The 131411-nt window shown below is 42.4% G+C and overlaps 2 protein-coding genes across 2 annotated transcripts; both read left to right on the top strand.

The window, feature by feature from the left end:
• Positions 1–33725: 33725 nt before the first annotated feature.
• GRK2 (G protein-coupled receptor kinase 2) lies at positions 33726–77026 on the top strand. Its single transcript, XM_060772143.2, has 21 exons — positions 33726–33963; positions 45583–45659; positions 49677–49750; positions 50864–50965; positions 51978–52052; positions 52418–52479; positions 54253–54304; positions 56155–56246; positions 58061–58160; positions 59090–59168; positions 59353–59483; positions 60443–60537; positions 61701–61808; positions 62025–62091; positions 67682–67782; positions 69984–70050; positions 70168–70263; positions 71784–71946; positions 72199–72335; positions 72583–72696; positions 74987–77026. The coding sequence occupies exons 1-21, from the start codon at positions 33851–33853 to the stop codon at positions 75155–75157; spliced, it is 2076 nt and encodes a 691-aa protein (XP_060628126.1). The 5' UTR covers positions 33726–33850; the 3' UTR covers positions 75158–77026.
• A 14694-nt stretch (positions 77027–91720) lies between these two features.
• ANKRD13D (ankyrin repeat domain 13D) lies at positions 91721–122634 on the top strand. Its single transcript, XM_060772156.2, has 15 exons — positions 91721–92090; positions 101611–101746; positions 102769–102893; positions 103736–103781; positions 104650–104793; positions 104907–105096; positions 107110–107176; positions 107335–107416; positions 108260–108321; positions 108888–109018; positions 109952–110109; positions 112467–112628; positions 114560–114723; positions 114961–115040; positions 121552–122634. Exons 1-15 carry the CDS (start codon positions 92001–92003, stop codon positions 121826–121828), a joined length of 1914 nt encoding a protein of 637 aa, XP_060628139.1. The 5' UTR covers positions 91721–92000; the 3' UTR covers positions 121829–122634.
• The last annotated feature ends 8777 nt before the right edge of the window (positions 122635–131411 follow it).

Genomic DNA, 131411 nt, shown 5'->3' with positions numbered 1-131411 from the left:
GAGAGAAGGGCCTCCCAGGAGATCTAAGAGTCCATGCCAGTTCATAGGGGGAGATATGATCGTAGAGATAGGTGCAAAGAAGGCTTCTGCTGAGAGCAAGGAACCTTCCACACATCCATGTATCCCAGAATATCAAGGCAAAAAATCCCACGTTATCTGAGTGTGAATTCAGGTAACCCAGCTCAAAGCAGATATTGTGGAATTTTCTGCCTTGATATTTTGGGATATAGGGCTGTGTGGAAGGGCCCAAGTCCTAACTTAAGAAAAGTCAGATGAAACTTGCTGGGGAAAAAAAAACAAATCCAGAATATGAAGGAAGCCATTGCTAACATATGTTTATGTGCCTTCAAGTCACTTGTCAATTTACAGCAAACTCATGAATTTCATAGGGTTTTCTTAGGTAACGAGTACTCAGAGATGGTTTTTCACTGCCTTTCTCAGAAACATACCCTACAGGGGACATTTAATTTGACTCTCATATGAAAGAGCACGCTTTGGGATGAATGCAGGAAATGCAGCATGAAATAGACGAACTTATAAGGAAACACAAGGATCATGTGAGCTCAAGTCTTCAGATCTATAATAGTTAGATTTTTCTTAATGCCTGAACATCAAAGCCAACTTGATTCTTGATACTGAATAAAAAATACAGTGAGCCATAATCATGTAAATCAGCAGGCAAATTTCTCTTATGAAATAAGAAATACACTTGACATGTAATTACACTGAAAGCTAATGATGCCGATAGTATGTTCCTTTAGCAGCCCCCACTTGCAGTCAAATAGAGATTTAAGATTATAGATGCTAGTGTGAACATCAGGAACAATTCTCATGAGATGACTTACTTCGTCCTGAGAGATCCCAGCTTTTATCCTAGTCCTCTCAGTTAAAAGCATCTCAGCAAGCAGGATTGGCAAAGAGCTCTGCCTGTGGTTTGGGAGAGCCAACAACCAGCTCTGGGGTAAATGGACTAAAAGTCTGACTCCATATAAGGCAGTCTCTCATATCCTTCAACATCTTTGTAGCTACAAAGCACTGCCACTCAGTGGCTGCACAACTATCTGTTAGAGTGTATACATTTTCTAAGAGAATAGCATGTTTTGCATTTCTCTCGTCAAAATCTTGGTGTCACTTCTTCATGCAGCTAAGCCTTAGATCCCCTTTCAACAGTAGTTAAGCTGGCCTGCCTTCTGCTATATCTGTATCCATATATGTTGCCACAATCGGACTACAAAGCCTTAAATCTGGGCAACATTCTGGTTACAAATTATTTCCTCTCAGTTGGAGGAGATGGCCATCTGCTGATCTGCATTGATAATCTCCATATGTGATGGGCTTTAAACATCTCCCAGTGGGGCAATTTGCTAAATTCAAACCTTCTGTTTCTCATTCATGGGTTGCTTGAACCAAGTCTTGGATTCTTGATACCAAGTGTGCTTGTACGTATAGGCTGAGCAAAATAATTTCCGAAGAGAAATCCATTGGCACATTCAAAAATTAGGGACTTTTACTTTTCATGCTGCTATATTAGATGTTGCATGCTTGGTCTAAAATAAATTGTGGGGCTGGGAAATGCTCCTTAAAAAGATAAAAGCTTTAGTTGCACTTAAACTAAAATAGAGCCAAGGTGGTGCAGAGATTTAAGTGTTGGACTAGGACTACGGGAGGCCATAATTAAAATTCCTTCTCGGTCGTAGAATAATTATCTAGGTGGTATTAGGCAAGTCACATCCTCTCCACTTCAGAGAAAGTCAATGGCAAATCTTGTTTGAACAAATTTTGCCAGAAAGCCGCATGATAGGTTCATTTTGGAAGCATCATAACTCTGAAATTGCTTAAATAGATACCACAAAAACCTCCTGCATGTGAACTCAGTAGCACTTGCAATCTTGAGCTGTGTGGCTTGTTTTGCACTCCAACATGGATATGTTCGGGCAGTTCTTCTGTGGCTTACAATGCCAATATATTTGAGATTGATTTCTAGTTAGGCATATACAGTGGGTATGGCCCAAGGGACTGTGACTGGCCACATATTTCCTCTAGTTTCACATGAAACAGCATGCTGCCATAGCTCAAAAAGCCAATGTGATTTTAGCCTGTATCAATAGGAGGGTTTTTTATTCTGGTTTTTTTTGTTTGTTTTTTTGTCGTGTCAGAAGAGACTTGAGAATCTACAAATCACTTCTGGTGTGAGAGAATTGGCTGTCTGCAAGGACATTGCCCAGGGGACGCCTGGATTATTTGATGTTTTTATCATCCTTGTGGGAGGCTTCTCTCATGTCCCTGCATGAGGAACTGGAGCTGGCATAGGGAGCTCATCAGCCTCTCCCCAGATTCGAACCTGTGACCTGTCGGTCTTCAGTTTTGCCAGCACAGGGGTTTAACCCACTGCGCCACCGGGGGCTCCAGATCAATAGGAGTATAAGGTCTATACCTTATCAATAGGTATAGACTATATCTCAGTCTATACCTTATCAATAAGAGTATAAGGTATAGACTGAGAGGAGCAATAGCACACTTTTTGCTCAGACCTCACCTGGAATAGTGTATGGTTCTGCGCAGCATAGTTAAAGAATGATATTAACAAACTGGAATATGTTTGAAAGAGGAAGACCAAAATGATCTGGAAGCCATGCCCTTTGAGGAGCAGTTTAGGAAGGTGGGTATGTTTAGCTTGGAGAAGAGAAATAAGAGGGTACATGATAACCATGAGTAGATATTTGAAAGGATGTCATATTGAAGATGAAGCAGGCTTGTTTTCTGCTGTTCCAGAAACTAGGACATGGAACAATGGATTCAAATTGTAGGAAAAGATATTCCAGCTAAACATTACAAAGAACTTCTTAATGATAAGAGCTGTTCGACAGTAGAATATGCTCCCTTAGACTGTGGTAGAGTGTCTCCTTCTCTGGGGGCTCAAGGAGAGATGGGTAAGAAATACAAATTATTATTGTTGTTTTTTAATGTAAATACCATGTGTTTATTTGTTTTGGGGGTTTTGGTGTGTTTGTGTGTGTGTGTGTGTGTGTGTGTGTGTGTGTAGCATTAATTGGAAGGAGGAATACATTGTTGTTTTTTTACATATTTTATTATGCTATAAACACAAATCAGCAAACCATATTCCAAGTGTTACAAGCATAAATCCTGAGTAATTCAACAAATATTAATGGCATTATACTAGCTTACACTGATGTAAATTATATTTTTCCCCTCCCCCATCTCCCTCCTCAATCACAGTATATTTCAACTATTCTTGCAGATCCATCCACTGGTAAAGTCTTTGTATTTTTTCTTTGATGTGATTGTTGGCTCCTCCATTTTTCATCCAATTGAAGTAGACCATCTATTTGTAATGTCAGTTCGTTAGTCTGTTCTTTTGTTGTTGTTGTCGTCGTGTCGTTGTCGTTGTCGTCATCATCATCATCATCATCAGATGTTGGATGGCCATTTGTCTGGTGTCCTTTGACTGTGTGTTCCTACATAATAGGGAGCTAGACTGGATGAGCCCTGGAGTGTTTTCCAAATCTATGCTTCAATTCCTCTGTGAATTCATATACAGTATAGAGTTCATCACATACATATAGTTGTTGGTTGGTCAATATTTTACTACTCCAGTTAGGAAGATAATGTTCTGTCCACCAATGAGCTCTCAAAAATTACAGACTGACCGTAATCATTCACACTCTGTCAATTTCCATCCTATCTTAGCCTTTGAACTCCCCTCTTGACATTGACACTTGCCTTGAATCATCCCTAGAGGAGTGTCTATTGTTTCCTTCCATACTGTGACATGTTTTGCCCTGGTTCTGTCCTCCAGCTTCACTTAACAGCATTATCATTGTTTTGGTATCTAAAAGCTATTTGTCTTTTTGACATTACCTTTGGAATTTTAGAGGAACTGGTGATCTAATTTTAGGACTGAATACCCTGCAATAGTTCTGATTTCAGCTGCTTTCAGAATGTCACAGACCCCTTCTACACTGCCATATAAAATTCAGATTACCTGCTTTGAACTTGATTATATGGCAGTGTAAACTTGTATAATCCAGTTCAAAGCAGATAATGTGGATTATCTGCTTTGATAATCTGGATTATATGGCAGACAGCATTGAAGCAGTGGTCCTCCGCCATAAACTCCGCTGGACCGGCCACTTTGTCCAGATGCCCGACCACCATCTCCCAAAGCAGTTGCTCTACTCTGAATTCAAGAATGGAAAATTGAATGTTGGTAGGCAGGAAAAGAAATTTAAAGATGGGCTCAAAGCCAACCTTAAAACTCTGGCATAGACACTGAGAACTGGGAAGCCCTGGCCCTTGAGCACTCCAGTTGGAGGTCAGCTGTGACAAGCAATGCTGTAGAATTTGAAGAGGCACGAATGGAGGGCGAAAGAGAGAAACGTGCCAAGAGGAAGGCGTGCCAAGCCAACCCCAACCAGGATTGCCTTCCACCGGGAAGCCAATGCCCTCAATGTGGGAGAAGATCAAGATCAAGAACAGGGCTCCCCAGTCACCTACAGACCCACCGCCAGGACACCGATCTTGGAAGACAATCCTACTTGGACAACGAGGGATCGCCTAAGTAAGTATAGAAGTATAGCAGTGTAGAAGGGGGTCCAGTTTATCTCTCTTCCTCCCACTTTCCTCCCCTTAAGGTGCAAAAGTAGTTTCACTCAGTAGAGATTGAGGAAGGGAGAAAAGTAGAATACTTCCCTTCCCAGTAGACTCAGGCAAACACAAATGGATGCAGCCTCTCCTAGCTTGCCCGTTCTTCCTTATTAGTAACTTTTGCCAGCTTCACCACATTCTGATGTCATTTGGTCATATGTCTCCCAGTTTTCATCTATGAAATGTTGAAAAATATGGAACTATTCTTTCTAAAATTGCGTTCGCTACACAAATCAATCAAAACACCAGCTTGAACACTGTGAAAATTTCATTATCCTTTACAGGAAACCATAAATGGTATTTACTTAGTGATGGCCAAAATGGGATTTATGTAAATAACAAAAGTGCTGTTTTTCATGTTCTCGGGATACTGAAGTTCAGATGCTATGCTCTATGAAATACATTAGGAGGGATTACTAGGGAATTGGCTGGTGCTGTGAAATTGCTCGTTGTTTGGCAGGATGGCTTTAAATAGGCAGTGCTGGTTTATCTGAATTGATGATAGAACCATCCCTCCTGTTTCTCGAGGCTATTTTAGTTCTATTTTAATTAAACTGAAGTATTGCTTGGTCGGCACAGGTGTGCAATTTCTCCAGTTCAGCATCCAGTCTGGCCTCTGGGAAATTCAATCTGTTGCTGTTAGTTGGAGCCATGCTTATGCTTGAGTTTAGCATTGCTTGCCTTATGCAGCCTTCTAAAGTAGTTAGGTTATTCTCTTGTAGTTAAGAGGGGCGGAGGTGGAAATGTATTTGGTGGCATCTTAAAGAAAGATGAATGTGTAGCATGAGCTGTTGTAGGTGAGTCTACTGACTTGAATGCAAGTTGAATTGCCTCTTTAGATAAGACTTCATTATCCTGTCAAAATAGTGCATTCTCCTTGTCTCTCTCTGATCTGAGCAGCACTGGGTTTGGTAAGAGTAATAGAGAAGATGAGCTTCAAATTGCCATTCCCTGTGAGTGAGATACATTGTTGCAAGTGCTAAGGAAGCAGACATTTTCTAAAGTTATTTGCTTTATTCTACAATAAATTAAATTATAAAATACTATAGAAAGTATAGGATTTCCAATGTATTGTCGAAGGCTTTCATGGCTGGAATCACTGGGTTGTTGTAGGTTTTTCGGGCTGTATGGCCATGTTCTAGAAGCATTATTTCCTGATGTTTCACCTGCATCTGTGGCAGGCATCCTCAGAGGTTGTGGGGTTTGTTGGAAACTAGTAAAATTGGGTTTATATGTCTGTGGAAGGTCCAGGGTGGGAGAAAGAACTTGTGTATGTTGGAGCTAGGTGTGAATTTTCAATTGGCCACCTTGATTAGCATTTGATGGCCTGACAGTTTTTAGGTTTGGATTGTTACTGACTGGGAAATTCCTTTGTTGAGAGGTGAGTAGGTGGTCCTGATTGTTTCTTGTCTGGAGTTCCCCAGACAAGTTTTGTTTTTTGTGTTTGAGTTTTGTTTTTTATTTACTGTTGTAATTTTAGAGTTTTTTTTAGTACTGGTAGCCAGATTTTGTTCATTTTCATGGTTTCTTCCTTTCTGTTGAAATTGTCAGTGGCTTCTCAGTGTAGCCTGACATGGTAGTTGTTGGAGTGGTCCAGCATTTCTGTGTTCTCAAATAATATTCTGTGTCCAGGTTGGTTCACCAGGTGCTCTGCTATGGCCGCCTTCTCTGGTTGAAGGAGTCTGCTTGTAGTTATTTGATTTGTGTTTGTGCGCTGCGTTTGATGGTCCCTATGTAGACTTGTCTACAGTTGCATGGTATACGGAACATGAAAGCTGTTAGGATTTCTGGGAGTTGAAGGCCAAAACATCTGGGGACCCACAGGTTGAGAACCACTGGCTTATAGGGTTGCGAGGCACTTAGAAATGCTGAGGAGAAGTGGAGGAGCAATTGGCAGCAACTAAAGATGAGCATAACTTGACTAGCCTTCTCCAAAACGATCAGAATTTTCCTTGAAAGACTGCATCTAGTTCTGGGCACCACAGTTCAAGAAGGATATTGGCAAGACTTCCTGTACTGTAATAACCGTTGGGCAGTAGAATGGACTGCCTTGAAGTCTAGTGGCTTCTCATTATGAGGACTTTAAACATAGGTTGGATGGGCATCTTTTGGAGATGCTTCAGTTGTGTAGTCTACCACAGAGTAGGGGTTGCACTAGATGTCCCTTCCAAGATTTTATTATTATTTCTGTGCAGGTACATTGAATAGCAACTCCAATAATTTTCCAGTGATGTAGCTCAAGACATTTTGGCCACACCAGGTTAGAAAAAAAGCACAACACAAAACACATAAATTGGTGGTATTTGTTTCTGTATAGATTCCTTGTATTAGCTTGTAACTCTGTAGGGTCTCTGGAAATGGGAATGTTTTGTGGACATGCTTGAGAATGAGTTGGTACAAAATTTGGTTACATGAGGAATTATATACTTTTACAGACAGAAATGTTGGGGTTTAAATGTTTTTGCTGTATAAACATGTGAGCAAAATTGAAGTCTTGTCAAAGAAGTTTCATGTCTGATTTATGAGAATGGGGAAAGAGTGTGAAAATCAAAGGCCATGTATTTTACTGAGACATGAAATAGTCTTTATGCGATGTGTAAATATCTTTGAAATATTTATATCCTAATCGTATATCATGGGATCTTAGGGTGGAGTACAAATAAAGTCTATTTTAAAACTGTAGATAAATAAAAAATTAATTTATCATTATTTAGAAGAGACAAAAAGATTAAACCATTTCAAACAGCGAAAATAGTTTACAATCAGGCATATTGTACAGAGTTGAACAAAATCAATTAGGCTCCAGGATTTTAATGAAAACCAATGTTTTATACTTGGTGCTGGAATGAGGCCAGGATTGGCAACAACGGGGCATCTAATGGGAAGGTGTTCCACTACGAGAGTACCACTACCAAGGAAGGAAGGAAGGAAGGAAGGAAGGAAGGAAGGAAGGAAGGAAGGAAGGAAGGAAGGAAGGAAGAAAGGAAGGAAGGAAGGATCCTGTCTTGCAACCTTCCACACTGGCTTACAGTATTTCCACTGGTTGGACATAGGGAAGGGCTCCTTTAGTTATTATGATACCAAAAACAATGCTAAGGTATGCATGGGCTGCACTTAGCCCACTACTGAAGTATTTTTAAAAGTGCTGGGGGAAGGTTTTAAGGCCTGGCTGTTCTTGTTCAGGAAGGACAAGGCTCGCAAAGAGGGCAGCACCCACTGTCCATGATTGTTTCTATTATGAAGTCGAAATAGGATGAGCCACAAGAACTTCCTAAAGATTCTTTGGCTCCTTTTGTTCCCTCTTTCCTCGCACCATAACCAATTTCAGGTTGAGCATCCCTTATTTGAAATTCCAAAATACTCTAAAATCCAAAACTGCCCACATGGGTGGCTGACACAGGGACATCTTGGTTTTCTGATGGTTCAAAGTACATAAACTTTGCTTCATGCACAAAATTATTAAAATATGAAATATTAAAATATTGTGTAAAACATTATCTTCAGGTTATGTGTATAAGATGTATATAGGGCTAACTTTGTTTAATGCACACAGTGATTAAAATATTGCATAAAAGGGGTCGTGGTGATCTTTTGGCAGTCCATCACTCTGATCAGATGCACCATTCCGCAATCTACAAGGTTCGAATGTGTCTACTTGAGGCAGCCTGGGGATCCTGCTGGTGTACTGTCCACCCCACGACCCGGCAGTTTCCCTGTCTGAGCTAGCAGACATGGTCTCAAATCTGGCCTTGGTCTCCCAACAGTTTTGGGAGATTTTAACATTCACACCGAGACCACATTGTCAGGTACAGCTCAGGATTTCATGGTTGCCATGACAACCATGGGGTTGCCTCAAATAATATCTGGCCCCACACATCGTTGGACCTTGTTTTTCTTGTGGATGGTGGGACAGTCAGAGTGGAAGAGCAAAATATTCTTCCATTGTCATGGTCTGACCATCATCTGATCCGCTTAAGATTAACTGTATCCTCTAACCTCTGCAAGGGTGGTGGACCCATCAAGAGCAGCAGCTATCTTGGAGGACTGCTACAGAAACTCCGTATACAGGAATGGGTTGAATTAAATTTGAATATAAGCAGGAAGGATTCTTCTGTGCTCTCAGCGAATAGCAAAGATGAAGAATAGCACTTGAATTTTTAAAAAATGTGCATTACTTTTGGTGTGACCTTCGTATATTGTATAAGCAACTGCAAATATTCCAAAACCCGGGGGGAAAAATCTGACCTCCAAAACATATCTGGCATCATGCTTTTCAGATATGGGATACTCCACCAGTACATTTTTTTTTCTTGACTTCTGCTGGCCATGGCATCCTACTAGTTCTGTGATGGGGATTTTGAGGGGGTATTTGCATTTTCCTTAGCTGCTGGGATGTCTTTATTGGGCAGATTTGAGATTATGGGACCTTTACCCAAAGGCTCTTATGTATTATTTCTAGGATTGCATTTTCACTGTCCAGTGACTGCAGTTTGACACCACTTTGGTGCAATTGTTCAGTACTACAGAATTCTAGAAGTTGTAGTTTGGTGAGGCACCAGCACTATTTCACAGAAAAGGCTAAAGACCTTGCAAATCTGCAACTCCAATAATTCCATAATATTGAGCCATGGCAATTCAAGTGGTGGCAAACTGCATTAGTTCTACAGTGCAGATGCACCCTAGATGAATTAATTGCATGCAATGGGACTTTGAACAAATCCATGTTAGCTCACGGTGAAGAATACATTTTGAAACTTTTTAAAATAATAAAATTCTTTCTCTTTGTTTGTCTTTGTTTTCCAACCATGTAACCTTTTGCAAGATGCATTCCTCCCCATAACTAGAGATCCCACCATGTTGGATGGGGATAGTGGAAGTTTACTCAAAAACATTTGGATGGCTGCTGCAGAGAAAGTTATTCCGACTATTTTAAACTATGTGATCCAAAGCCAATTTTTGGGTACTGAACTCATATGAGCTAAGTATAGGTTTCATCTAATATTTTTGCCATACGTGGCACAATTCTCCTCATGAATTATTGTGGAATTTGGCTGATAAATTCAGATTTTGACTCCCATGGTCAGCAAAAGGCAGCAGAGTCTTTACTCTGGACTTGGTATTGATGTCTGATTTAACCAAAATAAATATTCATAAATCTTTAGTAAGGTTGTGTTCAATGCAAATGCCACATAAATTAAACTGAAACCAAGCAACAACCCCAAACCTGATTTTTCATACTGAGACTTGGAGCCCTTCCACACAGCTGAATAAAATCCCACATTTTCGACTTTGAGCTGGACTATATGGCAGTGTGGCCTTAGATATCCCAGTTCAAAGCAGATATTGTGGGCTTTTCTGCCTTGATATTCTAGGTTATATGGCTGTGTGGAAGGGCCCTAAGTTTTAAATTCCTAACTTAACTTCGCTCAATAACGATTCTAATTGATTATCATTCCAGACTTTCTCTTGGTGGTCTCAGAAAATAGTTTTGCTGATACAACCCCATAAAAAGGAGTAGAATTGGTCAAGAAACCACCTAACCTTTTTTTTGAAGCAGGACAAATTTTAGTAATAATCCAATCATCTGTTACTCATCCGCCTCAGCTCTACCAGTTGTGTTCTGCCATGCCGAATTCAATTATCTGCATATTATTTGTCTTGAGAGTTAGCACTCAACCCAGGAGAATTTGCAGCTTCCACAGTTCTGCTATCAATTTGCTGTCAAGGGACTGTTTTTATCCCTCAGATGCTTAATCTGAACAATAACAGAAAAGCACAACGTAAGGCATCTTCCTTTGCCTTCCTTCAACTTATGGCATCTTTTGCCATTTGTTTGCAAAATGTTTCACAGATTTAAAGAGCTTGTCTGTTGCTCTAATAATTAACTTTGTGCATTACAGCTCTAAGCCCCTGTGGACGTTGCACTTTACAAAATGGTAATTACTTCATAATCTAGGCTGGAATTGAGTGTTGCTGTGGAGAAGTCGTTATTTGATGACAGCACAGGACCTTTTCTGTGACCGCCCAGTGCCTGTGCTCTTCCGACTAATGTCTCGTATTCCTTTCCGTTCATGAAAATGTAAAGAGATTGCATTCGATCCCAATTAGGCATTTATAAATATTAGCACTAAATATTGGATCAGATGGAGAATACAAAATGAGTTTTAATACACTGTTGCTGTGTGCCTTCAAGCCATTTCCGATTTATAATGATCCTGAAGCAAACCTATCACAGATGTTTTCTTGACAGCTTTTTTTGAGGCTGAGAGAGTGTCACTTGCTTAAGGTCACCCAGTGGGCTTCCATAGATGAGTAGGAATTGATCTCTTGTATTGTAGAGGTGTAGTTGAATGGTTAAACCATTATACCACACTAGATCTCAATTCTTCAGGCAGGCAGGCAGGCATGTAGCCGGGGGGGGGGGGGGGCTTGGGGGCTTCAGCCCCCCCCCCCCCCCGAAATTCTCATGGTGGTCCGCAAGAAGGCCTTACTGGTATATTATTTAAACTGTTATGTTTATTCATATCATGATCTGATCACCATGCTCAATATATCCCATATGCATGGGGGTATTGGGGTAACGATACAAAAGGTTTGCTAGGGTAGACCCTCTTTCACTCATACTCAGCCACACACCCCCACCCCCCACCCCCGAATCAAACTCAGCTCCCCCTGAAACAAAATCCTGGCTACGGGCCTGGGCAAGCATTACTAAAGTTGGATTTGTTTTGGTGGGTTGTTGTTATCTACGTTCATGTTTATTATCCCTTCTCCAAAATGGTTGAAGCCAGATCTGTTTGGGATTTAGGAGACATTTGTTTTCATATTTTGGAATACCTGTAATTGCATGTATGCACATAATGAAATATTCTGGAGACTGGGATCCAAGCCTACATCCAAAAGAAATTATGTTTCTTGTACACCTTATGCTCATAATGCGATTTTCCTGCTTCTTGGCAGGGGGTTGGACTGGATGGCTAATGAGGTCTCTTCCAACTTTATGATTCTTTGATTCTATAATGATCCTATAATGTGCATGAAACTACGTTTTTATACAAAAGAAACTGTCAGAAAGCAAAATATCACTATCTCAGCTACTGATGTGGACAACTTTTGAACTTTGGAGTCTTTCAGATTTAGAATTCAGATTAAGGGATGCTTTACCTGTATGACTATGTCTGTAACAAAATGTAACACAACAGACATGAAGATATTCAAGTAAATCAAGTTTTTATTTATCATGTCAGAAGCGAATTGAGAATACAACTAATGCATAAAAAACCACAAATAAAGTTAAAAGCCTGTCATTATGCTAAATTTCCTTTGACCAGAAGCTAGCCACTTTGAGTGTCTCTAGTGTCATTGTGCATGTAGCAGGGCACAGACTGCATTGTAGTAAGTGGTCTGTGGTTTGTTCTTCCCCACACTCGCACGTCATGGACTCCACTTTGTAGCCCCATTTCTTAAGATTGGTTCTGCATTTTGTGGTATCAGAGCACAATCTGTTCAGTGCCTTCCAAGTCACTCAGTCCTCTGTGTGCCCTGGAGGGAATTTCTCATCTGTTATCAGCCACTGTTTTAGATTCCAAGTTTTAGTATACCACTTTTGGACTCTTGCTTGCTGAGGTGTTCCTGCAAGTATCTCTAGATCTTAGAAAACTATTTCTTGATTTAAGATGTTGATGTGCTGGCGCATATTCAATCAGAGAATGGGCCGGAGATGTCACTGCCTTGGTCCTTTCATTACAGACTGCTACTTCCCGGTGGATGTCAGATGTTGCAATACCTGCTAAACAGTATAATTTCTCCAGTGGTGTAGGACATAGACATCCTGTGATAATGTGGCATGTCTCATTAAGAGCCACATCCTCTGTTTTAGCATGGTGAGATGTGTTCCACACTTGCCATGCATACTCAGCAGAAGAGTGGCATAGAGCAAGCGCAGATGTCTTCAGTGTATCTGGTTGTGATCTCCAGGTTGTGCCAGTCAGCTTTTGTATAATATTGTTTCCAGCACCACTTTTTGATTGATAGTCAAGCACCACTTTTTGATTGATAGTCTTCTTGAAGGTCAGAGCACGGTCCAGGGTGACTCCCAGGTATTTGGGTGTGCTGCAATGCTCCAGTGGGATTCCCTCCCAGGTAATCCTCAAAGCTTGAGATGCTTGTCTGTTCTTAAGGTGAAAAGCACACATCTGCATTTTAGTTGGATTAGGAATCAGCTGGTTTTCCTTGTAATAGGCCATAAGAGCACCTAAAGTTTTGGAGAGCTGTTCAACTATTTCAAAGCTCCCTGGTTGGGCAGTGATGGAACAATCATCAGCATAGATGAAACTCTTTGTCCCTTCTGGCAGTGGCTGATCATTTGTGTAAATGTTAAACGCTGATGGAGCAAACACACTCCCCTGGGCAGGCCATTCTTCTGTTTTCGCCATCTGCTTCTCTGGCTCTGGAACTCAACAAAAAAGCTCCTGTTTTGTAGCAGATTTCCTATGAAGTGGCTAAGGGGGTAATCCTCAATACTTGAGGTTGGGAGTTGTACCATTGCTAACTGGTAAATCAGAGCTTTTGTACATAGAGGGAATCCACTATGTACCAAAGTACTATGTGAAATGTCAAAAAGTGTTGTTTTTTACAACCACTTTACAAATTAGCAAGATATGTTCACATGACTTGTTTTTTTAATAAATAACTGCTACATTTTAAAACAGAAAGCTTAATAATGACTCTTCAGCAAATATACATACATTTCTTCATGTTATGACAAACACATTTTGAAGATGAAAGAGCTTCTTTAGTTGCCAAGTCACAGAGATCACAGATCTCCTGCTACGTATGAAAAATAGCATGATGTCTCTCTGCCCAATTTGCCAAATATAGTGAGGAAATTACATATAAAGTATATAAAGCAATATCTCCTACAAACCAAAGTGGAAATAATTCTAAAAATGAATTATATGAATAATGTACATGTAATAAAGTAATGGGGGTGGGGAATCAAGTCGTCCTTTAGAGACACTATTATACCCATTGCAATGGCTACAATTATAAACAATAAACAGCTTGTGCATATTCACAATTCAGGGGGAACAGTTAAGGAAAGTTAAGGAATTTCTTTCTATTAGCTTCTTAATATTTTGTATTTCACATCTATGCATGTACTCAGAGTCAAATATGCTAGATGGGTTTCTAATCCTGAACCCCAGATGTGGGATCATAACTCCCAGAAGCCCTGTTTCATATGACCACTGAATAGGGATTCCAGGAGTTGAGGTACACCTGGGGATCAATGTTTAGGGACCAAATGGATGCATAGTCTGATCTGTGTACAGCAGTTTACTTAGGTGCTTGATATCCAGCTTGTCCATTGATCTTGGCCCCCTTCTACACTGCCATATAATCCAGATTATCAAATCAGATAATCCACATTATCTGCTTTGGACTGGATTATATGTGGTCCCTTCCACACAGCTGTATAAAAACCACATTGAACTGGATTATATGACTGTGTGGGCTCAGATATCCCAGTTCAAACCAGATGTGGTGGATTATCTGCCTTGATATTCTGAGTTATATGGTTGTGTGGAAGTGTCCCGAGGACTATTCCAGACAAGCCCTATATCCCAGGATTTGATCCCAGGTTTTGTTTATCTCAGATTATCTAGCAGTGCGGACTCATATAATCCAGTTTAAAGCAGAAAACCCGAGATAAGATCTTGGGATATAGGGCCTGTCTGAAAGAGTCCTGAGTCTATACTGCCATATAACCCAGTTCAAAGCAGATAATCTGAAGCAGAGTACCAGGTGCTGTAGGCTGTATTTCAGAAGAAGGAATTAGCAAAGCCATCTCTGAGAACTCCTTACTTTTAAAAACCCCTATGAAATTCATGGGATCACTATAAGCGGACAGTCAACTTAAAGGCACATACACAGAGTCTTGTGTTTTTGCAGGACAACAGCCAGGCCCAATAACATGTGCCCTTGAATATGCTCCACAATCCTTTACAACACAGACAGTTCACATGGCAGGCAAACTGGATTATTCTGCAGACAGTGTGACACACAATATCCAGTTTTTCATAGCCTAATAAGTTAACTTTCTTTTATGAACTGCAACAACTGTTTAAATTGATTATTTCCTAACCATAAATGCTATATGTCTTCCAGTCTCCACTTTTCCTGCACTGAAACAGATGTATTAATATGAAGAGAGGCATCTGCTCTAAGCAAGTTGCTGCCAGTCACATTTTAAATAAGAGTGGTAATTGCTTATTTCAGAGTATGATGCCACCTGGGTTCCAATAAATAGATAGATGCTGCTTGAATACACTGAATGGACACCAGATCTCATCAGATTCTGGAAACTAAGCATAGCAGGTCTGGTTAGTATTTCGATGGGGAACCACCAAGAATACCTGCTGCTGTAGGCTACATTTCAGGGCACTTCCACACAACCATATATCCAGAATATCAAAACAGATAATCCACAATATCTGCTTTGAACTGGATTATCTGAGTCCACACTGCCATATAATTCAGTTCAATGTGGATTTTATACAACTGTGTGGAAGGGACCTCAGAGATTTAAAAACCATCTCCGGCTATTCCTTTATTAAGAAATTCATGGGGTTGCTTCAAGTGAAGAAGTTGTTTGAAGGTATGCACGCACGCGCACGCACACACACACACACACACACACATATCCTGGAAAATGAGAGTGGGAGTTAGATTCTAGCCACTTTGTGGTCTCTTCATGTGCATGCATATATTACAATCAAGTCGAAGCCTCAGACACACAAGTTAAAATGATTTACGTGTGCAATGAAACAGTGAGCAAGGTTATTTTTAGGTTTCAGTGATGCCGTGACAGTCATTTTCTATATTGTGTAGACTGTTGATGAGAAACAGTGCTTCAAGGGATGGTGCAAGGGGCAGGGAGAGATGTAATAATTCCAAAGACTGGAATGCAGATTCCTTACAGAACACACTCTGGAAAACTGACTATGGATAATTCCAGCATTACTTTTCTCAGTGTGAGACAATTGTGTTTTCATGCTTCTCTGATCAAAAAGAGCAGATGGTTTCAAAACAATTATTCCTGTACTCTTGTTGTTGTTTTTGTTGTTTGCTGCTGCTGCTCCTGTGGTTTAGTAGGAATAGAAAAAAGCAGAAAGATGGTGGGGTGGGGTAGAACGTCTGTTTTTATCACACAGCAGAGTCTGATGTGATGGCACCTTTGAAACTGATCTATTACTGCAGAAGCTTTTATAAGCCAGCAAATAGATTTTCATTTGCTGAGAGTATGCTCTCATTTACCAGAACTCCTGCTGAAACCCACACTGGGCTCTCCAACCCTGCATGTGGTTTTCTTTGTTAGTATTATTTGGAAGAAGATCCACTTTCTTTCACTGGCATTTATTCCTATATGTGTCGTGGATGGCAGCTTTAACGCTTTAACTAAGGATCGTCTTTGTTTTCACAAGTGCTGTCAAGCACAATCCTGTTGCAATGAGTTTTTTTTTCTTTAAGGAAAGAGGTCAAACGTCTTTACTGGGTTGGTGAGTTTTCCTGGCTCACAACCTCTGAGGATGCCTACCATAGATGCAGGCGAAACATCAGGAGAGAATGCTTCTGGAACATGGCCAGACAGCTCAGAAAACTCACAACAACCCAATGATTCTGACCATCAAAACCTTTGACAATACCTGTTTAGTAGTGTTTAATGTCGTCCTCCCCAAATAGCAGTTTACAAGGAATTTTGTATGCCTTCAAAAGAAAACAAACTGTTGTCTTTGCAACCTCTTTCCTATTAATCCCTTCCGCTGTATTAATGGGCTACATCATGCAACATTTTTCCTGGGACAACAAGACTTCCTTTCTTGTCTATCGCATGCTCCAAACCTACTCTAGAATCTCCCCCTGGATAAAATATGGGGAAGGAAGTGGCTGTAAGGGGAGGAGGAATCCATTTCACAGTCTGCTAGCAGATGGACAGCATTGGATAAAACCAAACAAAAAGAGATTATATTCACAAGTGCTTCATTCCTGTAGTTCGCATTTGAAAAACGCTTTACCCTTTCTTTAAGTACAGATCCCCATTCTCTCTTTAATCACAAACAATGAACCATCTGTCTTTGCTCTATGAAGCATTTGCCACTATGCAAGGAGAGACTTCCGTACACATACGCACTATGTTTGAACTCAATACTTATTTTTATTTGACCATATAAGCAGTGCATAAGGAGGTTTCCTTCGGAAAATGGAAACCTTGCCCATTTGGACAAATCGCAGCAACAACTCTGCAAAATCACATTAGTTAACAACGCTAATATTAATTACAATGACTATTATTGTAGACTTTGATGTTAACATGGTGCCCTGACATTGAACTTTAAACATGTTAGATATAGAAAACTGGCCAAAGAAGGGCTGGATTGCTTGTCAGCAGAAGATGCATTCAAATAATAACCACAGAACAGGGAAATTGTGGAGGAACTAAAGGGATTCTCTGCATTGGTCTTTAGTGTCGAAAATGCAGGACAGGCATCCATGACTGAATTTGTTTTCTAAGAACGTCGTTTGAGCATCTTGAGTCTAATACTGACAAGCGATGAAGTCCTAGGGCTCACTGACAAACCTAAAAAATGAGTCATTGCAACCAGATGGTATTCCTTCAAGAGTTCTATCTGAAATCAAATGTAAAATTGATGATTGCCTAACAAAAGTAGACAGCTTGTCCTTAAAATGAGTATAATCAGTATACCTACCAAAGGAGCAGAAAGCAGCCTGTACAGGTTTAATATCACTCACTGTGTTTGATATTTAGTATTTGGGGGGTGGGGGTAGAATTGGGGAATATGTACATATATAGTATATAATGTGATATCTTGAAGGCGGGACACAAGTCTATACATGAAATTAATTTATATTTCATATATATCTTAAACACGTAACTTGAAGGTAATTTTATACACAATATCTTAAATAATCTTGTGCCTGAACCATCAGAAAGCAAAGGTGCCACACCTCAGCCTCCCATGTGGACAAGTTTGGATTTTGGAGTACTTCAGATTTCAGAATTCTGGATAAGGAATGTCCAACCTCCATAATACTGATCTGTAAAAGAGACCCAAGAAATTGTAGGACAGTTAGCTAATACTGTTCCAGGCAAATTAGGGGGAGGTACTCAGCATAAAGGCAAATATGGCTTGCTGACAATCAATCAGCATAATTTCTACTAGGGAACTATTACCTTAATAACCTTTTAGAGTCTTTTGAATTTGTGTGTGTGTGTGTGTGTGTGTGTGTGTCAGGAGCAACTTGAGAAACAGCAAGTCACTTCTGATGTGAGAGAATTGGCTGTCTGCAAGGACATTGCCCAGGGGACAGCCTGATGTTTTACCATCCTGGAGGAGGCTTCTCTCATGTCCATGCATGAGAAGCTGGAGCTGACAGACGGGAACTCACCCTACTCCCCAGATTCAAACTGCCGACCTTTCGGTCATCAGTCCTGCTGGCACAAGGGTTTAATCAATTGCACCAATGTCCTTTGAGAATGTCAGCAATTATATTGAAAGGAACAATCTGCTACTTCTTGTATACTTTGGTTTCCCCCAGAAATGCAGATAAATTGCTTTACCAAAGCCTCATTAGCAAACTTCGCAGGCATTAGATAAGAAGATGAATCTTTCTACGGTTTGGTTAGTGTTTAAGCATGCAAAGCAGTAAGTGTGCATGAGCTGATCTCCAGATGAGGGAAAATAAGGGTCTCCAAATGTCCATATTTGTGTTATTTAACATGTTCAGATGTAATCTGGTGTTTGGGTTGAACAGTGTGCTGGTCAAAATGGCAGAAATGCTGCAGCTAAATGCAGAAACCCCTAAAAGAGTCTCAGCAGAAAAGATAAATGGGCAACATAAATGGGCTAATTAAATTCAATGTAAAGTATGTACTCATTAAAACATTTTGGATCAAAAAAATGGTCACATCTACATTAATATGGTCTGAAATGAAGAGGACTAACAAGGAAGAAGCCTGGGGGTCATGGTAGATAGCTCTTTGAAAACTTCATATCAGTGTCTGCAAGCTATGAAATCCTTGCTGGAAGGGAGTAGGAAACAATAAATACAACTTCAATATTAATTCTCCTCTACTAGCCTATAGTGTGGATGTGTTTGGAATATGGCGTGATGTCCTGACTTGACTATGTAAGAAAGGATTCTGTTCAATAGGAACCTTGTCCAATAATCTCCAAGGTTTTATTTACAATAGAACAAGTATACAGGATGGGGACTTTATTGCCATACTGTCCATCTCATTACGCAACTCTCTCCCCGCTTGAATTGCTAGAGGTGGTCTTAGAAGTGGTATCAATCTCCAAACTATTTTTCACAACCCTGTTACGGGAGGGTCCCCAAATTCCAATTTTCCAGGAGATCAGTGAAGAAGGAAGAGACAGAGACAGCTTTTGCAAGTTCACAGAATTTAATGCTTACCCAGGGTAAGGGTGCTCCAGCGTCCAAAATGGCTGATGTGGCACAAAGCAATACCCCAAAGCAACCAGTATATATAGACAGAATTTCCTAGTTTGCACATGCGCATATGGGTCTTGACATTTAACAATCTAATCATTATCAGTTTGTCCTCGAGAAACCGCGGCCAAGAACATTTGTTGGCAAAATACTATAATTTCCACTGTTCCCCTTTTCATCAGCTGACCAGCCACATTCCCAAATGAATTACGTAAAGGTGAATCTTTAGAATGAATCATAACTTCATATATATCTCTTTACACATATACGACTCCATATATCTTCATATATGTATCTCTAACTTATTCAAAGCAAGCATTTCCCTTATTAATCCTTCTGTAATCACAATACATTATTTTCCTATATTCTTATTAGAATACCATAGGGCTGAATTACCTGCTATTTACATCAGATGGAGGATAGATGGCGCTGTTGTACCATATCTTCAAATGTCCTAGTTTTGGATCAATAATTATCGATTTACCTGTAGTGCCAGTTCTCTGTGACCTTCCCTTTTTAGCACATAGCCTTGGCTTCCTCAAATATTGACTTAAGATATAGCTCCTTCTTTATTCTAGTCCTATTTCCATCTGTTAGTTTCTCTTCCACCAGAATTCTTTGCTTCCCAGCCTCAAGAACGGACAGGTAAGCTTTTAAGGTAAGACTTCTTCATTAATTCCATTTTCCTAATTATTATTTTTTCCCTAATGACTGCCACATACCCCACAAAATCTTGTGACGAAGAAAACTTTCACTTTTCGGAGTCACACCTAAGTGTGATTATATCATCTTGTCTTCCCTGGATAACTGCTGCATCTCTTCTATCTCCATAGTCATAATTTGTTTCAATTGTTTTCCATGTCGGACATTTGCAGCAGTGACAATTCCTTCAATCATATTTCTTAAGCAAGTAATCACACAAGGTAGTAGGAACATGATTAGAATACCAATTATCAAAATAACAAATCCTATGACGATAAGGTCTTTTAACCATTGTAAATTCGGCAACCAAGAGGTTAACCAACCAAAAACGTTCTCTCCCTTTGGGGCGTATCCAGTTCTGATGGTAGATACTACTTCCTGTATCTTATTTATATCAGATTCGACCTCTCCTGACTTGTTGATATAGTGGCAACATGTAGTATTTAGAAAAGAACATAGTCCTCCTTCTACAGACAATAGGTAGTCCAAAGCAAGTTTGTGTTGCATCAGGACCCCTGCCAAGGAATCAACTTCTGCCTGCAGAGCTCTTATTCCAGCCACAGTTTGGTTTGCCAGCTTCTCCACTTGAGCTGAGAGTCTCCGAATCTGTCTTATATTTAGAGCTACGCCCACAGCAGGGAACAAGATGGCTCCCAGCCTTTCTCCTTCATTTAAATAAGTTTGGTCTGGGTCATATCCAAATGTTTCATCATAAGCTCTTTTTAAACGTTGTTCTCCACGCTCCCTTCTCCAAATCATTTGGGATTGTTGCTCTGTGTATATTGTCACATCTGCTAGCATTAGGGTACCTATGGTGCACGTACCCTCCCAAAAAGGCGGCAAAATCTTTCCTGCCCACTGGCCACAGATCCAATACAACCCCGGAGATAACCCTCCTTTGGCTACCAAAGATTTAGGCACTTCCTGATGGGCTTCCACCTCCTTTACCACTTTTGCAGGATTTGATTCTCCTCGACTCTGCTGTGGTCTTTCATTGGGTGGTTCCCCCTGGCCCCGAGGCAACTCCTTGATAGGAGCCTTTGGTGGGTCACGACTCCGGCTGGCCACTTTTGCCTGGGCCTGTTTAATGTGAGTACCTAATTCCGGTGAAATAACTCCATCAGACCTTTTTATCCTTTTTGAGTGTTCTAAACGGGCTAAGAGGCTAATGTCTTCAGAAGCCTCTGTTTTGAATACATGGAGAAGGAGATTACAATTGGGATAATGACCAAGTTCTATTTGGTGTGTGTGGAGAGGGTTTCCCTGATCTTGTGTCCACCTCTCATCTTTTCCCCAAGTAATGCATGCTGGGGCCTCCGGTGAAGTCCCTTCATGTGTCACTATAGCTTGTCCTGGATCAAGTAAAGTTTCAGTCATCTCATAATTTTGAGGCCGTAAAGTGCTCCATCCTTTTTGACTTAATAATGTTCCTACCATTAGTGGCCATCCCTCACGCTGGGAAGTAGGCTCATGACTACAAATCCAACATTCAGTAACTTCTGTCTCATTCGCTATATCCCGAATCATCTGGTGGAATATATTCTGCTCCCATCCTCCCTGCACTATCTTCGGGACAAGCATACTCAACATAATCAGGTAACATGTATACCACATGCCGAAATGTATAGGCTTTCCCCCCAAAAACATGCTTATAATTGTAACCCAACCAAACCAACCCCAATGCAATAAGGAGTCCCACAATCACACCCTCTTCACCCCAAAAGTCCATTCAATCTTCTTTCTTCTTTCTTCTTTCTTGCTTTCAGCTTCCAAAAGCTAGATCTCTCTCCTATTCAGGGCAATTTTATTTTCTTTTGGTTTAAGTCTTTTGAAATATGTCTTTTTATTTTATTTCTGTATGGTTTAATTAGTTCTTTATTCAGTCATCCAACTCTTAAGTTTATTTGCTGTAAGTCAGGGCCCTCTGCTGTATAGTCTTCTTTTTGAAGCAGGCTTAGTTCATCCACGATTTGGCACTTCTTTGTAACAGTGGGAATTCATCAAGTAGCAGACCCTTTTCACTCCTGTTTCAGATGTCACACTCCTCAGGATCTTTCAATCTCTTCAAATCCTCTGGTAAGACAGGGGGATACTGTAACAGGCCAAATTAATTAACATTTCCAAAATCTGTACTTCTTTCCTTAATGCTTAATTTTCCTTCACTTCCACATCATATTGCAATAGCTTATCTTCATTCCCCTACCAATTCAATTACTAACATTTTTAAACCTTAAAAAAAACATCTCAATATATTGACAAAGTAACCCCATAACATTCAATGTATCACAGCTCTCCCCACAAAATCTTCTATATTTAAATGTATCTCAAATTGTTACTACTTTTTTCTCTCTCTCTGAGACAGTTCAAAACTAATATCAATTTTTTTTTCTTTCAAAAAGTTTCCAATTTTTCCTTTCCCAGTGAGGGCATTCAAGTGGCCACTCTTGAATACTCTCAACACATAATAATTTCCCTTTTTAACCCCTCCAAGTATTTACACACAATCAACCTCACACAACAATCTAATTCATCCCAAAACTAATTTCATACATGCATTCACTTATTCTTTATTGCAATTCCCTCCTCAAAAGGGAATCTAATCATTCACTTCTCATACTTCCCAATCTCACACATTTCAACGATTTTCTTCCTTCATTATCTTTATTCACTCTTTACTTCTGTATGACTTTCTTCTACATTCTCATTCTCTCTCTTTTCATTTCTTTTCCACATGGTAATCACACACTCTGGTTTTTCTCCCGTGATTAACCATATTCTCTATTCTGACTTACCCCTGCTTTCCTATATCTACATTCTCAACATACCTTAACTTTCTTCTTCTTGGTTTCTCTTACCCACATACTTGGCTTTTCCCCATCATCATATTGTTCCAAGTTTTTCCTGAATTATCCTCTTTCCTTTTGTTTGAAACCTGTAAAGATTATTTTTCTCACAACGCAAACAGCTACACGCATTCTTTTTGCTAGCCATACACACATTCAAGTTTTCAGGAAATGTAAACAGACATTTTCCCTTTTTCCAAAAGACAGGCACCATATTTCACATGTTTTTCTTTTTCTCTTTTCCTCTTTTTTTTTCTTCTCAGTTTTTCTTTTTCTTTTCTTTCTTTTTCTTTTTTGGCTTTTTCCCGGAAGCCTATAACCATTCGTCTCTTTTCATTATGAACATACTGACATTTGACAAAGAAACAAGGCAAAAACAGAAACAAACATAGGGTTGCAACATAGCGAGAAGGGATGATGCATATAGACACAGACAGATTCCATAACACACAACACATATGGTCAACATTCTTCATTAATTCCATTTTCCTAATTATTATTTTTTTCCCTAATGACTGCCACACCCGAAATGGAAAAGCCCTGCTTCCAACATCAAAGAAAAAGAAGGGGGGGAGGAAGTCTTCTCCAGCTAACATGTTGGCTCTTAAAAGTTCTAAATGAATTTAAACAAAGATAAGTGAGTAGTACAAAACTTGCCTTAATTTGAGAAGGTTCCCAATATCTGCACTTTATAAAAGTTGATTTATAATGGAAAGACGTTTCATTCTGGAGTTCTTCACAGAGAAGCTAAGGTGACAGCTGGAGCCTCCATCTTATCTGTGACTGCTACTCTCTGTAGGGCTAACAGATCACAAAGACAGATATTGGCTTGTGTAAATAATCCTCTGACATCTTTTAGCCTTAAAAGATATTTTCTGCTGATTTTGGAGACCCCAAACCAGCTTTCTCTCTGCAAATGGCTTCTCCCTCACAATTGAGAGCTGGTGAGGGAGAACTCTCACTCCGGGCCACATCCCCAAAAGTCCTCCTCCAAACTTATTGAGTTGGTAGAAGTTAGCTTCCTTGCCAAGGCAACTTCAGCAGCGCTAGCTCGGGATTTCCATGTCAATCATGGGCCTTTCTCAGTTAACATTCTGTCCTTATACATACACTCTTATACAGTGCACTTATACAGTGCTTATACAGTGCACTCTTAATCTGGTTTTTGCTAGTCAGGATAATGATGATCCCAGGGTGCGAGCTGAAAGAACTCCTATTGTTAGGGGATTCTTTCAAATCTAAAACCTGATAGGGCAGGAACCCAGAAATTAAAAATAGCATGATGTTGTCTATTCCAACAAGTTGCTTATCCAAGTTAGACATTCCAAAATTCAGGAAATCCTTCACCCTGGCCATATTTGATGTTATGGCATCAGCACCACTGCAGAATAGGTTTGCAGGTATCCTCTACCATGAACAAGTATGCCCATGAGGTTTGGAGGAAGTGGAAACTGCCAAGCTTGTCCTGTTACAATGTCACTGCTATAGGGACATTCAGTCTGCTTTTATTACTCCTATTGTACAGAAGATTCCTGGCAGAAATGATAACTATTACTTAAAACATCTAATATAGGATAGGAATCATGGATCACTTTTAGAGTGGCTAAGTTTTGTGCGGCAGCTATAAAATTAAGGAGGCAGATTGTGGATGATTTTAGTGGAGAATGTTTTAACCTATTCATTTTAACAACTATATTCACAGATTTTAATTAAGTGTTATATATGAAGCTGATTAGGATAGTTACATACCCTGGACTTTCTGCTTTTAATGTTTTGAACTTCTTATTTTAATGGGTTTTTTTTTAAAAAAAATGCCTGATTTTAATGTTTATAACTCCTGGTCTGTGACAATATAATAAAATTCATTTGTTTGTTCATTCATTTATTCAGTGATTAATTTTCTAAATTCTTTGTGAAGAAAATTGCTTAGATCAATTCCGATTTGGGACTTTATTGCACAAAGGTGGCAACCAGCACATGACAGAGGTGAAAACCATCCACACGACATCACGCGATACCCATCATAAGTCCAACACCTCTCTGTGATGAAGCTCTCAGGGGCTATTGACAATTGTGCCACAATCTTGGGACTTAACTCAAGTGTTGAAGTCTGAATACTTCTATAGCAGCATCCCTTCCTTTCTCCTCACAACAACAACCATGATGTTTTGTTACACAGCATTTTGCAATTGTGAAGTGACTTTTAAAAATGAAGGGAAAAAAAACAAAGGGGATGGAGGCATACTGTATTTACACTAGGTCCACTGAAATCAAATTTAGTAAAACACCACTGATTTCAGTATGTTTAAGAATTTGGTTTTGATCCGTTATATTCTAGAGACGGGCTGGAGAGCCTTTGGCCTTCCCGATATCGATGAACCACTGTTCCTATCATTCTTCATCAATGTCCAATTTAGCTAGGGTCTCATTGGACTTGTAATTCAACCACAACGGGGGCGGGTTGTGTTTCCCAGTCCTGTTTTGGGACAGAGATCTTACCACACGGTATGACCTCCACATCCAACAAGTATGCTCTCTGTAGGCATTTTCTAGATTCTCTAGTGTGATGCGACACTATTTTTCGGCCTGAAGTCCTTCTTTTCAATAGCATTCAAAATTATCTGTGGTTTTGTGTATTTACAAGACGTCTGGTAATTTTATTGAGTAAAAAAATTAATACTTAGACACTTATGTGAAATTATGTCATACCAGTTAAATTTCCCAGTTCTACTCTTGGTATTAAATCTGGAAATGATTATTTCCCCCCTTTTCTAGCCCTACAACCTAATAATAATGTTCTCCAGTGGGAAAAAACAAGAGGGCAATCCTGAGATACCATATGGGCACTAATACTAAGCTTTTACTTATATCTGGACATTAGTTTCAGGTGCAAGTTTCTTGTTCATCCTCATTAACTGGCAATCTCTGAGCCACTTTCTGCAAGTGTTACCATCCTTCTGAAGCAGAAAATTGATATTTTAGTTCCATCCTGTGGCAAATTATCACACAAGAACAAGAATAAAATGATAATACTGGCACCATATACAGGGTTGTTACATTTTAGGGCTTTTTTAGGGCTTTTTATTTAGGCACATAACTTGAATTGTACATACACAAGAAGAATTCTGCTGGATCAAGTGAAAAGTTTACATTGCCCTACATCCAACGTCTCACATTGAGAAGGCAGAGATACACATTAAAATATCATATACCATTCTAAAGGACTTGAAGCAGACGAATGATTTCTAGCCATACGTTTTTAGTTTAACATGAACAGAAAATGAACTGCTGTGATTACTTGTATTGAATTGATGTGCCTTTCCAAACTGCATGTTTACTTTCCTAATAAATATTATCCAGACATTGTGGAACAAAACATTTTGGAGGATATATGGTTCTTGGCAGCAACTTGAACATCTCCATGACAAAATCTGTAGATGTTAACTAGGAAAACTGTTATTCAAGAAAAACATTTTCAAATTAAGGAAATGTGGGAGGGCTAAAGTGAAAAGTCGATGCAAAATTAAATTACTGCTAATTATTACTCTCACACACATTTAAATAGAAATGTTTATAACTTTTACAGGGGCACGTGTCAGCAGAATGTAGATGTGCCTCTTTGCCTATGATCATAGTCACTCAGGTGTGGAAAGCTGAAAACAAAAAGGTAGTTAGAGAGGCATGCTTGTTTAAGGAAATAGTTTTGCAAGCCATGTGACTTGAACTAATAAAAAGCACGTCAGTTTAGACATAGTATTAGTCATAATGAAGAAAGCAATTGGTATAGAAGAACTGGATTAACCACTTTCTGAAAGGACTATTTAATCATTGCATTTAATGGACCAACATAGTATGCAAGTGGGGGGAAGCAAAGGTGGCCAAGTTCACTTGTATATTAGAATGATTCTGCTTTCAATACACTTGATAACTGGGCTTGTTGACCATATGAATTTACTTCATTGAAAATATCCGTATAAGAGCTGACAGAAGAAGGTGTGAAACTCTCTTTCATCTTGGAAATGCTTGATCTGTGGCAGTCCATTTTCAAAGGAAAGTCATAGAATCACGGAGTTGGAAGAGCCCACATAGGCCATCCAGCTCAACCCCCTGCCATGCAGGTAAAGCACAAAGCACCCCTCATAGATGGCCATCCTGCCTCTGCGTAAAAGTCCATAACCTCCACCATTCTGATTTGGCAAGGATGGTCCCAGCTGATCCTCTGTCACCCCATTATTTTAGCTGCTTTTAAAATGTCCCGAATTCTTTCTCCTCCTGCTGCTTTCCAGCTTTGTCCTCAGATTATTTCACTTGCTGCAACTTGAATTCAAAATAGAAAAGTAGTTCACAATTAACTCAGGAGACTGGAGGGAGCAGAAACTTGTCCTTCCTAGTAGGCTCAGGGATAAGCAAACTGTTGCGGGCTTCTCTAGTTTGTCTTGTTACCCATAATAATTTTTGCCATCTTGGCCACACACTGATGTTGCTTGTCCGCATGTCCCACTTTTCAACTATGAAATGCTGGAGGGTGTGGAAGTTATCACTTGCTTTTGTATTCATGACTTAGACCACAACCAGGTCTGGCATGTGAAAGACTGAATATTTAATTAAAGTCCACATACACTCCTAATTGGTAGGTTGGTTAAGAAGGATATTAAAAAAAATAGCGGGGGGAGTTGCACTAAAGGTAAAAGGTAAAGGTTTTCCCCTAACATTAAGTCCAGTCGTGTCTGACTCTGGAGTGTGGTGCTCATCTCTATTTCCAAGCTAAAGAGCAGGCATTGTCCATAGACACCTCCAAAGTCATGTGGCCAACATGACTACATGGAGCGCTGTTACCTTCCTGTCGGAGTGGTACCTATTCATCTACTCACTGGTTACTTTTAAATAATAATTTAAAAAGGAAAGAGGACATATCATACTTTTGAGATAGAACAAGTTGTCAAAGGATGAGCACAAAGCCCAGCCCAAGATAAACTAAATCTTAGTTTCAAAGTATCAGGGTTGATTCAAGCTCCTGAAAGGGGCAAAAGAAATTTATTTGGGAAAACGCAAGCATTTTTCTGAGGATAAATACAATTTGTCCAAGGTCACTCTGATGGGTTTCATGGCCAAGGAGGGATTCAAACCCTGGTCTGCAGAGTTGCTGCTCAAAGTCACTACACCATTTGTTCATATGTCCATATGTGTATACGCACATAAGAACTGGGTAAATATGGACTGAGTTTTCACCTAACTTCACAAAGTAGATTTTCAAAGTTAAATTCCAATCTAAAAAGCCAGAACAGAAAAGCTTAAGAACAACATCTCAAAGGCTTACTGAGGAATTAGAATCACTCACTTATGGAGTGTGAACGGTTGGATCCCCTGCATTTGGGATAAACTATGCCTTTTTGGCTTACACCGAATCATATTGTTTGCATATATAGATTAGACATCCCCTTATCCTGAATTCCAAAATGTTTCAAAATTCAGAACTGTTCACATGGGTGGCTGAGATAGTGACACCTTTGCTTTCCATGCACAAAATTATTAAAAACACCATGTAGAAAATTACGTTTAGGCTATATGTATAAAGCATATATAAAATGTGAATTTAATATTTAGACCTGGGTCTAATCTCTAAGATATGTCATTAGGTACATATTTCAAAATCCCAAAAGAAAATCCCCAACAATTCTGGTTCCAGACATTTCAGATAATGAATACTCAACCTGAAACTGAGCAATTTAAGGCAGTCATGGATAGTGAGATAGTGAAACCCAATGAGCAGATACAGAGACCCATTAGGCGGATAATGAGTACCTGTAGAGGGAGGCCTGTGAATCCATACCTGGAGAGACATAAAAAGCTATAACCCAATGTTCCCAAATCAAGAAATCTCACCAGTTGAAGAAGAAGCCACTGAGGTAATTTTATTCAGTCTGGGTAGAAGGGATGCCAGCTAGTGGTAAGTCACTCAAAGAAGCGGACATGTCTTGTACAAGTAAAGCAAACATTTTTATATGTTACAGTCTTTTGTTTCTCCCGCTCATGCCCCAGCTGGAGCTGACTTCGTACTGATTGGCAGAGTTGGTTTCTGACTTCACACCAGCTGGGAGGATTCCCTCTGTGAGGCAGAACAGCAGCACTCGCCAGCCAATCAGAGAGTGTTCCCTGCTTGCAATGCAGATTCCTGCTCTCCAATGGCTGACAGGGGGCAGGATGATCAGCTGGACAAAAGAGTGCATAGCTGTGTGAAGGAATTGCCGTGTCCCAGCTTCGAGATGAACAAAGAGGGGCATATTTGGTCCCATGTGTTCTAATTTTTAGGTACATGGGTCATGAGTCCTCAGCGAATGAGTTTAATGTATCCAGCGCTAGCGTCCATTGAGTTCCAAACCAGAATATTGTTCATGATTATAGGATTATGAAAGCCGTTCTTGGAAAAGGGGAAATCTATTGTGGATGACCGGAGCAGGATCTCATACTGGAAGAGTGCTGGATGATTAGCGTCTTCTTTGTGTCCAGGTGACTGCACAAGGGACGGGTGGCCTGGCTTATGGATCCTGTTGTCCTCTGCACAGCTGGAGTTATGAGAATCAATATAGATGGATTGATTCCAGTAATGATGAGTGCTTGGATCCTATTGTGGTGCTGATGATCAGGAAGCGTTCATGGGGACTCCCAGGTCAAGAGGTGCTGGTGAAAGGTTACCTGGGTCTTGATTGGTGGCTCCATGACTCCAGGGATTTATCTATCTTCTATGTATATAATAAAAAGTCAGTGTTTGTATGTGTGCAGCAGGCGGTGTATGTGGCAGCTTTCTAATTGGCTGCCACTTCCACAGGCCACTGCATTCTCCACGAATAACTGACCCGGACCAAACTTGGCACACAGAACCCCCATGACCCACTTTACTTCCTGGTGCAGCTTAGGGAAAGATGGACCATGGATGATGGGATTTGCAGTACTTTCAACTGATTCAGCTCCCACAGTCCACTGTGATGCCCACCAAAGATGGAACCGAACCAAACTTGGCACGCAGAACCCCCATGACCCACTTTACATCATGGTGTGGTTTGGAGGAGTATGGGCCATTGATGATGGGATTTGCAGTACCTTCACTCACTTCCAGAGATCACCGCAACCCTCATGAATGATGGATCTGGACTAAACTTTGCACACAGAACCAATGTGGACTACTTTATGTTCTGGTGCAATATGGTGGGGGGACCAGCTGCGGATGATGGGATTTGCAGTATCTTCATCCAATACACTTCCCACACACCCACACAAATGGCAGAACTGGACCAAACTTGGCACACAGGACCCCCATGACCCACTTTACATCCTGGTGCAGTTTGGAGGAAGCAGGACCATGGATGATGGGACTTTCAGTACCTTCACTCACTTCCTCAGATCACTGAAACACACACCATTGATGGATCAAGACCAAACTTGGCACACAGAGCCCCCATGACCCTGGTGTTGTTTGGAATAGGATGGACCATTGACAATGGGACTTGCATATGGAGGTTGTAGTTCATTGCAGCCACTGAACCCAGCCGACATTGGATCTAGACTAAACTTGGAGCACAGACAAACAATGTCTTTCTCAAATAACCTGGGCACCGCTGGATCCCCAAGCTAGTAAAACATAAAATAAGACACTACATATTTACACACAGGGGATCAGTGGATACCAGGGGGGTCCTAATCTCGGGAGCTGGGGTACCCACAGAGGCAAGTGCTGGCTCGGGGTTAGTTGGGGTGAAGGGAGGTTATGTTCTGGGGAAAAGAAGGCAAGGGGCCATGCTCTGAGGACTATGGGGCCAAGCGGTTAACGGGGCCAGCTGTCAGAAGCAAAAGGAGAGAGAAAAGGACACTGGAGGCAAGGATACAAAGAATCAAAATATAAGGATAATGCACCACAGTGCATATTTATTGAAAGGTGTTATTTTGTAATAAAATGGGGGGAATAATGTTGCAAGAAGTATAGCTGGTGGCTACAGCGGGGCTCCTCCGAACATCCACATAATTCATCTCCGCAAGGCTCCCGTTTGCCACAGCTCTCTCTACCACAGCTTCAGCAATCTAATTTATTAATAATTTGACCGGGGGGGGGGGGGGGGGTCAGTGCTCGACAGCTCATTCATTATGTTTGCTTTTTCCAGCTACTTGATAAACTTATTTTCAGTATCACTTCAACAAAGTGTATTCTATCTTCACAAACCTCAGTCGCAAATACAACTATTAAAAAAAAATCCAAAACACTTCTGGTCCCAAGTATTTTGGACTGGATCTACACTTGCCATTTAACACAGTTTTAATTGCATTATGATCAGGATATAGTCAGACCCATACATTGCAGTTGAATGCTCTTTGACTGTAGGTGAACTATAAATCCCAGCAACTACAACTCCCACAACACAGGGTGAGCTCCTGCTGTTAGGCCGAGCTTCTGCCAACCTAGCAGTTTGAAAATAGGTACCTCTTCTGAGGGAAGGGAATGGTGCTCCATGCAGTCATGCTGACCACATGACAGACAATGCCGGCTCTTTGGCTTAGAAATGGAGATGAGCACCACCCCCAGATTCAGACACAACTAAACTTGATGTCAGGGAAAACCTAACCCTTTACCCGTAACTCCCAAATGACAAAATCAATCCTCCCAAGCCCACCAGTATTCAGATTTGGCCGTATCGGGTATTTGTGCCCAATTTGGTCCAGTGAATAAAAACACGTCTTGCATATCAGATATTTACCATACATTACGATTCATAACAGTAGCAAAATTACAGTTCTGAAGTAGCAACAAAAATAATTTTACATTTGGGGGTTACCACAACATGAGGAACTGTATTAAGGGGTCGTGGCATTAGGAAGGTTGAGAACCACTGCCGTATATAAATACAGTAAGTAAATAAATAATGCAACTGCAACTGCAACTTCACTGAACTGTACCATTCCTATGGATCTACACAGACCACGGAATGCAGATTCAAATGGCATTATATTTTATGTGTTTCGAGTTCTACAGCAGTGTAGATTCTGGCCCTTCTCTTTTTATCACTCAGCCCCAAAGGATGGAATGCATTGGGTGGTTGTAGGTTTTCTGGGCTGTATGGCCATGTTCTAGAAGCATTCTCTACAGATTTTTCACCTGCATCTATGGCAGGCATCCTCAGAGGTTGTGAGGTCTGTCGGAAACTAGGCATGTGAAGTTTATATATCTCTGGAATTTCTAGGGCGGGAGAAAGAACTCTTGTCTGCTTGAAGCAAGTGTGAATGTTGCAGTTGGCCACCTTGATTCTCATTTAATGGCCTTGCAGCTTCAAAGCCTGGCTGTTCCCTGCCTGGGGGAATCCTTAGTTTATTTATTTATTTATTTACTTTATTATATACTGCTTTTCTCAGCCCTGAGGAGGTGTTAGCTGGCCCTGATTGTTTCTTATATATATTCCACAGATATATAAACCTCACTTGCCTAGTTTCCATCAGATCCCTCAAACTCTGAGGATTCCTGGCATAGATGTGGGTGAAATGGATTTTATATGTATTTATGATGTGTTTTAATTTTTTATTGAGATATGCGTTTACATATGGCATGTAATAGTTGCTGGTTTGTATGCCACCCTGAGTCACCTTCGGGCTGAAATGGGCGGGATAGAAATGTCATAAATAAACAAATAAATAAAATAAATGTCAGGAGAGAATGCTTCTAGAACATGGCCATATAGCCCAGAAAACTCACAGCAACCAAGTGATTCCAACCATGAAAGCCTTCAACAACATTTTGCACAAGCGGGTCTCATTCACCTCCTTTGTTTGGAGGTATTAGCTGGCCCTGATTGTTTCCCGTCTGGAATTCTCCTGTCAGAAAAGAATGCTTCTGGAACATGGCCACACAGCCCGAAAAACCTACAACAACCCAGTGATTCTGGCCATGAAAGCCTTCGACAACATTTTGCATTCATCTTCTTGTCCTGTTTCTGACCCTCACACAAGCCTAGACAGTACTCCGCCCACAAGTGGGGTCTCACTCACCTCCTTTGTTTGTAGGTGTTAGCTGGCCCTGATTGTTTCCTGTCTGGAATTCACTCCCCTCCTTCGTTTGGAGGTGTTAGCTGGCCCTGACTGTGTCCTGTCTTGAATTCTCCTGTCAGGAGAGAATGCTTCTGGAACATGGCCACACAGCCTGAAAAACCTACAACAACCCAGTGATCCCGACCTTGAAAGCCTTCGACGAGGCATGGGCTGTATTCCCAGCACCCTTTCCATGCAGGGCACCCTCTCCCTCGCGCCTGTCCCGCTGTAGCGATATCAGGCAGGGTCCTTGCGCAGAGAGGCCCGTTAGGCCTCGGGGCGCTCCTCGATTTGCTCCCTTCCTCTCAGACACACAAAACAGTCTCCTCCGCCCGCGGCGCATTGGCTTCAGGCGCCGAACATGAAGCCGAGGCGGCGATCCCCGCCGCGGCCTGCAGGGGGCGCGCCGAAGCGGGCTGTGTCCAGAGCCCTTCCCCGCCTGCCTGCCTGCCTCTCTCTCTGAAGTGGGGGAAAGGAGCCGCGGCAGCAGCAGCAGCAGGGACAGAGAGGGCGGCGTTCTCGGGTCGCAGCCCTCCGAGGAAGGGGAAGCGCGCGGGCCTGCCTTCCTGCCTTCCTTCCGTCCTCTCGATGCCTTGCGTGAGGCGCTGACAGACCCGCCGTGTTGACAGCAGCAGGAGGAAGAGGAGGAAGCCGTCCCTCCTTTTCGCCCGCATCCCGGGAGGAAGCGAAGGGGAAAAGGGGGCTGAGGGCACCCCCTTCCTCCTCCTTCTTCTTCCTCCTCCTCCTCTTCCTCCTGGCGATGTGGGTCCGCTTGTGAGAAGGTTGGGGGGGCCCTCTCCGCCGCCTCAGCCTCAGGCAAGGAGAGAGAGAGAGGGAGAGGGAGAGAGGGAGAGAGGAGCCGCCGCAGAGGCCGCGAGCATCGCTTGTGCGGGGAGAGGGAGGGAGGGAGGGAAGGGGAGCGCGCGCGAGGGAAGGGAAGGGAAGGGAGCGCGCGAGCGAGCGAGCGAGGAGGAAGAAGGAGAAGAAGGAGGCGAAGGGGGAAAGGGACGCCGAAGGAAGGAGAAGGAACCTTTCCTGGCAAGATGGCCGACTTGGAGGCTGTGCTCGCCGACGTGAGCTACTTGATGGCCATGGAGAAGAGCAAATCCACTCCCGCCGCCCGAGCCAGCAAGAAGATCGTCCTCCCTGAGCCCAGGTGAGACAGAGGCAGAGAGAGAGGAAGGGCCAAGCAGGCGAGCAGGTGTGGGGCCCACGCGGGAAGGCAGGCGCCCCCTCCCAGCTCCCCTCCTGTTTTGGAAGGGCCTTGGGGGGTCTCCAGAGCAGCATCGGGCGGAGAAAGGGCTCCCCGAAGCGGCGCCTTGTTGCCTTACCAACGCGGGTGCCTGATGAGCATGATGACGGCTTGTCAGGGCGCTTTTCCCCTGGCTGGGTCTACCCTGTCCTGTCGTGCAGCCTGGGACTGATTGCCCTGCATTATATGTAGACTTTTCATGGGTCTACTACGCTTTTCCCCTGGCTGGGTCTACCCTGTCCTGTCGTGCAGCCTGGGACTGCCTTGTATGATCAGTTTGGAAGGGCATCACACGATTATATGGTCAGTACAGACCCATTCAAGGTTATAAGTAAACATTTCATGGGTCTACTACGCTGTTTTCCTGGCTGGGTCTACCCTGCCCTGTCGTCCAGCTTAGGGATGCCTTGTATGATCAGTTTGGAAGGGCATTATATGATCTCCCTGCATTATATGGTCAGTACAGACCCATTCAAGGCCTGTGATTGCCCTGCATTATAAGTAAACCTTTCATGGGTCTACTACGCTTTTTCCCTGGCTGGGTCTACCCTGCCCTGTCGTGCAGCTTGGGTCTGCCTTGTATGTTCAGTTTGGAAGGGCATCACACGATTATATGGTCAGTACAGACCCATTCAAGGTCTGTGATTGCCCTGCATTATATATAGACTTTTGATGGGTCTACTACACGTTTTCCCTGGCAGGGTCTACCCTGCCCTGTCGTGCAGCTTGGGGCCGCCTTGTATGATCAGTTTGGAAGGGCATTATACCATCGCCCTGCATTATATGGTCAGTACAGACCCATTCAAGGTTATAAGTAAACATTTCATGGGTCTACTACGCTTTTTCCCTGGCTGGGTCTACCCTGCCATGTCCTACAGCTTGGGGCTGCCTTGTGTGATCAGTTTGGAAGGGCATTATACCATCGTCCTGCATTATATGGTTAGTACAGATCCATTCAAGGTTATAAGTGAACCTTTCATGGGTCTACTACGCTTTTTCCCTGGCTGGGTCTACCCTGCCCTGTTGTGCAGCCTGGGACTGCCTTGTATGATCAGTTTGGAAGGGCATTATACCATCACCCTGCATTATATGGTCAATACAAACCCATTCAAGGTCTGTGATTGCCCTGCATTATAAGTAAACCTTTAATGCATCTACTACGCTTTTTCCCTGGCTGGGTCTACCCTGCCATGTCCTACAGCTTGGGGCTGCCTTGTATGATCAGTTTGGAAGGGCATTATACCATCGCCCTGCATTATATGGCCAATACAGACCCATTCAAGGTTATAAGTAAACATTTCATGGGTCTACTACACTTTTTCCCTAGCTGGGTCTACCCTGCCCTGTCCTGCACTTGGGGCTGTTTTGTATGATCAGTTTGGAAGGGCATTATACCATGGTCAATATGGTATGGTATGGTATGGTATGGTATGGTCAATACAGACCCATTCAAGGTCTGCTATCGCCCTTCATTATATGTAGTCCTTTCAAGGGTCTACTACACCTTTTCCTTGTCTGGGTCTACCCTGTCATGTCCTGCAGCTCGGTTTGAAAGAGCATTATACGATTGCCCTGCATTATATGGAGCCCCCCATGTCACAACAGGTTAAACCCTTGTGCTGGCAGGACTGAAGACCAACAGGTCAGAGGTTTGAATCAGGGGAGAGTGCAGATGAGCTCCCTCTGTCAGCTCCAGCTCCCCATGCAAGGCCATGAGAGAAGCCTCCCACAAGGATGGTAAAACATCAAAACATCCAGGCACCCCCTGGACAATGTCCTTGCAGACGACCAGTTCTGTCACACCAGAAGCGACTTGCAGTTTCTCAAGCCGCTCCTGATACAGAGGAAAAAAATATGGCCATGCAGACCCATTAAAGGTCTATGATCGCCCTGTATTATATGTAGACCTTTAATGGGCCTACTATGCTTTTTCCCTGGCTGGGTCTACTCTGCCCTGTCGTGCAGTTTGGGACTGCCTGATATGATTGCCCAACATTATATGCAGGGTAGACCCAGCCATACAAAAATGTCCTGACAACCCATCACCATCATTATCATGGACCCGTGTTGGTTTACTCATGAACTTTAAGTGGTTAACCAAATCCCCATGTTAAGTCTATGAGAAGCAAAAATTAAACACGTCCCTCCAGATTTGCAAACACTATCTCAAGCAAATTTTGACAATTTATTCACACTGTCATTAGCTGATATAGTGGAAGCAACCACCCTGCATTATATGGTCAGTGCAGACCCATTCAAGTTCTATGATCACCCAGCATTATATGTAGACCTTTCATGGGTCTACTACGCTGGGCACATACAATGCAAGGCAATCATAGACCTTTTAGTGGGTCTGCCCTGACCCATATAATGCAGGGCTATCATCTAATGCCCTTCCAAACTGCAAGATATATCAGAGTAGATCCAGCCTCTGTTTCCTGATTCCTCCTTCAGCCCGGATCTCTGGATTTTATGGCCCCACGGCAGGCAGACACTCTCCTGCCCTGTTCTCAAGGGAACCACCCTCCTCCACCCGTTTTCTCCCCTCCGAATGTCAACATCTCCCCGCTCATCGCAGTCCTTTCTTGGTATCTTGTCTGCAGTTGTTAACCCCTTGCAAGGAGGAAGGGAAAAAAAGGGGGGGAGGGGATAAACCAAGCTCTGTTGAAGTGGTGTTTTCTAGACCAGGCTCTCTCTACATTGACAGGGTGTTTTTTTCAGAGCCTCTGAATGTTTTCCTTCTGAAGAGGATACACACAGCCTGGCTCTGGCAGTCGTGCCCCGGGGTCATCCTCGTGATACCCTAACCACGGCCTCCTCTTTCTTCCTTGGCATTCACTGCAAGGCAGTGGGGCCTTTGTTGCTTGTGCAAAAATAAATCTCTCAGAGAGGGCACCTAGCTGTATGTTCCTGTGGGTCCCTTGCAGGAATTTCCCTGGCTCCCAGGCCTCCTTCCGCTACCCTTGGTGTTGCTCTGAATGCAAGGGAGATCGGAAGGTGGTAAACATTGCAGCTCTGTGCAAAAGCACCGCAAGGTCACGGACGTGCAGCTTGTCTTAAGAGGAGATGTATGTGACAAGCTCTCTGATTAATATTATGGCTCTAGTTCCCAAAAGGTAGAAGGGGGGGATTTTAGAACATTGACCCCCCGAATTCTGTCTGGTGATCCATATTGGTCAGAGGATCACAGTTCGGTTTGACTTACTCATAGCTCTGGGTGCATTCACACTGTAGAATTAATGCTGTTCGACACCATTTTAACTGCTATGGGATCCTGGGAGTTGTCCTTTTACGAGATTTTTAGTCTCTGCCCAAGAGAACTGATGCTTTACCAAACTACAACTGCCATGATTCCATAACATTGAGCCATGGCAGTTCATGTGTGAGACAGCATTAATTCTGCAGTTTATACATAACCTCTGCTTTCCAAAGGCAGCATGGTTGGATCTGAGGGGTGTGCTGTACCCTTAATGCTTAGGCCCAAAAGGCAAGACCACCTCTGTCTTTACCCCATGCTTCTACCTTCATGTGACACCTTGCGCTACACTGCCCTTCCCCACTCCAGCAAGTCACCTTGGCTTTTCTAAGGGGCAAGTCTGTGAAGATAGAGCTTCCCCTGTCATTGAAGGAAAGCGAAGTGATGGTCTCTGAGGAAGATCAAAAGGAACTCTTGGAGCAAGAAATGGCAGCTGCTCTTTCAGAGGATAAAGCAAACATGTTGCCATGGCAGTCCCAGCAGTCTTTGTGCTCTTCATATGGCTGTTGCTTTTTAGTGTTGAAGTGCCCACGTGGGAACTTTTTACGTGACATTGTGTAACCTTAAGAGGAATTCTTTTGAAGGTAAGGGAAACCAAACAGCTTCTTAGTTGCTCCCCATCTCAGCCAGCAGCTTCCTCACAGAGGCCTTTCTTGGCCTCTGTTACATCGCTTTGAGGGCATCTTAGGAGTACTATCTTGAAGCTGCAGAGCTAAATTTTGTTTGTCCTGCCTCATTCAGCTTTGTGTAACCTCTCACTCAGCCACTTCTGTGCCAAAACCACACATAACTTGCCTGTTTGCTCCCCTCCTCCCCTAACAAGAGCTAAGTTGGATCAGACCCAAGCCTTATGGAGTCTTGCTTTCTCACAATAGTCATTCAGAGGCATAACACCTTGGCAGAAGATAGCTGTCATGACTACTAGCCATGGATAACAGTATCCTACATTAATTTGGCTAATCCTTTTTAAAGACATCTGGTTTGGTGCATTCTGAAGAAGTGCTTCCTTTTATCTGTGCTAAATTTCCCATAATTTAACTTCCCTGGTTGACCTTGGGTTCCTGCATGAGAGAATGAAAATAACTTCACCCTCCAGACTTTCCCTAGCATGTACATATTATACAGCACTGTTGTGTCATCAATTTCCCCCCTAAGCTGGAGAGCCTTAGCCATTCCTCAGTTGCTCTGGCCCTTGTCATGTTTTTGTGGCTCTCTTCTGCACCTTTTTCAGCATTATTTTTGCATAAAGCAGTAGCCATTTTTTCAGGGGTGGAGAAATAAGAGGTAATTTTGATGTTGATCAAATTGCAGAAGGAGACAATTGTGACACTTTCCTATTGGAAAAAAATGACAATTTTAAAATAGTCAAGGGATTGGATTGCCAAGGTGGGAAGCAAGGCCATGCTCTGTGAAGAAGACTATAGGGATTTTAAAGCCTACAGGGAAACCTCGTCATAGTAGGGAGCTTACTGAGGTGCAGAAATAGTCCCATATGCTGGGCTAATGAGCATAGCATGGGGATGTCAAAGGTAAACACAGAGCTTTGCAAGTTTAGATTCAAGACATCAACTGGAAAATGAAATGGGAAATGAGTTATTTTACGGAGAGGATGGGAAAATCTGTACCTGCTGCTTCACGTGTCTTGGTAAAGGAAACTTTCATTTTGAAGTATGATCCACCACCACTACCTCTGCTCTCCATTGTGGAAACTGTTGAGGATAAAAACAGTAGAAATGCCAAAATTGACTAGAATTGAATACAATAAGGTGGAGGCTGAAGGAATTCTTAATTCCCCTCATCTGAACAAATTGAATGCATAGGCCTCAGGCATAGCCAAGATGAAATCATAAAATGGAGGAAAGTAGATTTTGATGAGAAAAGGAGCAGGATAGCTTTTCTGTATTACAATGTAGAAATCTTGCACTTTATTTCCTACATGATTTGTTCAATATTTGGCAGTCATTGAGACATATATAAAAAAACCACCATAAGATAGGAAAACCCACACCTTGTTCACTGGAAATTAAATGTCCTTCCGCAACCTACTGGAAATTCAGTTTACTACCTCCATTCTAACCCACAGTGTCAGGTTTGACAAGATCTTACTTAACCTTTTTCTTATATATCAGAAAGCCTAGGAGACTGTTTTTTCAAAAAGCAAGATTCTGGAAAGTGATTTTGTTTTGTATTAATTTCTCTGCTTGTCTTAGGGAAGTTATGCTCTTGGCAGCACACCACTCTACCCACAAATTGTGTGTGTACTTGTCAATTTCACTAATTTCAAAGGGTTTTCATAGGTAAGGACTACTCAGAGGCGAGTTTGCCAGTTCCTTCCTTTAAAATACAGTCTGTAACAACTGGTATTCATTGGCGGTCTCCCATTCAAATGCCAAGCAGGACAGACTCTGCTTACCTTTAAAGATCAGATGATATCTGGTATCTTTAGGGTATTTAGACATTACTGTGCTGTATTTCTCAGAGACAGGGTATTCACAGTGCATCATTCTGTGACTTACAGAAACCACGAGCAGTATACTTCCAGCACACTCTTATTTTCCTGGTCATTTTTTCATGGGCAGTTGATCTAAAGACTTCTTTTAAAAATGTGTTCAATATAGAGCATATTGCCAGAATCAAGAGTGAGGCTTCCATTCTCCAAAGGTTATTTTCCAACTATAGTAGAAATAGAGGGATGTCTTCAGTAGGCTGAGGGCATAGATCCTGTAGAAGAAACCTCAGCGGAGCTGCTGGAAAGACAGCATAGGGTAGGCTGCATTCATTATTGTATTAGTAGGAATGTATACATTTTTGTTACTTTTGTCTTCTAAGGTGATGGTGGGAAGAATGGAAGGTGCAGTCCAGATGTTGTTGAATTGCAACATTATCATCCCCAGCTAGTGTTGAGGAGTGGTATATTTGCAGTTCCTCTATAGGAGGCCCATATGTTCCCAGCACTGCACTGAGTAATTCAGATGCAGCGTTTTATCTTCACAACAATCTTTTAGTAATAATATTTCTTACCTTCCTCTCGTTGCGGTGGGTTACAGAATAATTAAAACACATAGACATTGTAAAAGAATGCTACAGAACACATATTAAAATGTACTTCTATAAAAGCTACATATTTAAATGTATTTCTATAAAATACATGTTAAAACTCACAAAACAGAGATTATACAAAGGACACAAATTTAAAATTCATGCTTACAGACTGGATGGCTGGGCCTGCCAGAAGAAATGGGTCTTGTTTGTACATTCTGACAGTTAATTTAGCTGTCAGAGTTCTTCTGGCAGGTCGTTCCACAGTCTTGGGGCAACTGATTAAAAGGTCCTCTGAGTGGTTGTCTCTTTTGAGATAGATTTGACTAACATTTGTCATCCTTGGAGCCTACAGGTATTTGGGACTTCAGCTCCTTCCCAAAGATAGCTAATACAGCTAGTGTTAAAGGATTTGGGGAACAGAAATCCAAAACATTAGGAAAATCAAGGATTGAGAACAACAAAATTAGACCAAAACACTGCAAATCTGCAACAACTACTCTGTGAGGATTTGAATCTAAATTTCATCCAAGCCCATTGCCTTTCCCCCTATTATGAAAGAGAAGAACTGGAAGGCTAATATATGTCACAAGAGGAAGCAAATGAAACTGAGAAATGGTCTTAGTGCTTTGTTTATTTATTGCATGATATCTCACTTCCAATGATGTCAAGGTCCGCCTACTTAGTTCCTCTCTATCTCTTCATAACAACAGTCTTGGGGGTTAGGTTAAGCTGAGCTTGTCCGATTAGCAGTGGCCATTGGGTGGGTTTCACAGCTTAGAGTAGTTCATATCTTTTCAGCTTAGTGTGGTATGTTACCGATTTTGCACAGAGGGGAATCAGGGGTCAGGAAAAATAAGGTCACCCTGTCTTCTACTAAGAAACACCTAAGTCCCTCCCATCAGCTTCCTTTAATAAGCTCTGACAGACTACTTTTTCTCCTCTAGGATCATGCTAGTTGATACTTTATGTGGTGCAATGTCTCAAGTCTTTCCTGCCAAATTCACAGGCTTGTGCCAGAAGAAGAGATGGATTTCTGCTGCCAGCAAAGGCTGTCACCTTTGATTGTTAACCTGTTGGATCTGCTGCAGTGTAAGCAGGTGCCACAGAGAATGAAAATTCTGGTAACCTATGTCCTGAGTTTTTTTGCACTTTCCACAGCTTTGCCTTTTCTCATAGGTTTTGATAGGGGTTGAATGAATGAATTTCATTGTTACCATCACAGTCCAAGAGTATGGTGTTGGAACTGTGTCAGGTCAGTGTGGTTATTGCATTGATGAGAAGACAGAATTCAAATGCAGAGGGGTTGTCGGGGTGAGGGCGAAGCTATTTTAAAAGGGTAAGGGAAGTTTTGCTATTCTCATTGCTGCAGTACGCAATGTTGTTTTCCTGTCAAGAGAACTGAAATATTTTATGTACATTTATTTCCTTTCCTTGTGATTGGATATGAAGCCAACCAGTGTTCCCTGCCGTCAGGCTGTCTTGTCTTCCAATCCACAAGAGCATAAAGATGGAAATAATAATAATAAACCAGCTCCAATGCCCAGGGATACTCGCAAGCAACTTCCCACTTCCTCCCCAATGGCCTTTCAGCGAATAAGAGCATTGTCAACAGCTGGCTGATTATTTTTAGTAGTAACTGCCTCTCATTAAGAGTCTGTGTAAGGAACTCAAAGGAGCTGACTTTCTCCATAGCCCTCCTTTGCTTTGATCTTGTATTCTATCTTACTAAAGGACAAACTGAGGCCGGAATCAGCACATCTGGACCAGATATCTAAAGCCTTGGGTATCAACCCCATATCAGGCAACTGTCTTTGGAAGGTCCAACATTAGTCCTGTAACACAAAAGTGTACAATCTGTTTACTAGACTTTTCCACCAAAGAGGCACATGTTGGGCATCTGTGACTTGGAACAAACTGCTTCTTATAAACCTTTCCTTTTCTGCTTGCCTGGAGTAGATACTTGTTCACCAGAAGTGAACAAGAGGCTTAATTTTTTTTTGCAAATCTGGTTTAAATGGAGTGGTGTTTTGTTTTGTTTTTTTGGAGGGGGGCAAAGCAATTGAGCTTGGAGACCTAGGTTCAGTTCCCTGCCTGGCATGGAAAGGGAGTAGTGATCCTGTTTGCCTACCTTAACAGGATGCTAGAAAAATAACCAGATAAAGAATCTTAACTCCTTTTTCTACACAAGGCACTTTATGTAATAATATTAATAGTATCATTCAGCTGGTCCTGCCCCCTGGAGAGGGTTGTCATGGAAATGTTTGAGACGCATTATTCCAATCCTATAGCAGCAGCAGGCACCAGAAATATATCCATCCTCCTCCCTACCCCTACTCAATCATAGGATCTTCTTTCTCTATGACTGAGTAGACCCTGTAGGTCATTAACATGAAGCTTCAGAGCCCTTAAGAATATCACCTTTCCTGTGTACCAAAGAAAAATCTCCTGTTTCATAATAACCCTAGAAGGGGGTTGGTGAGGCCTAAACAACTCCTGTTATTTACTAGTGGACAAAATCCAAGAAACTATTCATTTGGCTTCCTTCCCTTTGGGAACAGAAGCAAATGTCTCATCGAGTCAGGCAAAGCTTTGCCCCCCTAGGGGGAATCCCTGGCCTTAACCCCCACAGCATTTTTAATACTGTTCTCCTGTAGGGTCCAGAATCAGGCAGAAAATACTGTATTTGCTGCTCAGCAAATCTTTTTGGACAGGGAAATAAATAAAGAATATCTTTCTGCCATTCTCTAAGGAGGATGCAGTACTTTCTCCAGACAAAAGCTTCTCTTCTCTCTGTTTTCCAGTTGATAGTGTGGGGTTGTTGGGTACTATTGTTTTGAGATCTTGTACTTAGATCTAGGTTTTGTACCTAGAATTTGAAGTAAGTTGCATATACATTCTGCAGAACAAAATGATATGCTCCCCAACCTCCAGACTATACTGCCTCAGACAAGGGACTTCTATCTTTAAAAGCTTTTCAGCATGGAAAGCTGGAAAGGAAGGATGCATGTCACAGGGAAAAGCTGCCATCTCGTGCTCTTTTTCTATGAAGAGATTTCCCATGAGAAAGCATTCAGAATGTAACCACTGTGGGTCCTCTTCCCCATACCCAAAAAAGACACCTGCAGCCTGAAAGATCACAGGGAAGCTTTACAAATAGATTCTGATTACATCAAATTGGTTTTTCTCCTCTTTGCAGTAGCAGAATATTTCAGGCAAAAAATAACAAGAAGCATAGAAGGTTAGCACTGCAATTACTACTTTTTGCACCACAGTTACTGTGCCACCTGCACTGCTCCTCCATGTAGTTTGAGTGAACTCGAGGATATGTACAATGAATGGGGGGATTGTAGGTGCCAGGAACGCTGACTCTGCAACCCTTGTCAAGTGATCCGATAAGCTACAGCCTTTAAAAACTGACAAGGCTTTCTCACACAAGCCTCCATCTAGAAGTGAACCAGCACTGGAAATGTAAGCATATTTCATTGTGAACAAATCCTCCTTATGTTTGTAGAACGTCCTTATAAGTAAACAGGGTTAGAAGCAAATAACTGCAAATAATTCCATTGAGTTTTCAAATAAACACAATTAAGAACGGGATTGGGAATTGCAAATGCTACTTTTTTGCCCTTTTATGAGGTAGACACAAGTGCTCACACTTGAGGTTCCTCAGGATGTAATCTGTCATGGGAGCAAACAAAGTAATAAAAATTTATTCTCAAAGATGGTTTATGTTCTGCTTGGCCAGTTAATATCTACAAGAAATATATGGTCATAGCCCATCTCAGAAAAAATCCCAAGCAAATGACTCCAAAACAGAGTTCCAATTCTTTGTCATACATTAACCTAGCAAGCCTTCTGTCTTGCAGCCAGATAGTCTATAGTGTTTTCCCTGCTGCCAGATAGAAGTCTTGCCAACTCATCTTTGAAATTAGTCAGTGTACTTTTGGACCTTGAAACTGCGGGTTCATTCTCTACCCAAGGATATTCCTTCCTGAGTTCTTGCATGGCATTCTGTGTGTGTGGTTTTCCTAGTCATTAGAAACAAAAACTAAGTAGAAGAGCAAAAAACGTTACCTTCAGTGAAACTGAATGCATTCAGAAGATGCTTCCCTAGCATCTCGTTGAATTGTCTCCTTCTCTATTCAGGAGTCTTCCCATTTTATTCAGGTCTAGTTCTGTCAAACTGTTTTTGTTTTGTTTTGAAGGCTTTTCAGTTTTTCTGTTCCAAGTCTTCTAGATGTTAATGTACTGTAGAAGAGTCAGACCTTTTAAAAATCAGTCAAATTGTTCCACCAACTAAGAATGGCCATGCACCACCACCCACAGATTCGAGAAAGAGGTATTGATCTGTCAGTTTGTGTCTGGGGTTGACATGTTGTCTTCTCAACCTTTCTGGTTCTGCTTCCAACTAGTACTAAGGGACGGGGGGACAGGGGCAGGCATTCTTATGTAAAAAGCCAGAGAAATGAAATCTAGACTCTCCGGTAGTGGAGTTGCAGTATCTCAAAGTGGAGTTGCAGTATCTCAAAGTTTTGGGGCTATCATTCTCAAAATCTCTCAGAGCCCTTCCACATAGCCCTATGTCCCAGAATATCGAGGCAGAAAATCCCACATTATCTGAGTGTGGATTCAGATAACCCAGTTCAAAGCAGATATTATGGGATTTTCTGCCTTGATATTCTAGGATATAGGGCTGTGTGGAAGGGCCCTGAGTGTAGATTCAGATAACCCAGTTCAAAGCAGATATTGTGGGATTTTCTGCCTTGATATTCTGAGATATAGGGCTGTGTGGAAGGGTCCTCAGTGGCCATACTGGCTGTGGGAGTTTGGCAATTGTAATTCAAACAAAAAGTAAAGTTCCCAAGTCATTCTTTTAATCTCTAGGCTTTTGCTGGTGTTGGTGTTGAGAATGGTTCTTTCAGGCAGCTTTCCTCTAGATGTGTTGGACTCATTCCTTTTGTCTTCCAACATGACCATTGAACATTCTGGTAAAGAGATGAGTTCTTTGTCTTGTCCAATGCCCAGAAAGCACAAAATCGAAAAAAAGTGGCTTATAAAGGAATAGTGCGCTCGGCCTGTTGCAGCAAAAATAACAAATTCTCAAGTTGTATCTAAAAGCCCCCCCCCCCCCCCCATTTAAAGTAAAATGCAGCTAGAGATAGATATGCCAAGATAGAAAGAGGTTTTCCAAGTTAATCTCCCTTTTGTACTTTCTCTCCTGACAGTATCCGCAGTGTTATGCAGAAATACTTAGAGGACCGGGGTGAGGTGACCTTTGAAAAGATATTTTCTCAGAAAATTGGTGAGTATGAAATTATCTTTACCTTGGCTATGACTTCAAAGAGACACAATTCTCTGAGGCTACGGTAGCCTCATGGAGGGAGGAAATGTCAGTGGGGCTAGGTACATGCAGAGCTGTTGTGGAGATGGCTTACTTGATATATGACTTTGACTTCTTCTTTGGATTTTGGGGCATTATTCTACAAAAGTGACAAGCACTGTGGCAGTCAAATACTCTTGCCTGAAATAAGTTACAGAAACCCTACCTTTCTTTGAGCATGGTTAACTTTATATACCAGGCGCAGTTTGTAAAACTGTAAAACACTTGGAGGGGATGAACTGAGAGCTAGACAAATTGGGGAAGAGGGGGAGTTGCCATGGTCAGCAAACGAATTCTGCTTCCTCTTGTGCAGTCTGTGAGAGTTCCTGTTCTGTCTTTTATTGGTAATCAGGGGGCCATTTGCTTCTCTTGAGTGACATTGGAAGAGAAACAATTTTAACACACCTGTTTAGGGACACATGGTTTCCCAAATCTTATTCAGTGTGATGCCATTCAGACTTCACCATTGGCAAGGGATAGTGGGAGTGATTACCTAGCCCCATCTGGAGAGCCACACATTCCCCAGCCCTGGATTAACTCCTAACAGAGTTAGGATGGAGGGTGGATCTTGGACCCTCAGCTAACCTTTTTTATCACATTAAGCAGCAGATATTCTGCATCTGGTGAAATTCCCTTGCTTCACAGCTCTTAATGATACATTAGGTCATTAGGAAGTAGGTATGGCAGCAAGTGTTTTCCTGGTAGGGCTACTGTGGTATTAACAGATGCAGAGGAGTAAAAATTTAGACATTGAAAGAGTTTTGGCTCCCTAGTAAATCGAAGGATGGGGACAACTTCACCTGCTCAGTTTCATTTTGTCAGTTTGCTAAAGACCTGTGTAGAAGGAAGGCTTAAAAGACACCCACATCCCGCTACTCTGTCATTATCACAACCCAGAATGGGCAATTTGGAAGTTCCTGAACAGACTCAGAAGTGGAGTGGGCAGATCAAAAGACAACCTGACAAAATGGCATTACCTAAAGGAATACCACATCTTGTGTGATTGTGGAGCAGAGTAGACAACTCTGCATCTGTATGCTTGTCCACTATGCCCTGCCTCATGTACAGAGGAAGAATTGTTGGAGGCTACAGACAGTGCCATTGCTGTTGCCCGTTTTTGGTCAAAAGATATTTAGCCGCCTGCGCTCCTTCTATTTTTATCAGTTTTATACTAATTTACGCAATGCTTTTGATATGAAATAAATGAATAAACAACCCAGAATAATCAAGAAGCCCTGGTTAGGAATAGCTGGAAAGAGTTGTGGCAAAAGGGGCCAGCTAGATAAACGATGAGGAAAGTGCAGGTTTGAGAGGCTTCAGTGGTAAACTAACGAAAGATGTCTTGTGTGACACTGGCATGTTGTCCATACTGTGAGAGGTGTCTTCTTGCAAAGCTGTTTCCCCTTTCCGTTACTATACCCCGCCTTTACAGGAAACACTCTTGCTTCCTCCCACACCCACGGCCACTTGTGGTTTCTGCATGACATGGCCCGTTTTTAAACCCTCAGCCCGGCATGCTCTCCCTTGCTCCTTATTTCCCTGTTGCTTTCCCAAGAGTGTTTTGGCTCTGCATTTCCCCCTTCTCACCTGGGGATGGGGCATGCCTAGCATTGGGGAAGGGTTTAGAAGCAAGAACCATTTAGCCACAAGCTGAGCTAAAGGTTAACAAACATGTCCCTCAGCCTGGGCGGGTGGAAAATTGGAAGTTCATATATGAAGCCTTGGGAAATTAGTAACTATTCTCTAAGTGTGGGGTTCAGCCTTTGTCAACAATCCCTTTTCATTTGGTAACTTGCTAGTGCTAGTCTGGATAAAGATTTGTGCCTGTATTGTCTATGTTTTAAGATTGCAGAAGGATAATTTCATGGATTATGATTGTTTTAAGTAGATGTGTACATAGAGACACTGAGAAGCTGTGCCTAGTCACTCCTTATAACTGAAAAGCATGTATCTGCCACATATTGTACATTAACATGCTTTGGTTATTGTCACCTTCAAGCATGTGTGTGTTGTGAAGATAAGCTTAGGCTCAGGGAACAGCAAGCAAAAACAATATACTTCTCTTTTATTGTTGTTTGCTCCTGTGCTTTTAATGAAAGCATATAAATCCATTCATGACACAAAGAGCAAATGGTGAAGAAAAGTTTCTCCTGTTGTTAAAGAACAAGAGTGGGCCGAAAGGCTTGCCTTTGCAGAGTTTTTGTGGAGGTGGCTTACTCAAGCCTGCCGGCATATTGTAAATCCCAGGGATTTCTAAATTAGCATTTAAAATTATTATACCTTCTGAAAAAAATATAAATATCAAAAGGTGTATTAATCACTCTAAGAATAAATTAGATGTCAGCAGCTGTTTTGGACGGAGTGTCATTGCTTATAAGGTTAGCAAATCAAGCTTTCTTCAGCATGGTAGTATGTGATGATGAAAAAACCCCTTCAGACATGTTGATGTTTTCCCTCTTGTATTAGTAGTAAAGGCACAGTCTCATGTTAGAAATATAATAATGGCCACCAGCTAGATAGCTTTTTAAATAGGATGGTTTGTGGAAGATCCATCCATCATTAGCTGTAAACTGAAACCTCCATATTTGGAGGGAGTGTGTCTTTGAATAACAGATTCTGTGTAGACAAGCATATGTGACTGGGCATTGCCACAGTCTTGTATTATGGGGTTGCCAGACTGCAACCCTGAAATTTATTTATTTATTTATTTACATTATTTCTATCCCACCCATTTCAGCCCGAAGGCGACTCAGGGCGGTATACACAGTTGGCACAATTCAATGCCGAAACAAAATACATACATTGATAAAGCAAAAACATAAAGTGCAATTAAACATAAACGACAGTGCATAATAAACAATGTTGCATATATTCTTTTTTTTCAGTGTTGAAGAAAATGGGAGGCTATAGATTCTCTTACCTTTTACCTCTTGTAATCAAAAAACCACAACAAACCTTACTTTACCCTTTTAGCTGCATTGTATTTTGTTTCCTTGGGTTTTTTTTATAAAACAAAATGCAGAGCATCCAGGTTTTTACTTGGATTGCTTCCAGATGAGGTCTTTATTGTGCAGTTGCCTTTCCCCTTTGGCAAAATTGTATAAGGGATTCTGGTGACGCGATCTTCCATTTTTAATTCTCCAGTATTTTCCTTAGACTTGTTCTGTCTTTTTGCTTCTTGCAAATAACAAACAAAACAAAATCCATTAAGGAGGAAAATATAGAAAAGTTGTGCATTGTCTTTTAATGGTAGTGCTAGGATCCATCCCGAGGCCATCTCTTCTGCTTATGAGCGTTTCTAGAATAGAAAATCTCACTGAACCACAGTTCGATTGTAATAAAGTAGCAACACTGTAGATGGTTTTATGAGCATTTTTGCAACATGATTCTTTTGATTAAGCAGGTTTAGGATTCCTCTAAGTTACTCTAGACCCAGGGGAAGCCTTTTTACTTGACATAAATGACTCAGGTGCCACAACAGTGCCTGTTTTTATTTTTATTTTTATATATATAATCCTTTTTGAGCCTAAAATGTCATAAGGAGGCTAAACCATGTCAAGAATGCCCCCACAGGTAATGGGGAAATCAGGCACATTTAAGAGGGGTACTTTTTATGAGGGAATGTAACATGGTGTGCAGCCCCCCGTGAGCAGTCAGCAATTGGTCCCAGAGCAGGGCTGCACAACATTCACCCTACAGGCTGGATGCAGCCCACAAAAAATAAGTCTAAAATGTGGCAGTTTTCCTTCTCCCCCTCCCTCCACCTCCAGTGGGTGAAATGAAACTAGAAGGGAAATAAATTGTTTTGGTTTTGTTTGACAGCAAAACCAGCTCTTGTTGCCTACCCACTTCTAGAGAATGGAGCAATTAGTTAACTTTGGGGAAGAAAGTGGAGGAAGTTCAGTCCTTAAGTGCTAACCACTGTAATGTATCTCTTAGGGTTCCTGCTGTTCCGCGACTTCTGCTTGAACCAAGTGGAAGATGCCAAACCATTGGTTGAATTCTATGAAGAGGTGAGGCCCTGATGACCAGACAGCATATTCTTGTTTTTCCAGTGTATTCAAGCCAGGATTGCCATCTTCGGCCTAGAATGCAAAAAGTTTAGGTTCCTCCTTTAAGGTGGGGCAAGGCCCTTGGTGCAAACTATTTTCAATATAGTAAGGAATCCCTTTCAGAAGTGGAATAGATCTATTCCAGAAGGAGGGAGGTGGAAAATGGGCAGGTGGTACATCCAGTGGTGTCTATCTGCCAGTGAAGCATAAGGAGTTGTTGGAATTGATTCTCCTGCCACACTTCCACCACCTATTCAGTGAAGCTGAATAAAAGACACAAAAGGAAATGAATGAGAGAAACCATAGTTTCTACTGGGAGGAATCTCTGCTTTGTGGCACAGGAAATAGTTTTATCAAAATTCTGAAACATCTTGTCAGAGGTAGAATATATAGGTAAGAAAAACTTGATGATGGCCACAATATTTTATTTATCACAAGGATGGAAATTGTCTGCCTCTTCAATTATTGGAGTGCATTTCTACCCCGTTCTTCTCAACCACTGAGGGGGGACTCAGGGCAGCTTACACCAGCAACAATTCGATGCCGCAACTTACAGACAAATATAACAGCAATTTAAAACAATAGATAAAAGATTACGTTAAAATGGTTTAAAACATTATTATCAAGCCATATAGCCATTTCCAGTCCAGTTCCACATCCAAAGTGCTATCATGCCTTCTGTCCAAAAGCCTGGTCCCAAAACCATGATTTAAGTTTCTTCCTAAAAGAAAAGATGGATGAAGCCAACCTAATCTTGCTGTGGAGCGAGTTCCACAGGCAGGGGTCACCACCGAGAAGGCCCTGTCCTTCGTCCCTGCCAAACGCGTTTGCGAAGCTGTTGGGACTGAGAGCAGGGCCTCCCCGGACAATTTTAAACTACTTTCCACCACTGATGATGCTGGAGAGGGCTGACAAGAGTTGCAGTTCAACAACAACACCCGGAGAGCCATAAAAGTTCTTGCATATCATTTATATGGTCAAAGGCCAGGCAAAAATTCTGTGCTGTAAATATTTTTTAAAGAAGTGTTATATTTATCATAATTAAAATAAACAAACTTTGTCCATTTTCTCCAGATCAAAAAGTATGAGAAGTTGGATTCTGATGAAGATCGAGCTGTAAAGAGCCGCCAAATATTTGATATGTACATCATGAAGGAGCTGTTGTCCTGCTCCCATGTGAGTGTCCTGCATGCTTTCTGTCGTGGAGGAGAGTCTTATAAATTATGTAAAGCCAAGTTGAAAGCACCCTGAATGAGAATATAAAGCTCCACAAACTGATTGGGAGGTGAAATCATGGAGTCATAGGGTTGGATGTGAACCCATCAACACCTAGCTCACCCTCTTGCAGTGCAGGGATACACAACTTGAGCACTCTAGAGAGTTAGATAGCCAAACCCTATTTAAATATTTCCAGCATTGGAGAGTCTGCCATTCTCCAAGGAAGTCCACCTTCTAATTAAACTTAACCAGCTCCATTAGCCATTCCAAACCTTTTGCCATCTTGGTTGCCTTCCTCTTAACACATTTCCTGTTTGTAAGTATCCTTTTTAATCTGTGATACTCAGAAGTGGACACAGTACAAGCCTCAACCAAACATAATGGAACTGTACTGTGACATCCCTCAATGTGGACACTATATTCCAGCTCTCTTTCCTGTTCAGGGCTGGCCTTGCCCTTGGTGAACTGTTAGGCAGAGCTTGGAGCTGTTACTTTTTAAACCACAGCTCCCAGAATCTCCAGTCTTGCATGGCTAGCAACTGTGGGGAGTATTATAGCCCAAAAGATAATGTTCCCAAACCGTGGTCATATGCAGCTGCCTGGGATGGTACATCATCAAATACATCAGTTTTGCTGTTATGCCAGCAGCAGATTGAATGTCCCCCCCCACCCCCTTTCTTTAGCAGAGATAGCTTATAGTTTCCCAGATTTTAAACTACAACTCTCATCCCTCTATTTACTATGCTGGCTAAGGCTAATGATGGGATAGTTCAAAAACATTTGGCAGGGCACATACATTGTTCAGCCCCACTTTCCTACTTCAAAACAACTTGTTCTGCTTTAAGGGATGCAAAAGTCCCATACTTCTTTTTTCCTCCACTCTCTGGCACTATACCTTAAAATAGGCTGAAGAACTGGACAGAAGCTGGACATCCAGGTTTATATATTTTTTTTCTGTGTCCTCTCACAGCCCTTCTCCAAGACTGCCACGGAGTATGTGCAGAGCCGCCTCAGCAAAAAGCAAGTGCCACCTGATTTGTTCCAGGTAGGACCTTCTGAATAGACTAGAGTGGTCTTATCCAGTCTAGCATCTCATTGGCCTCATTACCGGAATCATCAGATTTTACAAGTAGGTTCTAGGTAAAGCAGAGCTCTGCGATGACATAAACTACAGCCACTAGAGATGTTGCTTCTCGGTATGTAAGAGTGACCCATCGTATGGCCGAAAACCTCATTCTTCCCACTATCAAACCTATTGAGGTCTGTCTTTGCTGCAGCACTTGTTAATGTTCTCATGCCGCTGCCTGGCAATGGTTTAACATGAGGGGGGTATGTTGATAAGAAACAGGACAAGTGGGTGGGCAGTTTAATGGATGGTCCTTATCCTTGTTCCAACTACTTTTCCACCAGCTATACATTGAAGAGATCTGCCAGTGCCTGAATGGAACTGTCTTCCAGAAGTTCATTGAAAGGTGAGTCCTGAGTATGAGCTGTGGTTTGTGTATAAGTGATTTGAAACAAAATGTTGGGCTGGGCTCAGGATTCAGCAAGGTAGTTAGGCCTCTTTTGGAAATGCATTGTTTGTTCCTCTGTTCTCCTATTCCTGCTCCAAAACATACGCAGAAGCATTATTTTTGTACTTGTTGAACTTTCAGGGTTCCTCAGTGGATACGGATGCTTACTGATCCCTGGCAAAGTGAATTTGTTATCATCTAAGACAGTGTGGTGTATGTGTTGGTGGCTTGCTTTCTAGTAGAATGAGATATTTGCTATTTGATGGGATAGAAATATCTAGATAACGCTATTGTGTTATCTAGATATTGTGAGTTATTTATGGGAAATGACATGGGAAAAGGCGGGCAAATATCATCACCCTATTTACTGTGGAATTGTGGGGAAATACACAATTATTTGAAGGTGATTAAGTGGGACAGTGCTATTTAGAATTTGCAAATTTACTTGAGAGTAAGGCCCACTAATTACAGTTGCACACAGACTCCCTCTATTTCTCTACTTCTGAATAAATGTCCTCAAGATCTACCTATAAGACAGCAATGCTTCAAACCTATGCAGAGATAAATGATGTGGAACACAGTGTGACTTGGTTCTACGTAAACTTCTTTATGATTGGCCTAGAGGACAGGTTAAAAATAAATATACATATGCAGATTATCAATGCATAATTTCTCAACTGACCAAACTTGGATCGTTGTTTTAAGTGAAAAGTCATATATGACACGTTGAGCTCATTGGAGAAAAGGTGGGGGATATAAATTGAACTTTAAACATCACAGATTGAGTATCTCTTATACAAAATGTTTGGGACCAGGTGTGCTTTGGATTTAAGATTTTGGGGGTGGGAGTGTGTGAGAATGGAATATCAGTATTTGCATTTATTTATTTATTTATTTATTTATATCCAGGTAGGGTCCGAGTTACAATCATCCAACTTACAAACAACTCATAGTTAAGCATGGGGGTGAGACAAGAGGAAGTGAAACAACCCCTAGGAAGGGAAAATCAGTCCTAGAACAGTTACCATGGGGAAAAGGTGTCTCCACTGAAGCTTTATCGTCAGTCTTTGTTTCCACCACAAGCCATTTTTTTCAAAATCCAATTATCACAGGGAGAGAAAGTGGGGTGAAATATTTTGAACAGGGGCACAAACAGCAAAACAAACACCAGAAGGGTGTTAACCCTTCCCTATGCTATCCAAAGTGACACTTAAAAATGGACCTGTTCCAAATTACATACAAATTCAACTTAAGAACAAACTTGTTGAACCCTATCTTGTTTGTAACTTGGCAACTGCCTGTATATACATACAGAGGTATCTTAGAGATAGAACCAGAGTCTAAACATGACTTGGGTTCTATTCACATGCCTGAAGGTAATTTGATACAATATTTTAAATAATTTTGTGCACAAAACAAATTGAGTATACTATCAGAAAGGAAAGATGTCACTATCTCAGCCACCCATGTGAATAATTTTGTATACATTCTCTCCTATACTTGCAAAGTTTTAATTGTTTTCCATGCCCAGTTCAAGAGTATTAAGGTGAAGAAATATTTATAAATGGAGATTGCTGGACTTGAGCAGTCTTAACAGAAAGGTGTGATGAAGGAGCTTTTGAGAAGTGTGCTATATTCATTGGAGATTGAAAGAATGAGCTGTGTCATATAGATGAGAGAGAGTACATCTGTGTTCTCTCTATCATTCTTCCTCCCTCTCTTCTCTTTCAGTGACAAATTCACACGCTTCTGCCAGTGGAAGAATGTGGAGCTGAATATCCATGTGAGTGCCTGAGGTTGGGAGGGCATTCCTGAGGGTTGGGGTGATAAGGAAAGAGCTGTCAAAAGATACTAAGCATATACTTGCTTCTGAACAAGGCAGGGAGTGTAGATTTGTAGAGCAAGGATAGTGTCAGGGTCTTAGGCACCATCTACACTGCTATATAATGCAGTTTCAGGATACAGATTATCTCCATTCAACTCAATTATATGAGTCTACACTGCCATATAATCCAATTCAAGACAGTTCCTCTAGATCCAGCCTTAGAGAACGAACCCCAGCCCCAGAAAGCTCATAGTTTTAGAAGTTATATGAAACTTGTGGCCTTTATTTCACAAATTAAATGGAAAATATGAATGAGGAAAACTTGAACAGTGAAATCAGACAGGAAATACCCTAGTGACCTTCCAGGTTTTCTTGAACTCCCGCTGACCATATTGACTGATACCTAACAACAGCAATGGCAATTCCCCATCATCAGATACACTGCTGGAATTGTGAACTGGACAAATGGAACTTTGTAAAAGGAGATGGAGGGCCTGATTCTTGCAGCACAAGAACAAGCAATTTAAACCAATGCCATCAATGCCAGAATTGAAAAGTAGGTGACAGATTCCAAGTGTAGACTCTGTAAGGAAGCAGATGAAACGATGGTTCACATACTCAGCTGCTGCAAGAAGATTGCACAGATGGACTATAAGCAGAGGCATAATACCATTGCTCAAATGATCCACTGGAATTGGTGCCACAATTACCATCTGCCTGTGACAAAAAACTGGTGGGATCACACAAGTCTGAAAAAGTTACACAAAATGAATACGTCAAACTATTCTGGGACTTCCAGATTCAGACTAACAGAGTTTTGGAGCATAATACTCCTGACCTCACAATCATGGGGAAAAAACTAAGTATGGATTGTCAATATTGCAATCCCAGGTGACAGCAGAATTGACAAGAAGCAACTCAAAAAGCTTACACGATATGAGGATTTAAAGATAGAACTGCAAAGACTCTGGCACAAGCCAGTAAAGGTGGTCCCAGTGGTGATCGGCACACTGGGTGCAGTGCCTAAAGACCTTGGCCTGCACTTAAAAACAATCAGTGCTGACAAAATTACCATCTGTCAGCTGCAAAAAGCCACCCTACTCAGATCTGCACACATTATTTCCCAGTACATCACACAGTCCTAGACACTTGGGAAATGTTTGACATGTGATCAAATAAAAAATCCAGCATAGTGATCTTGTTTGCTGTGTACTAATCTTGTTGTGCATCAAATAACAACAACAACTTTATTCTTATACCCTGCCCCCATCTCCCTGAAGGGACTCGGGTGGCTTACAAATGGGACAGAGTGTCTACAAGACATAAAAGCAAAAACAGTCAATTAAAATAAAAACACAATTAAAATAAAAGCATTATAAAATACAACAATCCAAATTAAAAAAAACACTAAACAGAAAAGTATAAGAACAGATTACATTGAAGCTCCAGACAAGGTTCAACAAAACCAATGGCCAGAATTACTAAGATGGACATGACCAAGCTATAAAAGGGCCGGGCAAGGGATAGAGCAAACCATATACCTAAGACTATATAGAGGACTACAGGTAACCTTGAGTCATGATTTAAGAGGTAGGGAGGTGAAAGGAGATGAGGAAAGCGGGGATGGGGCAAAAGGCAGTTCACACCTGGGAATACTAAGCTAGCGTTCTGTAAGCTTAAGACCATCAAGAGACCTCTGTATTGCTGCTACAATGTTAGGGGGCCAAATGGTCTTCATAGCATGGTAACGTTTTGTGTTCTCCTCTTTCTCCTCTTTTTTTTTAAATTATTTGTCTTGTGGGATCCAGCTGACCATGAATGACTTCAGCGTCCACCGGATCATTGGGCGTGGCGGCTTTGGGGAGGTCTACGGCTGCCGAAAAGCAGACACAGGCAAAATGTAATTTTTTATGAGAATCCTGTGGGAACAGGCCTTGCAGGGATGGACAATCAATACCTGGGATTATTTCCTCCCAGCAGACAAGGCAGCATTTTCCAGTCGAGGGGAATTCTCTGGACATGCTTTCTTTGCAGTGTCTCTGTCTATTTAGATACACTCTTATGCAACTTACCACTATGTGAAGAAGCATTTCTCCTTCACTGCAGTGAAAGTAGTCGTTGTTGTGTGCCTCTAAGTCTATTCCAGCTCATGGTGACCCTAAGGCAAACCTAATATGGCTTTTTAAAGACAAGATTTGCTTAGAGAGCTTGGCTTTTGCCTTCCTCTGACCATGTAACTTGCCCATTGCTACCCAGTGGGTTTACACTGACAAGTGAGGATTCAAACATTGGTCCCTGGAGTCCAGCCACTACACCATGTTGACTCGAAATCAGCTGGTCGTCAACACCAGTGTAAGCTGCCACTCTCCCTCCTTCACTGTTGCCACTCTTAGCCCAGCTGCAAACAGTCTTCTCAGAGTCATTTTACCAGCTTGTCTCTGTTTACTGGAGACACAGAGACAATGCTAGTGCAGAGCCATCCAAGCAGTGTATGAAGTGTTTGTGAAAACAATGCCTGCCTGTGTAGTTACAGAGTTTATTCATTCACTAAAATTTCAAGGCAGCTGGCAGAACAGTGAAACCAAACAATAATATGTAGTAAAAACAAAACAAAACAAAAATGAAGTGGGAGCCCTTTAAACAAGAGGCAAAATGGGGAAACAGATGTCATTTAAAAAGCTTTAAAGGCCAAAACAATTGTCATCTGGTATCTAAAAGTTAGCAACACAAGCACCTGATGCAGGTGTTCAAAAAGCACATTCTATAAATAGGATGCCATCACCAAGGAGATCCTGTATCCAGTAGTCACCAGAAGGCCTCTCCTTAAAGATCTTAATTTCCAGGCAAAGATGTGTTGAGAGAGATAGTCCTCCACTCACTCTGGCCCCAGGATTTCATTTTCCTTTCAGTAACCACATAGCATTCTCTATCCCAGTCACCATAAACGAAAAAGGACTGAAGACAAGAGAGTGCAGTAGGGAAAGAATACTTGTATGTGGAGAAGTATAATTTGAGCCTCCATGATCTCTCAAGTAAAGCTACACTACAGTTATCTCCTGGCATGCCAGGCACGGAGAGACCATGGATAGATCAAGGACCTTCTTGAGATAAAGCTCCTTTATACATCACTTGAGAAAATTCTTAATTTCCCTAAAACTATACCTTTCCCCACAGTCCCCCCAATGTAGGGAAAATAGTGGATTAACAATTTGGATCAGTGACTCCTCTCTAAATTTATTCATCTGAGCTGCTGTTCTACTAAGTGAAACTCAGAGTGTTCTTTTTGCCTTTTACTTACTGAGAAGTGGCAGGAGAATTTATCAGCCAGGATAGAAACAGATTTAATCCATTCATTAGCAGGATAAGCAGTTACTGTTGATGGGTGAAACAGAGGTAAGTGAGGAGGCTCACAGAATCATAGAAGCCACCATAGGGATGTCTATAGTAGATAGTTACCTGTGAAAAGCTGTAGAGTTTGGAGGAGCCTGATGCAGTCACAGCAAGAAGTCAATATTCTGTTCAGGCTGGTGGAGGTGTGCAGTGTTACTGTGAAACTACAGAATGGAAAGGCATGCAGTGGGTCCCTGGGGTTGGGTATTCAGATTGTTGTGGATGAATGGGCATCAACAAGAATGATTTCTCACATAGGAGCATCACCAATGAGATCTAGCAGGGATATGACCATAGATTGTTGCATCCTCTTTTTATCAACAGGTATGCCATGAAGTGTCTGGATAAGAAGCGAATTAAGATGAAACAGGGGGAAACACTTGCTCTGAATGAGCGCATCATGCTGTCCCTTGTCAGCACTGGGGTGAGTTTGACTGTCCTAAGCAGCTGGAGTTGGGGAAGATAGGCAAACCCCAAATCTGGCCAGTAGGGCAACTTGCTACAGGAGAGGGAACAATAGGTGACAAAATACATTGAGAGACATATGGATTTTACTTGTGGCTAAATGCAGGATAATGACAGTAGAGTCACGGCAGGTGTTTTGAGAAACATGTCAGCCCATTCAGAGGGAGGACAATGTGTGCAGGAGGTGGCACTGAGCATGTGGCTGGAAGTGTGATGCTTGCAGTAAACTGGCAGCAGGGCTGGGATGTGTGTAGGCAGCGCAGTGAATATTCTGTGCAGGAAAGGGGAGGAGAGGCTGTGCAATGAGAGTGAAGGCAGGAGCAGGGCATGTGAAGTACATGGAATACACAGTGGAGGGGGGAGCAGGAAGGTGGCTTGATGTGTAATCTGCACAAAAGGAGGTGGAAGCCCACTGTGGGTGTTCATGACGTGTGTGTGTGTGTGTTTCAGAGAGGGAGGGAGAGAAGCAGGAAGATTGTGTGATGACTGTGTAGGAGTTGGTGCAAAGCAGACTGCAGAAATGACAGAATGGGAGTGAAGGGTTAAAGGACGAGACAACAAATGGAAGAGGCAGCATTCATGTGTGGGGCAGAAGCTTGGGTGCTATGTTGCACAACCCAATCTCTCATTATTGTGTGTGTGTGTGTGTGTGTGTGTGTGTGTGTAGGAGAATGTAGTATATAGCCATCATGTGCCTGGGTGTATTGGAGACTGAAGAAGGGGAGTCTAGAATAGGCAGCAAGACATAGACAAAGTGCGATATGGGTGTGAGCAGAGATGGCACACAACATGTAACAAGAAAATCATTCACATGTTTGCACATGCATATTTTGTGATTCATTTCCCCCCTTTTTTCTGTTGTGACGTTATTCCTCATGTCTCTATTAGGATTGCCCCTTCATCGTGTGCATGTCATATGCCTTCCAAACACCTGACAAGCTCAGCTTCATCCTGGACCTTATGAATGGTGAGAGCCAAAATCCTACCTGTAGGTGCCCCCTTCTTCTTTTCCTCCTCCTCCTCCTCTTCTTCCTCCTCCTCCATGTCCTTCTCTAAGCAACCTCCCAGCTCCCATTGTTACCTCTCTGCTTCTTATCTTTGTTCATGTCCAAGTTGTATGCTTCACATGGTCTCTTTTCTGCTTCCTGCAGGGGGTGACCTACATTATCACCTCTCTCAGCATGGGGTTTTCTCTGAGGTTGAGATGCGTTTCTATGCAGCAGAGATCATTCTGGGGCTGGAGCACATGCACAACCGCTTTGTGGTGTATCGGGACCTGAAGGTGAGCATGCACATCCCTCCAGCCAGACTTAACCCAGTCAAAGCCACTGTTTCGTGGCTCAATAGCACCAACCCCACATTTTCACAGTCATATTTTCCTTTAAAATGAGCCTGGTAGTGTCTTCAGCATCGGGATCCTTCAGCACCACTGTCTCACCCATAGAGAAAACACAGTTGTACAGTCAGCTCAGACATTATGGGGAGAATGTCTATCCTCTGCTTCTTCAGACAAAAGAGACTTGAAAATATAAGTGCATATAGTTCTGCCAAGGGAAGCAGAACATGTTCCTCATATCCACGATAAAGTGCACTGCTGCACAAAATACCTTGGGATTTGATACTGTGGATTATTAAGCCTTTTGACGCCCACTCTTTGAATCATAGTTGTTGCTTGTAATAAAAGCTGCATGCTTGATTTGTGTAACCCTAGAGGATGTTCTATCTCTTTCCTTGAGTAAAATTGTGAGCGGGTTGGGAAGGAGGTGCTACTAAACCCCGTCGCTACCAACATTTCAGACCTTCCTTTATTCTTAGCCTTTCACCCTGAAGATAAGGTTTCTGAAAGAAGAAGTATCCTGTACTTTGGGAGGCTACTTGCCATTTTAAATTACTGAGGAACTGCTCTGTAGTAAAATCTTCCTGATTTACATGTTTGCCATTCAATCTTTGGAGTCCTGATAATGAGAGAGAAATGAAGGACCAATGAACACTCCTGTGGCACATTTTGTTACATTGTGAAGAAAAGCAACCTCTGAATGGGAGCTGTGTCACAATCGCATAATGTTTGTCTTCAGTTTTTACTTAGATCTTTGTCTTCATGTGTTTGGCCAAAGCTCGAGAGGCCTCATACTGATTTAATGGAGGAAGTTGTCAGATGTTCTGCTCCCTACCCAAACTCCACTTTCCCTGTAACTTTTATTTCTTGTTGTCGTCCCCCCGCCGTCCCCCCTGTTCCTGCAGCCTGCCAATATCTTGCTGGATGAATTTGGCCATGTGCGCATCTCAGATCTGGGGCTTGCCTGTGACTTTTCCAAGAAAAAGCCTCATGCCAGTGTGTGAGTATTCTTGTTGTTCATTTATGTCCTGCATTCAAGGCAGCTAACAACATATTTAAAAATATACAGATCAAAAACTATGTAAAATCCTTAATAGAAGTATAGATAAAACAATTATTAAAAGCAATTAAATCATCAATAAAGTTAAAGCAGTAAACATTAAAATCATTAAAATATCATGTGCAAACCTTAAAAACAGCACTACACAGCATTAAAAGCTTACCCTAGTCTGTTTTTAAAACGCCAATTGCATAAAAATGTTTTCACTTGCTGACAGAAGGAGAACAATGATAAGGAATGGAATTCCAAAGTTTGGTAACAGCCACTGAGAAGGCCCTCCACTTTATTCTCACCAAACAAGCATTTTAAGGAGGTGGGACAAAGATGGGCTTCTCCAGAACACCTTATAGCTCTAATGGGCGGCTCCTATTTGGAAAGGATCTGGTCCCTCAACCACTAATCTGCTCTTCAGTTGCCTGTCCCCTAACTGGAGTAGTGAGACTATGAATGTGGAAATACTCTCACTTCTACTTCTATCTCAGAATCATCAGAGCTTCCCCTAGTCTGTTTAAGTAATTGTTCCAGTATTTGCCACATAGATACTGCTCTAGTATGCCTACTCCAGGCCTTTCTAGAACCCATAGGCTGGAATTTAGTGTCTGTGCCATGATCTTTATGCATGGAGGTCTAAAAACATAACCTATAATTTTGGAATCTGCTGTATGAGTCCCTCAGGCCTTTTTCATCCTTTGGTCATTCTACTCGTAGAGCTCTATGTGAAGAGGGCCTTGGGCTGCTGGGTTGGATAAAGTGGGCTGATCTACATATCAACCTGCACAAATATTTTTATTCTCAGGCTAGAATGGCCATTTGTTTTGTTGAGTGGACAATAATGCTATTTCAGGGGACATGCAGTTTCCAGTTGAAGCAGCTTTGATTTAGACTTTCATGGAGAGAAAATTCTTGCTGTTCACGATTAAAGTTCCACAGTACAGTGTAAAAAAGAATTATTACCTATATCCTCCTGCAGCTACATGTGTTCCCATTTCATTCTGAAAATCTTTCCCATGTAAATGGGTCAAGACCTGCATTTCATTATGTTGGGAGCCTCCAACCTTGGTGCTGTTCTCTCCCTAACACATAGTTTATTCCATCTCCTGCAGAGGCACACATGGGTACATGGCACCAGAAGTGCTCCAGAAGGGTGTAGCCTATGATAGCAGTGCTGACTGGTTCTCTCTTGGCTGCATGCTGTTCAAACTCCTGAGGGGGTAAGTGGGTATCATGAGTGAAAGTCCAAGGTGGAGAAGTGCTCCTGGGACGGGTTGGTGGTGGGGGAGAGATAAGAATGGCAGAGGGAGCTGTTGTTGAAGTGGATGCAGGCTTAGAGGGCTTGTCACTTCAAGGTTCAGCAACTGAAAGAGAATTTTTGAGGGGGTGCATAAGAATGGACATCTCCTTTGACACTTCCCTTTCTCTTAATGCAGGCATAGCCCCTTTCGGCAGCACAAGACTAAGGATAAACATGAGATCGACCGCATGACACTCACTATGGTAAGCTGTTTTTATCTCTCAAGTTCAGTGGAGGATCAATCTTGATCCTAAATTCCTCCAGCATTGAGCTGTGTGCTTTTTATTCATTTGGGTCCCCAAAGTCTCTTCTTCCCTCCACAACTACAGTAGCTCCTCTGACATGGAAAGACAGAGCCATGACTCCAGAAGTCAGCATCTAGGTTGGCCTGTTGTTATACTGTATTCCTGCATGACAGGTCTTGGGACATCTTTCTGATTACAGGCAGTGCTCGCGTTATGGACTAAATAGGTTCCGTATCAGGTACATTTTTTAAAATGTAACTATAGTCAAGACATTTTTAAAATTTTGGATTGCATAGGGAGGGTTAACATCCCGGTAACATTTGTTTTTTCTGTCTGTGCCCCTGTTCAGAAGATTTCACCTCATTTTCTGTCCATGTAGCAATTGGATTTTGAAAATTTTGGCTTGTCATGGAAATGAGGATTGGTGATAAAGCCTCAGTGGAGACACCTTTTTCCTATAACTCTTACAGGAGTGAACTTTCCTTCCTAGGGGTAGATTTCGTCTCACTTCCTCTTGTCTCACCCCAGTTCTTAACTATGAGTCATATGGAAGTCATTATGTTTGTAACCTAGGGACTTCCCTGTTTTTGCTTTTGGCAATTACCTCTTTCACTACTTAGAATTTCGCTAAAATATTTTGTTAAAATGTTCTCATGTCCTGGATCTACATAATTTCCCTTCCAAATCAAATATTCTAAAACTTTAGTTTGAGATATATGTGTGCATGTGCGTGTGTGTGTGAATTCCAGAGTCCATTTTAATTAGCTGGCTGGCTCAATGGAATGTGATTGTGTGGGGAGGGGAGGGGAGAGAGGGGCATGGAGATAATATTACCCACAACTAGCTTTAGGGTTTTCTTGCAATACTATTGCCTTCAGAACCTCAATTGATTGGGCACTTCCTATTTTAAGCAACATACTCAACATAACTAAACAGAAGAGGCGTAACAAAGTAATTCCTTTGCCCAGAGAACTTGTGGAGACAATGAACAGATGCTATTCATTTCAACATAGTGATAATTGTTTGGCAGAGCAGCCTTGCCAAAGTGGCCCAGCCATCAAGCAGTTCAGGCTAAAGGTGTCCCGTAGAGAATTCAATAAAAAGCTCTTGTTCAATATGTTCCTATCCTATTGTGTCTGTTTCTACACTTGGAAATGTATATCGGCTGCAGAATTTCAGAATACAAATGTCTTCAGGTTTTGTTCAGATGTGGTGCTTGGGCTGGGCTCAGATCACTGTTAATAGAATATATATCTTTAAGATTCATTTTTTTAAAAAGTTACTTCCTTGGAATTTCCCAGCCAGCTGGCTGGGGATTAAGGGAACCATAGTACTAAAAGTAACTTCCAGGCTCTTGACATCAAAGAAGGGTTACGACAGCTAATCTTTTTTATTGATTTCACATGATTATCTTACTGTATGCATGGGCAATCCAATCCCAGGGTTAGGAGCTGCTTCTGCTTGTGGAATGAGAAATGAGCAAGGCTGAAGGAGACAGAGTTGGGTGAAATTGTCTGGTCAGTCACAGATCCTTATGTCCCGCTCTTTCTTCTGTTAGCCGTTTCCTTGGAGACTGGTACACATCTCCCTTCTTATAGCAACCTGCAGTACTTGGAGCCGTGAGAAGGAAAACTAAACAAAACTCCTTTTCCAAGCTCTGTTGTCACCATGGCCAATTGTATGAAGAGTTGCTTTTTCCCACCATTGCCTTGAGATTCATCATGACGTATTAGTTAGAGTGTTGGATTAGGTCTCTAGAAACCAAGATTGAAATCCTCACTCAGTCATGAAACTCCTGTATAACATTTGACAAGTTACACTATCACAACCTCAGAAGAGCACAAAGGCGAACCAACTCAGAACAAGTCTTACAAAGAAAACCCCATTATAGGTTCGCTTTAGGGTTGTCATTAATCAGAAATGAATTGAAGGACAACAGGAACAAAAACCACTACCTTTGCCTCCCCCTGCCCATTGCTGCAGTGGGCAACTGAGATGCATTCCAGCTCCTTGACCTTGGCCTGAAGAGTGGTACCTGGTTCTGAAATAAAAACAAGCTGTGAAACTCTTTGGCATGTGGATTTCAATAAGTAAAAAGCCTTGAGAGAAGAGAACTTGACTAATGTTTAAGAAATCCAGGCTCAAATTCTAGCTGAGGTGCCATAGCATAACCACCACTGTCAAGTCTGTAAAATGGAACTGCGAATCTCCAAAGGCCATAAAAAATAAATTAAAAAAAAATAAAAATAAAAACCCCAAAGGCCATCCAGTGTAACCCCCTGTCATGCAGAAACACAGACTCAAAGCACCCCCGACAGATGGCCATCCAGCCTCTGCTTGAAAACCCTCTAGAGAAGAAACCTATACTATACTCTTAGGCAGCACATTCCACTCTTGAACAGCTCTTATGGTCAATAAATTCTTCCTAATGTTTAGGTGGAATTTTTTTTATGCTTGAAAACCCTCTAGAGAAGAAACCTATACTATACTCTTAGGCAGCATCAAGCATCTAAGCATCAAGTTGGTATGGGGATTTTGAACTGTAGATCACTTTACACATTTGAAGTGTTTACAGTAGTTTATATAACTAAACAAGTGGGATAAAGGCGAACTTCTGTTCATTGCTGCAATCAGCCATGCTGTGTCCTCCGTGATGTTTTATTCCTGTCCACTTGGCTGCCCTACCAGGCAGACGATATTCTATGTCTATAAAGCAAATTCTAGTTCAGTTCCCAATAGAATATTTTAGGTTCCTTCCACTTTCATCCACTGAAATCAGCCCTCCCTCCTTTTTCCCTTTGGTATTTCTGAAAATTGTGAGGTCTTGTCTGATACGTTTATGCCACCATTTTGTTCAAGGGAAGTGCCATTTTGCCTACATGAGCAATGGCACACCAGAATAGTGGGAGTAAAGGAAATGATAGATAATGTAATATTTTATCTATTTTATTTATTTTTTCTGAATTTATATCCCACCTTTCTTCCAAGATGGAATTCAGAATGGCTCATAATGATGAAATAGCACTTTCTCTTAATTGGTATCCTGTTTAGAATAAAAACTATCATTATAAAAGGTCCAGCAGAATGTAACACAAGTCTTCCTGGTTCACGTCAAAGATCTAATCCAACATTTCAAAGAGTGGCCAACCAGACCTTTACAGTTAATGCATGTTCCCTTTTTATTGACACTTCAGTCAAGAGCTTATGTCCAATTGTATGGATCAGCCATAGAGATCAATTATAGAGTTAATGTGGTATAGAGGTTTGATCTGCACTCAGCCTTGAAAATCCACTGGGGGACTTTAGGCAACTCATAAGCTCTCAGCCTCAGAGGAAATCAAGGGCAAAACCCACTCTGAACAAATTCTGCCAAGAAAATGATATTTTAGATTTATCTTAGGGTCACCATAACCCAGAAATGACTTGAAGGCTCACAACAGCACATCATCTCTTAATAGCTACTGATAAACTTACCTATCTGCCCCCCTCTCTATATATTTTAAGTTGTAAGGCTGTGACCATTACTATGTCCTGTGACAGTGAATTCTCTGCATTAACTTGGTTAAATAATGCTTCCTTTTGTCTGTTAGCTTAATTGGGTGGTTCTGTGTTGTGGTATGAGATCGGGTAGCGGTCAGCGAGTAGCACAGTGCAATAGGCAGCTATGAAGTGATTGAAATATAATTGGAATGGCTCCTAGGTTACGATTTTGGGTTTTTGTGCATTTAACAGTTTACTTAATATATTGCTTGTTATACTTTTATGATTTTTTATTGATTTGAATGTATAATGTATATTGTATTTGTATGTTTATGTCTATTCTGGCATTGAATTGGTGCCAATTTGGAAGCCGCTTTGAGTCCTCTTCAGGATTGAGCTAGAGTGGAGTGAAAATGCAGCAAATAAAAATAAATAAATAGTGGGAGCAAGCAGAAACATATTTCTGTCTATTTTTATGTGATTCTGTACTGACACAAGTTTTCACTGCCACTGAAAATAATACAGATTTGGATATTTGGTGAAGCCATCATAGAAGTGAGCTGTATGTCCTTAAAGTGGTTTCTACCATGAAACAAAATGGCACAGGAAGTTGCCTTGAGGGGCAAAGCATGTTGTTGTGTGCCTTCACATCTTTCAGAAGGTAACCTTGTTGTGCAGTGATTGTCCATGGCTGAAGAAGAATAGAGACTCTGGCTTTCTAGTGTCTTAGTGCCCTCCATGTTAATTCAAAGTCAGACAGGAGTGCCATTTGAATCTTTGACCATTGAGATTCCCTGGATGTAGTAGTCAAGGAAAGATCTCAGTGTGCAACTTTGCTGTTTACCGCTAGCATGGCTGAAACTATTTACTATTGACGCACAGAATCTGATTGATACAGTATGGGGAGAGCCTGCCGAATGGATGCTTTTGGGGTGGTTTCAAGAGCAGTAGCAGCTATTTCTGCTCCCTCTGCTGCTCTTATAGAAAATTAGATTTCATTCTCCTTCCAGGCTGATCATTAGAGCTTAGATTAATTGAGGATGTAAAATCCCTCCCACAGCCCTTTTGCACACAAAAGAACTAGGTAATGCTGACAGCAAGGGGAAAAGTGAAAAGGGCGAGATGATGCACATCATCACGATCCACTGGGATTGTGATGCATCCGCTGCCTATTTGACAGGCTTTTAGAAACATCAAGATAAACCGGGAAGGGAGGGATACAGGGCAAGGCATTTAGGAGAAACTGGGTATTTGCTATGAACTGCTGTGGTGGTTCTGTTGTATGAAGTGAATGATGGAAAAAATAACTATGCTTGTAGGCAAATATCAAACAGGTGAACAGTAAAACCTCTGTCTGTTGAAGATAAGGGATGATATGTGTGCAAATGCAAGGTTGATGGCTGATCTAAAACTGCTTCCTCTTTCATTTGAAGTTCTGTGAGCTCATGAATAGGGAACTGTTTTCCCTGCAAATAACCTTTAATCCACATGGAAGGTCAACTGGTGACCTCTACCAGTGGTAGGTAATGGTGGTCAGAACCAAAGGTGCTTGAGTTTGCAAGATATCATAGCTTTCCTTCTTTCTTGTTTCTTCATTTTGTCTTCCCTACCCTCCCTCCCTCCCTACTTTCCTTGGAGCAGAATAGGAAATGACTTCCGAAAGGGCACTTCACAAAAGTAAGGAACAGCCTGCAGCATGCAGACTTCTGGCTGATTCTTGAGCCATGGTTTCCCAATCCAAGATTAGCTTGTTGTCTCTCATCTACTCCTCTGACCAGAATAATAACTATAGTGCTGCTGGATGCAAGTAACCTGCGGCCTTTTTTGTGGAATTTCCTTGGGCTTCTAGAATAAGAGGTCTTGTCCAATCTGAATGAATAAATTGGCCAATCATTCTTCACAGCTTTCACCCTGAGATACAACAGTTGGAATGATGCCTCGCAATTTCTTGTAGAGTTCCTGCAACACTTCTTTTTCTTCCAACACCATTTCATCTTGGGTTTTACATCCTGCCTCCCTCAGCCCACCCAATCATCGTTATCTAATCCCGACCTCTTCTTTCTCATAGGCTGTGGAGCTGCCAGATTCCTTCTCCCCTGAGCTGCGCACTCTGCTGGAGGGACTGCTTCAGAGAGATGTCAACCGTCGCCTGGGCTGTATGGGCCGCGGGTGAGTCTCCCACCCAGGAGTTGTGAAGGGTGTGCAAGAGCAGTGGAAGCTGTCCAAGTAGGCTAGGGTTTTAGGGTAGTTTACTCTCTTATAGAAGAGAGAGCAGACCATTCACAACATAAAGGGACTACCTTTGACACACACCTCTCCTGACTACAGTTCAGCCCTGCCCCTCACTAAACCAAAATCTGGAAAGAATGGTGAACGTTGTTGTTGTTGTTTGTTACTCACCTCTCTTTGAGATGGGGCACAACATAGTTAAAGACATATATTAGAACATATTTCTGTGAAATATACATATTAAAATGCATAGAACAAAGATTAAAATACAATAAACTTGAGACGCTAGTTTCAAATTCATAGTTAAAACTAACTGACATTAGCATATAAACATACTTTAAAACTATTTTTTAAAGAATATTTTATATATCTTGATCTTCCTTTAAGAGAGCCCTGGCTTGGGGGGAAGGGGAGGGCAGAAGAGCAAATTACAAATATTTCTAATGCAGCCGGCTCTCCTCATTTGTAGGTTTAACTTTTGCAGATTTGATTAATATAGTCTCTCTGGATCATCCAGTGTGATGCTATAGCCAATATCCGACCAGAAGCTGATCATGGTTTTGAGCTGGAAGACCTAGAGACTTAGAGTGAGAACATCTTGTGGTGGAAGTTCACCACAGAGTTGCACTGGAGGAACTAGAAATTCATAGAGAAATGTTCTCTAAAGGAAAAAAAAACCCAGTTTTGAAAATTGTTTTTCAATTTTTGCAGTAGTTGGGTAGTCGTAACCCAAATGAACATGAAGGGCTAATTGTAATAAAGAAACAATGCTCAGGTGCTCTAGTTGTCATAAAAACAAGGTTTGAAATATTTCTCCCCCAGTTTTCCCCCATATGAATTATAACAATATATGTATTAAGAGGTGCAGTGTGACTAAGAAATATGCTGCCATTTTGAAATATTTATACAAGAAAGTTCGGTCTTTTCAAAAAGCCCCCACTTTACCAGTATTTTGCTCCTGGCTTTGACCTCCCAGCCTCATCTATATGCCCCATTCCTCAGGGTCAGATTCAAGCCATGATCTGATCACCCAGTTTAAATGACCTTGAAGCAGGGATTTGTAAGCTCAGGTTTGGCCATATGCTTTGCTCAGCATGAAATCTAAATTAGAATCCAAAATGCAAAGAATCACAGAGTTCACACGTTTCAGAAATGAACTAGTTTCTAGCCTTTAATAGTCACCCTAGAAGCCAGAGAATGGACTGTATGGGGACTGTTGCTGTTATTACTCTTTATAACACTGTGCTATCAAGGATAATTCTTCTAGGGGAAATTATAGAAGGATCCCCTGCGTGGCCACTTTTGTCATAGTTCTACCCTTTCATAACATAAAAGAGGGGAAAGGGAGCAAGTTATATAATCCCAGATCCAAAACAGCATGTTTCACACACTTAAGATGAATCTGTATCACCATGACCTAGCTGCGTCTCATGCAAGAACAGGCCTTATTAACTCATAACATCAATCTGGGGAAGTAACGCTAATCCCATCCACATTTGTGCTACAGGTGTCATTAGCATATAAGCATATCTGTGCAAACAAAATTTTGTGGCTACACCATTCAGATTCTGAGAATGCTAAACCTGAAATATATTCACTTGTATACATAATCCAAACTTTTTTATTTGCATTATTGTGTTTGCACTATTTTCTCTTATTTTCCCGCATTAAGGGAGTACTGAAATCGCCCTTTTTCTACCCACCATGGCAGGAGTTTCTGAAATTTCAAAAGGCATTTAAAACATATCTCTGGAGCTATAATTTTGCCTTTAAAAAACTAAATGAAAATTTTAGTACACTAGAATCTGCAACCCCCCCCCCCCCCGGGCCACCTCCAGAATTACCAGTTTGTTCACTGCAACAAAACACAACAGTTACATGTATATCTCTGATGCAAACCAGTTACACCACATCAAGAAGGCAAAGGCGGGTAAAAGCTAACAGGTGCAAAAGCGGCTATATTTCTGATACCCTTTAAAATAAATTGTTGGAGCAGCGGAAGAGTTCTCAAGGGAAATTGCCCAATAATTCAATTGACACCAAAATTGATATATTGTTATCCCCCAAATTCCCTGTCACCCTGGTTCAACTATTGTGTGCTCTGGAAAGGTTCAGTATTACATGTTGTATGTTTTCTACAGGGCACTTGAGGTAAAGGAGAGTCCCTTTTTCCAGGGTCTGGACTGGCAAATGGTTTTCCTCCAGAAGGTAAGCCGAGCAACCAGGGTGGAAGCCCAGTGATGGTGGTGGAATAAAAGTTCCATACAAGGAAGGGAAGGGTCCTCTTTTGACCCTTTGCTAATTTTTGCCATTGTGTCTTCTTAGTACCCACCCCCTTTGATCCCACCACGTGGGGAGGTGAATGCAGCAGATGCTTTTGACATAGGTTCTTTTGACGAAGAGGACACCAAAGGAATCAAGGTACCTAGACTTATATCCCAGAGTCATAGCTTATTATTCTATTTAGCAGGTTCAGCTTTCTCCTCCTTTCACTAGCCTGAAGATATCACAGTTTAAAAAATGAATTGTTCCATATTCTTTCCAAAACAGGAACTCAGAAATCGAGCGAGTTGCAAAACACATTGTGGAAGCTCAGGCAACAGTACTGTGTTTTCATGAGGAATAATGATTCAGCCTAGATTGCATTAGTTGAATTAGACCACTCAGAGATCACTAGAAGAAACTTCAGGAGGACAGCATGTTGTAGATCACTATACCTTCTTTGTTTGCAACGTTTGCAGCTACACTTTCTCTGAACACGGAGGTTCCATTTATCACAACTAAAAATTAACTGTTTACTGTTTTGTAGGACTATCTACAAAACTATCTACATGGAGCCCCCGGTGGCGCAGCGGGTTAAACCACTGAGCTGCTGAACTTGCTGACCAAAAGGTCAGTGGTTTGAATCTGGGGAGCAGGGTGAGCTCCTGCTGTTAGCCCCAGCTTCTGCCAACCTAGCAGTTCGAAAACATGCAAATGTGAGTAGATCAATCAATACTGCTCCAGCGGGAAGATAATGGCGCTCCATGCAGTCATGCCGGTCACATGACCTAGGAGGTGGCTTAAAAATGGAGATGAGCACCACCCCCCAGAGTCCGACTCAACTAGACCTAATATCAAGGGGAAATCTTTACCTTTTAGGACTATCTAAACCCATGGAGGGCCTTTTATGATGATTTTCACACATTGAACAGGTTGAAAATTTCTTGAAGAGGGATGTCCAGGCAAAGAGAAATTGTTACTGTTTGAGAGTTATTTGTAATATGGTTGCTGTATCTTCTCTTTCCTTCCATCACCCTCCACATATGTTAACCACAGGATTTAATTAATAATTGTCCATAGCTGATAGAAAACCAATGGCAGAGTTTCAGGAAGCCATAATATATTTCTGGAGCCTGCTGGCTTGCAGTGAAACATGGTTTAGACAAAATGTCTATCCGACTCAGCAAAACACCTTGAGAGCAAAGAAAACCTGCCTTTATAATTGCTGGTGTTGGTATTAGTTGGGTTTTGCTTGGGTGGTTTACATACATTTCCAGGTGGAAATGAGAAACTAGAGGGAGCTGAAAAACAGATTGAAAAGTATCTCAGAAAAGTAAGAGAGATAGGATTTCAAATGCCTAAAAGAAGTTGAGTAGGGAGAGTAATGTAGAAGATGGAAGTAGAAAAGTTGGGCCATATAAATGAAGTTGCTTTACTTCTGATATCAGTGAAAAGGAAAAAGAACTGGAATAGAATGTGGTAGAATGTGTCCCAAAGCCAAATGAATTAAAAGGCTTGGCCTCCTGTTTCACACAGAGAACAATCGGGTGCTTAGGTGATGCCCACCAGTCAGGCATGAGGGCGCAATAGCACCCTTCTCCTACTGACACAGTTGATGTTCAGAAGTGATAATTCCTCTGATCCAGGAAACATTGTGATATAACTTGATTCTCATCTAGCTATTGGACAGTGACCAGGAGCTCTATCGCAACTTTCCGCTCACCATCTCAGAGCGTTGGCAGCAAGAGGTGACAGAGACTGTGTTTGACACAGTCAATGCTGAAACTGACAAGCTGGAGGCCCGTAAAAGAGCCAAGAACAAGCAGCTGGGCCACGAGGAAGGTGAGTTATGCTGCTGGGACAAGAGGTTCCAACTCGTTCCCTTATTCAGGGCAGCTCTGCTCAGTGCTGGGAGTGCTCCTGTTAGCTAGCTCTGACCATTGAAATCTAAACTATCTACAGAGTTGTTGTGAACTTTTCCCCATCTATTTGGGGGGAAGAAGCCACCAGCTGGATATGATTGAACCTGGCTCAGCTCTCATATTTGTGTTGTCTTTAATTCTCTTCCCCCCCCCCCCCACTTTTCTTGAACAGATTATGCTCTGGGCAAGGATTGCATCATGCATGGCTACATGTCAAAGCTAGGGAATCCTTTCCTTACTCAATGGCAGAGGCGATACTTCTACCTCTTCCCAAATCGTTTGGAGTGGCGCGGAGAGGGAGAATCCCCGGTAAGTGAAGAGCTTTGAACCATCAAGCTGGGAAAGGGCAAAATAAAGGTTTGAGTGGAGTGAGAATGAGCTATCTATGTACACAAGAATGTGGCGCTGGCTTGCAAAAGTGGGCAGGCGGGGAAGTGGATTGTAGTGCCAGGTGGACGGGTTGCCTGAATATGGGCAAGGGATGCACAACATACATACTTTTAAATTGGAGCTCAAAATAACTTCTTTAAACCAAAAACTTTGGATTCCACTATAGCAATCCCTACTTACCATGGAAGAGATTCAGTCAGTAGAGGAGACGCAGATAAAGGACCGGAAGTGTATCCTGCTTAAGATTCGGGGAGGCAAACAGTTTGTCCTGCAGTGTGACGTGAGTATCTTCCTCCCTACTCCCTGTTGTGTCACCAAGAAGAGAGTTTGAAGAGCATATAGATGTCAAAAAACAGCCTTGGTATTTTGGAACAGTTTATTTTGGCCCATCATGCACAGTATTAAATGGATCACCATTCTGAAATTTTCCTCTGTATGATTTATGTGGAGGGCTGTAGTTATAATAATTAGCAATGCTGTGATGCTTCTTGATAATTCAAAGTGCTTTGGATGTGTTGCCTCAGTCACCCTTACAAAAAAATTATAAAATAAATCACGATGGTGATATCGTTATGCCAAAGGAGTCAGGAAATATTTTGGCTTGAAAAAAACCCTGTTCTAATGAATTCATAGACAAGGCAAGATAATGATCCAGGAGTCTAATGCTGCAATTCATTGTGTTTGTTTGTATGCTAATACTATATCTGGAGACCTAAATCTCAGTAGTACTAGATCTGGATTCAAGAAAAATCATATCCCTATATTGCAGGGGGTTGTCTCCACGTCTATATCACTTATGGCTAGTTTACACCACTACATGTATCAACACATGATTCAGTCGTAGGGTGAAATAAGGTCAAGAGAAAAGTGAGTGGTACTTCCTTGAAGCTGGCAGATGTAAATTTCTTGTATGCACAAAAGGAGCTCCTGACACAGGGACAGCTTTGGAAAACTATGGGGGAAGATGTGATGTTACTTTTTATACAAGATTTAGCAGAGCAGAAACAGGAAGGTCAGAACACTTGTGTTTCCTGCTCCTCGATCTCATTTCTAAGATGGCCTGCAGTTCCTTTCTGAAAATCTGTGGACTGTAGACAAAGGGAAGTTTGGGGGAAGGAGGACAGGAAGGAAATAACTTGTTATGTTTACAAGGCTAGTTCAGTTTTGGTATGTTCTAAAGAGCTTGCATGGGCTTTATAACAATAGAATAACTAATACATCGTAAGTAGATCTGTAGTATTTAGCTGCATTTGAATAGAAATGAGCAAATTGCAGCCCTCCAGTTGTGGCTGGAATGCAGTACCCCTCATTCCTCACATTGACTATATTGGCTAGAGCTTTTGGGAATTATACTGAAAAATCTAGAGGGCTGCAATTTTTCCCAAATTCAGGGCTGCATATATTGGCCATATTGTGAGACTATCAATTTATGTGGTTGGACCTCAACTACCGCTAACCCTATTAAAGTGCTCTCTGACCTTTTAGTAGACCCTTGCTGCTCCTTTTCAAGGTCTACACAAAGCAAGTGAACATTATGGTCAAGGTTAACACTTCTCTGCATCTCATTAAATTTAGTGGATTTTGGAAATTAGATTGCCGAATTCCAATTATTCCAGTAGGAGTTTTTATATTGCTGACTATTAACTAATGCTCCAGAGGTTTAAAAACAAATCAGATGAGGTTTCTAGGGCTCCTCAGAATGCATTTGCAATTCAACTTTTTTTTGGTAGAGAGACTGCATGTAAAATCAGGAAATGTTTAAGCTCTGTACGAGGCAAGTTTGGGCAGCAAATATTCCTATTAATATTTGCTTTCATGAAAGTAAACTGAATGAATGACATCTATGGCACATAAACACAGGCAGACTAACATCGCCACCCCACTGTCCTTCTAATTAACTAAAATGTGAACCAGCCTTGTTAGTTGAAAAAATGAAGGATTCTGATGGGCTCTTATGTCTAGTTTAGTTAAGAAAGTTATAGAAGAGATACTGTAGCTTAAAAGTTCTACTATCTCAGGTGGCATTTCAATTTTAACAGATAATACTTTTGTTTAAACCAGTGGTTTCCAGCCTTTGGGCCTCCAGATGTTTTGGACTTCAACTCCCAGAAATCCCAGCTAGCTTACCAGCTGTTAGGAACTATGGGAGTTGAAGTCCCATAGTTCCCAAAGGTTGGGAACCACTGGTTTAAATTAAAGAGGAATAGGTCTGGAATCTTTGCCCATACTCCCATGTCATTATGATTTCTTGAAATCTACTTTGTTGTAATGTGCAGATCTGTCTCCATTGACAAATCAAGGATTTGTTAATTAGCCCAAACCACAACCTGAGCCCATGGTTTGTTGTAGCTGTATGCATTCAGATTTTTGCTTTAAACCAGGATTTGTGGTGACATCTAAACTAACAACCATGGTTTTTCTTTGGCTTGTATATCTATGTGCCTACCATTAAGGGGGGAACTTGACAGAAAGAGAAGAGATGCAAAAACATGGAAAGCAACAGCCTGTTCGTTTGTACACTTTGTCTTTGTCTGCAAGCTCCATGTTATTCCTCCTTTTTCCCCATACAGAGTGATCCTGAGCTAGTGCAGTGGAAGAAGGAGCTACGCGATGCCTACCAGGAAGCTCAACAGCTGCTGCAGAGGGTGCCCAAAATGAAACACAAGCCACGCTCTCCAGTGGTGGAGCTAAGCAAGGTCCCGCTGATCCAGCGCAGCAGCAGCAGTACCAACGGCCTCTGACCCTCCTCGCCTTCCTCTCCCATCCTTAATTTATTCGGCTGGGTTTGTCCACCATGCCCACCCTCTTCTCCTGTCTCTTTTTGCTGATTGTTGTGACGTCCACCCCAGCCCCCTGGGGTATAGTGAGGGGGTGGGGCATCCAGAAGGTGTGGGACAGGTTTCCCCCCTCCTCCCATCACATGGGAATCGATACCCATTTAAGGGGAAGAAGCCTGGTTGGTAAGGTGGGCCTGAGTCAACCTGTTCCCCACTGAGCAAGGCTCGGATTTTAGATCCCTGCCTCTAAATAGGACCAACGTAAGGAGATGTTCTGAGGTGTGTCATGCATCTTGAGCACTTCCTACTTCCTCCCGGTAGTGCCAAACATGTGTTAGTGCACATAAGAGGGGCATCACAGAACATGGTGGTATGTGGGAAAGCATATCTTCTGTGGTAAGTCCCTCAACACTAGTGAGGACGAAGATCAATCTGTTTGACAATCTGAATTCCAACCCCTTTTACAATCCAGCACCAGGCTCTGAAGTCAGTTCCGCAGTAGATCTTGAAGGAAGTGTGCTCTGGTTCTGGCAGCGTGAACTCCAGAGAGTGTGTGTGTGTTCTTTCACTGCCACCAACCTTTGCTCGGTGAGCCTTGGTGAGGCAGCTGTTGTGCCATAAGCATATCTGTCAGGATTGGCCTCAGTTATCCCATGGGGGATACATTATAAGGAATTGCCTTGAAACTGTTACATTCTAAGAAAAAAAACCCCCATCTAACATAAGTGAAGGTTTACTCCCATTTCTTTCCCCTTTCCTGTTCCTAAATCCAAGACTTTAACCCTTATGTACAACCTCTTTTTGTCCCTCTAGCTACTGTCACAGTTCTGACGTTTCTGACCCAGGGTGGCGGCTGCTCACGCAGCTGGCCTTAGGAATTGCAGTTATTTGCCTCTGCTGTCCTGCTATCTGACGCCTGAACAGACGTTCTTTGTCTACTGTGCCAAATTTCAAGATGATTTTAATGTCCCTCCCAGTTGGCCCAGTAGAGTATGTATAAAGCTGTCCTCCCTGCAATCCCCAGGCCAGGTCTGGACAGGTTCCCTGCATTGGACTTGCCCAGACTGTATTGTTGCCTCTTACTCTGCTCTTAGGGGGCAGGGTGAGAACTGCCTCTACTCTGCTGCCTCCACTGCCAAAGCCCACCGTGTGTTTCTGTGGAAAGAGGGAGGGGCAGACCATGCCAAAAGAGATTCTGAGCTGCTTGAGTCTTCTCGGGGTTGGGGCTGGAGTGGGGGATGCAGTAGCTGGAAATTCAGCCTGGATGGGGCCCTGTGCCAACTCCCAAGTATCTGAAGGATTCTGTAAATATTTCCGTGCCAAGGGGGCCAGGCTGGGTTTAAAAAGCTGGGCCCATTCCTCCCCTCCCTTCCAGTATGCCTTGTATGAACAGCACCTCCCACCACCACCTCCCCAGCAGTGTTATGATTTCTCCCACAGGATGGTGAGGAATCCCAAGTTGAATTAATCCAATGCCCCTCCTCCTTCCTCCATTTGCAGGGGTTGGGGTGGATGGCTTTCAGTTGGGGATCAGGTCTCGTCCCCACAGTCTCATGCCCCAAGCGCATGCGATTGCCTCTGCTGCATGCCTCCCCCTCCCCCCATGTGATGAGTTTTGCCTGTTCAGCCACCTGACTCCTCCATTCCTTCCATAGTGATATGCTGTGGAAGGGGAGAGGTGGAATGAAGCCCCTTCCTTGCAGTGTTTGTACATATTGATCTCTGGTTTGTCTCTCTGGGTTATTATTATGGATTTTTTGCCGATTTTTGAATGTGATTTTAATGAGTGGGATAAAGACTGTTTTTTATAATAAAAAAATCCAAAACCCGCAACTGGAATATATAGACATTTCACTAACAGTATTTACTAACAGTATGCATAAAACATCACTGGAGTTGATACAATCTTATGTATGAAACTGCCTTGTATTGAGCTATACTGTTAGCTAATGCCTTTCACAGTCAAGTGTTTTTGTTTGTTTGTTTGCTTGTTTTTGGATGAATCCAAGACCATATACATGTGACGTATATCTTCTGCCATGAAGCTGTGAGTGTTAATTTTGACTCTTGGTAGAAACAGGCATGCAAGCCACATAGTTTTTGCTAGAAGACGAAAGAGAATGCCTGAATGTATACATATGATAGAAATGTCCATTACAGTAGATCACTAAAACTCTGCCATGCAGCATGGGTGAAGATCAACAGGCAGTTTCATGGTCTTGCAGCACATCTTAGACTGTCTGGCCATAACAACTTTTTATAAGACAGGAATGATTGGAATATTGGCCAGATTAGTAAATTGGATCCCTTTAACAAAGGATTTTTCTGAAAGCCAGTTAAGAGTTTTTAAAACCTTTAATGCTGCTCTTCTCTTGCTTCTTGGGTTGTTACTAATAGTGAAAAATGCCTAACTGTCGTGGAGAAGAGAAACTGGTGTAGTTAAAAAAAGAACCCTTACTCTCCATCTTTAAAACTCATTCCAGCAATAGGCATTTTCACTTTTTCATAGAATCACAGAGTACACAGTAAAAAGTCTGATTTATTATGTTGAGAGACCAAATGATTGAAACTAAAAAAATGTGTGGTAGTGATGCAAGGGTGGTTCTGAAAAAGGTCCTATGGGGGAAATCATTGCCGAAAGTATACTGCAGACATATGTGAATTATTGCATGGTTTTGATGCCCACAGCATGATGTCTATCTAAAACAGTGGTTCTCACTCTGTAGGTCCCCAAGTGTTTGGGCCTACAGCTCCCAGAAATCCCAGCCAGTTTACCAGCTGTTAGGGTTTATGGAAGTTGAAGAACAGAACATCTGGGGACCCACAGGTTGAGAACCACTGATCTAAAACATTTGGGCTGGAGCAGAAAGGGGGTACATACATCTTGATGCATACACAACCAGAAAAATACAAATAGCTTGTGGACAGGAGAAAACATGTGTCTCTTGTTGACAATTATATTGCAAATAATATAGAGTAACTGTCTGTGACAGTAAGGTGAGAAAAAGCAGACAATCTATTAACAAATGCCCATGCAGCTGCAATTTGTGGTCTAAGATGAGTTCCTCAAACTACTGCAGCTCTTTTCACTTAGTAGGCAATTTGAGACACAGCTTTAGGATCACCAATACTATTTCCATTGCATGATCCACAAGTTGTACCCAAAATGTAGCCTCAGACATTTTGTGGCTCAGAAGGGACAATACAGCTCACTCATTGCTTCACTGGTAGCTGCTGCATGTGATCCCAGGGGTGTTGTAACCCAGTGCTGCCGCACAAAGAAATTATCTTACCAATCAGATCGGCTTCTTTAACCCCCTTCTTCTGAAATGTAACTATGATTTCAAGCAAGATTTTAAGTTGGCTTTTAAGATTTTTTTTACCTAAAGAAACATTGACATTGCAATCCTATGTATGCTATTTCAGAGGTAAGCCCCACTGAATACAGTTAAACTTTTCAGGTGTAAGATGGGAACTGACACAAATGTTGACTTATCGAGTTTAATAAGCTTTCAATGGCAGATTTTCTTAACAAAATCATATCTTTTCAGAATCACCATATCTACCTAACAGAAACATTCTTTTGGATCAGCATTTAGCCTGCAGCAAACACACATACCAACTGTCTTGTTTTCCATTAAAGTAAAAGTATTACAGATACTAAAAATATCACTTGTACACATGAAGGACTCAGTTCACCTTTCTCATACGTCAACTGTGATGTGAAAATAAAGTCATTTTTCAACCCCCAGAGAACAAACAAGGTAACAACTTCCATAGAAGTGAATGGGCCCAAATCTGATATCCAATGGGGCAATATTCCAGTTAGAGGTTTCTGCTGAACTCCATCACCATACTTCAACAAAAATATTTCAAATAAAAACTTCAGCATTAAGTGGCTATACTGGAATTTTTCAGCAAATTCATTTCTATTTTCTTTATGCTTAACTGGAATTGTGATTTCTTTCCACAGATCCACACATATTGTAGTTGTTTAATTAAACTAATATAAAATATCTTTAGAGCTTCCTCTTCTCATAGGATACGAGACATAAAAAAAAAAAACAAGGAAAGGTTGCTGCAGAAACAACACTGTTCTATGGAACTTTTAATAACATTGGCTCTTGTAGACCAGAATGTACCGTATCAGATGTACGAAGTGGCACTTCAGTTAGCAGGATTTTATACTCGTACTTGGGCAAGAGTGGGACAAATGTAAACAAATGTAAACAGTGAATGCAAACAGAGATGACAATGATAATCTCAACAGCTGCAAAGCACAAAAACATTTCTTGGTTGATAACAGATAAATCATTCCACTGATGAACTAGCTGTTTAACATGTGTGTGTGTACTTGAAAAGTTAGTCCATGTTATATGGTTTGAAAAAAAATCCCACACTTTTTGTTTAGACTACAGGGACCAAATCCTCTGATGAACTGTTTACATTTATTTCATGATGGAAACTGCCTCTAACGTTCCTTTCTTCAAGAATTGCCACCTTAACGTCACTGACAGTGTTCTGGGAGATTAGACAGGCATTTGAACATTGCCATTACTGATGACAGATTTATGTTGATTCTTGTGTGTAGAAACTACCCTTTTTGGTCCTAAACAGAATGCAGCAGGGAATAGGTGACAATGAGCCAGCAGATCAGATTGGAAGATGACCAAAACAGCAAATATGGTAGACTCTCAATAAACTGGCACCCTTGGGGATGGGTAGATGCTGGTTAAATGTTTCTGGTTGCTTGAGAGTTACTATTAAAATAGGCTTAACTAATGCTATACCCCATGTTATACCATACCATAAACTGTATTGACTTGATATGAATATTGAAATACAGTAATTAAAAGCAAATAAAGGCAAACTTAATGTAACAGTTTTACTGTTTTACTGTATAATAAAAAACAGCCTTTTATTTAAAGTACTATTTCTTCAATGTTTTTGCTGGTTGCTTGAGTTCCAGTTCACTGAGAGTCTACTGTATTTATATTACAAAAATTAACATAAGTGCATCATAGGATAGAAATAGTATTGTTACTAGTGTCTCAAGATGCAAACATGTTATTATCTTGCATACTTTCAGACTCTGCATGAAAATACCACAGATCTACTCCTAGCCGTTGCATTTATAGTGCTTTCAACTCATTGTTTATATGTTTTTCCCCCATCACCCACGTGTATGTATATATAATCTGACAATTGAGGATAACACTTCTTGCATTTGATGTAGTGGGCTCTGGTCCACAGAAGCTTAATATACCATAAATCAGTTGTGTTTTGAAGATGCTACAAGAAATACACAATAGACTCGGTGATCTTGGCAAAAACAAAACTAGCCATAGCAGGGCTAAACTCTAGAAAGGGGAGGTTTTGCTTTTCAGCATTGATTGTAATGTGTCTGTGAAGATTAATAGGATTGTTGCTGCCCGCCTCCCCTTTTTCCTAGAAATGTGAGAGTGCTTTGTGTATATTTGTATAGTAGGGATCTGGACTGGATAATTCTTGTCGTCTCTTCCAACTTTGTGATTCTGCGAAGTGTGATGTCCAGCTTTTCACATTCTGTCACTGCTGAAATCTGGTGCATTCTGTGCTTGTTAGAAACCGCAGGTGTCCTTCCCTGCCAAAACTGGGAAAGGGAAAGGCATTCATTCTAGTCTGGCACATAAGGTTGCTTGCGAATTGTTAGTTGAGAAGCATATTGCTCAACCAAGAGGCTTGTTGACCTGACCGGTGAGTTCTGAAAAAAAGTCAGCCTCCATTTCCTCCAAGGTGCCTCCTCTTCACCTCCTGTGCTGCATTTTTCTCAACCTGGTCATGGGAAGCCTCTTGTTTACTAGAGCCTCTCCCAATGAAAGGAGGCCACTTCTGTTCAAGGTGAAGGAGGTGCCAGTTTCCCTGTCCCTAAAGCCGAGAAACAAGTCAAGCGAGGCACAGTCTGTAGACAAAGCTGCTCTTGCAATTGCATTCCAACAGTAATAATAGCTCAAGCTAACCGGAAACCCTTAAATAAAAGATTGGAAACTAGCCATTCCACCTACTCGGAAGTCAACATCATTGAGGTCAAGGGGACTTGCTCTGGAGTGGCGTATTTGACACCTCATAAGGATTAAAGTTTTCTCATCTTGTAAGCTAAGCAGAGTCAGATCTGGTTAGTAGTTGGGTAGGAGACTGCACTGTAGGGTATATTTCAGGGGAAACCACTTCTAAGTATCCCTTAACTAAGAAAACATAGGTAGGTAACCTGAAGGCATATGCACCCACACATCTGACACTTCTCTGTGTGCAAAACACTTTGACCTAGGTTCTTAGTAAGCTTGGAGAGTTCTCAGAGGAATTCCTCATTCGGGATAATTTTGGTTTGCAAGGTGCAAACATGAAATAGCAGGTCTAAGCAAGGTGTTAGATGACCCATATTTAGAGCTGGAGGAGCAGAGTGATTTCTTGGATGAGAGGCGCTGGACTCAAGTCTGGCAGCATCAGAGCCACCTTGACTATAGCTGGGAGCTTTGGAGAGAAAAGAAACATGCTTTGCACATGCTCAAAAGCATTCCTTTACTGAATTATTTGCCCAGTTGAGAATTATTAGAAAAAATAGACTGCACGTGTTAAGAGTTCATTGCAAATGTATATCCCAACTGAGAAGGAGAGGAAGAAAACATGTACATGCTGGTATTCCATTATGTGTTAAAATTAAGCCAAGAGAATGGCAGAAATACACTCCACACTCAGGGGTATTCCTTTATAGCAGTGGTTCCCAAACTTTTTTTTTTTTTTTTTGGACTGGGGACTACTTTGACCAGGGACCACTCTCCAACATTAGTACCAAAAGGGTTACAAATCAGTTTTTGGTCAACTTTAGATTCGGTTTGATTATTTGGGATGCCGATTCAGAAAATTGCATTGGATAGACCATGTCAGCTCTAATTTCTGATACAGAACATATACCATCCAGTAGTCGCCATCTACTTGCCCACAGAAAACCATATTGAATAAGACTTGGCACTATAAGAGGGTTTTGCGAGACTAGTCATTCTTGTTGCAAAGGTGTAGTAACAGTGAGGCTGCGGACCATATTTTAGTTCTTGCGGACCACAGGCTGGGAACCACTGCTGTATATAAATTTAGACAGAAAAGCCACTGCACACACCCAGTATTCCTTTATTAATTTATATGTTCCAATTGAAGGTGGTTGGAAAGAAAAGACATTCTGCACATGCTGAGGATCATCCCTTTGCTGATATATATGTGTTCCAACTGAGAAGGGTCAGGGGATCAGAAAGAAAAGGTGCTTAGTACATGCTCAGGAGCATTCCTTTAACAATTTATATGTTTCGACTAAAGGAGGTTGGAAAGAAAAGATACTGTTACGGTCAGGAGCCTTTACTAATTCAGGTGTTCCAACTGAAGGGGTGTGGAAAGAAAAAAACTGGATTATATAGCACTGTCGACTCATAAAATACAGTTCAAAGCAGATAATGTGGATCATCTGCTTTGATAACCTGGATTATATGGCAGTGTAGAAGGGGTCCAAATAAACCAATATTCAACAGAAACTCGGGTTTGGGGTCATCTAGAAGCCCTCTCCTGGAACACTTGGGGGGGGGGGGGCTTCTGTTTTATGTTTATGTCTGATATAATACATTGTGTTTAAATATAATCCTAATTTGCTAAATTATAATTTGTTTTTATATGCTGTGTAGTTTAATTTTCATTATTATGTGTTTATTAGTTGTGTTCAGGCATTGAATGTTTGCCCTTTTTGTGACTGGAATCTGGTCTGGGTCCTTTTGGAGAGATAGGGCAGAATATAAATAAAGTTGTCATAATAATTGAACACAATTTGAAACACAAGATGAGTCCACAGCAGACAAGATCACTCTGCTGGCTGTTGTATTGGATTACATGTCGGACACTTCCCAAGTGTCTAGGACTGTGTGATGTATCGACGAATAATGCATACAGATCCCAGTAAGGTGGCCTTTTGCAGCCAGCAGATGGTAATTTTGTTAGCGCCAATTGTGTTTAAGTGCAGGCCAAGGTCTTTAGGCACTGCATCCAGTGTGCCAGTCACCACTGGGACCACCTTGACTGGCTTGTGCCAGAGTCTTTGCAGTTCAATCTTTAAATCCTCATATTGTGTCAGCTTTTCCAGTTGTTTCTCTTCAATCCTGCTGTCACCTGGGATTGCAACATCGACAATCCATACTTTGTGTTCTAACACGATCGTGAGGTCAGGAGTATTGTGCTCCAAAACTCTGTCTGAATCCGGAAGTCCCAGAGGAGTTTGGCGTGTTCATTCTCTGTAACTTTTTCCGGCTTGTGATCCCACCAGTTCTTTGCCGCAGGCAGATGGTATGGTATTTGTGGCACAAGTTCCAATGAATCATCTGAGCAATTGTGTTATGCCTTTGCTTGTAGTCTGTCTGCACGATCTTCTTGCAGCAGCTGAGGATGTGATCTATTGTTTCATTTGCTTCCTTGCAGAGTCTACATTTGGGATCTGTTGTCGACTTTTCAATTCTGGCTTTGATGGCATTGGTTTGAATGGCTTGTTCTTGGGCTGCCAGAATCAGGCCTTCCGTCTCCTTTTTCAGAGTTCCATTTGTGAGCCACAGCCATGTTTTTTCTTTGTCAGTTTCGCTCTCAATTTTCCCCAGGAACTGTCCATGGAGAGCCTTCTTTTGTCAGTTTTCTCTTACGCTCTGGATTGTGTTTTTACGGTATTTCCTCTTTGTCTTTTGCACTTTAAGCAGTTTACTACTATTGACTTCCTTCAATGTTGGTTCTTGACTGCCTTTCACATAATCTGCCAGTGCGTGTTTCTCTTCTTCTACCGTTTGTTTCACTTGCAGAAGCCCTCTGCCTCCTGATTTTCTGGGCAGGTAAGGTCTGTCGACATCACTACGCGGGTGTAATGCGTAGTGGATTGTCATCAGTTTTCTTGTTTTTCTGTCAAGATCATCCAGCTCTGCTTGTGTCCACAATCCCAGCAGTGTATCTAATGACGGGAATGGCCCAGCTGTTGATAGCCTTCATTGTATTTCCGCCATTCAATTTGCTCTTCAAAACCTTTCTGACTCTTTGGATATATTCTTTGCTGACCACATTTTTCACATGCCCATGCTTGATATTGTCCAACTGTAGCATGCCCAGATATTTATGGGCTTCAGGCTGATTGCACTTTATGGTTTGTCCATTTGGCATCTCTATGCCCTCGCTGAGGGCAATTTTCCCTTTCTTTAATGCCACTGTGGTGTATTTGTCTAGGCCGAACTCCATACTGATGTCAGTGCTGAAGATTCTGACTGCGTTGGTCAGTGACTCGATTTCAGTTTCTGTTTTTCCATAAAGCTTTAGATCATCCATGTACAGCAAGTGGGAAATTTTTGGTGAATTTCTTGCTGTTATTTATTTATTTATTTATTATTATTTGAAACACAGCAAGATGAGTCCACAGCAGACACTTTGCTGGCTGTTGTATTGGATCACACGTCGGACACTTCCCAAGTGTCTAGGACTGTGTGATGTATCGGCGAATAATGTGTGCAGATCCCAGTAAGTGTGCAGCTGGCAGATAGTAATTTTGTCAGCACCGATTGTGTTTAAGTGCAGGCCAAGGTCTTTAGGCACTGCACCCAGTGTGCCGATCACCACTGGGACCACCTTTACTGGCTTGTGCCAGAGTCTTTGCAGTTCGATTTTTAAATACTCATATCGTGTCAGCTTTTCCAGTTGTTTCTCTGCAATCCTGCTGTCACCTGGGATTGCGACATTGACAATCCATACTTTGTTTTTTAACACGATTGTGAGGTCAGGCATATTTTCCTCCAAAACTCTGTCTGTTTGAATCCGGAAGTATTATTATTTCCCTGGCGAGATAAGACCCTAGCCCAGGCATGGACCAACTTGGGCCCTCCAGGTGTTTTGGACTTCAACTCCCACAATCCCTAACAGCTTCAGCCCCTTTCCTTTCCCCCTTCAGCTGCTTAAGAGGAAAAGAAAGAAAGGAAAGGGCCTGAGGCTATTAGGGATCGAGGGAGTTGAAGTCCAAAACACCTGGAGGGCCCAAGTTGACCCATGCATGGGATAAAGGCACTCCATGTACAGAAAAATCGAGGAGTGCGTGTTGGTTTTTTATAATGCTAATGCCTGAATATGCAAAGACAAAGCATCAAACAGAGTTGCTGCAAAAGCTGACGGGCTCTCTGAGAGTATGAAACAAAAGAGTGAAGTAGGAGTTTAACTCAGGCGAAAGGTATTTAAACCTTTTAGGACAGTCTACTGATTCAAACAATGCAGCCTCCCCCAAGCCAAAACACATGCAAGCAAATAACAAACTCGAGAACACCAGAATAATATAATAAAACAGTTTACTCACAAATCATGTATGAAGATCATCATACAGGTAAAAATCTTGAGGTTTCATGTAATCCAAAAATATAGCTAAGAACTACATTAGGCCTGTGGTACAGGTAGGCCTCTATCAGCATGCAGAGGTTACATGACGAAGGTAACTACTCCTAACTCTAGGAACACGTTCTCTGTGTGTGAAGACAAAGGACTAGGGGGTCCCTTTTATAACTTTCTCACATCAAAGAGGGAATCTACTTGAGCATCTGCACGTAGGCAATGTCGATTCTGATATCCCAGCATGCAACCTTTAGGATGGGCAATAAAATGTTCGGAATGTTAGAGTGTTAGCTTTCAGCAAGAGTATGGTGACCAGAGAAAAGGGGTATCCCTAAATGCATGCTTGATTGTACATAATCCAACAGCCCTCCTCAATCTGTCATGCATTTAGTTAGTTAGACTGTTAGTCCCATCTTGACACGAAGATTCTGGAAGCCATCTCTTGGTAGAGGTTTCGTCAGAATGTCTGCCACCATCTCTTTCGTCGGACAGTATGCCAACTCGATCATTCCATCTTGAGAGAGCTCGCGCACGCTGTGATATCTAATTGCAATGTGCTTTGTGCGCATCATCATCTTCTCAGACTTGGCAAACTTAATACAACTTTGGTTGTCTTCAAAAACTTGAATCGGCTTCTGCTCATCAATTCCGAAGTCAGTCAGAAGTTGATGAAGCCATAAAAGCTCGTCTGATGCCAGGGAAACAGCAATGTATTCTGCTTCTGTAGTAGACTTGGCTACTAACTCTTGCTTCCGGCTGGCCCAAGCAATAGGACCATTTCCATACATAAACAGGTATCCGCTGACTGACTTGCAGTCCGAAGAATCTCCAGCCCAATCAGCATCCGAATAACAAATTAACTTTGGTTCATCACTTGCTGGTAACTTTAATTGTAAGTCCATAGTACCCTTCAGGTATCTTACAACTCTTTTAACAGCTATCCAATCTCTCTGAGTAGGTGCACTGACTTTTCTACTCAGTATTCCAACAGCTGAAGATATATCTGGTCTTGTATTGGTAGCTAGATACAACAGTTTACCTATAGCTGTTCTGTATTTATCATTATTTGGTAAGAGTTCATTTTCTTCATTGTTTCTCAAAAAATCTGTGACCATTGGTGTTGCTACTGGGTTTGCATCTTGAAGTCCAGTAACTTCCAATAAGTCTATAATCTTTTGCTTCTGGTTCAAGAGGAAAGATCCATCGTCCTCTCTCTTGATCTGTATTCCAAGATAGTATGTAGCATCTCCAAGTTCTTTAATTTCAACTTGTTTGCTCAAATGATGTACAACTTCTGTGTAATCTTGATCTAATTCTGATGCCAAAATCAAGTCATCCACATAAGTCAGAATAAAAGTACAATGTCCATTTTTGACTCTAGTATACAGGCACTGATCAGCTTCTCCTTGCTTGAAACCTAATTGCTTCAGCATTTCATCCAGTTTCTCATTCCACGCCTTTGCCGCCTGGCGTAGTCCATAAAGACCTTTCCGAAGTCGACAAACAAGATGAGGCCTTTTCTTGTCTTCAAAGCCAGGTGGTTGTCGCATGTACAACTCTTCAGAAATTGTTCCATGTAAGAATGCAGTCTTGACATCTAAGTGTCGAACTGTCATCTTCTTTGAAGCTGCTATACTTAGAAGAAGTCTTATGGTACTGTGTTTCACAACAGGTGCGAAAGTTTCATCAAAATCAATTCCATACTTCTGAGAAAATCCTTGAGCAACTAGTCTTGCCTTGTAGCGTTCAACTTTTCCTTCAGAGTCTTGCTTTAATTTGAACACCCATCTGCATCCAATTGCCTTCTTTCCTGGTGGGAGTTCAGTAAGAGTCCAGGTTCCATTCTTGTATAAAGCATCAATCTCTTCTTGTGCAGCTCTCCTCCACTGTTGAGCTTGTGTAGGAGGTAGCATCTCAATTTCTTCTATAGTAGATGGCTCACTGGGTAACGCTGACTTTGTCATGTAGGACAGACGCAAGGGTGGCACACCTCTGTTAGGACGCAATGAATATCTGGGAGCTTGTTCTGGAAGACGATCCACTTCTGCAGATCCTTCTACTCCAGGACTTGTCTCACCACCATCATCTTCTGGCCCTCCTGTTTGCGTACTGTCTATTGCATCTGCAGTGCATTCAGGCGCTGTTTCCAGTGTGTCGGTTGAAGAAATTGTTGGTATATCACTAATGGACTCTACAAGTTGTAAGGGAGTGCTTTCTTCTTCATCTGAAAAATCTAGCACAGTTCCTTTCAAATTGACTTTGCTCAGTTCATCAAAATGTACAACATGTCGTGTAGACACTTCACCAGTTTTCAGATTCATTACTCTATAGCCTTTGTTTGCTGGTGCAAATCCAACTAAAATAGTTTGTTCAGATCTACAGTCCAACTTGTGCCTCTTCTGTTTTGGAATATAGGCATAAGCAATGCTGCCAAACTTTCTGATGCGTTTCACACTTGGCACATTCCCATTCCACATTTCAAATGGAGTTTTCGTAGTACCCTTTGTAGGCAAACGATTTTGAAGATGAGCAGCAGTTGCAATGGCTTCTCCCCATAAGCACGCTGGGAGCTGCGCTTCTGCTAACATACATCTTGTCATATCAATGAGGGATCTAATCTTTCTTTCAGCTACACCATTCTGTTGAGGAGTGTAAGGAACACTTTTGATATGTTGAATTCCATTTTCTTCCAGGAATCTCTGTGTGCGGTGTGAAGTATATTCACTACCACAATCAGTTTGAATGGCCTTTGGTGTGCATTCAAACTTGGTTTTCACCATGGCAACATATCTTTGCAACATATCTTGTGCCTCTGATTTGTCTTTCAACATGTAAGTAACACAATATTTTGAGAAATCATCAATGAAAATAACCACAAAACGATTTCCTCCAAATGAAGTCACATTAAAAGGACCACAAATGTCACTATGAATCAAGTCTAGAACTTTAGTAGATCTCTTTTCTGTATTGGTTGGAAAAGAGGGGCTTATTGCCTTCTGCTGAATGCAGGTCACACAGTTGTCAAAAACTGTATTGCTGATTTCTAAATTTGAAGCCAAGTTGTCCTTTTGCATCTGGAGAATGGCATTTGCATCTCTATGCCCAAAACGTTTATGCCATAGTTCAAGAGTATTTCCATTAGTTTGTGCATTAACCATGTTGGCTTGTTCACATAAAACATTTAGTTCATAAATTCCATCTCTTTCAAAAGCTTTAGCATACAAAATATTGTCCTTTGATATTTCACACTGTCCATTCTCAAAATGAATTGCAAAACCTTTCTTATCCATTGAACTGACGCTCAACATGTTGCAACAAAGAGAAGGTGCAAAAAGAACGTTGGAAATCTCATTTTCTACAATTTTATCAGGCAAACTACATTTCACAAGACACTTGCCAGAGCCACGAATATCAATTGTATCACCATTTGCTACTTTCAAATCACCTTTAACATTCTGATCCAGTTCAACAAAATTATCAGGGTTATATGAACTATGTTGTGTACAGCCAGAGTCCACAACCCAAAGGTTTTCTTTATTCCTGAAAACACCCATTGCCATAGCAGATCCAGAAGTCATAGGCTTATTCCCTGAAGACTTGTTTCCAGAATTTTTTTCTTTCCTGTCTTTCTTGATTATTGCCACCGGATGGCGCACTATTTTTCTTAGGTAGTCTGCAAAACCTAGCGGTATGTCCTACTTTATTGCAGTTAAAACAGACACGCCCTTGGGGGCCGGGCTTTGAGGCTCCACCTCTATAAGTGTGGCGATTAGTCATCATGTAATTTGACTCAGTTGAGGCATGTGCTTCAGCCAGTGCAGATCCATCCCTATCCACACAGAAATCTCTAATCTTGGTCAAAGCCATCTCAAAAGAAACATCTTCAGTTGCATCAACAATTGCCGTTAGGGCTTCAAAACTTTTGCCAAGAGTGCCCATTAAGAATCCTACTCTTTGAGTTTCATCAAAGTTCAGTCCAATCATTTTCAACTGATCCATAAGCTCTGTAAAGTTCTCAATATGCCTTTCACAATCTTTCTTGTTATTAAGCCTCATATCCATAAGTCTCCGTATTAAAGCTCTGGAACCTTTTTTAGATACATATCCAAATTGCATCTTCAAACATTCCATCATCTCTTTTGCTGTCTCACATTCCTTAACATAAAGCATCTGCTTGTGTTTGAGACTAGACACAATGAGACGCTGGCCTAAAGCATCCTTTTTGTCCCATTCTGCAATTTCAGCCTCTCCTTGTGTGGGACGTTCCTTCTCCAAACAATCTCTCAGGCCTTCTGCCTTCAAGTAAACCATTATTTTACTTCGCCAATAAAAATAATTGCTTGCAGATAAACCCTCTTTCATGCCAGGAAAATGATACATCTCTTCCATTTTTCAACCAAAAAGAATCAAAATTCAAAAAGAAAATCTCAAAACTTGGTCAAAAAGGAAAAAGGAACATGAAACTCCAAAAGAAAAAAAAACTGGGTTCCGAGACTTGCATGCACAGGGGGGAAAAAGAAAAAGAAAGGAGGGGTCAAAACCACCTTTAAAACCAAACCGCAAAAATAGGCTGCTCTCAGAGACTGACCTTTACCAAAAAAAAAAAAAAAAATGCCTTTGTTAACTCTCACCCAAAAAAAATATCCGCAGCGGCTTCACAAAGAAAACCGATATCAACTCTCATTGACTTCCCGTTGCTGCGGCCCACATAACCTGTTGGTTTTTTATAATGCTAATGCCTGAATATGCAAAGACAAAGCATCAAACAGAGTTGCTGCAAAAGCTGACGGGCTCTCTGAGAGTATGAAGCTTTTGCAGCAACTCTGTTTGATGCTTTGTCTTTGCATATTCAGGCATTAGCATTATAAAAAACCAACAGTGCGTCTACTACACTGCAGGATTAAAGCAGTCTGAGATCTTCTGAACTGCCAGGGCCCAACGCTGTGCAGTTTGACAAGGTCTTCCGCTTTTCTGCCAAGGAGTGCTGGTGCCTCGTTGTTGTTGTTCATTCGTCACCAACTCTTCGTGACCTCATGGACCAGCCCACGCCAGAGCTCCCTGTCGGCCATCACCACCCCCAGCTCCTTCAAGGTCAGTCCAGTCACTTCAAGGATGCCATCCATCCATCTTGCCCTTGGTCGGCCCCTCTTCCTTTTGCCTTCCACTTTCCCCAGCATAATTGTCTTCTCTAGGCTTTCCTGTCTCCTCATGATGTGGCCAAAGTACTTCAACTTTGTCTCTAGTATCTTTCCCTCCAGTGAGCAGTTGGGCTTTATTTCCTGGAGGATGGACTTGTTGGATCTTCTCGCAGTCCAAGGCACTCTCAGCACTTTCCTCCAACACCACAGCTCAAAAGCATCGATCTTCCTTCGCTCAGCCTTCCCTAAGGTCCAGCTCTCACATCCGTAGGTTACTACAGGGAATACCATGGCTTTGACTAGGCGGATCTTTGTTGCCAGTCTGATGTCTCTACTCTTTACTATTTTATTGAGACTGGACATTGCTCTCCTCCCAAGAAGTAAGCGTCTTCTGATTTCCTGGCTACAGTCTGCATCTGCAGTAATCTTTGCACCTAGAAATACAAAGTCTGTCACGGCCTCCACATTTTCTCCCTCTATTTCCCAGTTGTCAATCATTCTTGTTGCCATAATCTTGCGTTTTTTGATGTTTAGCTGCAACCCAGCTTTTGCGCTTTTGGTGCCTCACCAAACTACAAATCCCAGGGCTCCAGAACATTGAGCCAGAGCAGTTCAAGTGGAGCCAGGCTCCCTGAAATCTACAGCGCAGGGGCCTGTGAGGAATGGTGGGCGTTGGAGTCCAAAACACCTGGAGGGAAGGCCCAAGTTGGCCCAGGCCTGGGTTAGTCCTTTCCCTCAGAGAATCGCGATATCAGCGGGAAGGAGCTTAGTCCCGGCCCTTTCTTGGAGGATCCGAAGGCCGAGAGGAAGCCGCGGGGTTGGGCAAGGCAGGCTCCCGGCTGAGAGCGGGGCAGAGCGGGGGCGGGGACGAGGCCGGGGCGTTTCCTGCGCGGTCCTCCGGGGCGGGGAGGCCGCGAGAAGGCCGGGGCCGGGCTTCCGCGCTCTGTGGCCGCCGCCAGTCTCCTCCCTCCGGCCCGCCTCTGCCTCCCTCCCTCCCTCCCTGGCGCCGGGAGACGACGCCGCCACCGCAGCCGAGCCCAGCCAGGCCGCGCCTGCGTCCCTCTTCCCTCCGCGGGGCCCTGCAGCTCCGAGCCCAGCGTAGCAGCAGCAGGAGGAGGAGGAGGGGGAGGAGGAGGAGAACGGGAACGGGCGGCTCCTCTTCTTCCCGCTCTTGACCCGGGAAGGCAGGCAGGCGGGCAGGCAGGAAGGCAGGCCCTGGCGGAGCGGGAGCGTCGCAGGGACATGGTGACGGGATGGACCGCATCGCCGACGCCTTCCCGCTGCACCTGCTCGTGTGGCACAACCGGCACCAGGCGCTGGACGGCGAGCTGCGAAAAGGACAGGTAGCGGGCCCCGTCCCCCGTCGGCTCTCCCTCTCTCCCTCCCTCCTTTGGGGCCCTGCACAGGCGCCAGGACTAGGCCCAGGCCCGGTCTTGGGGGGCTTCTCCCTGCCTCGCCCCCAACACACATACCACACACACACACACACAGGGAACCTGTCAAAAGGCCTCCTCTGTGGTACCACCCTCCTCTTCCTCCTTTCCTCTCAGAATAAGCCTGGGGGAAAGAAAGGAGGAGGGGGTGGGCTTTGCCAAGATGTAGCTTGTGGGGTGGCCCTTGAAACCCCTTTGTGGCTCTTGGCCCCTCAGGTTAGGAGGCATGGGAATCAAAAGAGATGGAGAATAGGAACATGCAAGCACATTCTGAGGGCCCTTCCTCACCCACAGCCATCAGAATCATCTTCTCCAGCTCTTTCTCCTAACCTGAAGGGCCAGGAAAGGGGTTTCAAGGGCCACCCTCTAAACTGCATCTTTGCAATGCCCCCCCCCTTTCTTTCTTTCCTTCCCCCAGCCTCATGATAATTGTCCTGTATTTCCATATTATTTCCTTCCAGTCCTCCTTGCCTTTCCAACCCTGAAGGGCCATTAGTAGGAGCCCCTGGTGGCGCAGTGGGTTAAACCCCTGTGCCGGCAGGACTGAAGACCAACAGGTCGCAGGTTCGAATCCGGGGAGAGGCAGATGAGCTCCCTCTATCAGCTCCAGCTCTTCATGCGGGGACATGAGAGAAGCCTCCCGCAAGGATGATAAAAACATCAAATCATCCAGGCATCCCCTGGGCAACGTCCTTGCAGATGGCCAATTCTCTCACACCAGAAGCGACTTGCTCCTGACACAACAAAAAAGGGGGGGGCATTAGTTGTAAAGGGGTTTCAAGGCCCAAGTGGGTCCTGAGGGGCTTTTCCGTGTCCCTCGCAGGGGCCTCACCTTCCAGCCACAACTCATTCCCTCTTCCCCAACACACACACACACACACACACAGACTGGGAATCTGTCAAATGGCCTCCTCTTTGGGATGGCCCGCTTCCTCTTTTCATTTGAGGCCCCTTCCACACAGCTCACATTATCTGCTTTGAACTGGGATATATAGCAGTGTGGGCTCAGAATTTGAACCCAGTTCAAATTAGGTATTGTGGGATTATCCACCTTGATATTCAGGGTTATTATATGGCTGTGTGGAAGGGCCCTCAGGATAAGCCTGTCTTTCCATCTTCTCCAGCTCTTTTGACAACCATTCGTCCTAACCTGAAGGTCCAGTAAAAGGATTTCAAGGACCACCCTCTAAACTACGTCTTTGCAATGCCCCCTTCTTTCTTTCTTTCCCTCCCCTAGCCTCAGGATAATTATCTTGGGAATCTGTCAGAAGGCCTCCTCTTTGGGACGACCCTACTCTTGCTCCTTTCATCTTAGGACCCTTCCACACAGCTGAATAAAATCCCATATTATCTGCATTGAACTGGGATATATGGCTGCGTGGACTCAGATAACCCAGTTCAAAGCAGATATTGTGGTATTATCTGCTTTGATAGTCAGGATTATTATATGGCTGTGTGGAAGGGCCCTCAGTATAAGCCTGCCTTTCCATCTTGTCCAGCTGTTTGACAACAATTCCTCCTAACCTGAAGGGCCAGTAAAGGGGTTTCAAGGGCCACCCTCTAAACTACATCTTTGCAATGCCCCTTTCCTTCCTTCCTTCCTTCCATCATTCCTTCCTTCTTTCCCTAGGCTCATGACAGGGCCCTTCCATCCAGCCCTATATCCCAGAATTTTTTTGATTTTTTTAAAATTTTTGATATCCCAGAATATCAAGGCAGAAAATCCCACATTATCTGAGTGTGGACTCAGATTACCCAGTTCAAAGCAAATATTGTGGGATTTTCTGCCTTGACATTCTGGGATATAGGGCTGTGTGGAAGGGCCCTAAATTATCCTATTTTTCCATATTATTTCGCCTACACTTCTTTGACACTCATTTTCCTTCAATTCTCTCCCAGGCCCCTTCCACACATCTGAATAAAATCCCACATTATCTGCTTTGAACTGGAATATATGGCAGCGTGGACTCAGATAAACCAGGGCCCTCCCACACAGCCCTATATCCCAGAATATCCAAGGAGGTAATGTGGGATTTTATTCAACTGTGTGGAAGGGGCCTCAGATGAAAGGAGCAAGAGGAGGGTCGTCCCATAAAATCCCACATTATCTGAGTGTGGACTCAGATAACCCACTTCAATGCAGATATTGTGGAATTTTCTGCCTTGATATTCTGGGATATAGAGCTGTTGGAAGGGCCCCAATTCAAAGCAGAAATTGTGGGATTTTTTTGCCTAGATGTTCTGAGTTATATAGCTGTCTGAAAGGGTCCTCAACCTTCATGTTAGCCCTTTCTTTCTGTCTGTCTGTCTTTCTTGCTTGCTTGTTTGCTTTAATAAGTGATTTCTTTCTTTCCCCCAGCGTCATAATAATACTGTATTTCCATATTATTTCCTGCCAGTCCTCCTTTCAACCCTAAGGGACCAAAAGCCATAAAGAGTTTCAATTGCCAGCATTGAAGCTATATCTCCACAGTGCCCCCTCCCCAATCTTTCTTTCTTTCTTTCTTTTTCCCAGCCTCATAATAATCCTTTATTTCCATATTATTTCCTTATGCATTTTCAAATTTATTTATTTACTTACTATATTTCTACCCTGCTCTTCTCACGCCAAAGGGGACTCAGAGTGGCTTACAGTTTGGCCATTTCAGTGCCACATTGCAAATACACAGTATCAATATAATACAATACAAATCAAAGCACATTTAACATAAAATACAAGCCAAAAATCATACAAAGCATAGTGACATCCAGAAATAAGATATAAATAAATATTAAGCATTTAAAGACATTAAAAACCAATCACAGTTATTGTGGAGACTTACTGGAACTGTTTTGCTTGGAATATGTTCAAGTATGATAACTGAATTTTAGACAGAGAATCAGGAGATATGGAAGGCCAACCATATATCATTTATAATGCCTTTTTGATATCATGCTTAGATTAATTTGCTTAGTTCTTGATAAAGAACTGCAGTTATCCTTGCAGCATGTTAGGTTCATGCAATATGCATCTGCTCATTAATTCCAAATGGATCCTTTCATGAAATGCCAAAAACCCAATGACTACTTCTGATATTTATCATTACAAATTACCTAACCCAGGCATCACCAGGTGCCTAACTTAGTATATTATATATAGGAAATGGAATTATATCACATTACATGTAAAATCTTTTCAAATGCTGTGCAGTCATGGGAGTTGTGATGTTGCAGGTCTTTGGCCTTCTCTGTCGAAAAGTGTTGAGGCCTCACCATACTACAGCTCTCACAATCCCACAGCATTGCGCCGTGGCAGTTAAATGATGCCAAATGGCATTAATTCTGCAGTGTAGATGCACCCCTCCTGAACTAGCTGTTCTCAGCTCACCTTTCCTCACCAAGCTTGACAGTAGAAATGTCAAGGTAAACAGCCACCTTTTTTTTTGAGAGCCAAACCACACCCCAAAGATATCTCGATACTAGCCCAAAGCATCTTTTACCACTTAGTCCTTGCTTTTCCTAGGTCTCCATCCATCCTCTGTATACACTCCCCAATGAGTTCCACATCCTCTCTAAGCAAATATGGGTACCTAAGGAGAAGCCTATCATGATTATAGCACCTACCCATAACATCCCTTGCCACCAAGGTCTTGCTTTTTCTGTGCTTCCATTCATCCATCCATCCTCTGCACACACCGCACACACCACTTCCCTACATGCAGATGTGAGTTCCACATCTCCAAACTAGATGTGGGTGCACACTAGCAAACCCACCATAGTATAGACTCATAACATCTGTTGCCACCAAGGCCTTGTTTTTCCTGTTTTTCCTGTCCCCATCAATCTTTTGTATATATCCTACCCTACCCTACCTCCCAGCCCCCACCAATGGGCTCCACATTTCCAAACCAGATGTGAGTAAACAAGGATAAGTGTACCATGATATCGACCCATTACATCTTTTGCCACGGAGGCCATACTGTTCCTATGTCTCCATCTACCCCAGTTGGACTTCTATCTAGGATACATATACATTGTAAAATTAATTGAATTGTGGGAGTTGCAATTTTGCAATGTCTTCAGCCTTCTTTGCCAAAGAGGGCTGGTGCCTCACTGGACTACAGTTCCCAGGATTCCATGGCATTGAGTCATGGCAGTTTAAGTGGGGTCATACAGCATTAATTGTATAGTGGATATACAAGCAGAGGAGATAGTTTTGTAGGTGATTATTTTTTTTTCTTGAAAAGAAAATAATTTGAGTACAGGCAGTTCCTGAGTTATAGGCATCCGACTTGCATCCTACTCCTAGTTAAGAACAGAAGTGAGAAAATAGGAAGTGAGAGGAAAAGGAAATTCACTCCCGTAAGCATTATCATGGAGAAAAAATGTCTCCACTGAAGCTTTCTCACATCGTTGTTTCCACAACAAGCCAGATATTTCAAAATCCAATTATTACAGGGACAGAAAGTGAGGTGAAATCTTCTGAAAAAGGATACAGGCAGCAAAACAAGCATTACAGGGGTGTTAACCCTTCCTTATGCTATCAGAAAAATTGGCTAGTTACACATAAAAATGTACCTGTTCCAACTTACATGTAAATTCAATTTAAGAGCAAACCTACAGAACCAATCTTGACTGTAACCTGGGAATTGCCTGTAGTTGTCTGGCCAGCCAGGTGGCTCTGAAGTCTTACAAGTATGGAAATAAGCTTAGGAAATAATCTTAGTATCAAATGCTAGATATGTTATTTTTCATTAGCATCTGATATCCAGAGATCGAGCACTCTGTTTTGCTCATCTATTCTTTTGCAAAGTTACCTGACTGAATTGCCATCACTACAGTGCCATAGTTCATTGAATTTTTTTCTGAAAAAGTTATGCGTACAACATTATCTTAGAAGGCAACTGACATTGGAATTTTTTTCTGTCTTCCAAAACATGAGTTTAAGGAGACAGGGAATTAGGAACTATTCAATCTATGATATGCCATGGTATTGCAACAGAAGTTGGATCAGGATATAGTTAATTTTTGAAAGTGAAGAAGTTTCCAGTACCTTCTAAGGTGGTCTATTCCATTGCTAAGAAGTTTTTGCCATTAAGAACTATATCCCAATGTTTCCATACTTTTTAAAGGTACTTGTTATATATATGTCTACTTTTCAAACATTTGGGGATGCTCAACCAACTTACAAAACTAGTATAAAAAGTGCTCTTCAAATGCACCTGCAAAACAAGGTATATAACAGCTCAAAATAAAATTATGAAGTTGGAATTTGCCACATGGGACATCTAGTCCAGCCTTCTGCTGTGCAGGAAAAGCACAATCAAAGTACCCCCTAACGGTCATTCCACTATTGAATATCTCTTATGGTCAGTATGTTCTTCCTAAAATTCTTTTCCTGTAATTTGAACTCATTATTCTGAGTCCTAGTTTCTAGGGCAGCAGTAAATGAGCCTGCTCCCTCTTCCTTATGACATCCTTTCACATATTTATATGTGGCTATCATGTCACCTCTCAACCTTTTCTTCTGCAGGCTAAACAGGCCCAGCTCCTTAAGCCGTTCTTCATAGGGCATGGTTTTCAGACGTTTAATTACTTTAGTTTCCCTCCTCTGGACACCTTCAGCTTGTCAATCATTCTTTTAAACTATGTACCTAGAACTGGACTCTATTCCAGTTGAGGCCTGACCAAAGCAGAATAGTGGGGCACCATTACTTTCCTTGATTTAGATACTATACTCCTTTTGATACAGCCCAAAATCCCATTGGCTGTTTTGCTCCTGCATGACATTGTTGGCTCATGTTCAACTCGTTGTCCACTAAGACTCCAAGATCTCTTTCACATGGACTGTTGTCGAGCCAGGTGTCACAAATCCTGTATCTGTGCATTTCATTTGCTCTGCCTTAAGCATCCTACATTTCTCCTTGTTAAAATTCATTTGGTTAGTTTTGGCCCAGCTTTATTTTTTTTTTTTGAAGAAAAAGGAATAAATGTATTCAACAGGATTATTAAATCAAGCAATTTGAGGGTTCTTGCTGTCCCAAAAATACAAGAAGCAAAAACTAGGAAGCATCTAGTGGTACTCACAAAAGAAAGAAGAGTCACATTTCAGTGCTCAGAAGATGATTGGCTGAGATATTTCAGAACAAATGTAACAATGATGTTATGGCTACATTACATCTCTCAGTGTGGCCTCTGGAATGTACATTAAAATCCAGCTAATTGGACTGAGGGATAGTGTTCGGAAGCACTAGTGAGTGGAGTGAGATGGTATCCAGCCCCATCTCACAGCCAGCCAAAGTGCTGGAACAGAAGCAGGGAACTCTATGGGGTCCTATTGCAGCTCACTGTGGTTTGCTGCTAGAGGGACTGGACACATCAGTGCTTTGCTCGCTAGCACTGGAGAAATTAGTCCCTTGGCATGACTGGATGGATTTTAAGGTGAGGCATTTATGATCATGGCACTGGTTTCATAATCATAATAGGAAGAAGTAATAGTTGCAAAAGTCTTAACCAATGTTTTTATGTCAAGCCACTTTGAGTCCACTTTAGGGGAGATAAAGTGGGGTAACAACAACAACAACAACTAATGATATAATAGTTAATAGGATGCCAACCAGGTATTTTATTGGTAGAAAAGTCTGACATGCTTCAGCCTATGTGTACCCATAAGACCTCCTTCTGGAGCTATATACAATCATATCACATAAACAAATATTATAACATAATGTCACATTGAATAAAATCATTATGGCCTGTTGTCTGTAGATACCTACATAGAATCAGACTTCAGATATTTCTGAATCAGGAATTCATGAGCCATTTACTAGATACATGGTTTTTGTTTGTTTTTTTCATGTCAAGAGCGACTTAAGAAACTGCAAGTCATTTCTGGTATGAGAGAATTGGCCATCTGCAAAGACGTTGCCCAGGGGATGCCCGGATGTTCGATGTTTTACCACCATATGAGCAAAGACTGAATGATTTATGATTTTGTATAACTGCTTAAACCAGGCTTTAGGAGTACACATAGGCCAAAACATTACAGGGTTTTCTACCAGTAGTAAACATATTTTGAACATCTTGCTGTGTCTCTTATTTCTTCTGTGATTGCTGGGAATCCAGGGCATAAATCCTAAATGTGTGGCTAATTTTGTAGTAGAGGGAGTGGTGTTGTATCTATGATCAAAAATGTTCTTGTTATTCCTGGTTAGTTGTCACGTGAGAAGAAAATAATTCCAGTTAATAGAAGTTACAGGAGATTTTTAGGCTTCTTCAGGCAGAGCTAGGCAGACTCTGAAACTGCAACAGAACCACTCAGATTTGGGTCAAACCAGGTTGAAAGAAATGGTAATATTAGCTTGGAAAAGAGACAGTTAAATAGAGATATCATACTGATGTTCAAATATCTAAAAGAACATATATAAAGGAGCAGATTTGCTTTCTGTTGCTTCAGAGAACGTACCTACAGTAAATTGATTGGAATTATAGGAAAGTAAATTTCTTGATTGTAGTCAAACAGATAGCATAAAAAAAGTGATGGACTACTCTTTGCTGTACTGAAGCAGTGAACAGTTAGGTACATCCTTGGGGCAGTAGACTTGCCTCTTGCATTGCACATTCTGCAATTACCAAGAGACTGGAACTCAAGGCCTGTACAACATATGGCCCATGGGCCAGATGCGGCCTATGAAGGGATTCCCATGGAATGGCGTCGGCCCTTTCGCTGATTAGCGAGGTAGAAAAAAAGAGGAAAGGAGGGAGGAAGAAAGAAAGAAAGAAAGAAAGAAAGAAAGAAGAAAAGAAAGGGAAGGAAGGAAGGAAGGGAAGGAGTGAGGAAGACAGGAAGACAGAAGGAGAAATAAAGAAAGGAAATAGGGGAGGGAGAAGGGTAGAAAAAAGGAAGGGAGGGGGGAAATTGAGGAAAGGAAAAAAGAAAGGGAAGTAAGAAACAGAGAGGAAAGGAAGAAAAGTAAAAAAGGGGAGACAGAAGGAAAGAAAAGGAGGTAGGAATAAGATAGGGAAAGAATTCAGAAAGCATGGTGTAGTAATTTGAACCTCGGACTATGGCTCTGAACTCACTGGGTGACTTTAGATAAGTCGCACTCTCCCAGCCTCAAAGGAAGACAAAGGCAAATCTCCTTTGAATACATCTTGACAAGAAAACTCTGTGATAGGGTGACTTGAAGGTTCTTGAAGCTTCACAACAACAACAAATCTTATAAATAATTAATTGTACCTTACCTGGAAAATGAGGTGTAGAAAACCTATTTGCTGCTTATTTAAGTCTGACCCCTTAGTACTCCCAAGTTGTGCAGGCCTGCTACAACTTCTTCCCAACGTTAAAACTCATTGTTGGTGAATTGCTGATAATTAGCATCAATTAGCTTCTAGGAACTGGGGTGTTGTGTGGTTTCCGGTCTGTATATCCGTGTTCTAACAACATTTTCTTCTGACGTTTCACCTGCATTTGTGGCTGGCATCTTCAGAGGCTTCTAGAGAACCAGGGTTTGTGGCTACAGTTTTTGTAGCAGTTCCACTACCATCAAGATAAAAAAGATATCTATGGTATCTCCAGAAGACATCACAGCCCTTTTCTTCCAAATCATTTTAAATCTCCACCCTGCAAAAGCCCCACTTTTATTATTTTCTCTATTCATTTAAATCAGGGATGGGAATCATATGGCTCTCCAGGGGATGTTGGGCTGTAGATATCAATAGCCCTAGCTATCTTGACCAGAGGAGTGCTAGCAGCCACAATTCAACAACATCTGGAGTATTCTCATTGCCCTGCTCTACATTTAAAAAGAAACCAGATAATTTTTGTCTAATGGCAATTTTTGTTCCATTTGTTTCCATGTAGATCAGTGGTTCTCAACCTGGGGTCCCCAAATGTTTTTGGCCTACAACTCCCAGAAATCCCAGCCAGTTTACCAGCTGTTAGGATTTCTGGGAGTTGTAGGCCAAAAACATCTGGGTACCCCAGGTTGAGAACCACTGATGTAGATGGTCACACCAAGTATGATTCAGAAGGAAAGCATTATTGCTTCAAAGGGGAGGTTCTTGCATTTGGAATCCACCAGTAGAAGTTTTGGAAACAGATTCAGGGACCCATTATTGATATGTACTAAGACTAGTCAATTAATCAACAATGCTGCTTCATTCCCTAGCCAATGTGTGTGGGTGTGTTTTGGCCTCTTGAGCTGGATCATTCTATGAGATGTGTAAATTCTATTCTAGTATCTTGGATGTCCTTGCAGAACAAGTAGACATAGTATCTGGAGCACAATACAGATAACATGTGAGATTATTACAAAAGTATTCATGTCACAATTCACCAAGGCTAAGCACAGTTTCCAGGGCTGAACAATAGTCCAGATTTAGATCCCATCCCTGTATTTCCTGCCAAGGATTACCCAAGCAGATAATTAAACCAGTGGATCTCTTCCAGCATGACATCGAGATGCTGGACCCACGTGGCCGAACACCACTGGAGTTGGCCGTGTCCCTCGGAAACCTGGAATCTGCACGAGTCCTCTTGCGACACAATGCTGCTGTGGGCCAGGAGAATGCCAACGGTTGGACAGGTATGGAGGTTTGATGTCCGAGAGCACATATTGCTGGACTTTCCATGTAAACGGCATTAGGTTGCACTGCTAGGAGAGAAATACTATTCCTTGAGATCCTGGGGATCTGTTTCTTATCATAATAGATTATATGAGCTCCATAACCCCTATATGGAATAAAACATATCTTCAACCAAGTGAGTAGAACAGGAGATGTGGAAGTGTCTGTTGAGTAGGAAGGCCATGGTGTTGAGAAACGAAGAATTTGAGACATCAGAACTGGGGTTATAAGGTGGATATACTAAAAGGTGAAGTTTATTAATCAATTCTATTCCATAATATTTCCTTCTTCCCTACACTTTTGTTTGGGGCTTTTATCTTTCTCTTTTTAGTTAAGGCCCTCAGATATCTGTTGTCACCAGGAATTAAGAAAGAGGTAGCACAAAGGTGATCAATGCCAATGGAGTCAGAAACCAGTTTTGCACTCCCTAAGTCTTTATGGACAACATGCACATCCCTCCAAACTTTTATTCCCCTCTCTCACTTTGACAGTAATAGCCAATTCACCTTTTGGGTTACAGTTGGATATTTGTAGGCTGCCTTATTACAATCCTGAATGATCTTTCTTAGATACAGGAAGTGACCAATTGGCAAATAAAGGTCTTGGAGACCTCCTTCCTCAAAGTAGTGTTTAAATCGGCACTTGCATACCCCAGAGGTATGTGGAGTGGGGCCATTTTTATTTCATTTTGTTTCTAGCACTGTGAGTAGTCTGTAACACCTGGATGAACCACCTTATGGGTCTGGAGAAGGTAACATATATCCTGAACTAGCATGATTGTTATATCTTTGGAAGTCAGGCTTTTCCCTTTTGGCCAAACAGCAGACTATTTTAGCTCCTTGTAATTGGCACTGAAACTCAAAGAGAAGGTAACATATAGCCTGGACCTAGAGCCTGGACCTAGAGACTGGATGGGAATAGGGAATGTCTCCAGGGTGCCTCTGCTGATTGTAGTCAGTGCCTCTGTTTTTGCCCTCTATAGTCCTGCAGGAGGCCGTGAGCACAGGGGACCCAGAGATGGTGCAGCTGGTGCTCCAGTATCGCGATTACCAGCGGGCCACACAGCGCCTAGCCGGCATCCCAGAATTGCTCAACAAACTCCGCAAAGTATGTACTATGATTTTAACCCCTGAGTGTTTTTCATCGGCTTCCATGGACTATAGATGTTATCAGTGATGTCTATCCAGCCCAAAGCTTGCCAAAGGTTGAATGAGTGGGAGTGAGAAACTTTGCCAGTGGCGTAGGAATTTCCTTCTCTTTTTCCTAAAGCTCTTGTTGTATTTGCATTAAAACCCACACACCCCACTAGATTTTTCTCACACAGGGCTCCTTCTGTGCCAAGTGTAGGCACGGAACAATTTAGCTATTCCTGTGTTTCTCCAATGCACTGTTTCTAGCAGAGGAAGCCTGCTATCCCCCCTTTATTCCCTTTCAAATGAGTTGAGAGATTGATGTATTTGAACAGCACCCTTTTTAAGGTGAAACAAGGTGTGGTTATTGTAAATTCTAAAAACCTCAAGCCAGTCTTTTTACTTGTTATTTGTCTGGGAGAGTTGAAAACACCCTTGGGCTTTCTTGCTTTTTTGCCTTCAGGTAATTTCTGGATTCAGATGAACCCACCACAGGTTTTTCTTGACAAAATTTGTTCAGAAGGGAGTTGTCATTGCCCTTTGCTAACACTGAGAGAATGTGATTTGCCCAAGGTCACTCAGTAGGTTTCCATGGCCAAGCAGGGTTTTCAATACTCAAACCACTACACCACACTGGCTGTTAAGTTTTCTAGCAGCAGCTAAGTTTAACCAGTCACTGAATTCTGCTTGACAAAGTATGATTCTGATAGTAATGCAGTTGCCTGGCAAAACACATTTCCCAAGAAAGCAGAGACTGGTTTTTCCTGCTGCTTCTCACATATGAACTGGCCCCTTACTTCTGGTTTTCTATCTGCCTAGGCTCCTGATTTCTATGTGGAGATGAAATGGGAGTTTACCAGTTGGGGTAAGTAATTTGGTGCCTGGAATATTACTTTCTGGGATTAACGAGAAAGTGCTTATAAAATATACTGTTTCATAAGAGCAGAGTTGTGATGAAGAATAATAAGGTTTGCTTTTTGGATGCAAGAAGAGCTGACCACTCAAGATTCTTTGGGTAACATTTGTCTCACCAACTATCAGTGGAATTTGTGTATATTGTATTTTCCAAAGCATTCATGGCCAAAATCAATTGGTGGCTGTGAGTTTTTCGGTCTGTATAGCCATGTTCCAGCAGTATTCTCTCCTGGAGAGAATGCTACTGGAACATGACCATACAGCCCGAAAAACTCATAGCAACCTGTTTGTGTGTATTCTGCCAGGTTTGCTGACACCTTCTTTCTCTGCAGTTTAATGGTTCTGTCAAAGAGCAGAGTCTATATTTGATAACAAGGCATTACAGCAGTGCCCCAGAGACTGGAGTTAGAACTCTGGGACATAATGTGGAAATTGTGGATCTCCGGGTGTTTTTGAATGCCATCTGCCATCCATTGTGGCTCGCTAGTGGTCAAGGATGGCAGGAGTAGTAACTTCATGGCATCTAGAGCAGAGTGATTAACTCACTGCAGTCCTAGTTATTAGAGCCACAACTGAAGAACGATGAGACTTGCAACCCATAACCATTAGGAGATTCTTAGTACTCACTTCTGAGCTAGAGGCTACACATTCCCCATCTGTGCTCCAGAAGAACAAGAACATTCCAGATAGATGTAGAAAGGGTCACTTGGTCATAAAACTCACTTGGGAATATCTAACATGGCCCCTTACAGGTAGCAAATAAGAAAATGTTCCTGGCCAGCGTTCCTAATCTCTCTGCTTCCTTTCTCCATCCACAGTGCCCCTGGTCTCCAAAATCTGTCCAAGTGATGTATATCGTGTGTGGAAGCGTGGGGAAAACCTCCGGGTGGACACAACCTTATTGGGCTTTGAGCACATGATCTGGCAGCGGGGGCGGCGGAGCTACATCTTTAAAGGCGAAGGTAAGCATCTCCCTTGCATGGTGGCGGGGGAAATCAGCATGTGGTTGGTGAGTCTTACATTTTGGATGCTGCCAAGGTCCTTTATCATTCTTCCTTCTTTTTCTCTTGACCAGAAGAGAATGCCGTTGTGATGGAAGTCGACCATGACAAGCAGGTTGTGTACACTGAGACATTGTCGCTAGCCTTGCACGAGCCTGAGCTGATGCTGACTGCCATGCAGCCATCTGAGGAGCATGTGGCCAGCCGGCTCACTTCTCCCATTGTCTCCACCCACCTGGATACCAAGAACATTGCCTTTGAGCGGTGAGTTTTGGAAGGGGGAAGAGTAGGTCCTTGAAAGGTGTGGAGCATATGCTGGTTCTGTCACTGTCAATGACTACTAGTTGCGATAAGTCTGTACTCCCTTCCATTACTTGGCCACGGTGGTCCACGCTCTGGTTACATCCCGTATAAACTACTGCAACGCTCTCTACATAGGGTTGCCCCTGAAGACTGCCCGGAAGCTTAAATTAGTCCAACGAGCAGCAGCCAGATTACTAACAGGAGCAGGGTACAGGGAGCATACTACTCCTCTGTTGTGTCAGCTCCACTGGCTGCCAATTAGCTTCCGAGCACAATTCAAAGTGCTGGTGCTGACCTATGAATCCCTAAACGACTCCGGCCCAGTTTACCTGTCTGAACAGATTCTCCCCTATGAACCATCAAGCTTGTTAAGATCTTCTGAAGGGGCCCTGCTCTCGGTCCCACCACCCTCGCAATCGCGTCTGGTGGGGACGAGGGACAGGGCCTTCTCGGTGGTGGCCCCTCGGCTCTGGAACTCTCTCCTGCTGGAGATTAGATCTGCCCCTTCCTTCCTGACTTTCAGAAGGCTGGTAAAATCTTGGCTTTGGAATATAGCATTTACAGAATTATGACTGAGTCAATAACTCCTGACCACACTGATGGATGGTGATAAATTTGTGATTTTACTCTGACGACTTGGCCTTATGTAATTGTATGATCTGTATTTTAATGTATTTTATGTATTAATGTATTATGAGGTTGTGATGTTTTTATACTATTGTCTATGAATCTCCTGTTGTGAACCGGCCTGAGTCCCTCTTCGGAGGTCAAGAAGACCGGGTTATAAAAGTTCTAAATAAATAAATAAATTATCCAACGTAGATTGACTTTGAAGATCAGCTGCTGGAGGACTTGAGTGGGAGAAGGTATTGTCCTATTCTCCTGCATATGGACACCTTGGGTACCTGGCTGATCATTGTACAAACTAGTATGGCGTTTAGTCTTATCCTATTTGTTTCTCTTGTATTGTACATGGTAATAGAACAAGGCCCATGGGATCCATAGCAGAGAGGGAAATGATGTTGGAGGCAAAGTGGGAATTGGTAGGAGTCTTCCTGGGCAGCAAATGGTTTTGCAAGCGGACAGTAATGCTACATCTCAGCTCTCCTACTCTGTCTTCTGCTAGGTATTTCATAGGCCAGATATCTTTCCCCTCTAAGGACAAGATCTGGATCACAGACTTCCACTTGCTGTTTCCTAATCTGCCTTTTAAGGAGTCGGTAAATGTGTAAGGGAGACAAAGATGGGAGAAAATATGGCATTGGAATAATTGTATGTTATTAGCTAAGAAGTGGCGGAAAGCAGCTTAGGTTTTAGTTATACTTGACTTGGGGCAGAGCTTCGTCATCTCCTGCCATGGGTCAAATATAACTTGATGATGTTTCTATCCACCTCACTAACAGTTTTGCAAGGTTTTGACCCCACCATTAGTCATTTCACTCAGGTCAGTACAACTGAAAAGGCTGCTTTTTGGCAGCATTGCAAGTCAGAATCCTAGCTCTTCTCAGTGTCCAACCAGAGATGGGATTTCATATTAGTTACTGGAAAAAAAGCCACGGTGGCACAATGCGTTAAACCCTTGTGCTGGCTGAACTGCTGAACTGAAGGTCGGCGGTTCGAATCCGTGAGACAGAGTGAGCTTCAGTCTCTCAGCTCCAGCTTTCCATGCGGGGTCATGAGGGAAGCCTCCTGCAGGATGGTAAAACATCCAGGCATCCCCTGGGCAACGTCCCTGCAGACAGCCAGTTCTCTCACACGAGAAGCAACTTGCAGTGTTTCAAGTCGCTCCTGACATGATTTTAAAAACTGCAAAAAAGCTTCCCCCTTTCTTTACAGAGTTGATCTGTGAAGTGAGGACTTTGGGGTGGGAGTTTGGAAAAGCCCTTAGGAATATACCAGGCGAGAATCTGGCACTTAGAACCAAAATAGTTCCCAAATCCAAAATTAAAAGATTTGTTTCTCTCTCTCCTGCAGAAACAAGTCTGGCATCTGGGGCTGGCGCTCAGAGAAAATGGAAAACATCAGTGGTTATGAAGCCAAGGTACAACTTTTATTCAGGTGTTCCCTCCCTGTCCCTTGATAGCAAATTACCCAGCAGGAGCATTAGAACTCTCTGTGGCAAAATGTAGCACTGCTTCCAAAAGTGTGGCTTCTGTTGGGTGGGGTGAGGTAACACCAGTGACATTTATGCTTTTGCAGGTTTACAGTGCCAGCAACGTGGAGCTTGTTACCAAAACCCGCACTGAGCACCTGTCAGATCAGGACAAAACACGCAACAAAGGTAAACCATACCCAGACCCAATATGCTTGTGACACAAGGCTGGTTCAGGCAACATTCCCCCCACTCTTTTATTGATTCTTTCTCCTCAAAAACTTAACTAACTTGTATGTTATGTTCATCATTGGGCTAGGCCCAACTACCGTGGAAAACAGAAGAGACTTGTGTCCTGCCTCAATGGGGCAGTACTGGTATCTGTTTTCTTGCTCTAGGTTATAATTATAACTGTTTTGCTGTTTGGACACACATCTGTTAGCAAATGATCAGGATTAACTCTTTGTGTCAAGTGTTATCTCTAGTAGATCTCTTTCTAGTTTGTCTCTCCTCAGTATTTTTCCTTCATTTTACAGGCCTGTCTCATCTCCTTTGCTTACTTCTTACCCTACCACTCTCCCTGCCACTTCTATCACCATTTTTACCTCCTTCTCCTTCTTTTACAAAAACACAATATGACACAGCAAACGAGATATATGTTCTGGATTTCGTATCACAGTCAAACACTTCCCAAGCATTTAGGACTGTGTGGTGTATTTTCGGATGATGCGCACAGATCCTATTATTATTATTATTATTATTATTATTATTATTATTATTTATATCCTGCTTTTTCTCTCCATAAGCAGCTATAAAGAGACTTAAGAAGGCTTTTGCTTCCCTTCCCTCAGAGGAAATGGGATTTTTATGAGGGGTGGCAGTGATAACTGATGTCAAATTCCCATGCATATATACGTCCTAGCTCCTTTGTGCTACTACAAATAAGGCAGAAATGTTTCAGTTACACAAGATGAATACCCTATTAGGCAGCCTGAGACTTACTCTCTGGGATGTCATTTCTTCACCATCCAGGTTCCAAGACTCCATTCCAATCTTTCCTTGGAATTGCCCAGCAGCATGCTGCACAGAATGGGGTGAGTGACACGGTCCAGTCCTTTCTTTGCATGAGGCAAAGTCATGCTGATCTCATCAGACACACAGACAATGTGTAGAGGGTTGCAAAAACAAGGAAGATAGGCTGGAGTCAGGTGGAGAGACGGGGGTTACAGAATGTTAGTATGTAAATTACTGCAGGGCCCAGCATGATGTAGTGGTTGGAGCATTTGATAATTATAACTCTGGAGGTTAGGGTTGACCTGCCCACTCGACCATGGAAGCCCACTGGGTGACCTTATGCAAGTCACACTCTTTTAACCTCAGAAGAAGGTGAAAGTAGCCCCACTCTGAACAAATTTTGTCAAGAAAGCCCAATGATAGGGTCATCTCAGGATTGCCATAAGATGGAAATGAATTTAAGGTACACAACAGTATGGTGGAATCTCATGGGGAGTTTTTTTAAGAGGCTACATTGTGTATTCCTGCATGGGAAGGAGTTGCACTGGATGGCCCTTGTGTTGTCTTTCAACTCTGTGATTGTGTGAACAACAGTTATTGTTGGAATCCTTTCCATAAGGTCATCTTTGCCTCCCAACATTTGCAGGCCCCAGTTCTGCAGTCAGCCAGCCCCACCAACCCAACATCTATTACTCCCGAGGAATATTTTGACCCCAACTTCAATTTGGAATCCCGTAATATTGGCCGCCCTATTGAGATGTCAAACAAGGTGCAGAGGTGAGTGAGACTCAGGTATGGGGGGGGGGGGGGGTAGTGCTGCCTAAGCTGTGTGTGAGGGTCAGAAACAGGAAGAAGATGAATGCAAAATGTTGTCGAAGGCTTTCATGGCCAGAATCACTGGGTTGCTGTGAGTTTTCAGGGCTGTATGGCCATGTTCCAGAAGCATTCTCTCCTGATGTTTCACCCACATATGTATGTCAGACATCCTCAGAGATTGAGGGATCTGATGGAAACTAGGCAAGTGAGGTTTATATATCTGTGGAATATATATCAGAAACAATCAGGGCCAGCTAATCACCTCCCAACAAAAGATTCCCTCAGGCAGGAAGCAGCCAAGCCTTGAAGCTGCAAGGCTATTCTATGCTAATCAAGGTGGTAATTGCAGCATTTACACTTGATTCAAACAGACAAGAGTTATTTCTCCCACCCTGGACAGTCTACAGATATATAAACCTCACTTGCCTAGTTTCCAACAGACCTCACAACCTCTGAGGATGCCTGCCATAGATGTGGATAAAACATCAGGAGGATATGCTTCTGGAACATGGCCATATAGCATGAAGAACTCACAGCAACCCACTGATGCAAGTAAAGAAATTATGTCCTGCTGTACGGGACATAATATAATCATCATCATCATCATCATAACTTTATTTTTGTATCCCGCCACCATCTCCCCAAAGGGACTCAGGGCGGCTTACATGGGGACCAAGCCCAGCCAAACATAATTAAAACATGGAACAATAAAACAATAAAATACATTTAAGAACATCATAAAAACATAACCATCATAATCAACAAAAGGAATCAGTGAGCATGGCCACTGTCATGGGGAAGTACAATTTCCCAAGCCCTGGGTCTCTATGTTATGGGAAGTAGGAAGGAGGTGAATAGGTTTCCAGAAAGCCTGATGTATTTCTTATTTTCTAGGTTCAAGGCAACCCTTTGGCTCTGCGAGGACCACCCCCTCTCCCTGGTGGAGCAGGTGACCCCCATCATTGACCTGATGGCTATCAGCAATGCCCACTTTGCCAAGTTGCGAGACTTTATCACCCTGAAGTTGCCTCCTGGCTTTCCTGTCAAAATTGGTGAGAAATGCAAAGCAGAATGAGGGAGGGAGGGTGGCATTGAAATGGGAGTTGAACTGAATAGATGGTGGCTGGCAGAGAGCGAGTGAGGCAAGAGGTGATGATAAGGGGACTGTCAGCCTTTGTTGTAGAGAGGGGATTGATGGCTGCTAGTCGTGATAGCTGTGTTACTTTCAGAGTCGGAGGTGATGTGCCTCTGAATATCCGTTGCTAGGGAACGTGAGAGGGAGTGTGCTGCTGTGTTCACACCATGTGGGCCTCCCAGAGAAATCTGGTTGGCCACTGTGGAAACATGATGCTGAGGGTGATGAGAACTTGGGCCTGAGCCAGCAATGAGTGCTGTAGGGTTGTAGCTCAGCACTGGGCAACTGTGTTAATAACTGGGGCCAGTTTTCACCCCTACAGCCTTCTGGGTTGGCCGCATGAATGTGCCGCAGCAGATCTAGAGGTGATGTTATGTCATTTCTAGTTTCTTTGTCAGCTGAAATAAAACAATATTTTTAATGTTTTACCTGAGGCTTTCCCTTGACATTAAGTCTAGTCGTGTCCAACTCTGGGGGATGGTGCTCATCTCAGTTTCTAAGCTGAAGAGCTGGTGTTGTCCATAGACACCTCCAAAATCATGTGGCCAGCATTATTGCATGGCATGCCGTTACCTTCCCTATTGATCTACTCACATTCTCATGTTTTTGAACTGTTAGGTTGGCAGAAGCTGGGCCTAACAGCAGGAGTTGACCTCGCTGCTCGAATTTGAACTACCAACTTTTCAGTTGGCAAGTTCAGCAGCTCAGTGGTTTTACCTGCTGCAGCATTAGGGGCCAGGTATAACATTGTTAAAACAAGAGATAAAACACTATTAAAACACATACAACGATGAAATGCAGATTAAAAACACAACAAAATTGACTGGATAGTCCTGCCAGAAGAGTTGGATCTTTAGTTGTATCTTAAATTCTGACAACTGATCTATCAGTTGAATCTCTTCCAGCAGATCATTCCAAAGTCTTGGGAAGGTTGATTAAAAGGTCCTTTGGGTGACAGTTGCCAGTCCAGTTCTGTTTGTTTGTCATAAATGCCCCCCAAAGGACCGAAGTATTCTAAGGGATAGATCAGTGGTCCTCAAACTATGGCCCGAGGGCCAGATATGGCCCTCCAAGGTCATTTACCCGGCCCTCGCTGTGAGTCAACCTAAGTCTGAAACTTGAAAGCACACAACAACAACAATCTTTCTCATCAGCTAAAAGCAGGCCCAGAGTTCCCATTGAAATACTAGTAAGTTTATATTTGTTAGCATTGTTCTTCATTTTAATTGTTGTATTGTTTTAAAGTGTTTTTTGCACTACAAATAAGATATGTGCAGTGTGCATAGGAATTCATTTATGTTTTTTTCAAATTATAATCCGGCCCTCCAACAGTTTGAGGGACTGTGACCCGGCCCTCTGTTTAAAAAGTTTGAGGACCCCTGGGATAGATTGTACAGAAGAAGGCAATCCTGTAGGTAACTTGGACCCAAGTCAAGGGCTTTAAAGGTCAAAACCAACACTTTGTACTTTGCCCAGAAATTAATTGGCAACCGTGGAGTTATGAGCTTAATATTCTCATTCCTGGACGTTCCTGTAAGCAGTCTGGCTGCTGTGTTTTGAACTAACTGGAATTTCCGAACTTGATATAGAGCTTGCCCAATGTAAAGTGCATTGCAAAAGTCCCACCTTGAGGTTGCCAGCGCATGCACCACCACCTTTAGGTCCTCAAATTCTAGGAAAGGGCGCAACTGGCATAAACTCCTGACCATCACATTTACCTGGGCTGACATTTGGAGAGACGGATCCCGGAGAACTTCCAAGCTGCCAACACAGTCTTTCAGGGGGAGTGTAACCCCATCCAGAACTGGGTGACACACCTCCACTCCCAGATTAGGATCCTTGATGGCAAGCATCTCTTTGTCTGGATTCAGTTTCAATTTATTTTTCTTCATCCAGCCCATTACCGCCTCCAGGCATTAATTCAGAGGAAACACACTATCTTTAGCTAAAGCTGTTTTTGAAGGTGATGCAGTAGTAGAGGATAAAACCACCTCCTGGTACTGCATTGTGTGTGTGTTAGAAGACACTTAGGAGTTATTTTTCTACCAAAAACTTGTATTATGGTTCAGTAGGGTTTAGGGGATTCCAATGAGCTTGGGGGAGAGTATTAGAATGCTATTGGGGCCTACATATAGTCTGCAAGCCACAATTTCCCTACTCTATTCTTAGCAAGTTATGTAGGAAAAGACAACAGGGCTGAAAATGGAAGTTTGCTGTCCCTTATATTCCCCCATCTCCACCATTTGCTCCATATATTCTCCCTCTCGTTCCCAGAGATCCCCCTCTTCCATGTGCTGAATGCCCGTATCACTTTTAGCAACTTGTGTGGCTGTGATGAGCCACTCAGCTCTGTGCGAATCTGTACTCCCACCTCAACACCAGAGAACACCTCCGAGGAGCCAAGTGCCGGGGCAGAAGCAGCCAATAACACCAAAGGTAGGAGCAGAATGCCTCTGTCAGAGCTGTGCCTGGTTCATCCACCACATTCACAAATTGGGGGGGGGGGGGGGGGGGGGTTCAGGAAAAGAGAAGGGTGGGAAATGGGAAGACAAACAGGAAGGAACTTTTGCAGTTGAGAGAGCTAGGGAGGTATGCTGACTGATTTCTAGTGCAGTGGCACCTAATTCAAATTGCACTCTTTAGAAAGTGAGTGATGCAAAAGCAAGTGATTTCTAGGTAATTGATTTAAAAGGGGGCAATTCTGCCCCTTGTGGCCATATAGATAGTTTCTAGGACCGAACTTTTGCCTCCCTGATCTCAGCATATCTGGGGAGTGGTGATCAACACTGACTCAAAGGATCTTATTCTGGCATAGTGATATTTTCACCAAAGGTGAAAACATATGCATAGTGGAAATGTGAAGCATTAACGTGCCAGCAGAAAACAAAGCTAGCAAGAATTCCATTTGTTCTGATTGACCAGAACTAAATTGCAAATGGTTGAGACCAATCTATAGTGGTCTGAAAGCCACCAAGCATGCATATAAACAACTGCTGAGATAACACTTCATGCTTCTGATGAAGTGAGTTCTGGTCTCTTATTATGCCATAATAAATGTTTTAGTCTTTGAGAAAGAGGTAGCCATTTTTCTGCCTCTCAAACCCTCTAGGGCAGTGCTTCTCAGCCTGTGGGTCTCCAGATGTTTTGGCCTTCAACTCCTAGAAATCCTAACAGGTGATAAACTGGCTAGGATTTCTGGGAGTTGTAGTCCAAAACACCTGGGGACCCACAGGTTGAGAACCACTGCTCTAGGGGGCTGCACATACTGTCGTTCATTAAAAGAAACATTGGTGGCTAGAATTTCACTCCTGATTTTGAAACATTGATTTTTAAATAGTGCAGTTGGGTTATACAATTTATTTAAAAATGAAGTGCAGCTCCTCAATGCTTTTTTAAAAAACAGAGAAAAGGTGGTTTAGGGGAGTTTGGGTTTAGATTAGGTGCAACTTTGCTTTCCTATGGCATATGGCTGCACTATTGAAAATGGTGATCCATGGATTTGTGCCAATCCACAGCCCCCCTGCTATCGTTCTCTGGAGACTTTCTAGGAAAGAAAGAAGGGGGAAAAAAGTTGTAGGCAACAGATGCAAGCATGGCCCCAGCCTCTGGACTATTGGAGGTGGGATTACAGTCCCCCATCAGATAGCTTAGGAAACACCATTACATTGGATGCCTTTGGAATGAGAAACTGAATTTCTAAAGACAAGTTGCAGTCACTCCATTGTGAAAGCTTGTGTGCCTGTCCATCCACTTGAACTAAGAAATTTAAAGAGACCATGGAACAATGTTAGGTTAATTGGTTGGTTTTGAACATCATGTTTTTTGTTTCGATTTACTTTGCTTCAGGATCTTAATGAATTATAGTAATTTAGCTAGATGCTCTTCCCTTTCTGTTGATCAGCCTGAGAAGAATTAACTGTGCTAGTGTGTTGGCATCTTCTTTCTTCCTGGGGAGGATCAACACATCTTCTCTTAGGAATACACAGCAGTAACATTTATTTTAGATGGGAAAAGTCAGTGTGATACAGTATTTTGAGTGTTGAAATAGGACTTGAGAGACCAGGATTCGAATCCCCACTCGGCTTTGGAAACCGATGGGTTACCCTGAGGAAATTACCCTCTTTAAGTCCGAGAGGAGGGCAATGATTAATTTCTTCTGACTAAATCTTGCCAAGAAAACACAGTATGGTTTTTCCATGAGTAGAAAATGACTTGAAAGCAAACAAGGACTTTAGATGTTGGGGTGGGAAAGGAAATGAAGCAGGACTAAAGAAAGGGATTCGTTTTTGGTGTTGCAGGAGACTTTTTAAAAAATAAATTGTCAGCACTCATGCTCACTATTGTGTTTCCTTTCTTCTTGGACCCAGTGTACCCTTTCCCCTGTGAGGTGGACCCATCGGTATTTGAGGTGCCTCAAGGCTACACAATGCTGGGTGCAGGTCGTACAGAGCCTATGAGGGATGAAGATGATGACTTACTCCAGTTTGCCATTCAGCAGAGCCTTTTGGATGCTGGTACAGAGACAGACCAGGTGAGAGGAAAGGAACAGTGGTGATCCAGACCCATTTAGCAGGACCAGTTGGTTTTTGCACACAGAAGAAGCAGTGGAATCTGAGGCAAAGATAGCTTGGCCTGTTCAGTGGCATCCTAGAAAGTCCATGACTCAGTGAATTCTTCCTAGCCCAAAGTTGTTATCTATGGCTGCAGGGCCAGTCCTTTCTCTCTTTCTGTGTTTTTGTGTGTTCACTCTTGTATGTTATACTACCAGGTCACTATCTGGGAAGCTCTGACCAACACAAGACCAGGATCCAATCCTCCATCCTACGACGAGGAACTACAGTTGGAGCGGTGAGTATTTATCTCATAACAATACTGTGGGTTCAGTGTTGCACTCTGTACAATATCAATACAGTTTTGCACTCAATGCAGCTGCACTCCAAGTTGCTGCTTATACAGTTTTAGCTGATGGCTCAATTTCATGGAGTGAAATGCAATACATTGCAATTCTCATATCTTTGGGGGATACATTCCAACCCAACCCCCCCCCCCCCCAAGGATATCTGAAACTGGATAATGGCAAATCCTGTATTTGTCTATACTTTGTGATTTTAATGCTATATCAAGATATTTTAATTCTTTATTTTAATTTTAAATGTCTGTTTATGTACTATGTTTAATATGATTTTAAGGTTTAAATTATAGTTACATGTTATCATTTTAGTTATTATTCTTTATTTTGTGTATATTTTGGTATTGAATTTTGCCATTACTTATTGTGCACCACTTTGAGTTTCCCAAGGGAGAGAAAAGCAGAATAAATGCAGAAAATCAATAAAATAAATAACAATAATATTTGAGCTGGAAGCATACCATAGAATAGTACTGCGGGACCCAGAGAGACCCGCAAACACTTGCATGTGAAATAATTTTTGGAGCATGGATACATGAAATTGGATATTGAATTGATAGATATGGAGGTCTGACTATATTTTGAAGCGAGAAGCATATTTCTGTGTTGCAAAATAATGCAAATGTGTTGCAGTAGGTATTTTCTTTTTCTAGTGTGGATGAAAGTGGAGAGGCGTACATTGTCTAAGTGTGCACTTCTTATCTGGAATGTATATGAATGCTGATATTAAAACTTGTAAAAATTGTAAAATTCTGCTGCTAAGTCAAGAAGAAGCCATGGTTAAGTTGATTCAAACTTTTTAGAACTGTGTATTCAGTTAAGCATTGGAGCCTTGGTGGGGCATTTTATAACTGTGCTCATTCCTTATGAATTCATTATTTATATATTTTGCAAGCACAGGACTTTGTGTGTTGGGTATGAAATTGGGCTGTGCCTGACTGAACACTACAATCAAATCCCTAACAGCCTTTAAAATGTGAAGTGAGGTATATTGGAAACTGAGCAAGGGAGGTTTATATATATGTGGATTAATTGCAACATTCACACTTGCCTCCAACAGACAAGAGTTCTTTCTCTTACCCTGGACCTTCCAGCCCAGAAAACTCACAGCAACCCAATCATTGGATGTTTTTTTTTTTTGCTAGAAATAAAATTTCTGTGCAGTGGAGTGCGTGGGATACACATGGATTTAAATTCAGCCACACATATATATATACGATGCACTCCTTTCCCTACTCACAGCTCCTCTCCCGATAGTTAGTCTTGCCAGATCTGTCTTGCAATAAGGGCAAGTGGATCCAAAGTGAATCACCCTGTTAAACTTCCTTTGCATTTCTAATAAAACTATACACACGCTGGTGAGGAAGGGAGGTCACTGTAAGGAAAATTTAAAAAGCTTGCAAGACTTAGCAAAGAACCTTCAGAAATGTTTCATGGGGAGCCAGAGGCTAATTCACTTCTTTGGGATTTGAATTGGTATCATAAGGCATATCTCCTGACTCGTACAAAGAACTGGCAAACACAGTCTAATTCAGATATCCCTCCTTGGGCAACTCCCTTGAAGCTTCTTTTTGGATGGCCTGCCTTTGATCGTGTTCACTTAAGGAAGAAAGACATGGTACACCCTGTGGTCTCTACTGCCTAGATGGGTTGATCTACAGTGTCTCTATAAGGTCATGCTAAGTTTAGGTCTTTGTTGTTGTTAGTTAACTTCAGGTTAGTTGCAACTTATGATGACCTTATGAATGAGAGACCCCTTAGGTCCCTCAACAGAATCAGGGCCATGGCTTCCCAAATTCAGTTCATCTACTTGGCATGCGATCCTCCTCTTTTTCTACTGCCTTCCACCATACCAAACATTATTACCTTTCCTACAGTCCTGCCAATTTATTTGTCTTTTTAGTATCCATAGAATCGCCTCCAGCACCACTTCTCAAGTGAGTTGATGTTCTTCCAATAGGGTTTCTTCATTCCCCACCCCCTTAGACAATAAAAATACTGCAACATGAATTATCCTCACTTTTGCATTCTTTCATATTTTATACATATTTGCACTTGAGTCCTTGAGTCCCTTCAGGGAGACAGAGACGGTATATAAATAAAGATGATGATGATGATGATTATTATTATATTACTTGAGGATCTCGTCTAGTTCTTTCACAGCTATCCTCATTTAAAGATTATCAGATAACCTATGGAAGAAATGAGTTAATTATGGAGTTGTCCTTTGGACCAGTTGATTAGACCAATTATTTTGTCTATTTCAATATGGCAATGTACTTATCAGTTACCCACAGGTGAACTCTGGCAATATTTACAATGGTAACACCTTTTGATACATTGGATCACCAGTGCTGTGTGCCTCAGCCACCCTTATTGTATTGGGAACAATCATATATTAAGAGAAACTGAAGTCAATTAGTCTCATTTATAATGTTTACTGGAATTTTTATATAAAGAAAGTTACAGCTGAGTGCATCAAAGAGATCGTTCTATTCAAAGTACCCAGTGAAAATTTGCCTTAGGTTCAGTATCTGAAATGTCTTTAGATCTAAAATTATGTTTTAGATCTAAGTTAAATCATCCAGCAAAAATGAATGTTTTAAGTTTTATTGGGTGGCATTGCATCTGTTTCTTCTAAAGCTTGATGTAATGTAAGGCAGACAATACTTTCTTGCAATATATAAAGTTACTGTGTTCACTGGTTGCTCTTTTTCCGATTGGCTGTCTTGGAGCGTATGAATTAATTACAAAAAAATTAGCATTATTTAAATTATTTTCCTGCAATGTGGAATTGAACTAAGGGCCAATGTTGTTGGGTCCACTATGGTTTCACAGTTGCAAAACATTTACACTCCAAGGTTGGAATAACAAGTATTCACCATCTATTGCTGAATGCTTAGAATGATCTTAACACTTTAGCTACACATACAATATATGTGTGCTATTCCGATACCAGTTTCAAGATAATGTCTTTGGAAATAGGGTTAATTCATATCAATATATATAAGCTTAACCCTTGTTTATATCCTATGTAGTTCCCTTTACCTTTTATAAGTCAGATTTTTAAATATGTTTTAAAAAGCAACATTTCTTTAAGAACATAAGAAAATGTCCTCCATTGAATGGGATAGGTCAGTGGTTCTCAACCTGTGGGTGAGTCCCCAGGTGTTTTTGGCCTATAAATCCCAGAAATCCCAGCCAGTTTACCAGCTGTTAAGATTTCTGGGAGTTGAAGGCCGAAACGTCTGGGGACCCACAGGCTGAGAACCACTGGGATAGATTATCTATCTTAGCCCATCACGGGCCCTCTGACTGTTAGCAGCTACTCTCCAGAGTTCTTTTCTATCTGGAAACCTTTGGTATTTCCTGGTAGTCTCCAACCCAAGTACTACTACTACTACTACTAGTAGTAGTAGCAATTCGGCCACGCGCTGTGAAGCATTTGCTCGGTTCTTTGCAGACAAAGTCGCTTTGATCCGCTCTGGGCTGGACACCACATTAAATGCAGTCTCTGTGGATGTGACACGAGCGCCTGCTTGTCCTATTTTGTTGGATTCTTTTCAGTTTGTGAAGCCCGAGGATGTGGACAAGATACTTGGAGGAATGAGGCCCACCACGTCCATCCTAGACCCCTGCCCATCCTGGCTTCTGAGGGAGGCCAGAGGGGGATTGGCTGAGTGGGTAACGGTGGTGGTTAATGCCTCCCTTCGGGAAGGCAAGATTCCAGCGAGCCTAAAACAGGCTATTATAAAGCCGCTGTTGAAGAAACCATCACTGGACCCCACTAAATTCGACAACTTTCGGCCTGTTTCCAATCTCCCCTTTTTGGGCAAAGTCATGGAAAGCGTGGTGGCTTCACAACTCCAGGTACTCTTGAGAGACACGGATTATCTGGATCCGGCACAGTCTGGTTTCAGACCGGGACATGGTACCGAGACGGTCTTGGTCGCCTTAGTGGATGATCTGCGCCGGGAGCTAGACAGGGGGAGTGTGTCCCTGTTGGTGCTCCTGGACCTCTCAGCGGCCTTCGATACCGTCGACCACGGTATCCTTCTGGGGCGCCTTGCGGAAGTGGGTCTTGGGGGCACTGCTCTACAGTGGCTCCAGTCATTTCTGGAAGGCCGTACCCAGAAGGTGTTATTGGGGGACTCCTGTTCAACTCCACAGCCGTTGACCTGTGGGGTTCCTCAGGGTTCTATATTGTCCCCCATGCTGTTTAATATCTACATGAAGCCGCTGGGTGAGATCATCCGGAGTTTCGGGGTGCGGTGTCATCTGTACGCAGATGATGTCCAGCTCTGTCACTCCTTCCCACCTGCTACTAAGGAGGCTGTCGAAGTCCTGAACCGGTGCCTGGCCGCTGTAATGGTCTGGATGAGGGCGAACAAACTGAAATTAAATCCAGACAAGACAGAGGTACTCCTGGTCAGTCGCAAGGCCGAGCAGGGTATAGGGTTACAGCCTGTGCTGGATGGGGTCGCACTCCCCTTGAAGGCGCAGGTTCGCAGCTTGGGTGTGACCCTGGACTCATCGTTGAGCCTGGACCCCCAGGTTTCAGCGGTGACCAGGGGAGCATTTGCACAGCTTCGGCTTGTGCGCCAGCTGCGCCCGTACCTTGGGAAGTCTGACTTGGCCACGGTGGTACATGCTCTGGTCACATCCCGTCTTGACTACTGCAACGCTCTCTACGTGGGGCTGCCCTTAAAGACGGCCCGGAAGCTGCAGCTAGTCCAGCGCGCGGCAGCCATGTTGTTAACAGGAGCAGGACGCAGGGAGCATACAACGCCCTTGCTGTTCCAGCTCCACTGGCTGCCGATTTGCTACCGGGCCCAATTTAAGGTGCTGGTGTTAACCTACAAAGCCCTAAACGGTTCCGGCCCAAAATACCTTGCGAACCGCATCTCGGCCTACGAGCCCACGAGGACCTTGAGATCATCTGGGGAGGCCCTTCTCTCGATCCCGCCTGCCTCACAGGCACGTCTGGCGGGGACGAGAGAGAGGGCCTTCTCGGTGGTGGCCCCCCGGCTGTGGAACTCCCTCCCTGCTGATGTCAGACAGGCCCCCTCCCTCATGGCCTTTCGTAAGGGCCTGAAGACTTGGCTCTTCGAGCAGGCTTTCAACTAAGTGCTATGCTACGGGTAATGACAACCGGATTGAACTACGACGACGAGATTGACTATGATTCCATAAATATGACGGAGCGGATTTTTAGTATAAGTTGATGTATGTATTAGTGATGTTAATTGTTGTTTGATTCTTTTGTAAAGTGTCTTTTTTTGTACTGTACGCCGCCGCGAGTCGCCCTAGGGCTGAGAGCGGCGGCTAACAAATGCAAGAAATAAATAAATACTAATAATAATAATAATAAACAACTTTATTTATATACCACCCTATCTCCCCAAGGGAACTCAGGGTGGCTTCCAACATATAAGGCAAAACATTCAATTGCCAAAAAGGAAAACAATACAGACAAATTAAAATTAAAATAAACATCATAAAACATATAATTGTTTGTTAATTGTTAATTAAAACATACATAAAAGGAGACCCCTCACCCAGCACCAACTGTCGCTCTGGGCCAGAGTGAAGAGAGAGGGGGCCAGGGGACAGTTCCAGCTTTTCTCCTGTGCTATTCTAATAATATAATATAATATAATATAATATATATACATATAATATTTATAATATTATAATGTAATGCAATATAATAATAATAATAATAATAATAATAATAATAATAATAATAATATGATATTATAATTACATATTTATATTACATGGAATATTACTAATAATATTACGATATAGTGGTATGGTGCAATATAGCAATATTTAATGCTGATATTGTACTATGCTAATAATATAATATATTGTATGTAATATATACCTTGTAAGCCGCTCCGAGTCCCCTTTGGGGTGAGAAGGCTGGCATATAAATGTTGTAAAGAAACAAATAAATAAATAAATAAAAATTAAAAACCGATTTCATTATAGCTCCATCAGACAGGTTCAAAATACCAGTGACCAGAATTACAAAGTGGACACAACCAACTATAAAAGGGCTGAGCAAGGGTTAGTGCAACAGTGTATCATAGGGCCAGGGAAGTGCTGAACAGAGTACTATCTAACGACCCAGGGACTGATCATTCTAAAAAACCTGCTGAAACAACCTCCTTAGATTCTGAAGTCAGACCATATCAAGGATGGAATGGTTAAGATTACATATAATCTCTGTATTTTCACTGCCAGTCAGCAGTGATATGAGGAAAAACCAATTCAGCCTGGGTGATTAGACTGTTAGGCAAGAGTGCTAAATGGTGGGGAGAAATGTTTGAAGGTGGGCTGGATGGAGCACGCCCGCCTTCAAACAGTGTGTCTAGGCAACTGTTTGCTGATGCCTGTTTCTTACTCTCTCCCCCCCCCCCCCCCCCCGGCCTTTCCTCTCAGGGCTATCCAGGAGAGCATGTTCCTTCAGTCGGGGCCAGGTGTGGGCACAGCAGAGACGGGAGGTGGAAATGGCGGCCCTCCACCTGAAGACAGCCCAGTTCTCAGCAACAATGGAGGTGGCTCCTCAGCCTTGCCCCCGCCCTACCCCAGCTTTGATGAGCAGCTGCGCTTGGCCATGGAGTTGTCCTCAAGGGAGCAGGCGGAAATGGAGCGCCGGCGCCAGGAGGAAGACGAGGAGCTGCAGCGCATCCTCCAGCTCTCCCTGACGGAGAAGTAGCATTCCAGCCTGCCAGCAAAGGGGCCCCTAGCCTCCCTCAAGCCTTGCGCCTCCCGGCCCAACTGTCCTGGCCATCATTGTATTTTTAAAATCTCTCTGGGGTGGGGGTGGGATTCCATGCTTTGCCCCTTTCCTGCTCGGGACAGGCAGGACATGAGAAGATAGCACCTTCGACATTTCCCAGGACTCACTTGGTTCCATCCTCCGGTATTATTTCTTGTAATTTTTTAAAAATTGCTTTATATCCTCATTCTTCACTGAGGAGATGTTTTATACAGCATAGAGAGGTGGGGTGGGGAGAGAAGAAGCAGCGGCAGCCGAGAGAAAAGAAGCTGAAAAAGAGGAAGAAGTCAAGGAAATTCTTATCACTCAGCATGAGTGTGACATTTTAAAAGACTGAAATAAGCGCACGCTTTCTCTCTCCTTGCACAAGGGGGCTTTGCCTGCTAGTGATGGAGCCACAGAGGGGGCAGGTTGAGTTTTGAACCACGATGCATTGATGTTTGCAGTGAGACCTGAAGCCAGGCTCAAGTGTGATGAATAATTTTTCAGCCCCCATTGCCCCTTCCCTCTTCATTGTGAGCTGCTGCTCAACCCACCCCCATGTTTAATTTATTTTATTTATATCTCTGAAGATATATACAGAAAAAGGGGAGTGGGAAGTGGTGTATTTTTTTTAACTGAACCCAGTGGGTCTAAAGGGAACAGCTGTGCCCAATCTGGAGCAGCTTTCTCCTGTCGTCTGGGGACCAGGAACAAGGGGCTCTGGGCAGCAGGAACTACTAAATAAAACTAAGAAACCAGCATTTGCTCTTTTGTGGTCTCCCTCCATTTCTTCTTTTTTGTTCTCCAATTACAGACAGTAGCATAAGCTGCTGGGATTTCAGTGGTTCTGCTCACAATATTTCATGCAAATTATGAAACAAGCTGATTTATTGCCAGGAAGGGCAACTTGTGGTCCTCAAGTTGTTGACATCCAATTACCATTAGCCTCATGGAAAAGGAGGTCCTCAAGAGCCCACATTTGCACATTCCCAGGATTTTGAGTACTGTGGATTCTTGTCACACCTCAGGGTAAAAACACCTTGCTTAAGGCACCAAAGAACACACCAGCAGTAGTCTTTATGGTTTATTAAAATAAAGGATAAAAGTTTAAAAGGAAAAAGTATATTTCAAAATATCAATCCAAGGTAACATAGGCAAATAAGATCCATGAAGACACAGGCAAGGCAAAGTCCCATGAGAACATGACCAAGTCCTGAAACATGAACATGAAAGCTGCAAGATAAATCGAAAGTCTCTTGAATGAAGCGGGAAGTTGCTCTGACACTGAGGCATGTTCAAACAGCCTATTTAATACTCTTTGGGCAACATGAAGGCGTTTCTATGGCCCCAAGCCTCCCTCTCTCACCTGCTGGCAATCCTGACACTCCTTCTGATCTTAAATTCCAACTGATCAGCTCTATCTAAACCTCTGGCTCCATCAAGGTCAATTTCCTCGTTAGTGCTTTTCCCCTCATTATCAGCCTGAGAACTATCTGGCTGAGAACCGTCCTCCACCTGGCTCTCAGTAGTTTCACTTTTCCCAGCGCCATCCCTTGCTGTGGGAAACAACTGAACTTCCGCCCCCCGTTCCTGGTCTTCTTCGTCTAACACAGGGACATCATAACTTTGCACCTGACTGTGTATCTGCAACCCATCATCCCCATCAGAATCATTGACACTATCACTCTGAGATTCCAGCTGAGTCACAACAATTCTGGTCTTCTCCAAAGCAGCTTGCATAACAATGTTGCATTAGCCTGATTTGACTTAGGGAGTGACTTGAAAGTTGATTGCAAAGCAAGAAGACGGTGTTCATCAGACGTGCAGTACAACCAAGCTGAAATCAGTCTGGTGTGTGGTGGCCTCAAGGTGGGTTCCCTATAGAGAGCTATCTATGGCAAGTGTGGACAGTGTCCACTCTACTTATGACGACTCCTGCAGGCCACACGCCGTTTTTCAGGCATTTGCACACTCTTTTTTTTTTTTTTTACCAGTTTGAGACTTCTTTTTTTTACCAGTTTGAGACTTCTTTCCAAGTGTAGGCTCCCCCTCAAAAAAAAGGCAAACTGACAGGTGTATCTTCTGGATACCCTGGGGACCATTTTGACATATACACCATGGGGTGGTGGGTGAGGTGGTCAGGGGATACACAAAATACCCCAGTTTAGATGCAGCCTAAACAGATCCAACATCATCTGGAGGATCACAAGTTACTTCAGTGTTCCAGATATTCCAAAATACCAACACACTTATTGTTATGATTCCAAGCAGGAAACAAATGTGGAATTGTTCCATTTATTTCCAACAATCCTGCAGTATTTATCTTAATTCACTGTGAAATTTATGGTACCACGACTATCCCCTGAGTTGCAATGCCCCATAACTAGTATAGCCAACAAGTACATAAAGTCTGTTAGTCTTATACCCTTATGGCTCCTTCCCTATCACCATCTAGCCCCTATGAATAGCTTTGCCTTCATACTATTTTCTCTCTCTCCAGGAGCTTGTGTTCTTCAATTCCACCCCTCATTGCTTTTGTCAGGTCCCTGCTTTTCAGGATGCAGCCAAATTCCAGGAATGGAGCACCTTGTCTTCCAGAAGTTGCATTGTGATTTCCACAATCACATAATAATTTCCATAATAAATAATTTCCATAATAAATAAATAAATAAATAAATAAGCTCTATCCCGAGAAAACATTGAAGGGTTTATAAGAATTGCAGTCACCCACAAGCAACATGTTCCCACTGTCCATGTTTTAATTACTCTGCTCTTCTCTTTTAGCACTGCCCTCGCTTTATACTCATTGTATGTAGTCTCTTTTGGGCTTACCCCAGTGTCAGGAATAAGGTTCCTTTTTACTTACCCTTTGCCTTCATTTTCAGTCGCTTCTGCCCTTTCTCTTAAGCCACTACCTCTTTTGGCTAGTTCCTCTTTCTCAAGCCATTGCATGTTTTGGTTATCTATTTTTTCACATGGCACACCTTTCCTTTGTATTTGTATCCTTTCGGCCTAGAAAGGGTGGGCAAAGTCCTCCTGAGGCTGCCTAGTAGAGTCAAACTCAATCTACATTTACTTAGGACTGCAACTCTGTGGTAGAACACATGCTCTGCATGCAGAAAGTTCCAGGTACCATTTCTGGCACCTCTAGGCAAAGCCACAGTTTAGAAACCCAGAAGCCGTTGCCAGTCAGTGTACATTGCACAAGATAGACCAAATAATCTGATTTAGGCCCCATCTTTGTTGTTAATTTGTTCAGGCACTTCTGACATTTCATGACCTCATGGACCAGCCCACACCAGAGCTCCCTGTCGGCTGTGGCCACCCCCAGCTCCTTCAAAATCAAGCCAGTCACTTCAAGGATACCATTCATCTTGCCCTTGGTTGGCCCCTCTTCCTTTTTCCTTCCATTTTCCCCAGCATCATTATCTTCTCCAAGTTTTCCTGTCTTCTCATGACGTGGCTAAAGTACTTCATCTTTGCCTCTAATATTCTTCCCTCCAGTGAGCAACTGGGCTTTGTTTCCTGAAGTACGGACTGTTTGGATCTTCTTGCAGTCCAAGGCACTCTCAGAATTTTCCTCCAACACCACTGTTCAAAAGTGTCTATCTTCCTTTGCTCAGCCTTCCCTATGGTCCAGCTCTCACATCCGTAGGTTACTACAAGGAATACTATTGCTTTAACTATGCGGATTTTCACTGCCAGTGTGATGTCTCCACTCTTTAACTATTGGTCATTGCTCTCCTCCCAAGAAGTAAACGTCTTTGAATTTCCTGGCTGCAGTAATCTTCATGCATAGAAGTCTGTGATTGCCTCCATCTACACTGCCCATTTAATCCATTTTGAAGCTAGTGGTGGCCAGATAACGAACACGCACAAAACCACATGAGAGAGATCTTAATGGACATTGGTGATCTGTGGTTTGTATCTTTACCATCCAGGCCTCAAACTGATTCCAGGGTGTCCTATGTAATCATCTGCACAGCAATACCACTTTCTTCAATACCGGTTGTAAACAGCATTACATGGTCAGTGTAGATTGAGCCATAGAATCAGCTAAATTATATTTTAAATGCTGTAAGCTCCTGAGGGTTGCTTGAGAGAAGAGAGGTGGGATGTAAATAAAATAAATCTATATAAATAAAAATGTAATGTTTGTTTGTGGGATTAACATAACTCAAAAACCACTGGACGAATTGACACGAAATTTGGATACAATACACCTATCAGGCCAACAAGTGTCCATCATTTATAAAATCATTGAGAAACACAATGGAAGTGATTTAAAAAGCCAAAAAAGCAAAAAGACTCTACAGCACAACTCCTCCTGGCAAACAACCCCTCCTGGCAAACAAAACACACAATAGCATATTGACACTCTCTTTCGGGCTACAGCTCCCAGCATCCCCTATACCAGGCCCTTTATGAGAGGATGATCCAAATGCACTGCTTCCAAGCTGCAAGCTTTCTCCTCCTTGGATTTCTTTGAGAGCATCCCAATCCCTGCATATTTCCAATTTCCTATTCCTGGACAGCAACTCCCAGCAATCCTCCAGATAGATAAGATAGATAGATTAGGTAAAGGTAGGTAGGTAGGTTGATCAGGATGACTGCTGGGAGTTGCAGTACAAGAATAGGTAGAGAAGGAAGAAAGGGGAGGAAGGGAAAGAAAAGGGGGGAAGGAAGGGAAGAGGAAGAGAAGGAGAGAATGAAAGAAAAAAAGGAAAGAGGGAAGGAAGTATAGAAAGAAAGGAGGAGAGAAAGGGAGGAAATGTTGGCCACAGCAACGCATGGCAGGTACAGCTAGTTATAAATAAAAGGTGTAAGGCAATTTCTCAATTGTAGCACTGTCGCATCAAGTGTGTTATAACTCTATACATCGGATTCAGGTCACATGTGGATGAAGAATTCAGATTCTTCCCAATCAATCCAGAGGTTTTGCCTGTTACTCAAAGGAGCTCTAATGTAGTGCTTTCCACTCCTAGCATGAAAGAGGATTTTTTTAAACAATGTACCTGCCAAAATTTCTCATAGGTCTCACTATGTTGCCCACAGAAATTCTGCAAACTGATTCTTTTCCCACAACCTCTCTATGCAAAAGTTGGATCTCAGTACAGAACAAAAAGGCAAAGAGGTTGAGGTGTGGGATTTGTGTCGTCTCTTTCATTTGTTCAATGCATTTGTAGAGCAAATATAAATCAAGCTATAACCTCAGCTTTCCAGAGTGGCCAAAACAGCAGCAGTGCCTGTTGACCCATGAAAGAAGCAAAATTATGAATAAACTAGCTGTGCCCTGCCACGCGTTGCTGTGGCCTATAGTAAAACTTATCAAAGTTGAGGTAGATATCTGGACTATTATGAAAGAGAGGTCCCTACCTATTCCTTCCCCCTTTTCCTCCCCCTTTCTCTCCTTTCTTCCTTCTCTACCTCTTTCTTTCTTTCCTTCTTTCACTACTTGGTTTCATCCTTCTCTCTTTCCTTCATTCCCTCCCCCTTTCTTCCTTTGCCTTTCTTCCCTCCCTGTTTGCTTCCTTCTTTCACTTTTTATTTCCTTTTATTTCACCACCATCATAACAATAACAATAATGCAATGCATTGCCTCTGGGACCTGACACCTCTCCCATTCCCCCTAAAAGGGTCTCATAGGAACAATAGCATAATAATAATAATAGAAATAACAACCTTTACCCGCCACGTGTTGCTGTGGCCAATCTTCCCTCTTTCTCTCCTTCTTTCCCTCCCTCCCTCCCTCCCTCCCTCCTTCCTTCCTTCCTTCCTTCCTTCCTTCCTTCCCATCTTTCCTTCTCCTCTTCTTTCTCTATCTCTTTCCTTCCTTCCCCCCTTTTCTTTCTCTTCTGCTGTCTCTCTTTTCTTTCCTTCCATCTTTCCTTTTCTTTCCTTTTCTTCTTCCTCTAACTTTCCTTCCTTCCCCCTTTTTCTTTACCTCCCTTTCTCTTTCTTCCTTCTTTCCTTCCTTCCTGTCTTTCCTAGATTTTGACAGGGCGGGAAGGGGCGGGGTGGGGTTTGGAGGTGGCGTGAAGTAAAAGGAGGTAAGATTGGGGCAGGGGAGTGATGGAGCGTGGGGTTGCGTGTGTGTGTGCGGCAGCGGGGGGAGTGATGGAGCGTGGGGTTGCATGTGTGTGTGCGGCGGTGGGGGGAGTGGGGTTGCGTGTGTGTACGGCGGTGGGGGGAGTGATGGAGCGTGGGGTTGCGTGTGTGTGTGTGGCGGCGGGGGGAGTGGGGTTGCGTGTGTGTATGCGGCGGCGGGGGGAGTGATGGAGCGTGGGGTTGCGTGTGTGTGTGCAGCAGGGGGGTGTGTGTGCGGGAAGCGGCGCGGCGGGGCTTGGAATGGGCATGGTTTCTGCAGAGGGAACGTTGGCCGGAAGGCCATGTGCGCGCGCCAGGGAACTTGCGGCTGGGCGCCAATGCGCATGCTCAGTTGTTTTGCCGTTTTGTGAGTGTGTTGTTGTGTTGTTTTTCATTTTGAGTAGATATGTTTGTACCTTGTGGGTTGTGTTATGGGCACGGGGATTTTAGTTAAGTTTCGTTGGGGGATTTTTGAGTTTTGTTGTTTTGCTGTTTTGTGAGTGTGTTGTTGTGTTGTTTTTCATTTTGAGTAGATATGTTTGTACCTTGTGGGTTGTGTTATGGGCACGGGGATTTTGGTTAAGTTTCGTTGGGGGATTTTTGAGTTTTGTTGTTTTGCCGTTTTGTGAGTGTGTTGTTGTGTTGTTTTTCATTTTGAGTAGGTATGTTTGTACCTTGTGGGTTGTGTTATGGGCATGGCAATTTTGGTTAAGTTTCGTTGGGGGATTTTTGAGTTTTGTTGTTTTGCCGTTTTGTGAGTGTGTTGTTGTGTTGTTTTTCATTTTGAGTAGATATGTTTGTACCTTGTGGGTTGTGTTATGGGCATGGGAATTTTGGTTAAGTTTCGTTGGGGTTTTTTTGAGTTTTGTTTCCTCGTTGGATGCCCCTAACAAATTTATATATATAGATGCCTGTTCTTCAAGTTGTACTTAACATACTAAATTTCTTGGAAGTCTACTGACTTCATTGTGGACATGGTGGCATGAGCTCTATAAGGCACTGCCTTGATGCTTTCAATTATATATTTTTTAAAAACAACCTAACAAAAGACTATTTGTTTGAAATGCTTTGGGACAGCTGGTTTTAGTCAAAGCTTCCTCCTGCCCCTCTTGCAATTTGAGTTTTACCTTCCCCATCGTGGGTCCCCGACCATTGACTATACTAGCTGGGGCTGATGGGAGTTGTAAACCAAAATGTCCAAAGCAACCCACATTGGAGAAAGTTATTTAAAGAGACAAGGCATGACTTCAGCTGGTTCAACTGCTGGCAGCCTTAACTATCACGCTAAAGACTTGTGGATACCATCTGATCCTCTGATCTCCTTTAATCTTTTCCTGGTTTATGTCAGATTCCAAGATCTAGATTAGGAAGGTAGCTTAATTCCTGAAAAGTGAGACCTTGTTGATTGTGCTGGTCTAGTTTCCCCTGTTTTGGTCTGATGCTGGGCTTTTTGGCTGGACCGCCTGCTGAGTCATTTTGTGCAGCAATAAAAAAGTGTGGCTGAATCCTCCACCTGGACAGTGCCTTGTTTTCAATTTTATGCTCTGAATTAGCAGCGAGGTGTTAACTATGGATGCATGAAAACAAATGTGTTAATTTGTCCACCACCACCCTGATTTATGTAATGGCTACATAAATACAGATTGAATATACCTTATTCAAAATGCATGCGACCAAAAGTGTTTTGGATTTTAGGAGACCTGTTGTTGCATATCAATACCTAACAAGGTATCGTAGAGATGGGACCCAAATATAAACACAAAAATTAATTTATATTTCACACACATCTTATATGCATAGCTTGAAATGAATTTTACACAATTTAATACTTCTGTGCATGAAACAAAGCTTGCCAAGGAAAGATGTCACTATCTTAGCCACCCATGTGGACAATTTGGAAGGATTTTAGAAGTCCGAATAAGGGATGTTCAACCTGCAATGCACTCTGTAAAAAATCACTTCCTCCTCCAGCCCCGCAGCAACCCAACGATCACAAGAAGAGCCTGCTGCACTTCCTTTCAGCCTGCAAGCTCTTGCCCAAGACTAAGGTCAATTTCTAAAGAAAGGGGTTTGGTCTCTGAAGAAGTCAGCCTAGCTGTTTTAGGTTGTTGTTGTTCATTCGTTCAGTCGTTTCCGACTCTTCGTGACTTCATGGACCAGCCCACGCCAGAGCTCCCTGTCAGTCGTCACCACCCCCAGCTCCTTCAAGGTCAAACCAGTCACTTCAAGGATACCATCCATCCATCTTGCTCTTGGTCGGCCCCTCTTCCTTTTTCCTTCCATTTTCCCCAGCATCATACTCTTCTCTAAGCTTTCCTTTCTTCTCATGATGTGGCCAAAGTACTTCATCTTGGCCTCTACTATTTCATTCCCTCCAATGAGCAGTCAGGCTTTATTTCTTGAAGCATAGACTGGTTGGATCTTCTCGCAGTCCAAGGCACTCTCAGCACTTTCCTCCAACACCACAGTTCAAAAGCATCTATCTTCCTTCGCTCTGCCTTCCCCAAGGTCCAGCTCTCACATCCGTAGGTGACTATAGGGAATATAATTGCTTTGACTATGTGGCTCTTCATTGCCAGTGTGATGTCTCTACTCTTCACTATTTTATTGAGATTGGATATTGTTCTCCTCCCAAGAAGTACATGTCTTCTGATGACTGTGTCTGCAGTAATCTTTGCATCTTTGCGTCTGCAGTAATCTTAGACACACTAGAAATACAAAGTCTGTCTCTGCCTCCACATTTTCTCCCTTTATTTGCCAGTTATCCATCAATCTGGTTGCCATCATCTTGTTTTATGTTTAACTGCAACCCAGCTTTTGCACTTTCAGTGGCTGTTAGTATCAAACTGCATTATTTCTACAGTGCAGATGTGCCCAAAATCACACTCTCTTGACCTCAAGGCATCTTAATAGTAGAACTGGAACAAATTTTGCCCAGAATTCTCCATGATAGGGAAACAACATGAAGAAATGAAATCCTGCCATTCCGTAAAGGCCTTTTTTTGAGACTTGAGAAACTGCAAGTTGCTTCTGGTGTGAGATAATTGGCCATCTGTAAGGACGTTGCCCGGGGACACCCGGATGTTTTTGATGTTTTCTCATCCTTGTGGGAGGCTTATTTATTTATAAATTTACATTATTTATATTCCGCCCTTCTCACCCAGCAGGGTAAGTCCCCGGTGGCCCAGTGGGTTAAACCCCTCTGCCAGCAAGACTGAAGACTGACAGGTCGCAGGTTCGAATCCAGGGAGAGTGCGGATGAGCTCCCTCTATCAGCTCCAGTTCCTTATGTGGGGACATGAGAGAAGCCTCCCATAAGGATGGTAAAAACATCAAAACATCCAGCTGTCCCCTGGGCAATGTCCTTGCAGACAGCCAATTCTCTCACACCAGAAGCAACTTGCAGTTTCTCAAGTTGCTCCTGACACTGAAAAAAACTTTACAAATCCCA

Source organism: Anolis sagrei, chromosome 1 (assembly GCF_037176765.1).
Source record: "Anolis sagrei isolate rAnoSag1 chromosome 1, rAnoSag1.mat, whole genome shotgun sequence".
Taxonomy (NCBI): Eukaryota; Metazoa; Chordata; class Lepidosauria; order Squamata; family Dactyloidae; genus Anolis; species Anolis sagrei.
This window is presented reverse-complemented; position numbering and strand designations above follow the sequence as displayed.

Bases quoted from the DNA above. Each gene is read 5' to 3' on its own strand.
- GRK2 (XM_060772143.2), top strand. From the start codon at position 33,851: ATGGCCGACTTGGAGGCTGTGCTCGCCGACGTGAGCTACTTGATGGCC. The intron at 59,169-59,352 runs GTGAGAGCCAAA...TGCTTCCTGCAG, and splicing joins CATCCTGGACCTTATGAATG to GGGGTGACCTACATTATCAC. The intron at 71,947-72,198 runs GTGAGTTATGCT...TTTCTTGAACAG, and splicing joins GCAGCTGGGCCACGAGGAAG to ATTATGCTCTGGGCAAGGAT.
- ANKRD13D (XM_060772156.2), top strand. From the start codon at position 92,001: ATGGACCGCATCGCCGACGCCTTCCCGCTGCACCTGCTCGTGTGGCAC. The intron at 105,097-107,109 runs GTGAGTTTTGGA...TCTCTCCTGCAG, and splicing joins AAGAACATTGCCTTTGAGCG to AAACAAGTCTGGCATCTGGG. The intron at 112,629-114,559 runs GTAGGAGCAGAA...TCTTGGACCCAG, and splicing joins AGCAGCCAATAACACCAAAG to TGTACCCTTTCCCCTGTGAG.